This window comes from Opisthocomus hoazin, chromosome Z (genome assembly GCF_030867145.1).
Source record: "Opisthocomus hoazin isolate bOpiHoa1 chromosome Z, bOpiHoa1.hap1, whole genome shotgun sequence".
In the NCBI taxonomy this organism is placed as follows: domain Eukaryota; kingdom Metazoa; phylum Chordata; class Aves; order Opisthocomiformes; family Opisthocomidae; genus Opisthocomus; species Opisthocomus hoazin.
This window is the reverse complement of record NC_134454.1, coordinates 62,340,090-62,484,268: the sequence shown is the minus strand read 5'-3', so window position 1 is coordinate 62,484,268 and position 144,179 is coordinate 62,340,090. Positions and strand designations below refer to the sequence as shown.

Here is a 144,179-nt window from a genome sequence, read left to right as displayed (position 1 = left end):
GTGTCAGGCCGGGCCGGGCGGGCGCGCCGGGGCCGGGGGGGCCGCGCCGCGCCGCCCGTTGCCACGCGCGGGGAGCCCGCCGGCGGGAAGGGGCGGCGCGCGGCAGGCGCGGCCCGGGGGGAGGGCCCAGACCCCAGCAGTGTCCAGTTCGCTGACCCGCCCGGTGCGGTGACCGCTGGGGCTGCGGCCAGACCCGGCCCGGCGCTGCGGGCTGTGCTGTGTCGGAGGGGTTGCACGGCTTTACGCTGGCATTCACCCTGATCTGATCTCAGGTCGGGTACGCCGGGTGCTGTAGAGGGACCCTGTTGTACACTGTCGGAGTGCGCTGTCTGCACCCCTCTTCCCGTTTCTCTGAATTAAAAGGATCGTCAGGTTCTGGCGCATTTACTTCCCGCATTTCTCGCGTTGGGTTAGGAATTTTCATTGTATGTAGGGTTAAATATTTCAAAAGACTCCGGCTAGGTCTGTTCCGGCTTTGGAGATAATGGAGAAGGAGTAGCAGCCGCTTGCAAGATAGTTTCTGCGGGTTTTAGAGCATTTAAAGCGGTATGCACTGTTTTCCAAGTAATGATTTCCTCAGGGATTTTAAGGTGCAAGACTTTGTTCTTTCAAAATTCTTTGTAAAATCTTTTGATGGAGCTTTTGCTCCTTTGTAGCTGACTGTCCCATCCTTCAGCGAGCTGGGGGGGGACAGACCCGATTCCCGCTCAGGGTCTGTTGGACCCAGCCCCTGCTCACGACTCCGGCCCCTGGTGAAGACGGTTTGTGCGATACCTTGCAATCATGTGGTGTGAGCTCAGGGGGTAAAAATTGAGCGTAATAGTGACTGAGCATACAGGGATCCTAAGCTATGTTGCATACCTGTCGAACACAATTCCTTGATGACTCCCCACTGAAAAGGTTCCCATTCTGCTGCTGTACTGTTGGCCTGATAAACCGGATAAGAAGCTATTCCCCTCTCGTTGCCTTAGCTGTTTCAACATGACCGTCATCCCAAGCCTGTTGGCATAGGTGTTTCCAGAACTTAGCTGGATCAGGACCAGCGATAGTTACAAGCACTGGGGAGACACTAAACAACTCAGTAACAACAGAAGACTCAGGTGCCCCGGCCCTATTAATACAACGTGTACGTCCTGTCCCAGTACCCCCCGTATCAGACAAGTCAATCACTGGAGGCTCAGGTAATGTGGAATGACAAGACTCAGGGAGAGGTATTGATGCAGCATCGACTGATTCTCCTGCAGTCTGTTGAGCCCCTTCAGTAGGGGGGAGTTGTGGTGCCATGGGGTACGAGGAAGGTAGAAGGCGACACTGGCTGAGGAGAAGTCTCAGGGTCCATAGCACTCGCAGCAGCAGCTTTTGCTTTTTTATCCACACACAGCTGAGCTAGTGAGTCTTTAACCAGTCGCCACGTCATCAGATACTGGGTTGCAACCTGATCCCCTTTAGAAGCAGCCTCCAACAGTTTCTTTTCTGCTTTCTCTCATGTTTCTATATCAAAGGCAGTTATAGCAGTAGCAGGCAGCTCATTACACTTACAGCATAGCAAAAGCGTGCGCACAGCTCGTTCTTCATACTTAATGCCACGCTTTTTGAGTATATGCATTAGTACATTCAGGATAGACCTTTCTTCTACAGAAATTTGCGCGCCCATGTTCCCAACAGCTCACCTCTTCAGGTGTCAAAATTGCCAGCTGGCTACGGACTCTCATTGTCCATCCAATACCTTCGTTGGGCTCTGCCGTCACCGCTCACCATCCGCGGTTGGTGCCTCAGCGAGATTTCATCACGTTGGGGTCACCATTTGTAGCAGCACGCCACAATAAGTTACGGCAGTCAAAAAGCAAGCAAAAGCAAGCAAAAGAAAAGCAGACAGAAGCAGAAGCACTTTATTGGGTATCCATAACATTTTTATATTCCCTTGTCCCCCACCCCCAGAATATCTTTGGTGAGGGTCTCTTGGCATGCGGTTCCTTTGTTCTTCTGATTGATCATCTTGCGTCGTTCACCCGACCTTCACGCTTGGCTAGGAGTTGGGGTCTCGCATCCTGTTTCTTTGTTCCTTTCCTCCTGTTCTTCAACCACAGCTGCACAATATTTTTTGCTCAAGGATATAGCTGAAATTCATCAAGATCATCAAGGCCGCCTGCGGCCCAGCCAATTCCCACATCTCCTTATCTTTCTTGAACTGGGGAGCCCAGAGCTCGACACAGTACTCCAGATGGGGCCTCACTAGGGCAGAGTAGAGGGGGAAGAGAACCTCCCTCAACCTGCTGGCCACACTCCTCTTAATGCATCCCAGGATCCCACTGGCCTTCTTCGCAACAAGGGCACACTGCTGGCTCATGGTCAACCTGTAGTCCACCAGGACATCCAGGTCCCTCTCCGCAGAGCTGCTCTCCATCACATCCGCCCCAAGCCTGTACTGGTGCATGGGGTTGTTCCTTCCCAGGTGCAGGACCCTGCACGTGCCCTTATTGAACTTCATCAGGTTCCTCTCTGCCCAACTCTCCAAGCCTGTTCAGGTCTTGCTGCATGGCAGCACAGCCTGCCAGTGTATCCACCACTCGTCCCAATTTTGTGTCATCAGCAAACTTGCTGAGGGTACACTCTAAGTCTTCATCCAGGTCATTGTTGAAGAAGATGAACAAGACTGGGCTAATTAGTGACCCCCTGGGGGACACCACTAGTTACCAGCCTCCAACTAAACTCAGTGCCACTGATGACAGCCCTCTGAGTTCGGCCACTCAGCCAGTTCTCAATCCACCTCATTGACCACTCATCCAGCCCACACTTCCTGAGCTTCCATAGGATGATGTTATGAGAGACAGTGTTGAAAGCCTTGCTGAAGTCAAGGTTCTATATTTTCTTTTCAGTTCTATATTTTCTTTTCTTTCTTCTTTTCTTTCAGGTGTTATCACTTCACATGTCTACTTGCCTAGAACAGTGAATGGTCACATTTATTTTCCCCAGAAAAATACGTTAATCCTAGAAAGGCTTCCCTGAGGTTTAGAAGAATCCCATAGGCTTTAGCAAAGTCTGTTCCACTTCACTCATGCCGTATAAAGTGAAATTTTTTGCTAAACTAATCTTAAGAAAACTTTTGATGTTCCGGCAGACATGCAAGTTGTATACTCCAGATATTCAAAGCAAAGTGTTCTCAGAATGACCAGTCACAGAACTTTAGTATTCGAGATGGAACAGTTTCAAAGGCTATGCTTTTCAGTATTTGATAGTTGAGGCATTTCTGGATGAAAAATATGAATTTTTCAAAATTGCCCCTGCTAAACATACTAGAATAGAGGCAACCATAATCTTTAGTTCTTTAGAAAAATCATCACCTTTATCCAAAAAAATTTTAATATTATATGTTTTTAAAAAAGAGAATGAAAATGACAGTTACTATTTTTTCCAAATAGCTTTGCTGGGGTCTTGCATTTTGAGAGCTCTGTGAGAAACATGAGGTGGTGTGGTCTTGCTCCTGTGATGTGCTGAGCATTGGCATCTTACAAGATTTTCTACAGCAGGTAAGAGCTTTCAGGACCAAGAAAACTAAATCTGTAAGGTGGAAAAACTTCACAAAGAGAACGAACTGCAGTAATACACAGGCAGCAAATATGAGAGAGACTTGAGGAATTACTTCATTGGAGATTGCAGCCTGCTTTCTGAGTGCACTGAATGTAAGTCAGCTTTGAGCTTAAACCTATTTTATTGCATTAGCTTAAATCCATTGCTACATTAATATCTTCTGGCTCTTAGCAGAATCCATTAACTTAATTTTGAGACAAACTAACAGAACTAAATGTATTTTGATTTTCTGCAGGCTCCTTCTGTTTACCTCAAAATACTGGCAAAACAATCTTTCATATGATCATGTCATCAGATCATGTTTTACAGAAGAAAGCTAATGAAAGCTTTAGCTCAAAGGGACTGCAGATGACTAAAAGGATCTCAGAGAAGTCTGTATACTGATGTATTCCTATCTATGCCTGTAATCAGATGAAATTAACATCTGCTGAGTAGGATCCCATCACTGACAGGGAATGATTTTACTCTGTGAAAATGCAGAGATGTATGGGGAGACTTACGAGTACATTTTGTACTGCTTGTGTTCAAAAAATAAATAAACTTCTTTATAAAGGTAGTTGATATTTAGAAACCATGTACTCAAGCGATGGTGACATTATTCTTAATGACAGGGAAAAGAAACAAGAATATTGTCACAGTGTAGGACCCAGAATGCAGCACCAAATTCTTTAGTTCTTCAGCAGTCGGACTTTAGTTCTTCAGCAGTCAGACTCAGCTTGGCTGAAGGGAGACCTTTTATAGTGAGAATAGGACATGATTGTAGGCAAAATCTTGAGCACCTGTATACTCTGCAATTTATGTACTCAAATGCCTAAAAATGACATGGTTCATCCTGAAGGCATGATCCAAAGCATGAAAATTAACTGCCTAATTCTGTATCATGCCAACAAGAGTGCCTAAGATGCATCTGAGGGGCAAGTCACTTAGTTACTCATAGTAGTATTAGTTACTCAAAGTACTACTCAAAGTAGTAACTAAGTGACTTGTAGTAACTCGTTACTACACTGAATGAGTCTCTCTTTAAGACCTCATTTTCCCTAGTCCTTTACCCCTCTTCTTTTCCAGTGTTTGGATATCTTTCTCTGACCCAAGTCCTACTCCCTGCAGACATAAATGTCCAAGCAGTTTTATTTAAGCTATCATTAACATGTTTTCCCAGTATGTGCACAGCTGCAGAATAAAACATCCCCAGAGCAGTATGTATTCTATTTGCTAAGCAGTAAGGATCTGTAACCAGTACGAAGGTAAGATGCAATTAATTGGCTTTTGGCTGGAGAGTGTTTAGATTTTTATCTTTCGACAATTAAATTCAAGTCCTGCCTTCCAGTCCACCTTCTGGGAGGGATATAACAGAGACCTTGTCAACAGAGATATGTATCAGCCTGCTGACAGAGAAGTACTCATGGTAACAATATTTATAGTAAACTGTATTCAAGCAGTTGAATGAAGCACACTTCCTCCCGTTGTAGTAGTTCATTACAGGGGCCCTACAGCTACCCTGATTCAGGATTGTTAACATACATTCTGGCCATTTATGCATATTTTAGGTAAAATCTATCTATTTTTTCATATATATACTTTTTTTTTCAGCTTTTAGGACAGAACTGACGTTTAGCACACGGTATTTAAAAAACAATTGATAAATACATTTAAATGTTTCAAATCCAATGGAAAGGGAGCTCCTTACTAAAGTACTAAGAATAAAGCTTGGTTTTAAAGAACTGTAAAATATCTGATTCTCTGGCATGCTGCTCATTTGTCTGAGCATTTAAAGGACAAAGTAACAAACTAGTACTTAATACCAAAAAGAAGGGGGTGTGGGGTGTGTTTGTGTGTCTTGTTAAAACTATGATTGTAAAACCTCACTGTAAACATGAGGAAGTAAGGAAAGATGGGGGGGTGAAGATGTACAAGTTTGATTGTTTTTCAAGAAACAGTGCAAACCCACAAGCAAAAGGCAAAAATATAGTCCTTATATGTTACATGTATTTTTAACATTTATCATTGAGGAAATCTTCCACTCTGAAGATCTTACAAAAAGAAAAAGCTACTTAATAGATCTCTCATCTAAAATGATATTTTGTGTTTGTAGTTCGACAAGCTTTATTCTTGAAAAGCAGATAACATTCATATTGTCATTTTTCTAACTCATTTTCTTATATCACAAAGTGAATGTGATTGTAATTGGCCTGTACATACTTTTTTTTTCCACAAAACTATTCAGCTATTTCATACCACTTTTCTGTAAATGTGTTTTGTCAATATTTCTATAAAATTTGCACTTAATGTTTATCGGAATGGGACGGCTGCAGTTTTGGCATCCTTAGTTTGCTTGATAAAAGAAACTAATTGCAAAGTTGGATTTCTCCATCTCTACATTCCCTGACCCAAGGAGCATTCCTTCAGCAATATTAGAGCAGTCTTTGAGCTCAGTTGAGCTGAGCTGAAGTGGTGTTCAGACACCTGTCAGTCACTGAACCATTACAAGAAAAGAAATGCTGTGATCTGTGGTCACTCTGTCTGCAGAAAACCGCCTGGGAACCAGTATGGAAAACCAAATACCTATTTTTTTCTTTTTTTATATATAACCAAAACATAATAGAGAACTGTAACTAAATTTTTTGTAGAGGTAGCTGCATGCAGAGAATCCTTGATGCCTCTATGCTCTGTGTGAGTAACTTTGGACATGGATGAACTTATAGGGACAGGGATTGACACTGAAAACCTGAGATGGCTAATATCTTCTGAAAAGTGCCTGGATGAGGACTGCAGGACTAAACTTTGATGTCATTAAATACCCTCAAGGCTAACATGGTACTTGGCAGGTGAGTGTGTAACATGTTAATACACCACAGGCATTCATGTAGTTTTTAAAATAACGATATTTTGTAGTAAGAATCACAGGAATGTATCATGACTTAATGCTTCGTATTGCTTAAGTAAAAATACTTAACTCTTAGCAATGTTTTTCAAAAATTTACATTCCTCCTGACTGGAAATTTGACTGAAATAATATATATAAAAAAAGGATGAAAAGCTAATCCCATGTGGCGTTTACTTTGTGCTTTTAAGTTGTTCTGGTCAGCATGATGCAAGATTCCAGTGATTGAATGCTGTCATAGCCCCTATTGTACCACCACACCCTTTTCCTTTCCCCTGCCAGTAATACAGAGAAGAGGAAGTTAAAGCCATGCTGAGCTGATAACCTACAACCAGCAAATTGAGCTTTACTGCCTGAGTATCATGTGTCTCCTGCATCCTGGCCACTTCACAGGCTATTGTGCTGGGTTGATATGGAGACCAGTAGCACAGCTGTATCTGGGGACACTTCTTCCCAGAATAGCCTGTGCACTAGCTTACAAAGGTGACAGAAGGTGATTATGAATATTGGTAGAGAAACAGTCTCATTTTTGGTCTTTACTAACCATGGTACCATATTGGGACCAGTACTGTTTAATAACCTCATCAGTGACATAGACAGCAGGACTGAGTGCACCCTCAGCAAGTTTGCTGACGGCACCAAGCCAAGTGGTGCGGTTGACAAGCCTTCAGGATATGATGCCATCCAGAGGGACCTGGACAAGCTGGAGAAGTGGGCCCATGTGAACCTCATGAGGTTCAACAAGACCAAGTGCAGGGTCAGGGCAACCCCCGGCATCAATACAGGCTGGGGGATGAAGGGATTAAGAGCAGCCCTACTAAAGCTGGACATGAGCCAACAACGTGTGCTTGCAGCCCAGAAAGCCAACCGTATCCTGGGCTGTATCAAAAGCAGCATGCCCAGCAGGTCAAGGGAGGTGATTCTGCACCGTTACTCTGCTCTAGGGAGACCCCACCTGGAGTCCTACATCCAGCTCTGGAGCCCTCAGCACAGGAAAGACATGGACCTGTTGGAACGTGTCCAGATAAGGGCCACAAAAATGATCAGAGGGCTGGAGCACTCTCCTGTGAGGAAAGGCTGAGAGAGTTGGGGTTGTTCAGACTGGAGAAGAGAATGCTCTGGTGAGACCTTATTGCACCTTTTCAGTACTTAAAGGGAGATCATAAGAAAGATGGGGACAGGCTTTTTAGCAGGGCCTGTTTTGATAGGGCAAGGAGTCATAGTTTTAAACTAAAAGAGTGTGGATTTAGACTGGGTATAAGGAAGAAATTTTTTGCAATGAGGGTGGTGAAACACTGGAACAGGGTGCCCAGAGAGACGGTAGATGTCCCATCACTGGAAACTTTCAAGATCAGGTTGACCAGGGCTCTGAGCAACCTGATCAAGTTGAAGATCATTTCAACTCTGATCATTTCAGAGAGATTGAACTAGATGACCTTTAAAGGTCCAGTCCAACCCAAAGTATTCTATGATTCTATGATCTCTTTATAATTTTCAGGGTGTTTTGCATGTCTTTTTATTTGCAGCCTAATAAATATTGTAAGATGGTATCAGCTAAATCCTTTAGACAAGAGTATATACGTAACATTAATAGAAATTATTGAACGGGCATTTAATTTAAGGTCACTTGATCAGAGCTAGTGACAGCTCACCAGCAAGTGCTCAATAACCCTTCACATCTCCGCTGCTCATCTGCAGGTTGTCCAGTTGTTCTGGCAGAGGCTTTGTCCTGGGTTTGGCCAGGACAGGGTTAATTTTCACCGGACTCCAGGAAGGGGCACAGCCGAGGGGTGGGGGCTGACCCCACCTGACCAAACAGAGCCCGGTATTCCATACCATGTGATGTCACGCTGGGTTCCGGTGGGGGGGGCGGTGGGGCGGGCACGCACTCGTGGCTTGGGGGGGCGCGGCACCGGTCCTGTTTCGGGAGAGCGGCTGTCTGGGTTGTACGGTTCGTTGTTGTGTTTTCTCCTTATTTGTACCGTTGTTGTTCCTGTTTTCCCTCTGTTTGCTGTTCTGTTAAACTGCCCTTATCCCGACCCACTAGTTTCTGCCTCTTTCTTTCCATTCTCCTCCGCACGCCGGTGGGGGGAGGGGCGGCTGCGTGGTGCTTTTGTTGCCGGCGGCAGCCGAAACCAAAACATTAATTTGGCGCCCAGACGTGGGGCACGGATGACGGCAGGGCTGAGCAGCGGGTGTTAAAACTGCCTTCTTACGTTTTGTTAAATTTTGTTATACGCGTTTTTCTGTGCTAAATAGTCGCCGGTAAAAATGTTTCTGTCTTTGATCAGATGGCTGTGGTTTTTGAATCCTTATTTGCAGTATGTATTCAATGCCGTGCTGTTCATCATCGCTGGGAAAAAGATCAGGATGATAATTTTGCTGTACTGTACGATGTCAACTTATGACATGATAGCATCACTGTGTGTGAAATTAGGCTTGTATTTGCATGCGGCACTGCGGTCATTTCCATACCTCGGATCCTATGTCTTAGAATTTGTGAATAATCAAACCCAGTCTGTGGGGAAAACCGAAGGGGATACCCTTCCCCACTCTTTCGCCCCCCCTCTCTCCTTCAGGCCAGTCCTAACGGCTTTTGATAATTTCGAGTACCCGTGGGATGCTCAGGTCAGCACTCTCCTTTTGTTATGCCTCCTGAATGGGTTTTGGTTTTTGTTTAGGGTTAAGCAAGTCGTTAAGAACATCGTGCAGAGACCTGCCCCGGGGCCGGATAGCTGTGAGTGGCTGGGTGTGTGGGACAGCATGGGCAGGTGTCTAGAGCAGTGGGCACCCCCGGTGTGTTTTAAACTCACCCTGAACAAATACAGAATCCGGACAATCTGGTAAAATATCTGAAAAAAGTGTGCTGCCACCCTGGGAACTCCACAGAGACACAGATCACCACAATGTGCTGGGGTCTGGCCCACGCCTACCGAGCTGCCTTGTTCAACACTGTTCAGAGCCCTAAAGGGGAAAGGGGGGGGAACGAAGCAGCAGGCACTGCGACTGGCGCTGCCCCCCTAGCCGGCCCTGCAGCCCCTCCAGCCCAGCAGGCAGTCACAGTCCCCCCAGCCAGCACCACCGCTGCCACAGCTGCAGGGTCTGCCTTGGTTTCCCCAGCGGGCACAGCATCTGCTCCAGCCCCAGCTCCAGCTGCAGGCATCGCAACTGAGCCCAATGACCAACCTGTGCCAGTAGCAGTTGCCCCCGTAAAACTAAAGAAAGATGCAAAGAGAGCAGATCGCTCCGGGAGGGATGACAATGAGCCAGGGTCATCACGGGAGATAGAGACAGAGATCATCACCCGGTCCCTGTCCCTGGGCGAGCTGTGAGACATGCGGAAAGATTTCAGCTGCCACCCAGGTGAGCACATTGTCACCTGGCTGCTGCGGTGCTGGGATAACGGGGCCAGCAGCTTGGAGTTAGAGGGCAAGGAAGCCAAGCAGCTGGGATCCCTGGCCAGGGATGGGGGCATTGACAAGGCTATTGGGAAAAAAGAACAAATCCTCAGCCTCTGGAGGAGACTTCTGTCAGGCGTGAGGGAGAGGTACCCCTTCAGTGACGATTTTGTATGCTATCCTGGCAAGTGGACCAATATGGAAAGGGGTATTCAGTACTTGAGGGAATTAGCTGTGCGGGAGCTGGTTTACTGTTACACAGAGGATGAGCAGGTACCCACAGACCCAGATGAAGTCCAGTGCACAGCATCTATGTGGAGGAAGTTTGTGCGGAGCGCACCCTCCTCATATGCCAACTCACTGGCAGTTGTGAACTGGAAAGGTAAAGACGCACCAACAGTGGATGAGGTGGCTGTCAGACTCCGGCAATATGAGGAAAGTCTCTCTTCCTCCCTTGTCTCAGCTGTGGAGAAACTGGCCCGGGAGGTCTGACAAATGAAAGAGAGTAGGTCCTACTCCCCACCTGTACGGGCCAGTGTCTCAGCTATTAGGGGCAAGCGTTTCTCTGCTCAGGAGAGGGAATATAGAGGCTACACACCACGGGGCACCCTGTGGTTTTACCTGCATGACCACGGAGAGGACATGAGGAAGTGGGATGGAAAACCCACCTCAAGTCTAGAGGCACGAGTACGTGAGTTGCGAGGTAAAACAATCACAAAAGGGGACTCTGTTAGGAAAAATGCCTCTCCGGTTTCCAGAAGCCAGCTCTCCAGACCAGGTAGACAGTTTTACCTTGATTCCGATCCTCTGGAGGGGACCTCCAAGTCATTTTTACAGCAGGTGAGCAGCAATTTCTCTGACGAGGATTAGAGGGGCCCTGCCTCCAGCCAGGTGGAGGAAAGGGACAACCGTGTCTATTGGACGGTGTGGATTCGGTGGCCTGGCACGTCAGATCCACAAGAGTATAAAGCTCTAGTGGACACTGGTGCACAGTGTACTTTAATGTCATCAGATTTCCAAGGGTTAGAGTCCATTTGCATTTCTGGAGTGACAGGGGGGGTCCCAAGAGCTGAGTGTACTGGAGGCTGAAGTGAGCCTCACTGGGCAGGACTGGCAGAAGCACCCCATTGTAACTGGCCCCGAGGCTCCGTGCATCCTTGGGATAGACTATCTTAGGAGAGGCTATTTCAAGGACCCAAAGGGGTATCGGTGGGCTTTTGGCATAGCTGCTGTGGAGACGGAAGAAATTAAACAGCTGTCCATTTTGCCTGGTCTCTCGGAGGATCCTTCTGTTGTGCGGTTGCTGAGGGTTGAAGAACAACAGGTGCCAGTCGTGACCACAACGGTGCACCAGCGACAGTATCGTACTAACCGAGACTCCCGTATCCCCATTCATCAGCTGATCCGCCAGCTGGAGAGTCAAGGAGTGATCAGCAAAACTCGCTCACACTTTAATAGTCCCATATGGCCAGTGAGAAAATCTGCTGGAGAGTGGAGACTGACAATAGACTACCGTGGCCTGAATGAAGTCACACCACCGCTGAGTGCTGCCATGCCAGACATGTTAGAACTTCAATATCAGCTGGAGTCAAAGGCAGCCAAGTGGTACGCTACAATTGACATCGCTAACGCATTCTTCTCCATCCCTTTGGCAGCAGAGTGCAGGCCACAGTTTGCTTTCACCTGGAGGGGCATCCAGTACACCTGGAATCGACTGCCCCAGGGGTGGAAACACAGTCCCACCATTTGCTATGGACTAATCCAGACTGCACTGGAAAAAGGTGAAGCTCCAGAACATCTGCAGTACATCGATGACATCATTATATGGGGCGACACAGCGGAGGAGGTTTTTGAGAAAGGGGAGAAAATAGCTCAGATCCTTCTGAAAGCCGGTTTCGCCATTAAGCGAAGTAAAGTCAAGGGACCTGCGCAAGAGATCCAGTTTTTGGGAATAAAATGGTAGGATGGGCGCCGTCAAATCCCAATGGATGTCATCAACAAAATAGCAGCTATGTCCCCACCAACCAGCAAAAAGGAAGCACAGGCCTTCCTGGGTGTTGTGGGTTTTTGGAGGATGCACATCCCAAATTACAGCCAGATTGTAAACCTCTGTACCACGTGACCCGGAAGAAGAATGATTTTGAATGGGGCCCTGAGCAACGACAGGCATTTGAACAGATTAAACGGGAGATAGTTCATGCCGTAGCCCTTGGTCCAGTCCGGTCAGGGCAAGATGTCAAAAACGTGCTCTACACCGCAGCCGGGGAGAATGGCCCAACCTGGAGTCTCTGGCAGAAAGCACCAGGGGAGACTCGAGGTCGACCCCTGGGGTTCTGGAGCCGGGGATACAAAGGATCCGAGGCCCACTATACTCCCACTGAAAAAGAGATTCTGGCAGCATATGAAGGCGTTCGAGCTGCTTCAGAAGTAGTCGGCACTGAAGCATAGCTCCTCCTAGCACCACGATTGCCGGTCCTGGGCTGGATGTTCAAAGAGAGGGTCCCCTCTACGCATCATGCCACCGATGCTACGTGGAGTAAGTGGGTCGCGCTTGGTGATCAGCTCCCGAATGGGAAACCCCAGTCGCCCAGGAATTCTGGAGGTAATCATGGACTGGCCAGAAGGCAAAGATTTTGGAGCATCACCAGAGGTGGAGCTGTCGTGCTGAAGAGGCCCCACTGTATAACCAGCTGCCAGAAGATAAGAAACAGTATGCCCTGTTCACGGATGGGTCCTGTCGCATTGTGGGGAAGCAGCGGAGATGGAAGGCTGCTGTATGGAGCCCTACACGACAAGCCGCAGAAACTGCCGAGGGAGAAAGTGAGTCCAGCCAGTTTGCAGAGGTGAAAGCCATCCAGCTGGCTTTAGACATTGCCAGTTGAGAGAAGTGGCCAGTGCTCTATCTTTACACCGACTCTTGAATGGTGGCCAATGCCTTGTGGGGGTGGCTGCAGCAATGGAAGAAGAACAACTGGCAGCGCAGAGGCAAACCTATCTGGGCTGCCCCATTGTGGCAAGATATTGCTGCCCGTCTGGAGCAACTGGTTGTAAAAGTCCGTCACGTGGACGCCCACGTCCCTAAGAGTCGGGCCACTGAAGAACATCAAAACAACCACCAGGTGGATCAGGCTGCTAAGCTTGAAGTGGCTCAGGTGGATCTGGACTGGCAACATAAGGGTGAACTGTTTATAGCTCGGTGGGCCCATGACACCTCGGGCCACCAAGGAAGACACGCGACATACAGATGGGCTCGTGACCTACGGGTGCACTTGACCATAGACACTATCGCATAGGTTATCCATGAATGTGAAACATGCGCTGCAATCAAGTCAAGCGGGTATAGCCTCAGTGGCATGGAGGACGATGGCTAAAATATAAATATGGGGAGGCTTGGCAGATTGACTACATCACACTGCCACAAACCCGCCAAGGCAAGCGCTATGTGCTCACAATGGTGAGGGTCACCACCGGATGGCTGGAAACCTACCCTGTGCCCCATGCCACCGCCCGGAATACCATCCTGGGCCTGGAAAAACAAGTCCTGTGGTGACATGGCACTCCCGAAAGAATCGAGTCGGACAACGGGACTCACTTTCGCAACAGCCTCATAGACACCTGGGCCAAAGAACACGGTATCGAGTGGGTGTATCATATCCCCTACCATGCACCAGCCTCGGGAAAGATCGAACGTTACAATGGGCTGCTAAAAACCACTTTGAGGGCAATGGGGAGTGGGATTTTCAAAAAAAGGGATACCCATTTAGCAAAGGCCACCTGGTTGGTTAACACCAGAGGGTCCACCAACCGGGCTGGTCCTGCCCAGTCAAAACCTCAGCGCCCCGTGGAAGGGGATAAAGTTCCTGTAGTGCACATGCGGAACATGTTAGGGAAGACGGTTTGGGTTAGTCCTGCCTCGGGCAAAGGCAAGCCCTTCCGCGGGATTGCTTTTGCTCAGGAACCTGGGTGTACCTGGTGGGTGATGCAGAAGGATGGGGAAGTCTGATGTGTACCTCATGGTGAGAATGTGTACCTTGGGTGAGAATAGTCCATAAATAAATTGTATAAAGTTAGTTGTTAAATAACCCTGTCACTGTCTCTTATCACTGTTACAATTGTTATATTTTGTACCAGTAGTAGCATAGTAAGAATTCTCCAGATTAAAGAAGGATGGACTTTTTCGATGAAAACCCAGCAGAGCACAGCAATGATGGAACTGGACGTGGTTTTCAACAACTGGCATCCAGCAACTTCATCAAGATCAACATCTCCTGCAGACCGTGGGCACGGGCCGCACCAGATACATCAGCCGTGAGCTCCGGATGCAGCAAGTGACCGCCCATCACCACACATCACCTCCCCTGCCACGGAAGACCATAACGACAGATGGAGCCTGAAGTCATGGATTAAATGAACTCAATGGACACTTTAGAGTGATGATCCATAGACTAAGGGAATGATATCTGGAGACAGGAGAAGTGGTGGTGATCAACTGGACAATGGGGGACCTGGGCATGACGTAGATGGTATGGAATAAGGGGTGGATAATGTCCTGGGTTTGGCCAGGACAGGGTTAATTTTCACCGGACTCCAGGAAGGGGCACAGAGGGGGGGTGGGGGCTGACCCCACCTGGCCAAACAGAGCCCGGTATTCCATGTGACATCATGCTGGGTTCCGGTGGGGGGGGCGGCGCGGCGGGAACGCACTCGCAGCGTGGGGGGGCGCGGCGCCGGTCCTGTTTCGGGAGAGCGGCTGTCTGGGTCGTACGGTTCGTTGTTGTGTTTTCTCCTTATTTGTACCGTTGTTGTTCCTGTTTTCCCTCTGTTTGCTGTTCTGTTAAACTGCCCTTCTCCCGACCCACCAGTTTCTGCCTCTTTCTTTTCATTCTCCTCCGCACGCCGGCGGGGGGAGGGGTGGCCGCGTGGCGCTTTTGTTGCCGGCGGCAGCCGAAACCAAAACAGGCTTTTAGTTCCATGTTGATCACATTTTTTGCACCTCCATTCATGTTATTCCACATCGTGTGCTGCACCATCAGAAATTAACTTGTTCTGCTTGGAGTCTGTAGTTAGCATCCCAGAGAAACAGCTGTGATTAGCCAAATCAAAGTCTTTCAAAGGCAGCGGCTACAGCCCAGCTGAAGTGCTGCAGCTGATGTCACCCTATTAAAATACTGTCTTCATTTTAATCAGTGGCTAGAAGAGATTATTTTAAGTAGTGCACAGAGTGCATATAATGAACTGCCTCTTTCAGACTGAATCTTCAGAAGGTTACAAATGGGCATGGGCTGGGAGTTTGTGGGGATGTTTTTTTTCTTGCTTCTGCACTCCAGTTCAAATTATAATAAAACTGCTTATTCATATGATCCCAGCTTAATACTGAGTGGCACTCAGATACATTTGTTTTACAGAAATACTGCTTTTGTGCTTAGTAGAACACAGCGTCTGAAAGAGCAGAACCCTGAGCTATTTTCCACTCACCATTTCACAGCAGAATGTGTGGCAGAGAGACTAAGCTCCATGTCTGTTGCACTTGGACTCACTTATCTGCTTACTCGTAGAAATACGTTTTTGGAAGGAATCTGATATCACAGCTTTGCAGTACTCTAGTCCAAATCTACTAGCCAGCCAGCCTCTGACAGAGCACACCAGTTCCCTTGACAGCACCTTACAGTTGGCATAAGGGTTGTGATTACAGCTGGTTGGCACTGACAGGAAAAAGGGGAAAAGTTTTGGTTTTGAGACAGTTTTCAAAAATGAAGCTGAAATCCAATTTAGCAAAATAGGAAAAATTATGGCAGGGCAACAAAGTTTATTTTTCTTCAGCAGTTATGCTCACTTTTGGTTAGTTGTCAGAAATCATTCTCAGTCATACTAAGAGAAAATGAGTAGTCTTTTGTCATTCTCTCTTCCTCACACACATTTTCTCTCTACGCACCTCCTCTTCCTTTTTTCTCTCTCTCTCTTCCTCTCTTTCTTTCCCCCTTTTCTCTCTTTCATGGTGTGTTTCTCACTCCATTTCTCCCTCCCTTTCTCTCTCACACACCCTCTGCCTCTGACCCTGTTTTCCTCATGCTTTGCCTCTTTCACCATCCCCAGGCCCACTTCCTTCTCTCTCTCTCCCTACCTTGGAAATATCCTCCGAGTTCCAAATTCTTGATCATGGGGATCAATATCTCTCCCTTCCCTCCACCGTCTAAACTTACAGCAAGAGAGATTATGTTTCTAAATTCCTTCCTGTCTCCCAGCTCCTCAAAATCTTGATGTATATATTTTGTTACTGAAATGATAAGCATAGTAAACATACACACTTAGCCATGGTATAACAAGGAAAACAAAAATCCCGGGACATTGAAAAGGAATTCATTGCAATTTTTAAAAGTATGACACTCCAGTGTCTGATTTTTTGCTCCACTATTCATTATTCTTTTACTTGCCTACAATAAGTTTGTATTTGCAGACAAGTATGCACTTTGCAGCTGAGTGTCTCAGCTGAGACTGGGCTGTATGAATAGCTGCTAATTTGGATGTTCAGTCCTTGACATCTGATTATATCATTTCTGTTTCTTTAAGTTTGGTCAATTAAACATGTAGAAAACTCTCTCTTGGATCTCCTTGCCGTGTCCCTGAGCTCATGACATTGATTAAATCTTATCTGATAAGAAGCTTTTAAATATATGTATGTGAGATTTTAGAACAAAATCCTAATATTTACTTACAATACCTGTAAAACTCTCTTTTATTTAGAAAAAGACACTTGAATTTCTTGTGTCTTCAGCTCAATCCCTTGTCAATGGACAATATTTTAAACAACTCATGCAAAAGTAATGAAACGGAAAATTCACCTGATACAGCTGCTTTTTTACCCTTAGTTTAAGGTAAATGGTGTTTACAAAGTAAGCAGTTTGGACTTAGCCTGCCTCTTTGTTAGAACAAATGAATGTCTTTCTTTGGGATAACTGCAAACAAGACTCTATTTTAATGATAGTGTGAGCTGTAAGAAACAAAGCAAAACTCCAGATTCTTTTAAAAATGACAGCTCTTTGTCTTGCTATTATTATTATCCAGAGAATGCCATAAATTGTGTCCTTCCTTCCTTCCTTCCTTCCTTGTTCAAATCCTATCTTTTTCTTTCTTTACTGAAATGTATGTAAAAAAGAGTAAATAATTCTTCAGCCCTCTTTTACTTACCAGCTACAACAATAGAGAAGTAATAGTTAACATAAAAAAGTAAGCCTTGAACAGTCATTTCTGTCAGATGATGATATATTAAACCTGCAGTTATGTCTGACATGTAAAGATATCATTGTTGTCCTTTACTTGTTTATGACTAGTTTAGCTTTGCAACGAAGTAGATGGCTTTCTCAGCTGAGTAGTCACCTGAGGTTTCTCTAGGAGAGTACCAGCTAATCTTGATGTTTGCTCTACTGATGATCTGATGTCAGCTGGTTTGCATAGAATTGATTCGGGAACTATTTAACTTCTGCTCAGGAGCTGTAATGAACATTGGGACCTAAGGAACAAGCTGAAGTATGATTACAGGGTACAAACTCTTTGGGAAGAAGAAGAATCCTGCATCTCACTGCTAGGCAGTCAAAAGTGGCCGTTCATCAAAGCATTAGCCAAGTGGCTATCAGGACACTGATTGCAGAAGTGGAAAGGGGCCCTTAAGAGTAGGTTTGAGACACAGTCTTGTTTCAGCATAAATTGTTTATGTCATCCAAATCACTCACCACTGTAAAGAATAAAGCAGGTAGCAAGCATGCCTAGGTGTATCAGACTGGATGCCTCAATAACTAGTGTATATTGATCCATATTGCACTGCCATAATAATTCTTCGAATTCTAGCAAGCAAGTTCCTTGTTAATTAAGTAGCCACTTCTCTCTGGCATTTCTACTCAACACAGAGCAGTCCTTCAGCCTGGGTATGTTCCCAGACCTCTGTGAGCTTTGCTAGAAAAAATGCTGATTTTCGTCAGCTGAGGTTAATGTCTCCATGTGTACTCTCCCACTGACACACCACCTCATTTAATTTCTGTCCTGTTTCACTCTCCTCCAACAGAAGAAAAAGACACAATGAAAAGGAGAAGTCAACAGTTTCGGATTAGACTGCAAAAGATTTTCCACACTGAAACACAGAAGAAATGAAAGTCTTGCTCCTTCTTTCACTTCCTGGAACAGTGCTTATTTGAACGATGTGGAAACACCAGTGTGATGGAAGAGTCGTTTTATGCATTGCAAGTGCATGCATTTGAAAATTTCATCTGATACTGAAAACACATCTCATCTTACAGTGAGATCACTGGGTTTTTTTTGTATTGAGCTTACAAAAATTGTTCTTACTTAAGTCTATGGGGCTTGAGAAAACATTTGAAATGTGCTGTGCTGTAGCAGCAGTAGAACTTCTGCAGGATTCATATCAGCATGTGTAAAGATGATGAAAGGTCCTGTAAATTTGGATTCTCAGTAGGAGTGATCTTAGGTCTAACTGTAAAATGGATTAAAAAAATTTGGCTGATTGAGAATTCATCAGCATGTAATAAAAAAATTATTCCATAGTTTTTGATGTTTTTCTCATAGAGTTTGGCATTGTTTCTTAAATCTAGCAGGTAGAAATAAAGGACAGGTGGCCTTACTTTGGTAAGAACATGAAATGTTAATTTAAAACGTTACACCTTTCAGGGTAAAACTTAATCAGATCAGTAGCTGTAGGTTCAGCAAAGAAAAGCCTGTCTCGATGAAATAAAAAATTGTATTTTGTGCTGACTAAAGAATAATAAGAATGAAGAACAATTCCTAGAGTTTATGATCTAGTCTTGGCAGAGGCAGAATACACATGTTGATTGATTAAAACTATGAAATAAAACTGTTATTCAGACAAAAAGTGGTATAGAAGCACTATAACAACTAGTTATAGACAAATCTCCTAAAAATAGCCTCTGTTATTATTTTCACTTCTACTTGGTGTTGCAAAATCAAATATACCTTGTCTAAAGAAGATATTATACATCTTACTTCACAAGCCATGTTACTATAGCTATGCTGGCTTACATGAGCAGGGCTTCCTGTGTGTGAAATTAAACATGCAAGCTGTTTATTAAATTAGTGCTTAACTGATACTTAAGAAATAGATATTTATATGACTGATAGATATGTTGCAAAGAGTGACTTTTATCTGATAAAATAAAGAAAATTACTTCTGCGTCTTCAACATAAACAAGAAGAAGCATGATTACTTTTAAATTTGTTTGAGTAATGGAAATGTAAGTGAAAACATGAGAAGTTTAAGGGGGGGGGAATATTAGTCACTTGGTCACTGACCATGCAAAGAACAAGAAAGCAAATTAGGTAGGTTAAGCATCAGGAAGAGGAAAGGGATGACATTAATGCTGTGCCTGTGAGGACATCTCCTTTCCAGATGTTCATAACATCTTTGCAGCATGGTTTTTGCTGATAGAAACAAGACATAATTAGCACAAATAGTGAAAAGAAGTGACCTTTGGGCCATGTCTATATGATTTAAGATCAAACTGTTACCCTATTCATGCTATCAGAGCAAAACAATTCTTTGTTTCAAAGAGTTCTGTGGAAGTACTAAAGGACGAAAAAACCTGGCATCTCAACTGTGAAATGAGGTGTTCATAAATACCAAAACCATGTGTCTTTCTTCAGGCATCCACATCATAATGGGAGCCTTTGCTGTCCTGTCAGTCTAACAGGGAGAAAAATTTGAGAAATTCTTGCTATTGTACCAACCCTGGCGCCAAGGGTCCAAAGGAAAACCATGGTTGGAGATACTAACTAAAAGCAATGCCATGTGGTATCTGAAATAGGAGCTTTTGATCCCTGCTCATTGCAGAGGCAGGGAGCTTTTGATCCCTGCTTATTGTTTTGGGGTGGAGTCTTTCAGTGACCTGGTCTATTTTTTGTTCTTCTTTGAATGTCACACTAGGTCTGACAAAGACTACTGCATCTATAATCTATGCTTTTTCCTGAATGCATGCTAAGATACTATACAAACTAAAGAATGATTCTTTCTTTACTCTTTATAATTTTTTTTTTCTTTTTACTATTGTCCATAGTTTTATCGCATGATTGAAAATATCTTAAAATATTATTGTGTCTGTTGATATATTTCTAGAAATTACTAGCTTAGTCCCTGTTCACCCTAAGTTTTGAGCATGTACATAAAACTAATTCACCATAAGAAGGAACAGTGATAGTTGCAAGACATTCCATATCACAAGAGAATATTTAGGCAGGATAAGAGTTAGCTGTACCTGTTGCTTGAAAAATAGTACCCTAAAATTGTGAAGTTGTAGCCTTATGTTGATGTCAAGCCCTCTCCTTCTGGTATCTGGAATTGCTGTTCCAGAGGGCTCATACTAAGTTAGATAACATGATACCCGTGGACTGCCAGGCATTGAATTAGTTGATTAATTCCAGGCTGTTATTCTTATATTGATATATTGATTTGATTTCAAGATTAGGAGACAGTATTAATCCATTTTAGTTATATCAGTTAGTTCACTAGGATTTCAAGCTGTATGCACAGAAATATACAGTCAATTTTCAGTAGAACATATAAAATACATAGCTATCTTTATTTACCATCTACAACAAAGACAACTGATTTGTTCCATTTGTAACACATTTGATCTTGTTTGCAAATTCAGATTGTCGTCATTCTCAATTTACTATTATTTTCACCACATACTCGAATATTTTTAGGTCCATTTCTCTGCTACCTTGCAGCTTGACTGAACAGGTTATTTATAAAGTGTGCTTTATGTTTTTATCTGAGGTTTTAAACAACTTCCAGATTTGTTTGCTTGACATGTAAAAGGTTTACAAGAAGATAAAGATTTCTAAGTTATCTATCCTGTACTATACGTACTGTCAATGGTTCATATGACAGTGGAATTAAGCTTGGAGCCTTTGTTTCCAAATCTAAACAATTCCTCTCTTTGAAATAAATACTCATTTGTAGCTGTTAGAAACATGGAGGTTTATAGCCTTTAAAAGGCATGAAGATAGTGTGTCTCATGAAAAAAACAAACTTCTAGTAAATCTGGTTTTAGTGTATGCTTTTGTCAATAGAACGAGTGTAAGATCCAAATTGGTAAATTTAGATAAATAAAAAGATGTTGCTTATTTGTAGTGCCTCCATTATCTGAATGAAGTTTTCTGAGTTGAAACCCTGAGTATCTCAAAGCTTAAAACAATGTTTAAATGAGACGCCAGGTCATTGGCTTTCGAAGGACACAGTAGAGATATTTATTGATGTATTCTACTGTAACATAGGTGGAACAAGTCTCCAGGCAAGGCAAACTGGCAGTTTGAAGAAAGTATCTACAGCAGGAACTGGGAAGATGGGAGAAAGGTGCTGAGAAGTACCTGGTCAAGCAGTGCCTGTCAGGTAGACAGCAGAAGTATAAAGATATCCCTGGAGGCTGGAAAGGCACTGTAATTGATTTGCAAGAGGGAAAAGGTGAAGAGAAGTACACACATTAACAAAAATTCAAAATGAAACAAACCCTTAAAGTCCCCCAAAATGCCAGCAAAAAGATATAAGTAATAACAGACAGAAGACGAAATAAATTTGTCTCAGACTTCTGTAGCCTAAATTCCTCCTAAATTCCCCAGCCTATTGTTTGCTGTTTGGTGGCCTGGGGCCTTCAGGGGTTTCTACCAACAAGAAATGCTAAAACCAGAGAATTTTGGTCATCTGCATCTGGGCATTCTTTTCACAAATCTAAGGAATTACAAAATCACATAGAACAAGGAAAATGATTAGTCTATTAGGTGTTACTAATATTTGTGGTATCCTCCAAATCAGTAAGATGTAATAACTGTGTACTCTTAAAAGTTTACCAGATGTGACCTTGGAAGTGCAAAAGTAATCTGTGTGTCAGCATGTTGAGCTCAAGGAAATAGGGATAACTAGGGAAGAACAAAAAGTAGAACATCCCCAAGAATGTAAAAATTACCTTCTTATTTAATGTGAATATTACCATAAAGCTCAGTTCTGAAACAGCACTGTGGCCTACTGAGCTTGCAAAATCCACAATAAGCTCGCAATATGAAGAGCTTTGTGCTGCATAAAATTTCATAGTAGTAGGCAGTAATGCTAAGTGCTTTGAGCATGTTATTGCGTTTGTGTGTATCATTATGTGTTTAGTAGTGAGCAAACTGAGGAAAACGATGAAAACTCTTGAAATGTACGTCAGAGTTTGGACTGCAACCCATGAAGGTACTGCATTAAGATTAAAATCTGGTCAGTAAACTATTTTTCCTTATGAAAGGAAACAGAATAAAATCTTAACGTGAAAAAAAATTATGAGTCTTCCTGTGTCTGAAACACCTGCTGAATCTGACAGAGCTAGTCTCTTTTAGGTATTATAACAAAGTTAAACAAATCTAAGCTACAGATCATTAAAAAAAAAAAAAAAACAGAAGAATCCTGAAGGACTCAGAGTATAGTTGGCACCTCTTTTTAAAATAGAAAATATTTCTCACACATTGAAAACCTGGAGGAAACTAAAAGACATTTCTTGCAAGCAATTCCAGATCATATTCTGATTTCTGCATTCTATGTATTATTATTTACATAATAATATCAACAAAGTGACAGTGAGCAGAAGATTCAAAACAGAATAAGAAGTACCGTTTTGGAAACAATGGCTATTTCAATATTAGCAAAGTGCTTCATCTTGTTATTTGAGTTATTGGTTTTACTGAAAAGACATCATTATTATTGCTGTCTGTTTGCATTTTTCAATGCACAAAAAAAAAGGCCTTGCAGTCAGCTCTATTCATTGCAAGAAAGATCCATTTAAATGAAAAAGTTAGCACATGTATTCCTTTTAAAATCTGTTACATTTTGAATTTAAGAAATTAAAAAGAAAAAGATAGTATACAGGATTCATTCCTGGTAGTTTTGGCTGTTATTTCAATTATATGAATATTCATTTTCCAGAAAACTGGGTTCAAAAAGCTTTCATCTAAGAGAAAGATAGTAAAAAAGATTTAATTACTCCAAATAACTACAGTTCTTTTTAAGAGCCTTTTAAAGCAAATCTCACTTCGCTATTGCTCCTCTGGCTTATTGTTTCAAAGCTATGTGTTTCTGACTGCAGTGATACCAGCTAGCGATAATCAATGAAGACTAAAATAGTCTTAGGCCACATTTATTCTATTTACATCTAGGAAAAAACATAATAAAGACTAGAAGTACTACTTGGATGAATTGTTCTATATTTTATTCTGACCATGTTGAAGAAATAACTGTTTAAAAATGAAAGTTTTTCACTGTTGCCACAGTAACCAAGGACCTAAAATTTGTGGACACAAAATCTGTCTTGGCATACTCCAGTATATTTGGTTAAACGTTGTACTTCACATTTCTGGAACATGATCTCATTTGTGAGGCAGGCCATGAAATAGTTCTGCACATCAAACTCTGGGATAGGGATTTTGTTAAGACATCCTTTGAATAAGGAAAATGAAAATCATACACATAGTAAAATCAGAAAAGGGGACAATGCAGTCAGTGGGACATTGTGCAGAGCCTGACTGGGGCTCTTTGCACCCACAAATCATTGCAGCTCTAACCCTGCTCTCTTCTGCTCTGAGCTCTCAGAGTATTTTGTTATTGAGGATCACAGCATTGCATGTAAAGTTATCCAAAAAACTACTGAATATACAGGAATGAAGTGTAGTATTTGGGGAACTAAAATAGGAGGAAGTGGCCTTTATTATTGATGGCTATTTTGCCTTTATTGTACTGATGTAGGCGGGTGCTACTGAAACCTCTCTGCCCTGCTCACAGACTTCTCATAGGAGATGAATGAAGATGGAAGCAAAAAATGCCAAAGAAAGTTGAAGCAGACACTTGCATTTCTACCATCGTTGTGAAGATATCCTAAAGAAAGCCTAATGTATGTTTTCAGTCCTGCTTTAGCTATGATTATTTCCTAGTTTTATGCAAAAACTTCCTACTGTAGAACAGAAGAGTTGTGGAAGGAGGGACAGGAACTACCTGCCTGCCTTTACCACAGGATTCACAGGTTTGTTCTTGCAGGTTTTTTCATAGGCCCCTAATATAGTCTAGAATCAGCTCCAGATACGTTTTCTAGATAGTGACTTCCACATGGCTCACTGGGAAATAGGGAAATCTGACTCCTATCAGGTCAATTATTAAAGTTTCTTATTTCTTGGACGAGCGTCTTCTGCATTAATAGTCTGAAGACCTGCAAGCCCTTCTCATGTATGTGTTTTAAATCAAAGTACTAATGCTCCTTTGCTATGCAGTGAAACCAAAAGGTGTTAAGTATCAGATAGTACATCCAAAGGAGTGGATCTTCATTGCATATCAGGACTGGAAGAATATATCGCTTGTGAACATCAAACAATTTTAGACAGGACAAAGTTCCTAGATGCCTACCTTCTTTGGGAATGCTCAAACCAGAGTTGTCAGCATGGAAGTCACTTTTGGCATCAAATTTTGAATGAGTAGGTAAGCACTAAAGATGTTTGGATGCCTTCTTGTAAGCCTAAGAACCTGGATTTTATTTTAATGCTTTTTAGTTTTAGGTCCACTTATGGTATGTATTTTGGCTGTGTTTATGATGTGTAATGAGATTGGTTTAGATTTTGCCAGATGCTTGTGAAAAATATTAAATAATAACTAGAAAATCATCAGAAAATAACTTTGGCAACATATATACAACAAGATACTATATTTTTACAAAGCCCCACCAACAATTATGAGACAAAACCAACGTAATAAACCCCACTCTATTAAACTGAATTCTACTTCTACGTCCTACTAGGTATTTCTCCCTTGTCATGCTGGGCAGATGACCCATGACTTTACACTTCAGCATTTTAAACTATTTTGTTACGCGTACTATTTCTTCCTTGGCTTTACTTGAAGACATTCACAGTGCGTGCAGTCCTTTAGGAATGCACTAAAATCTTACTATTGAGCTCAGTGACACTGGATAAATCTTGAGTAATGTCTTTGAAAGATGTGATGTTACCGTGGGCTTAAAAATTTACTGGTGACCTATCATGCAATGTAACAGAAGTATCACAAGAAACTAGAAATTTCTCATTATCTAACCCTGAGACAGAGGTCTGCTTTGAAATACATATTCTCCATTAGCATTCTCACTTAACATTTTGATGTTTTAAAATCTTTGAAGCATGCCTTCCCATTTAAAGAGCAGCATACTGGAAAGAAAATCTCTACTGCAAGTCTCCGCCTTTGTTGCTCAGCAGGTATTGGAAAAAGCACATGAAATACCAGCACTGTGAAGAATTTTACCAAGCACAGAAGAATTCATGTTATCTCAGATGAACATTAGGAATATTTGAATATTGCAGGATCCTGACCTCTTCTCAAGGCATTAACTCATAAGGTCTCTGAATTCCACTGGAATTTAGAGTATTACCAACTCATTTTTATTTGTATTAAAGAGCTGAAGATAAATAAGTGAGAAACATTGGTCTTGTGCAAGAGGTTCTTCTTGTTTATTAGCTAGTCAGACAAACATTATCATGGTAAGGAGAGACTGAGAATTTTTTTTTAAATAGTTGTATACTGGAAACAAAATTACTTCATAGCTTCTACAAAAAATACAGAAGAAATATTTAATCTGGGGATAATACAAAACAGTTATAAAAGCTTATTAAGCACAAAAGATAAAAGAACTAGTGAAGCTTTTAAAATGGTAATTAAACTAGCTGATATGTGTCTAATGCATTTTCTCGGTGTCTTCTAGGACCAGATCATGATAATGTATGTATGTTTAAATTTTTCTTCCATTTCATTGAAATTATTACTGCTAAAACTCCTGTCTTAACAGCCTGTCAGTATCCTTATATGATAGCCGTACTTGCAGCATAAAAGCAGCAGTATTTTGCCTACTGAAAATTCATTGTGTGAATGTGCAATAATTGAGCCATCAGCTTTAGTGTTCTTCCTAATTACAAGTCAATGTGTAAAACATGAACAAACAGTCTCTGTAGTATATCATGTATGTTTTAGGCTCAGCATAATAAATAGCTTATAGAAGAATCAGAGATGACTCAGTGATCTGTGAGACTTTTTGTGCTTCCCAGTGAATGCTGCCTGTCACAATTCCTTGCTTCCAGAATTTGATTCAGATGGGATCCTACCAAAGTTTGAGGGTCTTTGAGCCTCAGACCCTTATTAGTATGGTGCTAAACTCTGAAATTGCCCAAGAACATTTGGTGTATCTGACTGAAAACACAATTCATAGACTTCAGATTATTGGAATTACACCTTAAAAAAATACACATGGTTTGGACAAACAATGCAGAGTGATATTTGTTACGGTGTGTGCATGGTAATCTGAACCATAAATTCTAAAATATGTTTTGAGTTAAACCTGTACTGTCACATAAAGACTTCAGCATCTTGGTTTTCTCCTTTCCAAAACTGACTGCATTCTTGCTAATATGCTCTGCATTTTTGTAGTCTATGCAGTGTGTATTACACTTGCCAATCTCGAATATGTATTCCGGAAAAGTATGTTTTCCAAGGTTTTCTTTAGGCTTTTGGGCTGCTTTCCCACACAGTGGAAGAACCCAGCTGTGTTGATTTTTCAGACTGTTCTATCCTTACTGCAATGATAATCTCTATATAGATATTTGAGTCCAGTTTGTACCTCTAGAAGTGGCAACTATTTGTAAATAAGGCGATTCCTTTTTTTTCACGAACTTCTTTTGGCCCATCAAGGGATACAACTTGCTATGTGCCCTTCCAAAGGCTGTCCAGCTCTTTGATCCTTTCAATTTTCTTATTTGTTTGGAGAGGGGAGGTTCTAGCAAAATCCAGCATTTGACAGGAATGCAAAGGAGATTGTTATTGGTAGATAATTTCAGTTGCTTTCACTTGCTTGACTGACCACCTGCTTTCTTATTCTTCTTTAAAAAAAACCAAAAACAAACCATCAGCATTTAGTCATAGTGCTTGCAAATTTTACATCAGTCCTTGAGGTACAACAATTCCATTCCTCCACCACCACAGCATGGGCTTGTCATTTTAAAATACTTTGTGTATAATGGATCACTTCTATTTTTCTAAGGTTATCAGGAAGACTTTCAGCAATTTATTGTGAACATAGAAAGCAGAAAAAGGATTTATTAATGACTATTATATTACCTGCCACCTGGAGAGGCTTAACATATGATAAGGAGTAAAGCTTGGGAATGCAGTTGTAGTATCTGGTTCCATGCCAGGACAGAGCTCACGAAAAGTTTATTAAAGACATCTTTCCGAAGAAGTAGCCTGGGAGAATCTGGTCATGCTTCCAGCTGTTTTATCCACCTGGGAACTGCCACAGTTACCACAGTGAAAGATGCACAGTGAAAGATTCCATTAACCCTCTACCAGAGTTTCCTCAGGAGAAACAGCAATGCAGAATATTCATGAAATATTTACTCCATAGCTATTTTTAAGGCAAAAATATTTTATTCAACTTGCATCATTCTTAGAAAGAAATCTTAGATAAATATAGTTGCAAATACTAATGCCTATACTTGAAACAAGTAACACTACCCAGTAAGAATAATAAACAGGTTGTGAACATACAAGAGGCTGAGATGAGAGACTCTTAAGATGACTTGATAATTCCCACTCTATGACTTTGTGAAGCTCTGGGATCAATTGCCAAGAGGGGATTATGTGTTGTGATGCTTTTTTTTGTCATGCCTTCAAGTTAATTTTCTTCGTTAGAAGTAAAATTCACAATGCTGAGTTCAAGTGACTAAATTCCCCAGAGCAATTTGGGCAGATTTAGGCACTCAAAAATGCATTCACAGAAACCAGCACACTGAGCGCCAAAATCCTTAATATGCCTTAGAGGAAATGCTGAAGAGATGGAATCCTCTGTCCCTCCTAGAAGCCTCATAAAACTCTTAGGAGAGTTCCTCTATAAGGTTGACACTCAGTGGAAGAAACTGCTTCCGGTACTAGCTGTCCATTTCATGCAGTCACATGGGCATGGGGACCTGCGTCATTATTTGCTTTTAAAAATAATCCAGCAACTGGCTGTGAATAAAACCCCTATTTACATGGTGGTCTTGTAGTTTAATCTCCTGCTTTCCAGTGAGTATACCGGATGGTGAGTGCCTGAGCTTGTTGGAGTCTAAGCCCACAGCACCTCACTCGCAGGTTTTGTCCCAAACTAGTGCTAGACAATGTGCATGAAAGAGATTGCATGTGTGTTTGTGTGTGCACTCATATAGTGATCGTACATGTGTAGGCATATGTAGGTGTGGATATGTGTGTATGCACATACTCTGTAGGACTCTAGGAGATTACTGAAATGTATTCCAAGTATGTAACTTTCCCCACCACCCTAAAAGGGGAGAGGCATTAGAGAAAGAAGAATCAAAATACAAAAAATATTTAACATTAAATATTAAATCAGGTGGGAGAATGCAAGACACTGTTCTGTCCTGCATGGGTATTATCTACTAAACTGCATTTAAGCTGTCTGGATAAAATCCAGAAATAATCGTGAGAATGTGCCTTATGGACTTTTCGCTGTTGTGAAGACTATTACACAGATATGTTTAGATATTCAGGGTATCACTCCTTCTATTTTGTCGAGATCTTGTTTATTCTTCTCTTGTGGAAATCAAAACTGATTATCTTGCTGTAATATAGAAGAAACAGTCTGGTTTCACCCGCATCAATTTCAAGTTTAGCAGGATAAAACAAGCACTCAGTTTATAAACCCAAAGCTCCTTCTCAGTTTCTATGGATTCTGCTTCCTTTGTATTTTCATACTGCAATCAAGCAATAGCAATACTTATCTGAATTATAAATCATACTTTTATTCAGTCTAGCCAGCTGTAACGTCTTATCTGTATTACTATAATTAAAGAACTTTATTACCATTGTTTTGTGGAGGCCACCAGGTGCTCTGCTCACTGTTATTTGCATGACAAAGGGTGCAGCCATAAAAGTTTCTATAAACCTTTCTTTAAAGAGGTATCTGTTAATGCTTCTGTTCTTGTTTTTCTCTCTCATTCAGGCAAGTCAAGACGACATTGTTTCTCTTACTTTCTTTTCCTAATCCATCTACTTTTAATCTTTGTTATTTTATTCACTTAGACATTTGCTATTCAAAGACTCCAGTTTATTCTGGAAAATCTCTGATCTGGATAATGTAGATCTGCATCACTCACTTTCATTTCAACTTTGCTGACCCATAGTATCATTTTCTTCCTCTCCTATCAACTCCATCAACTGAGGTATAAAGATCACCAATTTTGCTAGTAATTTAATTTTGCTCTTCTCATTAAATTTTCTTTTAAATATTTAAATGCTGTGTAATGCCAAATTGCAGTCTTTCTCTCAGCTAGAGCTACTTAGAGCAGCTTCAAGAGATCAGCCTGTGTTTAAAAGGAAAAGAGGCTATCAGCCACGTGCATTTCTTCAGCTGTTTGATGCTTCTGCATCTTTGCTATTTAAAAGTGCCTGCTGAAAACACCTACAAGGTGTGTTGAAGTTCAGCTCCTCTCAATGTAAAATCAAGAAACATAGGTGATACGCAATCTGTAGTCAGCTGTGAATTTAATTAGAAATTTAAAAGAAATATTGTATAATTTATCATAATTTAATATATAATTAATGGAAAATACATAGTTGTCCTGTGTTCGGCCAGGACAGGGTTAATTTTCACCAGAATCCAGGAAGGGACACAGCCGGGTGGGCTGAACCAACCTGGACAAACAGAGCAGGGTATTCCATACCATGTGTCGTCATGCTGGGTTCCGGTGGGGAGGTGGCGGGGGAGGCAATCGCGCCACGGGAGAGCGCGGGGAAAGTGAGAGTTGTTCTGTCCATTTCGCTGTTTGTTTTGTATATTCTTTTTATCAGTATTGTTGTTGTTACTGTTCCCTTTGTTTGCTGTTCTGTTAAACTGCCCTTATCCCGACCCACCAGTTTTTTGCCTGTTTCTTTCCATTCTCCTCCCCACCCCCATGGGGGTAGGGACGGTAGAGCGACCGAGTGGGCCTTTTGTTGCTGGCCACGGCCAAACTACAACAATACTGAATACGAAATCAATTGCCAACTGGCAAGTGGTACAGGTGAGTTCTGAAATGAAGAAAGTTGCTAAGAGATGTAAGGATTTCAGCTAAACCTCCACAGCTAGATAGGGAGAAGAAAGAGTTCAGGAGTTCATGGTATTCAAGAAGAAAAATGATGTTTAGACAGAAAGCAGAAGGTTGATAATATTTCAGAAAATTTAGATGTTTCTCCAGTAAGTGTTTATGAATGAGGAGGATCTGATTTTATCACAGAGTGATATGAAGTTACAGTAATCATTAGGGAAATGCTTTGTTGTGAAAGAAATAAAATTTTTTAAATCATTGGGCTGGAGTAATTGGCACCTAAGAGTTCTAAAAGAGAACATCTAACTGCCTAAAAAGGCAGTAGAATGCTAACATTACGCTGACTTTAAAGGAAAAAGAAACACAAAAAACCCAAAAAACAACCAAAGAGGATGATCTAAACAATGACAGGCTACAGAAATCCACAAAAATAATGAAAAAAGCTCTTGCAAGAATCATTTTGTAAAAGGTTTGAAGGATATAAATTTAACCCAGCTGATACTTTTATATGGAATATGGATCTTCTCAAGTCTAATTTTATTCTTTGGTGAAATAACAAATTTCTTGAGAAAGGCAAATAGAGGTATTTGGATGTCAAAAGCTATTTGCCCATGTAACACACTGATGAAAAGCCACAAAATCAATACAATAAAACCAATACAGAAAATGTTCAGTAAGATATACCTGATGGATTGGTTTGGAGTTACACCTTAATAGCTAGAGTACACAATAAATGATAGTAGTGCTCCTCTATCAACATGACTTGGAAGTAAAATGAAGGAAGAAATTAATTCTGAGGATTAATTGACAAGACTGACCCATTCTGATATACGATGTTTTTAAATGATGATGAAAAACTGGATACAGTACGGAAGAGAGATAGAAAAAAGGTTTGAGAACGAAGAAACCACAACATGAATGTGGTAGCTTCTCTCTCTTTTGCTGTTTTCTGATCGAAATGTGCCATATTTTCTGGGAAATATACTCCAGGTAAATGCAAGTTAATGTTTTCTTTCTGTATAGATGTACCTAAGCCCTTTGGAAGTAATGGGTTTTGAAACCTTGAAAATTTGAATTAAGAAGCTCTTGAAAATGTTAATGATCTTATTTATCTTACAGTGCAGCTTAAATTTTTAGCTGAATGTCAATTGTATTCGATTTAGTCAAAGAAAATAGTTATAATAAGCAGTGACATGTTGCTAAGGAAAAATATCGTAAACAGTAAATCCTACAAAAATGGAAATAATGATTAGAAATAACAAAATGAAGTAAATTTCTGCACAAGGCTTAAATGAATCTTCTCTGAGAAGTGCTCAGTTAAAACAATGCTAGATAAATGTCAAGCTGATTACATTTTAGTGAAAAGTCTACAATATAATGCTTGACACAACACGCTAAGGTTATTAGTTATTATATTTCCACATGGGTATTTTTTTTGTTGTCCATTCTGTATTTTTATCTTTGCAAATATAAAGCAACAATTATAAGCAAAAAAAAGTATCTTCTTTAAATTCGTGGGTCAGATTCACAGTGTTTGATGCATCCTCATTTATACTATCTGCGAAAGCAACCCAAAATTTCCTCATTTGTCTGTGAATTACTTACATGTTCAGCGACATCCAGGCACTTCTGTTTGCAGTCACAGAGGCACGTTGTTTCTCTAGCGTTCCTGCTGTGTGCTACTGTTAACTAGTAGTCTTAAGTCTAGTCTTAAATTTGTTAAATTGCACCTGGTATCTGTGTGCTATTTGCCTTTTCTGTTAGGGTTGTAGCCTGCCTCTATATTAGTTATTTGACTATCTGTATGAAGTGTGCTGAATTATGAATGTTAAAATTAATAAAAGTTCTTGTTTTACCACTCTTAGATACTGAAGTATTGTATTAAAAAGCAAAAGACTATGATCTTTATGATTTGCAGGGGTAACATGCTGAAAGTTTTGCACACTTCCACTTCCTTGTGTTAGAAAGAGTTTGGCATTTGAGGTAAATAAAAGAAAAAATACAACTGAAATCAACAGGTAAGAGATAGGCATTAGATCTGGGAAAACTTTTAATTTAAGGTGCTGTATATTTCTCTGTAAATAGTTTTCTCTGTCTTCAAATTTTCCTGCCATGCCTCAGTACCCTGACGCTACAAATTTTACACATTCCATCTCATTTTGGCATCAGCCAGTTGTACTTCCTAACTTTCTTTGCTTCTGTGTTGTCACACATCATTCTACCACAATTAACTTACAAATGTCCTTTGTAGAAATAAGAAAGCATGATTCCTTCACGTATTGAACTCCACTAGAGAAAAAGGATGACTGTTTTTTTGTGACCGCATCAGGACACACTATGTCCATGAAAGCTCCATTTTCCATTAAGGGAAATGAAATACCGTTAGCTTTGTCATGTGCTGATTTTCCCTGTTGTTTTACTCACTCTGTAAGTGTCTGCCTGAGACATTTTAGTCAAATTCTCATGCTTCAAAAATATAGTCCTGTTCCAGTGGGTCTGCCTATCTTTACATCAGGGCACTAGGCAGTCACAAGCTGTATTCTCCGTAAAGGACTTAGGTGTTGCCCCAATATTGCAGTCAATGATCTGCCCCTAAATGAACTAAATGTATTTCTGGGTTCCATCTCCTGTGGTTTTATTGAAAGGCGTGATAATGGTATAAAACAGGCTATTCCAGTCTTAAGTGCATCACAGGGATGCCTTTTCTCACTGTCCCCATGGGGCAATAAGGGCTGAAGCCACTGGCAAGCACACTTGGGGGTGTTTACTTGTTTCTTTTCTCTCTGTTCAGGATTTTGGTGGCAGTCTGCTGCTCATGGTCATTGAGGAAGGGTGGAGCCTGTCCATGTGTCTGGAAACTTGCCGCATTTAAGAAGTTCAGACATCAGGAGTCAGAAGCATCTTACTCTAACCGATCAGGCAGGGGTAGGCTGGTAATAAGAGATTACACTGTCAGCTGTGTGAGGCTCTCCTTTCTTTTACCCTCTGTGCCTAAATCTTATTTACATAAATGCAGAGCATGAGTTTAGAGGTAGATTTTTGTATTTACCCTTTTTTCTATCTCCTGTTGCACGGTGAAGTTTTAAGAGTTTATTTACCTCTGTTTCCCCTTTTCTTCACATTGCACCACAATTGATAGATGGCCAATTCATAAGAGTTCAAATACCCTACCAGCTTTTTACAGCGTCATTCCCAACCACATAATTTATCAGTCTCCTGCAGATCTTCTAAGACCTTGTTTATAGCCAAATTCCCAAAGGAGTTGCAGTCTCAGGTACACTGCTGCCTCCCTAGGGCCAAGGCCAAAAAAACAAAAAAAAATGCTGTAAAGCGCCTGCCCAGTGTTTTGATGTCTTTGGGCATACTCTTAAAAGGTGCTGGCATCTGAATGGTCATTGGAAGACTGGTTTGGGCAACAGTGCCAAGTATTGTGAGTTTCCAGGCACTAGTAAAGACATGATTGCTCTTTTTGCTCCAGGTTCTTTAAATGACATGGCATCGGCCCTGGTGCCAATGAAACAGTGGTAAAAGACAGCTAAGAAATATTTGCTGGCAGGCGCTGCAGAGCAGACTGCCTACCAGGTCCTGCCAGTATCTACGGTGAAGGCCACCGTGGGGATTCCCCAGCAAAGGAGGCTCACGAATAGGCAGAAATCTGAACACTGCATTGCAGTGTGTCATCCCCACATTGCCAAACCTGCTGATAATTCTCCTAATCCCCTACTTAGCCAAGAGCCACCCTGGTAACCTCTGGGCTGAAGGCCTCTGTCTGCTGGAATGGATCTGCTCTGGATACAGTAGATCAGTCTCCTGGGCTGTGTCACAAAACATCCTCATTTTTATTATATTTACAGAACCCCACAGAGGTTTGTATTTCCTGTTCCACAGGTTTTTTTCATACCAGTCATTTCACTGTTGGTTACACTACTATTAATAAATTCTCTTTCTTGTTTGTTTAGCCAGGATTTTCATTGCTATGACTGTTATTTTCCTTCCTGATCCATTCTTTTTAGCTGTTGGGCAGAAAGTCTTCTATTTTTTTCCTTGAATAATAGAATTTTCTAATATAGCACTCTTTATCCAATAAAGATACATTTTGACTTTAGCTGTGTTCTGCTCTTTCGCCTTTGTAATGTTATTTGTTTTATTAACCTGCCCTAGGACGTCCCAATGTGGCTAAGCAAGGTAAGAATGGCTCAGGTGTGAGTGGCCATGACCATTTATTCCATTTCAGACCCATACATATATGGCTGTTTTGGGGGAAAATGGTAGTAAGTGGATAAAAGAGCGTGAAGACTAGATAACTAGCTAGCAGGATATTGGTGTATGATTAATGGAACAGTAACAATCCGTGCAGGATGGTTGGGAAAGGAGAACACTGGATGAAGTAAATCTTACTGGCTTTTGGATTGGAAGGGAGGTAAAAAGACCACCTTTTTTTCTCTGGTTTTGGATAGCAGAAACAAAGGTATTTTCAGGGCTGCAAAAGCACACCAGGGGCAGAAAGAAAGGAAAAGCATGGGGTTTTTTTCCTTATGCTCAAAGGCTTTGGAAGAGGAACGAAAATGAAGTCAGGTTGCGTTTGTTTTGAACAGTGGTGAGGCAAAGAAAGAAATGACAGGGAAAGGTAATTTGGGTGAGGTTTTTGCTTGTGTGTTTTTTTTTTTCTTTTGGGATGATACAATGTGTGTATGTGTGAATGTAAGAACAGTTATGTAGGATCCATTTGGTCCAATGTTCTCCAGCCATATCCTCAGCATGGCAATGGTGAAAAGTGGGTGCCTACAGAGAGTGTAAAAACTGGGAAAGCATGATATGATATATGATATGCACATTATTCAGAGTTTTTTTAGTTTGGCTCTAAAACACCCTTACCCCGACTGCAACAGGGGTGATCTCCATGGCAATAGTTGTTCTCGCCTTTAATCGATGCTCCACGTTTCTCAGCAGGTTGTCAGGCAGTCAAAACCCCTGCATGATCTTGACAAGAATGCTTGTGTTTTCATGAGCCAACAAGTCATCCATGCCTGTGACTGATGCAGGTGATGCTGTTAAATCTAGGCTAAAGGAATAGCAGTGGCACCTTCTCCAGGACAGCCATTTCCAGGTGATATTCAGATGATGCACCTGGCTCCCTTCTACAAAGGGATCAATAACTTGATCCATAAAACCCATGAAGTACAGGACTAGATGAAGTGGCCAGGTGCCATAGTCCATAAAGACTTAGGGTGCCTTTTTAGATAGTAAATTCAGTGTAATCTATATGAGGTAGACAAGTAGTGTGTGTGTGGTATGCAACAGAGACCAGAGTAAGAAAGGCGTAAGAGATAGCTGTGCAGTTAAGCTATAGTCTTGGATACACTAAACATTGTGCACGCTGATTTTCTATTCTAGCAAGACCTTGTTTTGTACAACACAGGCACAAGATATCTGCACTGAAGGGTCTCAGAGCTCCCATTTTCTTTGTAACAGGGAAAGCATAGGGTATTCTGAAGTACAGTTACAACTTTTCATTATACTGTCTAACTCTGCCACAAGCATATGGATACCTTACACTCAGAAATGAGCCACTGGGACATTATTCCTACTAAAATATAAAAGGCAAGAAGAGGACTCATGAAATGTGCTTCGAAAAATATAATTAGGAGCAATGAAAAAGAACGAAGGAAAAGAAGTCTAGAATAATCTGCTAAAAATACTCAGGTTCAGAAACAAATTATACATCTTTATTTTGAACACTTTATTCCACATATGTATTACATTTAAAGTTCATATACATAGTATACCGCTAAAAAAGAATCAGACAATAGGACAGGGATGTTTTAAGCAAAATATTATAACCAGAAAGTCTTGTAGTAGGATGTTATATGATTAATACTTTCATTGGGATGAGTAAAGGAAAGAAATAAAATGCAAAAATGTAAATAAAATGGTGTTAAGTTCATTAGAGTCTAATTGGCTAGTCTGAATTGTCTTGTTAGAAAAATGTCACAGAATCATATCTGTGACTAGCATGGCTCTCAGACCTCTGATGGTACCAGGGCAGTCAGTGGCGTAGTCACTGGCTGGAGCTGCTGGCTCCAGGGCAGTTTGTAAAGCAGGGTGGGCTCCAGAGCAGGCAAAGCCAGGATGCTGCCACTGAAAGAGAGCTGCCATTACCCGCAGCCATGTAATCCATGGTAGAGTTGCGAGCACATCTCTTAAACTGCTGGTGTACAAATCCTCGTCTCTTCTGGCCTAGGACTGGAAGGCAGGGAATACCTGCCTTTGGGAGAAGTTGGGGTTACACGATGCAGAGAGGTAGGAAACACGAGAACTGAAAAACACGGAGTGAGTCCTTTCTTGATGTTTGGAGGTGTGATAAAATAAAAAGCAAAGAAAGGCTGCAAATCTTTGTGAGTCTTCAGGGAGTAGCATAGTAAGCTGTGATGGGACACTGCTGGCTGCTGGCAGGCATTTAAAAATCAAGAGAAAATCTGGTGGTTTGGTAGCCTGTCTTTTCTTTGCAAAACACCGTGCTTCAAGGTGAAACCCTTTGTATTTCCAAAAGCAGATTCCATCCTGCCTACTCCAGGGTCCCTTTACTTGGGAGCTGGAGCTCCCAGTCTTACTTGTCCTGGTTGTCATCATTCTACTTTTAAAAAATGCATTTCTCTGCCAGACTGCTCAGAATAATCAAAACTAATCTTCCACTGACCCTGTTTATTTTATTGCACTGAGGAACTATTTCTTGTTTCTGTACTGCAATGGTTCACTGCATGTTGTTTGTGTTGCCATTACATCTGAGGAATCTGCATTTTCTGCAGTAGCTATTACAAATGAAAGTATTTGTATTTATGAATGCCCAGCTTCTCTTTCAATATGTAAGTACGTGAAGGTATACAAATGTTGATTCTTTAGCACTGATGCTAAATGCACTTATTCCATTTTTTAAGCTGACAAAGAAGTTTCACCTATATAAAAAAATGCTTTAGTCAGTTCTAAGGAGTCTGATTTTCACTAACAGGTTTCAGATGGCTTGTTCTCAGAGAGTAAAGAATTTCTTAGAATGTAGGGGATTGAACTGACATTTTGAAAGTGTTGTAATTGGAGTAGGTGGTGTAGGGCCTTCAACTTTATATTCAGCCTTCAGTGATGAAAAGAGCTGTTCTTGAGTACCCAAGAATATATAAAAGCCTTGATACTTGGTATCAAAATCCAAATGGCATATTCTTGAACATGTGATTCACTCTGACTTTAGGAGAATATGCTTCTGGTCATCACCTCTCAGAGTCTGGCTTAAAGAAGATATAAAGATTATAGTTCTGGTGCTGTGACACCCTATAGAAAGAGGACAAAAACTAGCCTATATGTGTGCTTTGGTCTATTTAGTCTTCTACATAGCAATCATTAAGCAATACCTTCCTATCCTATGTTAAGCAAAGTACCTTTCAATAGCCAAATCCACCTTGTTCTATACTATGTACACATTGACTAGTAACTCTAGATGTGTCATCCCTGGAGCACTGCCCAGGGCAGCGCTATGCCATTGCCCAAGCCAGCTCTTGTCTGTCCAATTCCAGTATCATAAGCAAAGCAGCCTCATCACCACAGGCAAATTAATCTCCTTTCTCTACAACATACCAGAGACGCGATACCATGGAAAAAGAGCTGCATTGTTTCTGGGTTCCAGTTGGTATCTATGAATGATGCTGCACTGTGCCTTCTAGGCATATTTGACAGCATTCAATTACTTAAACATACTCATTTTCATTACAGGCAGTAGAAGCTATTTTACCTGATCTTGAGCGGTCACTGCAGACCTGACCTGTCATTAAAGACCTGCAAGGCCTGTGCCACGTCTGCCAGGCCACACAGATGTCTTTCACTTCCCATGGACTCTCCACTGACACAAGAATCCTGTGTTCAGGCAGCTGCATCCTGCCCTCCTGCTTGGAAGACAGTTCAAAGATCTCATGGAACCATGAGCTGCTGTGCACAAGCATGCTCTTCCTTTGTGACCAGGCTGGGAATACTGCTGAGATTAAACCAATGTCAAAGTCCTCAGCCATGCTGACAATAAAGCAACATTTTTATTTGTGGTATCTTTCGACAGAGTTGGAAAAAAAACAGCAGATTGGGCCTGGGCTTTTCTGCCAAGGTGTCACACAACCCTACCTGGCATTGTTAATAATAGCTGGGTTCCAGCAGAAGTGCAAACCATGGGCCTCATTTTCCTGTAGATGTGTCCAAGAAAGGAAAAAGGCTTGCAGAATCAGTTTTTCTATGGCATGGTGTGATACGTTGTTAGATGTGGAAATACAGTCTTGGAGGGGCGTTTTAGTCTCTGTGTGCTCTTGAATTATTGTTCAGATGATATTGCTGCAGCTAAATAAGAAAATAGGTACAATTTTTTCTTAGAAACAGGTATGGAGGTTTCTTCAGCTTGCAGAAAAACAGGGGAACCATACGTCTTCGCAGAAAGAATAATTTCTCAAAAGGCCTGCGGGATGGTGAGGGGTGCATATAGAAAGGGACAGGTTTACTTAACACATTCTAAGCAATGTGCATTCAATCTAATTGTGGGTTACAAAATTACAGGATGAGCCATCCAATATTTATTTATCATGTTTTCCACACCCTTAAACACTTGCATGAGATCTTCCCACTTCTCCATTCCTGAATTAAAACACTGAGAGATGACTTCTTAGTATGGGGATTCACAGTGAAAAATTCCCTCCAGAGTGAAACACGTAAGTTGTGTCTTAAAACACACACTGATGGCTCACTTCTCTTTTATAAAGCCAGCAAAGAGGCAAGAGGAAAACCCCACTTTTTGCGTAGCAGGTCAATGCTTACTTGTGACTACATGATCAATATTAGTCATACTAGTTGGATACATTCTTCTAAAAAAATGCTGAACTGGTTCCACTGAAAATGGTGATTTTTTTTTCTTGTGGAGAATGTATTTTTTTGGATTCTGAGAATGCAACCATTCAAATAGCTGTCACATTTTATATTTCTGATATCTATTAGACATAGCTGGCTTGCCGTCTCCTTAATCTTTTACATACACATGCACAGATGTGTTTTTCTCTTCCTGAGTCTCCAGAGCACCAGCTACTGCTGACAACTGTCCCAAGTGCCTATGACAGGTTCACTCACAGCACTTCAAAGAGAAAGCTAACAACTCCTTATTTTAAAAATAATTTATCTATTCAGCAGCAAAGAGGGAATCCATATTTGATTCATTATTCACTTCTTAATCTCTCTACAATTCAATAAGTGCTTGCCACTAAACCCAAGGTTTTAGAAATGTATTTTGTATTTTCCTCTACAGGGCCACTGGGACCTTGCCAGTACCCTGCAGTTCCCCCTTTCTCTTCCAATAGCAAACTAGTGGCAACAGAGGCTAACAGATTATTTCAACTCATTTGGTTCCATGGTCTAGTGATCACTTAATATTCATCATGATCCCAGGCCTATGTGGGATTTCTAACTGGTTTCACTCCCAAAGATTAGTAAGGCCAAAGATTACTTACTTTCCAAGATGAATTATGCATTAATTGTAGTAGAATCAAGCTACTCGGAGCAAAAGAAGTTATGAGGCCCAAGAACTCTTCCCTGATTAATATGGCACAGCAAGTAGTATCTCACGTGTTAACAAGCAGGTGTAATATGATTTAAATAATAAGACCTCTGATGCAAAATTGAAGCATTTACTGAGGTGGAATGGGCAAAAAAATTAGCCTGCAATTTTGATAATAAACAGAAACATTTCACAGCAATTCTTTCAGGCAATTTCTACACTAAGTGCTTCACAAACTGGTTTTCTGTGTGAACTGATAAACAAAACTGGAGACAAAGCATTCAAGTCTTTTGAAGGGCAGAAAGGATTTGTTTTCAAGTGATATTTGAAAAGAATGGGAGAGAAATAGAAGTTCACAAACACATGCTAATAAAGTGGTGGGGATTTAACGGTTTTACATGAGGTCAGCTGGTCATAAACTTCTAGCAATTCCTGTAATTTTCTGTATTGCAGACCATTCTGCGAAAGTTGATGCATAACGGGAAACATGATGAGTTCCCTGAAGGAAAAGTATTCACCATTGAACAAGGTTAGTTAAGAGGAAGAGAGAACTCAGGCCATTAACAGTAGTTGCACCACAGGACAAGTCTAGAGCTGCCAACAGAACTGCCCGAGTTGTCTGCCAAAATGCCAGATGCTACTGCTAAAAAATAAATATGACAAATTGTTATCCAAAATTGGTGTCTGAGCTTCATGCCTGCATTCCACAGAAGAGAAAAGAAAAACAACACAGTAAAGAAGTATCTTCACTACTGAGCACTTACAGATCTATTTTTTAATATTAGCTGCTGGGGTAAATGGGAAGAAACACCTCATCCTATGCAATTCTGAGGATTCTGAGATTTAGTAATGAAGAATTTTACTTGATACCACAAATCTTTTCCGTCCCTGAATTCTTTCTAATTTTTATATTAAAAAAATAAAAAATAAAAAAGCCTCTTGCAATTTCCCAACAGAAAACACTATTTCTCGGATTAGCAGTTGTTGTCGGAGTTTTGCGATTGTGTGTATGCATGACCCAGAATTCTTACAATGTAAAAACTTGGCTTTGTTTTTTCACATCTAAATGTAAAGGGAAGAAAGCTGAAATATTTCTGGCAGTATCAACAGAAGAGTTTTTGCTAGCACAGTTCTTCCAGCTTAGTGGTGGCAATTTTCCGCGAATCAATGAGATTGCAAAACCTAATTACAGTGATATCTCTTCAGAAAAGACATATGGCCGGCCACAAACATAAAGAGGTTCAAGCATGTCCTTATGTTCTGACCCAAACCCGCAGCAGAGGTTTTCAGCTTCTGTTCAGTCTTGAACATTTGGATGGAAAGAAATTAGTTGAAAAAAGGACTTGCCATGCTTCAACCAGAGCTAAAAGCAGAGAATGTGTCAAGGGTCCTACTGTGTTGGTGGTCTGACACCTTACTGCATGCATGGCTACAAGATAGAGGTCAGGGGTCCCCAGAATGCACACAGGAAAAGGGGCAAGTCTATTTGATACAATGCGTCACCATGTGACAGATCCCTATACTGGCAGTAAATCAGCACAGACAGTGCAGTTTTACTGGGGTTCCAGGCTTGTGCCCTTCCGACAGCATAAGCTGTCACACTTCGCTTTTCTTGAAGCGCAGGGAGCTGCTTATGCTAGGCAACAAGGAGTAAAAGGCATGGCAGACACTAACAGACCACAAATCAGTGTACAGGGCTTGAAAAGACATTTATCTAAATGCCCACAGTCTCTTTGCGACTGCAACTCACCATTCTTTCATGCTGAATAGATTTTAATCCCAGCTGAGAAATCAGAAAAAACCCCTAAGCACTGGATGCATTTGCCTTTGTGCTTATTCTTTTTTAGCAAAACATATAACCACATATTCACAATGTACTTCTCTATAGTTTGCAACATACATTAGTCTATTTATCAGCATTTGCAAACAAAAAGCATGTTTCTGTGCATCAGGCAGAAAACGCACTTGGCTTCTGTGTGTGTTTCCTGTTGTAGATTATGCAGTGGTTGGCAGGAGAGTATTCATAAATACCTTATGAATATAATTTTAAGTCAGGATAATTAATGTTGTCACATATTTACAGATTAAATGTATAACTTAGATATCTTTAATGAAGGCATCTGCCTTTTTAATTTTATGCCCTTCTTGCCTTTTTGTATCTCAGCCATCAGCCAGTGAATCATCAAGCTATTGTCAAAGCCAATGTCAAGGTAAGTATAATACAGAAGCAAGGCTATTTCACAACACTTCAGCAACACACAATACAGCCAGGTGAAAATAAAAGAAAAAAGAAATCTAGTTAATATACTATATAATGCATTGTAATCAAAACATCTATCCTCATTTAGCACGCAAAGAAGTTGGAAAAGCTAAATACTACTTGAATGTCTTCGTTTCTGTGTCTATAAAAACTGGAACAAAACTATAGCACTCACACCTCCTATCCCAATTTCAAACTGGTACTGGCTGCTTATAATTGACATTTCAGTTATTTCCAGGAAAGATGACCATTTCAGAGAAAAAGGCTCTTATGTTTTGAAACAGAATGAGAAAATTAAGAGCTTGACATTTTGTGTAATATATTGGGCTGGTATCAATTTACACAAACAGAGCTTTAAAGTGCAAACTGCACCTGGGCATGTTCTTTTGACTTTAGTCCACATGTAGACAAACAACAAAGGTATGTATGGTTCAAAGGTGATTGACTTTTAAATACATAGAAAGGTTTTTAAAATATTGAATTCATCCCTGTTATGCAGAGCAGTGGAAACACATTACTTGAATTGTTTCTTCCACAGGGAGAGTTGGACCTTGCAAAGCTGGGGAGCTTGGGAGAATTACAGTGAAATATTTCAGTGAAAATATATGCAAAGCTTGTCTTCTTCAAATCCTTCTGCAGCTGTTTTGGTTGCTTTTCAGCACATGAGTAGTGCCAAGGAAATGGATGGAACTTGAAACTAAAGAGATTGTTGTACCAGGTAATGATCTCAATGTGATCACTTACATACTTACTAGCAAAGCCTTTGCAGGAATGTTTTCACTGAGCTTGCTTTGAAACTGCTTTCAGTTACTTTCTTGGCAAATTCCAGTATTACTGCTGTCTGCAAATGCTGATCAAACAAGCATTTCATGTAACAGTTTATGGTGGCCTTCAAAACTAGATTTCAGATCCAACCGTTCATTATTTAGATAGCACTGTTCTCCCACTGACTCTGCTTCATCATTACGATGAACTTCACAAAACATCATACCATCACTGCATTATTAATCTGTCATAGATCACTGTGTATATTCTTTTATTTTCTAAATGATGTTTAAACACAATTACTTCAAATTTAATGAATGATTAGAAATTACTTTTCCTAGGTCTATTAACCAGTTACCTAGTTAAATTACATATTATGCAAAACCAAACAACACCCAACAAAAAATGATTCCCAAATTAAAAATGACGTTAAAAAGGAACAATGCAGTACATGGACAGACTTTACAACCTTGATGGACTGTAGTCTGAAATGTGCTGTGGGACTCAAAACAATCTAAATGTTGTTGCCTGTAATAATTGTGGCCTTTGTGATTACACAAAATAGCATGCACGTCACTGCAGACATGGTATTAGAGCTTTTCAGCAGCACAAATAAGAAGATACAAGGATAATGGCAAAAAAACCCAAATTTCTCAATGACATTGCTAAATCTATATTGATGCCATTCAAAGCCTTGACATGAACTTATGTTTTATAGGCCCTATGCTGATCCTGTGCAAACAGGTGAGCTTTTTATTCAGTCAGACCACAGCTTATCACCCACTGAAACCTTATTAAACAAATAAATAACTGAATAGACTATTTATTTCTGCCCTCTATGATAGGATTGGACTGTAGTCTAATCCTAATATGAGTACACATATTTCTGCTTGCTCTTCCTGACAGTGAGGTTTAAAACCAGAAAGCAAAACAACCCATAAGTATGCTGTTAACCAGTGGTCCAGTGTCTCAATCTCTTCCAGGGTTCTGGGTGTTATGTACATATTTGCAGGGCTGATTTCCACAGTATGGTGTCAGAGTTTTCAATTCTTTCCAATATCCATAAGTAATATCCTCCAACCTAACCAAGACATTGATAGCCTAAGCTCTTTTCTTTTTTTTTTCTCTAACTGCTTTAGCAGCTCTGTTTAAACCAGGTCTTACAGGTGTATTTTGGATAGCTGTCATTTCCACAAAATTTGTTAAGCTTTTACAATACAAAAGCATCACATCATGCATATATCATGGCTATATGAACACCCTGAATATAGGATTTTACAAACTACAGGGAAAACATTTTGAAATCTTAACTAGAAAAGAAATTTCAATGATAAGATTTACTTGAAGAAATTAGTTGTACTGATATTGATACCCACAGTAGGACACAGACGGATAAAAGATTACTTTTAGCTACTGTAATAGTCCAGGATTCACACTGTTGGGGAATGAAGATTTAGAGAAAGGCACATGATGAAACCTGGCAGATGTTTTCGTTTCTGTTTCACATTTCTCCTCAGCTCACTCCGAAAAGCTATTGTAAATCTTTTTAGCAGACAGTTGAGGCACTATTAACAGCATCTTGTTGTATACCTAAAGAAGCCACCTGGATGTCTTGGCCACCTGGAATGACGCTGCACTTTTAGTACCCAGAAAAGTGTAGTTTTCTGGTGGCGGTGGAAGAGAGAAGGAAGAGAGAATAAAGAAGCCTCAAAATCGTCAGCAACAGTTGCCAGATGTGTAAGGATCAAGGAAATTAAAACCTATTGTCAAGAAGTCTGTTCTTACCAGACAGCCATTCATTTCCTTTACTGTGTGACTAGGACATTTTAATGCTGAAATATATTAGACTTATTTAGGTTAGAGGGTGTGACATTTTTCTGTGAAACCACCCATGCCATCAGATTACATGGTCATAAGAAACGTTCCACCTGCTGGACTCTTTGAGTTTTATTCTTTATTTAATGGGATAAAGCTGATTCATGACACTTTGTTAAATGAAGCTTTTAAAAACTACGTATTTAGCTAGTATAATTGAGCATCACTGAGAAGCTCTAACAGAAGAGTTATCCAAGATCATGCAAAACTGACAAGATACAATTCCATTTAAAATGCAGTATGTCTTCCAGATGATGTTATAAATGGTAATAGTCACACAATTTAATTAATCATGCTATTGTTACTCAATAATTGAGGAGACACTATCAAAATTATAATCAGACATTTGAAATATAGCTGGTACAAAGGATTAAAATGATTACACCAATCTGTAAATTAATAATGGACAGTATTGGTATCATGAATGTGACTAGTGGCAGCAGAAAGTGGTCACTTTGACCTTCTTGTTGAAAATAATGATGGACAGGTGCCTATTAAGTAATCTGTTTTTCTGCATTAGTTAGAGACACGTTCTAATCATAATAACTTCTAAGTTATTGAAATGTCATACAGTCTAAACTCTCAGCAGACATTCAGCTAACAAAAAAGACCGGAAGAGTGCTTGAACAACGCCTTGCATTTCATTATAGCTTTTCCTTTATGTCCTATTAGACTCCCAATGCTGCAGATCAAGCTGATGCACATAGAGTGGGAATAGTACAGAAGGCCAACAGCAGTAAATGAGGAGTTAATGTGACCAAAAAAAAACCATGGGGAGCAAGATCTGACTGCAGTCCTGTCTATCTCCCGATTAGCACCACTTTTACCTCAGAGGGCATTTAGCACTGAAAGTCCTCAGCTCCCTTCTGAAGTCAGATACTTATGCCTGGTGTTTCTCAGAAAATACTTCTGGCAGAAACAAGCACGCTTTTTAAACCAATACTTAAGAACTCTACCATTTTACCTTCGTAATTTCTTCTTCTGCATAGGGAAATTTAAACCCACATCTTCCTCTCTGCCCCCCACTCCCACTGTCCCTTTGCTTTCTACGAGTAAGACAGAGTCTTTTACTGCGTATGGTCATGAAAACCGCTTTGGTGACATGCATTGAATTCTGGAGTCACAACAAGTTCCCATTTTGCATGAGGCATTGAGCAGGCCAGGGAGGAGAAGAGCACCTGGATCTTTTTTAGGCATTTTCGGAATGAGGAAAGAGATACTTGTGTCTTACTGCCTGGTACAACAAGAATTTGGTCACTGAGCATCAAATGGGCAAGAAAACAAATCACTGTCACTCTTGAGAATGAGGAAGAGTAAAACATTTAGGTCCTCTTTCAGTGTCAAGAAACTTCCCTCCAGATGTTATCCATTGACACTGGAAACAGCTGAAATAGCATATCTGAACATCTCTTCCTTCTGTTCCTTCAGCTGTTTATTATGGCCTCCTATTTGCATTTTCCCATCCCCCAGCCAAGCTGATTGAATACATTGTATGAGAGGAATGAGTCCAAGTGGTGCGGTGGGACTGCACACTCACGTCAGAGCTCTTGTGGTGCCTTATCTGGGGGGACTGTCACCTCTAGTGCATGGCACTTCTGAAAAGGTGTTTGCAAATAGTGTTTTAAACCATTTCATGTGTGTCTGCAACCATGTCTGCAATGTATCACTCACTCTCTCATCCTGTTCTGATATTCAGGCAGCTGACTCTCTGTCTTACATACTTCCTTTTCATTTCCAAAGCCTGTGTTCTTTCAAGAAGCAGGCACTCTCTCAGAATGAGCACTGCTGTGAAAAATCTTGGGGGAAGCACAAGAACCAAATAATTTTTTAAAGTGCAGCTGAAAAACAACAAGCTGCTTTTCTGTATCCAGGCTGAGGGTAATGTATTTGATGCACTTCATGAGCTCTGTACAAAAACAAAGTTTGGCGTAACCAAAGACTATGCACATCAATTCCACTTAATTGACTTCTTACATGGTTCACACTTCTGTTAAGTTAGTTAATTAACAGAGCTTTCAAATCACTGTTGCACTATAGTCTCTGGAGTTATCCAAGTTTTGGTTCCCAACCCTTATCAGGCAGGAGAGAGGCCTCCTGGATACTGCCCTCTGAGAGAAAGGAGTAACTATTCAGCATCTAATTGAGACAGTGAAGGTATTCTACTAGTGCTGTAATATTTTTCCCTCAAGATGACCTGCTTAATCCACCAGATCAGTTGCATGCTATGTTTCTGTGCATCAGGAAAGCCTAATATATACAATCTTTAGAATATGTATGTAAGAGTGTATCATACATAACCACAGCTTGTAATGCATGTTACTGTTGCAAGATTTTAAATTTAGTCCTCTAAGGTTGTGTTCACCTTAACAACAGGAATGCATTTGTAGAGAAAATAAAAATGATGCTGACACCCCACTATCCATACGACATGCGTTTCAGGTGTTGACCTCAGACTAGCTCCATTCTGGTTGCAAGGACTGAATGGCCATCAGTGGTTGGAGCCCAGTAGGTGCATTCTGTCTTGTTTTTATCTTGCTGTTCAGTGATATGAACTAAAGCATGCTAAACGGGGACAGTTAGGAATTTGTTTCAAAAGTGTGCTCCTGCTAAAAGCAATATTACACAGGCAAATGGAAGTTTGTAAAACAAACCATGAAGAGGTTGTTGTCATCCTCTCCTAGCAATTTGATTCACTCAAAGCAACCTCCAAAAACTTGTCTAAAGCCTCTGTTTCTGCTTATTTATGTGACATGACTGAGACATGTCATATATATACACTCTCTTGCCCCATGCAAGTGAAAAGACACTAAAATTAAAACAAACAAAGAAGTCTTCGCACCTTAAAGGAAAAAAAACTTTGGTCCTGTCATAAAAGCATCAACGAAATACTATTGTTTTTTAAAGTTTTAATTAAAAAATCTTTTAAATTTCTATATATGTAACATAATTCAAATAGGTAAAAATAGTTTGCATAGAAAATATCTTTGTGGTAAGTATTTCATACCAGTAAAACATATCGATACATTTTTATTTCTTCTTTCTGTTATTGTTCTTAAAGGACGTAATATGTCAAATTCTCTGCACTGACTGTGTAAAAAGGTGCACAAAACCAGCTGGCAATATTCCTTCACTCTCACTTCTGTGGTAAGGATTGGATCCCTGATTTCTCTCTCTCAGGCAGTTTCTAGCTGCAGCTGCTATGGTGTGCTCTACATAAGTGATGAACATTTAATCCGCTTTAGAACGAGGTTCAAAACATGGCCAAGCTGGAAAGCACGAGGTCTTACCCTGATATTATTTTGTTAGCAAAACAACCCAAGACCTGACCTTTTGGCTTTGTCCAAGGAGCATGTCTCAGAGAACCACACCTCTGATGTGTGTGACCATGGGTTCAGGAGTGCTGGTTCTAAGACTCAGGACTGGAGGAGCAGATGTGTGTGTGCATGGCTGCAGTACCAGTGATACAATAAGCCCCACTGGTATTGCTCAGGTGCTTGCCAGTATTGTCACTTCTGATATTAATTGTGTAGCTGAAAAGAGAAATTGACACAAGTGAATGGCTGTGATTTACAGGTGTTTCTATATCGCAAGGTATAAGTTCTATTTTTGGTTTGGGCCAAAAAAACTATCATTAGAGCAAGTGTTCCAACATAGTCCACATATGTTAAATAAAAAATCTGAAAAACTCTCCCACCACTTTTGTGAATGCTGCTTAAAATTCATTAGCCTTTGCTGTTGTTTAGACTTTCCCTTTAATTAGTTTTCTGACTGTACATTCTTTATAATTACTCTACGCAAGATAAAACGAGAAAGTTTAATACACTCCATTTGTGCAATGAACTGAGTAATTTGTGGAAGGTACTGTATGATTAAGGTAGGTTTATTGCCAATGTACCATTTTCCATTTGATTATTGTTCATGTATTGCTATGTCTAATTTAGAGTCCTATTGTATTTTGTGGATATATCTTTGAGAACTGCTAGAAATGCCCTCAGAAGCAGAAAAAACAGACAAAATGATTTTTGAAAAATTTGTTCTATTCAAAGAAGAAAAGCTAACTGGTTTTGGTTGTTTGGTTTGATTTTTGTTTGATTTTGTTTTGGGGGATATTCAATAATTTGTCATTTTAATGTTTTTTTCTGATAATAATGAAACCTATTCTTTTGGACGTGTACAGGCACTGGATCCTAACCTGTTACATACCATTGCTTTTGATCTGAGGAGTGTAAAGGTTACTGAAATCAGTTATAATTTAATGAAGTCTATCATCACAAGAAGAATTGCTGTAATATCCTCTATACTAATATGTTTCTTCACAATCTTCATGAAATGTTACAAATAAAGCACTAATAATTATATAAATCTTAATTTTCTGATTTTTAATATCTGATGAAGTAATTTATTCTTTATTTTCCTTATCATATAGAAAAATTGAAAACCTTGTTTCAAATGTAAAATTGTTACTGTTCAATTCAAACACCAGAACTGAAGCTGTTTATTTGAAGCAAATAAAACAAACAAAACCAAATTGAACTTATATTTCAGCAAATGCAGTATCAGTATATGTGAAGGATGATCCACCTGATAATTTGTATTATAATAGTTTTCATGCTTAACTAATGCAAATGAACTACATTATTATATTTAAACACATATACTTACTCTAATGAAGCAAATATGGGTGCAGGTGTAGAATTACACAAGCTGGACTGACACCTCATATGTTAGAGTCTTTGAAAGTTTAGCCCATTTTATATTCCCAGGAAAAATTAAGGACCTCATTCTTTTCAACATAATGATTTTCATTTTTTGTATTTCAGTAATTATAGCATTTCTTTGTTTCTCAGCAGAAGGTAAAGAAATCAGTATTTCAACCTGAACAAAAGTCTGCAAAAATTAGCGTCCCCGGTTATATTTGCTCCTGGCCTTTAACAAGACTTTTAACCATGTGCTTTAAATGCAGGCACAGCTGCATTAAAAAGCTCTGTAAAGCTGAGCATTAATAATAGATGTGAATGGACTCTAAGATTTCTTCATGCTTTTACAAAGAAATGTAGATGATCTTGTAACAAAATCTGAGTTCCAGCTTTCTTGCTGTTTCCAGCAAACTTTTGCTTTCCCATTCTCAGCAAATCAGACCTGTCCGGGACAGCCTAGCATGAAGAAAGGAAGAACAAAGCTGCTTCTGCTCAGGTATGCCATCTCAGACACTGGCAACTACTGGATGTATTGAGAAAGAAGGTAGAAACAGGCAAGTACATGAAGCACTTTCTTTGCATCTGAAAAGCATAATTCAGAAAGTTCCTCAGCTGTAAATTCTACCGTGGCTCTTCTGTTCCCATGGTTATCCCATACTGATGGATTTTTGCTTCCTGAATTTGTTAAGTCCGTATGTTTTTCAGGCACAATATCAAAATGTCTGACAATCAATTTTCATTTTATGCTACGTAGAAAATTACTTCCTTTGATGTCTGATGTCTTAATTTAGGGGGGGGTTATGGTAAGTGGTGAACAATTGTTCTCTGTAAATTTCCATCATATTTATGACTTTATAGACATTAATTGAAGGGGGTAAGAAACTCTCAAGAATGACTCCTTTATTCTGAGTATAATGATAAACAATATTGCATCCTCTCTGTTTTTTTAAATTTTCCAAAAACTAGATTTCAAACAGATTTTGTTTGGAAACAAAGGAATTCTGAGAACTGAGGACTCTGCCAGTCTCCCAGGGCTTCCCACATTCTGGCTTTCTGGCAAAGAGTTTGGAACTCTTTGGTTCCCACTTCAGATGAAGTGCATCTTCAGTTTTGCCACCCTACCCCATCTATCTGATGATACAGACACAGCTCGAGGTCCTTGACAAATCCCAGGGAAATGATTAAATTCTGAAATTAATTAATCTGAATTCCTACAGGAACAGCTGTACAAACTGAGTACCCAATATACACCTGGATATTCTGCACGAAAGTGGATAACAGACTGTTCAAAACCACTTGCTCTTACTGGAGAGTAAATCAATGACATGGTAGAGAGGCACATGGGAAAAAATCCAGCAACTGCAAAAATATCCTAAAAAAAACCCCAAACCATCACTTAGACACAAGCGTTATCTCTCACTTTCTTAAATAAACAGCTTCAGCACTTCCAGCTTCTTATTCATATGAAAGCCTTTATAAGTATCTAAAATATATGTATCTTTGAGATGTTTGGGGTTTTTTATACTGTGAAAATTGTAACCTGCCTAAAAGAAAAACACATATTAAAAGCTCTGCTGGCAGCGTATTAGACCAGAATTGCACCTAGAATTTTCCCAGTGTTTAACAGTTTACAAAGACTTTCTTGAAACAGGTGCACACTTCAGGTCAGTGTTAGTTGAAAGTAGTACTTCAGCTGCAGTCTTGTTCTAATATTATTATGGTCTTCTGGAGGAATTTATAGAGATTAGTAAGGTGTTCATCTCTGATAAGTCCTGGTTGTATCAAAGATGTAGTATTTCTTAGTGGCCTAATGAGAAATCCAACGCTTGGTCTTTGCTTCTCATGCCTTCAGCTTGTGAGATAGACTTTGTTGAAATCTCAGTGAGCTTCTTGTGTTCAGTTTTGACAGGCAGTTCTTTAAATAATTCCTTTACTGAAAATCTGGTGTGGTCCAGTCCCTAGCAGTTTTTTTCTGTTCGTAAGGAATGAAGCTAAATCAAACAGAATACAACTTTTTCTTCACAAATCTCTTTTTTCATAGTTCAGAAAGAAAACATGCATCGGATATTTACCCAGGATAAATGAGGATGTTTTTACTGGAGTGAAAATTTTTTAGGAAACCATCAGTCAAATGCTTCAAGTAGTCAGCAGTTTAGGATTTTAAGAAATACCTAATCTAACCTAGTTTTTATTTTCATACAAGTAATGTTGCGTGCTTAGCAATGTATCTGTTCAAGGTAGTGTTCAGGGACAGATACCTAGAATAATTCTTGTGATGAACTTGGCAAAACTTCCTTCCTGTTAGCATTAACATTTCACTGTCAGTAACTTTATTCTCTGAATCATTGCTCCTTTTAATAGCTCAGATACTTACAAAAAAGATGGCTTTGGAGCAGAATAAACATGTTTAGTCTCACACAGCTGGAGGTCATCAGTTTGCAAACCATATAAGGCTTGGATAAATGGCAGCTGAATCAGATAGCTACATAAATATTTCAAATATTATTTGACTGTCCTTATTACTACTGCTATCCTTACTTGGTGTTATTTAATGGATATATTGGAATGACTTCTGTGTACATCCAGCCTACTGTTTTACTATTTGCAACAAAGTCCAGAATACGGTCAATGTATTTCCCTTATTTCTTTAATATAACCTAATTCTAAGGCTGGTATCTTAAAGTACTTTATATTCTTATTATCCCCATAGCTTTAAGTGATATAAAAAGCTGAGAGTGTTCATCCTATGGTGAAACATTTATTACATGTATGGGAGAGTACAAATAATTACACTTTCAGAAATGCAGAATAGTATTTATCACATTAGTTTCAACTTGAACATACCTTCCATAAAGCATTTAAAACAACTGGAAACTCGTAATGTTATTGATATTCATAGACACCATGAAATTTGTATTCCAAAACATTATCGTAGGAAGATGATGCATGACACAGTGCTGTGTTTTCTTATTTTCAGTAAGTTTCTTTTATGTGAGTAAATGATGCTTCCTAAGACCTGATGAAGGAACCTGATGAAGTTCAACAGGGCAAATCCATGGTCCTGCACCTAGGGAGGAGTAACCCCATGCACCAGTACAGGCTTGGGGCAGACTTGCTGGAGAGCAGCTCTGCAGAGAGGGACCTGGGTGTCCTGGTGGATGACAAGTTGACCATGAGCCAGCAGTGTGCCCTGGTTGCCAAGAAGGACAATGGTGTCCTGGAGTGCATTAAGACGTGTGTGGCCAGCAGCTCGAGGGAGGTTCTTCTTCCCCTCTACTCTGCCCTAGTGAGGCCCCATCTGGAGTACTGTGTCCAGCTCTGGGCTCCCCAGTTCAAGAAAGTTGAGGAGCTCCTGGAGAGAGTCCAGCAGAAGGCTATGAGGAAGATGAGGGGACTGGAGCATCTCTCCTATGAAGAAAGGCTGAGGGAGCTGGGCTTGTTTAGCCCGAAGAAGAGAAGGCTGAGAGGGGCCCTTATAAATGCCTATAAATTAAACACATTAAAGTCAGTATTGTCTAAATTATCAGAGGCATAACCAAAGTATTGAATAGCTGTAAAACAAGTTGGGAAGTAAAGAAGTATAAGAGATGTGGTTTTAGACCTAAGCACTGCTGTGGAGGCTTTATCATACTTCCACATCTACAGCCATGGCGTGAGTCTCTGGAAAATGAGCTTTATTGACCTTTAAGACCAAAGGGCCATAGCATCACAGGACAGATAATTCAGGCTGGAAAAGGACTCAGGACATCTCTAGCCCTGTGTATAGCTGGGTCAGCTCCGAGGGCAGTTTTGGACCAGACTGGTAATGATGAATACTTGCTTCCTCTAAGCAGGGCCAATTCCTCTCAAACTGATGCTCTGTGAGGATGCTAGATCATGGCAGCAAGCTTTTGATAGCCAGTTTGGCAGAAATGTCCAAAGAGTACCAGCTGTTGGCTGCTACACTCTAACCATTGCCTTATTGAGATGGTATTAGGACTTTCAATGGTACTTGGTGTATGCTGTAAATTAAGAAGTGCCACGTAGTATTCACATACTAAAACTCAACAAGCTGTTCTGTCACAATGTTGAAATGATCACAGGCAATTTTAGGGGACAAAAAACTCTCCTAGAAAATTCTAATTTAAATACCTTCTAGCTCTTGCAAGAGCTAGAAAGTACTCAAAACTGATTCTAATAGACAGCTCGCTATCCTGTTTAGGAGGTAAAATATGTTTAGGTGTAAGGATGCAAGCTGTGCACTGCTAGAGTGCCAGAAAGCAGCCCAGGTTGTGTTCATTAGCTACGTTTGCAAAAGAAAATTAGTCTCTTGTATGACCACCATGAATCTGAAAAAACAAAGTGTAAGTGAAGGCTTGTACCTTTATCAAGTCTTGGTTTTCCCCTTCTGTCCTTTAACGGATTCACTAGACTTGGCTACCTTTTTTTCCTTTTTCCTTTCTGCTTTATGTTGGATAAGCTGGTCCTCGTGAAAATGAAGAAGAAAATTATTATCATTTTCCAGTAATCTGTTATAAATTTGTTTAACTAGAATTTCTTCTACTATCAGTTCCTCCACATAGAGGGGGAAGTAGAAGATAGTTAAAGCATTTTAAGAAGTAGTCATTACCAACTGCAATACAGATACTGCATTACTTCTATTAATAATAGTATTGCTAGAATGTTCTGAATGGGCAAATCATTAACAATTGGTTAAATGGTCCCAGAAAGAATAAATTGATTTAATACAGCTCAAAGTAGTATATCTACAACACAAATAAAAGACTATATAAGTAGGGTGAGAGATTTCTTTGGAAACCAGTGTGTCATCAGAGGTAATGAACTCAACGTGAACTCTCAATGTAATAAGAAAAAGAAGAACAGTGCTTTTGCCTGTGTGAACAGACTCCTACTAGGACAGTGTTTCCACTTTTGGCAACTACTTTTCCAGATGAAGTAGAAATTCCAAAAAGTTAAAAAAAACACTGCAAAAATAATACAAGAATTGAAAAAAAAATGTAGGCTGTTAAGTTCAGTCTACTCAGTTTCACTAAAAAAGGTTTTAGAAGTAACTTGGTAAGTATGTCAGACATGGAAAAGACCATAGATTGTGGAGCTTTTCAGTCTTTCAGAGAAAGTCACAGTAAGATGAAGTGGTTAGAAAATGAAATTAGGCAAAATGAACAATGAAATCAGCTGCCGTTTCCTAGAATTGCCATTTGGCACCGGAAAAATGCACCAGGAGTGTGACAGAACCTCTAGGTAAAACATTAGAACAATAAGTAAAGAGCAGAAGTGGGAAGGAAAAGGGAAGAACATCTAGTACAGCCATAAAATAAACAACAGATGCTGCATGTGGTCTCTAGTCATGAGCATGTACAGACAGGTAGTTTGAGCTACTGAGTTTATCTGCTTATTAACTGAATATATGATTCTACTATCTCTACTTTCAGTAATGAAATATATGTTTAGCTACTACCTGTATTTTTCATAAAAGGGCTTTTGCAGACACTGTGCCACCTTAACACTAGCTAGACTAAATGGTGATTCCTGCAACTGACAACAGGAACTGGATGTGATTTTATTCCTTTGGTTGCAGTGATCTCCATTTACAATCCTACCACCACAGCTGGATCACTTCAAAGAGATAACCCCTGCTCTGTGTATGTTTTACTTCCTAGCTTGGCTTCTCCAGGGAACACAAACAAAAAAAAAAGCCATTCAGGGACCTACTTAGCAGAGTCCCCTAGGAATCTGCTTTTGAGGGTTTGAAAGTCTACAAGTGCTGGTCATTTTTTAAAAGAACCACCTTTTAAAAGGCAATTCCACTGTCTCAGAATTCAAGCAAGTGAGGCAGAAGTCCAGTTGGATGAACAGGGAACTCCTTTTAGATTTCAGGAGGAAAAAGAAATCATACAATCTCAGGAAGAGAGGTCAGGCTTCACAGGAAGAATACAGAGCCCTGGTTTACATATGCAGGGAGAAGGCATGAAAGGTCAAAACTGAACTAGAGTTAAAATTGCCCAGTGCTGCCTCAGACAACAGGAAGGGTTTTTTAAGTATTTTAGTAGCAAATGGAGGTCTAAGGAAAATATTGGTTCAATACATGTGAGTACATACCTGACAAATATGAATGATGACAGATAAAGATAAAGCAGATTCAGTGCTGGTTTTGCCTCAGTCTTTAACAATTCTGACAGACCTTAGGCTGCCCAGTCCTCTGAGTTGGAGGACCACTACTGCGGGAACAATAACTTTCCGTTTGTGGACACTGACATTGTCAGGGATCAGTTGCATCAGCTGAACATTTATAAGTCCATGGGGCCTGGTGGGAATCCCAAAGTACTGAAGTATCTAGGGGATGCTGCAGCAGGACCCCTCTTTATCATCTACCAAAGGTATTGGGAGTCTGGGGAGGTCCCCGCTGACTGGAAGCTAGCCAGCATTGTTCCAATTTACAGGAGGCCATGAGGAAAGAGTCCACAGACCTCTTAGCCCAACCTCAGTACCTGGAAAAATTATGGGGAAGTTCATACTAGGTGCTACTGAAAGGTATTTAAAGCACAATGCAATCATCAGGCACCATCAACATGGGCTCACAAAGGGAAAGTTCTGTTTAGCTAATCCAATATTCTTCTAGGATAAGGTCACCTACCTAGTGGATGAAGGCAAGGTGGTGGATGTACTTTTTGTGGATTTTATTAAGGCTTTTGATACTGTTCCTCATAGCATCCTTCTGGATGAGCTGTCCAGCTGTGCGATGAGCAGGTACACATTGCGCTGGGTCATGAACTGGCTGAACAGCAGGGCTGAAAGCGCTGCAGTGAATGGGGCTACATCTGGCTGGCAGCCAGCCACTAGTGGTGATCTTCAGGTCTCAGTCCTAGGCCCTTTTCTGCTCAATATTTCTACCAGTGATCTGGAGGCAGGAGTTGAATGTGCTGTTAGTAAGTTTACTGGTGATACTAAACTGGGAGGTGCAGTTGGCTCTCTCGAGGGATAAGAGGCCTTGCAGAGGGATCTAGATAGACTGGAGCATTGGGCAGTCATCAATGGCATGAATTTTCACAAGTCCAAATGCTGGATTCTGCACCTAGGATGGAGTAACACTGGGCACAAATATAAATTGGAAGAGGAGTGGCTGAAGAGCAGCCCTGCACAGAGGGATCTGGGGATGCTGGTTGACAGCAGGCTCAGTGTGAGTCAGCAATGTGCCCTGGCAGCCAAGAGGGCACACCTCTGCATTCTGGGGTGCATCAGACACAGAAGAACCAGCTGGGCAAAAGAGGTGATAATCCTGCTGTATTTAGTGGTGGCATGGCCTCACCTTGAGCGTTGTGTGCGGTTCTGGGCCCCACAATTTAAGAAGGATATTCAGGCCCTTGAATGTGTCCAGGGGAAGGCAACCTAGCTGGTAGAAGGGCTGGAAGGCATGTCCTGTGAGGAGCAGCTAAGGACTCCAGGTTTGTCTAGTTTGGAGAAAAGGAGGCTGAGGGATGAACTCATTGCTCTCTCCAGCTTTCATGCACAAAACCTAAAATGCTGGGACCAGGTATTCTAACAATTTCATGAGAGTAAAACTTTCTTCAAATGTCTGCATACCTGCTGTGCTCACAGAAGTCAACATGATTGCTATGTACAACATTCACCCACTTTCTGCAGAAGAAGCTTTGTACGTAATAACTGGGCAGCTTTATAGGAATGTGCACTGCTATTTTGGCCATAGCAAAAAAGCAATTCTATGTTCAGCGGAACTGACACATTCTCCTTTCCAATGTGTCAGTTCTGCACACATTGCATTCAGTTTAAAAGGCTAAGTTTGTAGTTTTCCCTCTGCTCTAGGCCCTCTCCTCTATTTGAGTACCTCTCCTCTTTTTTTTTTTTATGTGTAGTAATATAATGTCTTTGAGAACACTCTCTGCATCATATCTATATGAAATTTCATTATTGAGAGGCTAGCAGAAGGACTTTTGTACTCATGCAGGTAACGTGATCATGAAACTTGTTTCCATAGAAAGCCAGGCTAAAAGCATGAACATGCCTACAACAACATTTCCTTTGCAGTACAGTGTAATCAAAATGAGAGCCAAAGAAAAACAGAGATGTTATTTTTCCACAGTTTATAATGTTTCATTCTACTGGGAATGATTTTTTGCATCAAGAAATTGCACAATAGACATTATTCAACTTCACCACAATTGTTATTATAATGAAAGATGACTGAAAAAGGGGCAATTTACACACAATTAAGTCCACATAGGAGCAGGAGTCGATCAAGCATAAAAACAATCTTTAAAGTCCATCCAGTGGCACAAAATGTTTCAAATGTGTATGTGTATTTATTCATTTTTATGTATTGTATTATTTCCAAAACATATTTTGGAATACCACGTTTTCTAGTAATGTAGATCCAAAGGCATAATACTCTCCATCATGATGAGACATCAGTACTTCAGATTTTTGTTAGATCCCTTATTCTGAATGTTATCCAGAGAAGCTCACACTCAGAAACCAAAATCCAATTTCAAGTGTTTTATGAAGTTTAAAATATATAACAATAAAAAGACATTAAATATTCTTCAAATGAGGCAAGAATGGCTATTATCTGAAAGGCTAAAATTTATTGAATGTCTTGTCCTATCTTTGCTCGAATGTTTTTTATTCTGTCCTGCTGAATCTTCCTCATATTAGATTTTTCGACAGGAACAGAAAGCAGAGTGTGAATTTGACAGATTATATAATTTTTTAATCTTTATTAGTCACCAAAGAAGTAGACAAAGCTTTTACTGATTTTGGAACACAGGAGAAACATATCTCCTGAATAATACTACAGAAATAGGGCCAGAAGTACACTGAGCAGGACATGAGAGAGCTCTTTGTGACCTACTGTGTATAAAATGAAGAGCCAGTTTATTTGCTTGAACAGAAATCGAAAACATTACAAATGCAGTGGAAATTGTAGCTCACTGAAATATGTATGCTGCTTATGCAGTCTTAATTCCTGTTGCATATTCACACAGAAAGCTACTGAATTAATGCCATAGTGTATGTGTATGTATGTGTGTAAGCAATATAAGAAGGGAAGAGTGGGAATGCTTAAGTCTGGATAAGTTGATTGTCTGGAAGACTATGGATTTCTACATGCCCTCTCAATTTCTCGCCTATATGAGGATTCTATTCTTGTTAAATTGCAGTTTTTGTGAATATAGACTTTTCACAAAATCACATAATGTTAGGGGATGGAAGGTACCTCTGTGGATCATCTAGTCCAATCCCCCTGCCAAAGCAGGGTCACCTACAGCAGGTTGCACAGGAGTTCATCCAGGCAGGTTTTGAATATCTCCAGAGAAGGAGATTCCACAACCTTCCTGGGCAACCTGTTCCTGTGCTCCGTCACTCTCACAGTAAAGAAGTTCTTCCATGTCTTCAGATGGAACTTCCTATGCTTCAGTTTGTGCCCGTTGCCCCTTGTCCCATCACTGGGCACCACTGCAAAGAGTCTGGCCCCATCCTCCTGACACCCACCCTTCAGATATTTGTAAGCATTTATTAGGTTCTCTCTCAGTCTTCTCTTCTTCAGGCTAAACAAGCCCAGCTCCCTCAGCCTTTCTTCATAGGAGAGATGCTCCAGTCCCCTCATCATCCTCGTAGCCCTCCGCTGGACTCTCTCCAGGAGCTCCTCATCTTTCTTGAACTGGGGAGCCCAGAGCTGGACACAGTACTCCAGACAGGGCCTCACTAGGGCAGAGTAGAGGGGAAGAAGAACCTCCCTTGACCTGCTGGCCACACTCCTCTTAATGGACCCCAGGACACCATTGTCCCTCTTGGCAACCAGGGCACACTGCTGGCTCATGGTCAACTTGTCATCCACCAGGACACCCAGGTCCCTCTCTGCAGAGCTGCTCTCCAGCAAGTCTGCCCCAAGCCTGTACTGGTGCATGGGGTTGTTTCTTCCCAGGTGCAGGACCCTGCACTTGCCCTTGTTGAACTTCATCAGGTTCTTCTGCACCCAACTCTCCAGCCTGTCCAGGTCACACTGAATGGCAGCACAGCCTTCCGGTGTATCTACCACTCCACCCAGTTTTGTGTCATCAGCAAACTTGCTGAGGGTACACTCTAACTCTTCATCCAGGTCATTGATGAAGAAGATGAACAAGACTGAGCCCTGGGGAATGCCACTAGTTACAGTCCTCCAATTAGACTCAGCAGCGCTGATCACAGCCCTCTGTGCTCTGCCATTCAGCCAGTTCTCAATCCACCTCACCGACCACTCATCCAGCCCACTCTTCCTAAGCCTGCTTATGGGGATGTTACGGGAGACAGTGTCAAAAGCCTTGCTGAAGTTGAGGTAGACAACATCCACTGCTCTCCCCTCATCCACACAGCCATTTATACCATCATAGAAAGCTATCAGATTGGTCAAGCATGATTTCCCCTTGGTGAATCCATGTTGACTACTCCTGATAACCTTCTTCTCCTCCACTTGCTTAATGATGACCTCCAGAATGAGCTGCTCCATCATCTTTCCCAAGATAGAGGTGAGGCTGACCGGCCTGTAGTTCCCTGGGTCCTCCTTCCTGCCTCTTTTTGATAAATACTACAGTCCTGCTTACCTAAAACTGCTCACAACACTGCCCTTTTCCAAGACACACTATCTAGTAAAGGATTTGTTGCATTGTTGACATGGTTTATATCGGCAGCCAGCAACCAGGACCAGACAGCTGCTCTCTCACTCCTCCCCTCCTCAGTGGGATGGGAAGGAGAATGTATAAAAAGTAAAATTTGTGGGTTGAGATAGAAACGGTTTAATAAGACAACATAAGAAGGAATAATACTAATATTAATTCTAGTAATAAAGAATATGCCAAACAAGTGATACACAATACAATTTTTCTCACCTCCTGACAACAGATTGAGCAGCCAGTTACCAAGCAGTGACTGCAAAACTTGTGGAACTTGTGGAACTCACAAAACTTGCAGAAAAGTTTCTGGTCCCTGGTCAACCTGTATTTATATACTGAGCATGACATCTATGATATGGAATACTTCCACTGGCCAGCTTGGGTTAGCTGCCTGGCTGTGCTCCCTCCCAGCTCTTGTACACCTGCTCATTAGCTGAGCACGGGAAACTGAGAATAGTACTTGTTTTCCTAGGAACAACTAAAAAGATCAGTGTATTATCAACAATGTTATACTAAATCCAATACACAGCAGCAACTGGGAAGAAAATTAACTGTATCCAAGTTGAAACCAGGACAATTTTTCAAAACAGCTACAGACAGAAAAGAATGCTGGGACAGACAGTATTTTTATTAATACAGTAATATTTATCCTGCATGTCCAATTTTGAAGACATGCTTACACATAGAAGCATCTTCAGCCTTACTAATGTAATTAACCACACCGGTGAAGAGCAAAGGCTCTTGGATGAACTGGTTTGTTCTCCAGTACGTATGAGGGGATAAACATGCACGCTGAAATATAAGATGCAGCTCCATTAGATGTGTGTAATAAATAGTGGACATTATAAAAGAAGATTTATGGGATCTGTTACAGTTTGCTGCTGGAGAGAAATACAAAATGAAGTCCTAAAGGGGATATATGATAAGACATGGATTACTAAAAAAGATTGCTTATGCAGCACTTTATTCCCTAGGGGTCCAACTTAAGGCAGGCCAAGCAGAGGACAATGAAGAGCAGACGTAAAAAGCGCTTAACCTTGGCGAAGGATGAAAGGCCACTATATGGATGGATAGTTTATAATCTGAGAAGCTGCTTTACAAAATCAACAAGAAAAAAGAACTTGAAAACAATAAAAAATTCAAGACACATTATTTTGTTCATCATTAAAAATTCAGTAAAAGGGGTATAGCTTACTGAAATAAAGGTAATTCAGCAAAAATACGTGATTTATCTTTGCCAAACTGGTTGCAGCAATTGACAAAAATCTGTCCATTTGTCTTATACTATATGCTTGCTGCAAGCTTTGCCAATAAGTCCTCATCATTGCTTTTGACATCACAAGTATCTGCCTGTGGAAATGACAGACCTAGTGATCCAAGTGTAAATGCAATGTACTGCATAAAGAGGTCATAATATGCATCTCACCTACACAGTCAGCAATTTTCATTTCTGAGAACAAAAAGATTTTGGAAGATGAGGTTGTACATGTGTCTGAGCACATGAATGAGAAAGAAAATAAAAGCTAAAGAAAAATGTTCAAAGGGCAAAAATTTCTTTCTCTCTTCTTTGTTTTGATCAGATGTTTCAGATTTATAAAGAGCACTGACAGTAACTGAAACTCTTGTAAGGTAAAAGTATGTCATGAATATTATGAGTATTTCATGTCTGAACTCCATCCCAAAGCACTTGATCATATTTCAGAGATTTTGAATCTAAGCCTACAAGCTGTGCTACAGACTCATTTTCTTTCTTATTGGTGTTCCACGCAAGCACAAAAGTCTGTCTGCAAACCGATAGTTAGAACTGACCTGGTGAAATTGGACAGCTACACAGACGTGTACTTATTTTCTCATGCAAAAGAATATGAAACCCTTGCCTGACTTCTTCTTCTGAGGTTAACTCCACTGGCTGGAAACATTCCCATTCCAAGGTGTTCACCACGGTCCTAGCTGGTTGTCGCTATCCCCTCATCTGTTGCTGGAGAGCAGTCAGGTAAACACTCCTATTCCTGTCTGGGGTAGTTCAGACTAACCATCCATCCATCCATCCATCCATCCATCCATCCATCCATCCATCCATCTCTCCCCCCACTTAATTATAAAACAAACACAACTGCTTTGTATGAAGTGACTAAATACTCGGTGTCAGAAATAGGTCGGCAGAAATAATATCACGTCTTTACAAACTGAGTATTTTCCCGTCCCTTCTATAAGTACACTCTGTTAAACTATTGAACAAGTCTTCAGGTATCTGATTCCAAAATGAGTTTACAGCACAGTTTTTTCCTCTTGGTTGAGAGAAACTGGCATCTAGAACAGATAATTTAACAAAACTTTGCAGCAATGTATTGAAATTTTAAGCATCTGAAGGCTGGAGGAAAGCTTATACTTACAATTTAGGCAATCAGCCACCCTTTCAAACTGATGAATGTTTACTCCTTTTTAAACTACGAAATTATATATATTTCTTAGTTTCCTATTCCGTTCTTCATCACATCAGCATACAGAGTTGTTGCTTTTGATGTAAAGCTTTGCAGCTTGGGGTTTTTTCATTATGAGTATGCTGGGCTCACCCTGGAGAGGAAATAAGCATTTATTAGAGCACATTCCAGGACATTACACAGGTAAGTCTACAGTAATTTCTACAATCTCCAAGGTTTTGCACTAGGGGCAGAAAGAAGTCCACTGATGTCTGACATTTGTTCTGATCTATTTACTAGTAGTTTGTGTCCTGGCACCCTGACTAACAATTAAAATAAGACAGTAAGATATAGAGTCACTCTTTATCTACTGTTGTGGAATGATTCCATCTACTGAAATGACAGGAGAAAGAAAAGGAGAAATTTGTCAGGACACTGCCAGTCTGAAGAACTGGCACAACGAACTAGCAAAACTAATCTGCCATTTTTAGAGTGTTTAGTTAGTAGCTCTCAGACCTGAGTCACAGCTGCAGCCAGTATTTGACCAGCCTTTCTCAGGATGTCACTCAGGTTGAATTTTCGTATAGCAAACATTCTTTGGTAGCAGTATTCACTTTCAGGTGACATTCAAAAAGCAAGAAGAGTACTGGCAAGCCTCAGTAGAAGAACCTGGGGGTGATAAAGGTGAATAAGAGAAAACAAAGGATACAAGGACTTTTGGGAGGCTGGACCTGATAAATATGTTTGGCTTTTTATGGGGCAGAAGGGAAGGAATTCCCATTTTTTTCAGCCTCTAAGTTGCATCTTATTTTGCCTGTCAATCAGCCACAGCACAGCCATTCTCAGCATTTCCTCAGGAAACTTTTCATGCAGTTGCTGAACAGGTTTATGCTTTGTGTGCCAGACATAATGTGGCAGCAGAATCTTTCGGTGTGTTCTTGAGTAAGCAATACACATGCATAGTCACAGAGCCAAATATTTTCAAGAACAATGAAATTGGCTTTGTCCAAGAAGGGTGAAGACTTGTGCTAATACAGAAAATAGCTACACCCTTTGAGACAAGGAGTGAAGGACAGAAAAAAAAATGGGTGAAAAAAAATGAATTAAGCAGGATCTGCAAAAAGTGCTAGGAAATGCCACTAAATGTGGAAGAGCAAATGATACAATAGAAAGTGATGCGTTTCCCACAAAAAGAATTATAGGGCCAACGATAGAGGACAGAAAGATCATTGCAAGAAAGAGTATGTATGTACACACACACATACACACAGAGGAAGAAATGTTTGCCCTCATATTTTCCATTCCTGGGGCGTTTCCAGCATCTGTACCCTCCTCCATCTTTCAATTATTGACTCAATGATCATAGCTGAGGTGGCTGTGTGGCCAGCACTGGGGTACAGAGAGGAGGAAGCTGAGATTTTGCCTGCATAGAATCATAGAATCATAGGTTGGAAAAGACCTCTAAGATCATCAAGTCCAACCATCAACCCAACACCACCATGCCTACTAAACCGTATCCAGAAGTGCCACATCTACACGTTTTTTGAACACCTCCAGGGATGGTGACTCAACCACCTCCCTGGGCTGCCTGTTCCAATGCCTCACCACTCTTTCACTAAAGAAATTTTTCCTAATATCTAATCTAAACCTCCCCTGATGCAACTTGAGGCCATTGCCTCTCGTCCTTCGCTAGTTACCTGGGAGAAGAGGCCAACACCTGCCTCACTGCAACGTCCTTTCAGGTAGCTGTAGAGAACAATAAGGTTCCCCCTCAGCCTCCTCTTCTCCAGACTAAACAGCCCCAGTTCCCTCAGCCGTTCCTCAAGAGACTTGTTCTCTAGACTCTTCACCATCCTTGTTGCTCTTCTCTGGACACGCTCCAACAACTCAATATCTGTCTTCTAGTGAGGGGCCCAAAACTGAACTCAGTACTCAAGGTGTGCCCTCACCAGTGCTGAGTACAGGTGCATGATCACCTCCCTGCTCCTGCTGGCCACACTTTTCCTGATACAAGCTAGGATGCCGTTGGCCTTCTTGGCCACCTGGGCACACTGCTGGCTCACATTCAGCGGGCTGTCAACCAACACCCCAAGGTCCTTTTACACCAGGCAGGTTTCCAGCCACTCCTCCCCAAGCCTGTAGCGTTGCACGGGGTTGTTGTGACTGAATTGCAGGGCCCGGCATTTGCCCTTGTTGAAACTCATACAGCTGGCCTTGGCCCATCGATCCAGTCTGTCCAGATCCCTCTGCAGAGCCTTCCTACCCTCAAGCAGATTGACACTCCCGCCCAACGTGGTGTGATCTGCAAATTTACTGAGGGGGCACTCAGTCGCCTCATCCAGATCATTGATAAAGATGTTAAACAAGACCAGACCCACACTGAGCCCTGGGGAACACCACTCGTGACCGGCTGCCAGCTGTATTTAACTCCATTCACCACCACTCTGCGCTCGGCCATTCAGCCAGTTCTTTATCCAGTGAAGAGTACACTCATTCAAACCACTAGACAGCTAGTTTCTCCATGAGGATACTGTGGGGAACAGTGTCAAAGGCCTTACTAAAGTCCAGGTAGACAACATCCACAGCCTTTCCCTCATCCACTAGGCTGGTCACCTGGTCATAGAAGGAGATCAGGTTGCATGTTACCCTGTTCTGACTGTGTATTCCTCTAATGATTTTGTCATCTCATCTCCCATCACAGACAGATGCAGCCGAGAGAAAGAGAAGTGAAAAAAAAACCCAATAAAATTCCAGACATCTCTGCTTCCAAGCACATATTTTGGTTGCTTATTCAGGTCTATTTTAGCATTTCATGTTTAATGATTCACTTTTCAGCTGGGAGTCTGTCTAAAACCCTTCAAAGTGACCCATAAAGAGGTCTACAGCTACATTTTTGCAATTAAAGTAATTATCTTCTGTTTTAATGGAAATTTCTTTTGTTACAGACAGACATGCTTGTTTAACCTCTATCTCACTTCTATCTTAAAAATTTGACCATCAGTATCACAAGAGATGAATTTTCTGAAAATCTATCAGCTATTTAAGTGCCTAAATGGGAATAAGAATTTTCTTAAAGTTTAGTTCCAGCTGTGATGAGCCCAACAGTGTCTTAGTTGAAGTCTAAAAGTCAGATTTATTGGAACTACAAGATCAAGCTTGTGCAAGCAAACCTCAGATTTGCCTTCAGTAACTGAATTTCGTGAAAACCTCTTCTAGGCTTCTACTTCATGAAAAAGAAACAAACTTGTGGGGTTGCAGTGAAATAAAAGTTTGACCAGGTTTTTTTTGCTCTTTGGAAATTTCCAATAGCACAAGAATTGTTCTTTCAAATTAGGACAAAATCGATGTAGACAGATAGATATATAGATAGATAGATGGATAGATAGATAGAGAGAGAGAGACAGATAGATAGATAGATAGAATATCTACATAAAATAGATAGAGTATTTGCAGAATTCACTGAATTTAAACATTTCATTACTTTAAGGCAACATTTGAATACTTGATTCAGTGTTTCAATGAAATTTCAAATTAAATTAAGACATAAAATGGAAAGACAAATGCTTACTGAGAGTGGAAATTTTGCTTCATATCAGGAACTGAAAAAAGTGGGACTTTTTGCTTGGAAAAAAAATAGGAGTTATAGAACATTTATAAAAATAGAAAATATTATGCAATAAATTTATTGCAATAATGCAATAACATTATTAGTTATAGAACATTTATAAAAAAAGGAAATATTATGCAATAAGTTTATTGCAATAATGCAATAAACATTTTTCCATATAACATTTTACCTTCAACAGATTACATTTTTGGCTAACAACATTTGCAAACTAATACTTTCAGTCTGTAGTGATGGGTACTGATATCTGACAGTTGGATCCTTCATAGTCACCCCCATATTGAAATGTTTTGACAAGTGTCTCCAATGATCCCATATTTATTTCCTATCAAATTAGGATAAAAATATTTTTCCTCATACAAAACTTTCAAAGATGCAAAATACCTGTCTGAAACACAGCCATGCTGTTTGGGCCCATACTAACTCCTGAACTGTGCGTTAAAATGGTCTGAAGAGTATAAACTGAGCAGAAATCTGTCTGAGGCCATTAGAAGCATGATATATCAAGCTCCAGCATCTAGAAATGTCTCTAGAGAATATTTAATCTAATGTTCTGATTCATTACTGATTTAAAAGCTACAGAACATGACTGATGAGTATCCAGTTTCTTCTGAAATTTGTGAAATTAGATGTTCTGAAAATGTATTTGTAGCGCAATACCTTCATTCACTTCATTCTGTGTAAACATTGTAATTTCTATGGACAGTGTACATAGCACTTTGTGTGGTCTTTCAACTATTTCTAAGTACAGGTTCCCTATTCCATCTGTCTTGACTTGCTAACAGCAGAAATATATTAAACATGGGAAGATTCAGTAATGCTGGCATGATACATTTACACCTGAGACAGTTCCCATATTTGTAAATCTGTACCAAGAAAATATAGAGAGCTTGGGATCTTTCCGACCTGTCACACAGTCAGCAATAAAAATTCCAGGTAAAATCTGTCCATAATATCCAATTGAAAATTCAAAGAATTCAGCTGCTTTAAAAAAAAAAAAATTGTTCACCTGCATAAAAGTATATTCAACCAATACACTACTACAACTACTACGCAACACTCTATAAATACCAGATCAGTGAGGGTATGTTTATTGCACAGAAGCATACAAGGCCTATACATGGCCAGCGTAAGTTTTTTCCTAAAACACAGCAATAACCTAGTTTTAGACAGCTGCCAGCTGCCTGAGAGATAAGAGACTTTTCTTTGGAAAGTAACTTCTCTTTCAAATGATTATCTATGTCACAAAATTGATGCTCTCCTCCTGAGACAAGCGGCTGAACTAAATACTGGGTTTTATTGTCACTTAGACTCCTAAAATCACATATGGTTTGGGTTGGAAAGGACCTTTAAAGATCATCTTCTCTGACCTCCCTGCCATAAAGGAGGGATAACTTTCACTAGACCAGGTTACTCAAAGCCCCATCCAACCTGGCCTTGAAAACTTCCAATGATGGGGCATTCACAACTTCCTTGGGCAACCTGTTCCAGTGTCTTGCCACCCTCATAAAAAAATTCTTCCTTATATCTAATCTACGTCTATCTTCTTTCAGCTTTTGTACCAACCAAGAGAACAGAGCTTGTGTTTGCACAGAAGCTATACAAACTGCTGAAGAATTGAGAGACAAAATGCATTACTGATCACAGTAGATTCATAGCCTATACCGCCATGACAAAACAAGAGTTGGGAAAACGAACTAGATGAAGAAGGGGATAAGAAAGGGAAAGCATTCTTTACAAGGAACATAGCATTGCCTGAACTCAATCAAAATCTGTCATAGCTCTCAGACTCTTCTTCTGTTGTGTTGCCATGATCAGGAGCCATTTACCCGACCTTCTGTGGGAGTTACTGGCAAGGTGAGGTGGCATACCATCTGCTCATACTGTTTTGTGCAGAACCTGAGCCTGTGCTGAGATATACTGCATTGCACCATTAACCCTTTAGGCAAGTTTAATTTCTTCAGGACTGAAAACTGGGATGTCCAATTTTCTGTCTTTGCAGGAATGGGCAGCAACTGAGAAGGAATTTTATGGAACTAGAAGCTGCACTAAGATGAGAATAGCAGTTACATTTAAGACCTGTTTTAAGTCCCTTTAAGAATCTAGCCCTGAAAAGTGACACAAATATGTGAGGTAAGAAATGGTCTTCAAAGAACATGGTGTGATTTGAAAATGAGAAAATCATTCATGCAGCTGTATAGTGAAAGAGAGTTGGAAATAGAAAATACCATTTAAATAAATATGAATAACCTCTGACTTCTAATTTCCTTTTTCTGAAATGTTTCAAAATCTGTTTTCAGGAAACAAAATTCTTGTGTTCTTTCTACCAGACTCTCTGCCTTTTTCTTTCTCTCAAAGAATAAAATTACCATCCTCCCATTTTCAGCACCTGGGTCCTGTCTGAAATCTATTAGGAAAGCGTGGTGTCAGCAACAATGCATCTGGAAAAATCTGCTTATGTTAACTATGGGATCTTATGGGAACAAATGAGATGAAAAATGACTGCTCTATGCCTGTTCTCAGAAATCACAGTGTACATTGTCTACAGGAATCCTTGCCTGCTTTGTTTTGCTCTTGGACACTGAACACATTGCATTTCATGTAATAAAATGTAACCATTGGTGCTGATCTTTCCTTTAGTCTTTTTGATATTTCTGTTTTTCTACTTCCATTTTTATTGCCATAGGGTTCCCCTCTTCCACTAAATCTTCCATCACTGCACTTTTCCAGCCTCATTCCTCTTTGGGTTCTACCTTCAGGGGTGCTGAAGGATCCAAGAACTCTGTTTTTCTCTACCCAGGCTGACACTTCCTGTCTCCTGCCTTCATCAGTTTATCCTGGTTTTAGTCTGTAGCCAAAAAGGAGGAAATTAAAGTGCCAGCTGCATACACGCTTCAGGTAGCAGTTCAAAAAAAAGGGTAATAGTATTATGGAAATAATTTCAAAAGCTTTCACCTAGATTCAGGCAGAACTGTGTCTTCTACTTATTCAAGAAACAGTCTAACCATGTTTGCTATGGAAAGAGAGGCATAAATTAAAGAGGTTCGAAGGAGGCATGAATCATACGATCACAGTGATTAGTGTGGTCTGCTTGGGGCAGAGGACAAAAGAAGGTCCTCTTTACAAATAATCATTTTAATTCACATTTTCATTACACTATAGGACCTACCAACTCAAAGGAATTAACAGAGATTTAATATCTTGCCGATACATGGTTTCTCACATGCAACACTGAGTATTATATAGTAGTTTTACAGCCTGCAAAATACCCAAGTTTCCCACCATTTACTCATATATATCCCATTTAGGTGTTAGCTTAGGATCATGGAAAGCAGTCAAGAATCCATAGGCCAAAAGATAACAGTGATGAAGGAGTAGAAGGAGCTGAAGACCAGCTAAATGTTGAGAAGTGAGGGCAAAAGAGAGGAGAAAAAAACCCAGTTTAGAAATGGATTAACAACGAATGTCAGTGCCAATAAAAAATACTTAGGCTTCTGTAAGTTCTGAGTTCAAAACAGTGATGAAACTCAAAACGCTGGACCAAAACTGCAAGTGCAATCAGTGATGTTGCCTCGTTCATTTTATTTTTGTTCTATTGTCCGTTCATTTTTGTTGTCTTCACCCTTCCCAGATATGAGAAGAGAAGGCTGAGGAGTGAACTCATTGCAGTCTACACCTTCCTCAAGGGGGGCAGTGGAGGGGGAGGTGCTGCTCTCCTTTCTCTGGTAACCAGCCACAGCACATGAGGACATGGAATGAAGCTGAATCAGGGGAAGTTCAGGCTGGACTTTGGAAAAGGTTCTTCACTGAGAGGGTGGTGAGTAACTGGAACAGGGTCCCCAGGGAAGTGGTCACAGCACCAAGTCTGTCAGAGTTCAAAGAGCAGCTGGACAATGCTCTTAGTCATATGGTTTAGTTTTAGGTAGTCCTGTGAGGAGCAGGGAGTTGGACTCGATGGTCCTTATGGGTCCCTTCCAACTTGAGATATTCTGTGATTCTATGATTCATTAGATCCTAATTCTTACCTTTTTCTGATGGTTTAGATGTATTTCTCTTTCCCATTTTTCAAGGTGCAATAAGTTTGGTCATTTGCAGACTACAGAGTAACACAGAAGTAGTTGTTACCTATATAACATAGTAGTATATTTAGAAATTGTATTCTGGTGTCAAATATAACCAAGCATGTTAAAATAATTGCTGACGTCCTGCATTAGAGCAATAGTATATACTAACTTACACACTATGCAATAATGCTAGTGTATGCTACTCGTACACAGCACTAGCTGTATTGAAATTATGAATTCATTTATTATTATTGTGCTCAGTGAATTCCTACCATTGTCTTGGGTTGCACAGTCACCACTAAACTCCACTCAGTACACTTTTACAAAAGCAAAGGTACTGCTCTTATAAAAGCAGCTCACACAGGAAGCAGAATAATAGGAGATTATACCAACAAACCTCCAGCTACTGCAGAAGAAATGAAACATATTCATCCTGACTGAAGAAAGGTACTGGTCACTTGGGGTCTTGCAATTGTAAAAGAAAGACTTTGGTGAAGAAACAGACAGTTCTCAAAGATCTACCTTATCAGAGTAAACCTAAAATGAAGTAAGTTTTCAACAATGAACTTAGAACAAAAGGAAACTAAAACCAAAAGCATATTATTTAAAAGATAATTGTGGATATTTTTAAACAGTAGTGCACTGTTAAAAGCTAAATACAATGACGTGGTCATTCAGATTCGGACACTACTGAGAAGAAAAAGACTTTGAAAATACATATTCCATAATTGTAACTGTAAAACCTTTTTTTAAGAGATGCAGGACATCAGATGCTAGAATACTGCATGTAAATTTCTTTCCTTACATACTTACCGCAATAAGGCTACAGAAGGCCTGATTCATTACAACTGCAATTTAAACCTAATTCTAACTTTCCTAGCCTGATCTAGGATGTCAGCAAGATTAATTTCATTTTAGTCCTCTGCATCCATTTTGAATATAAATGCATTTTTCTCTACTTCCACATGAATGAATGACAAAGCACCTGCAAGAGTATTTCCGTTAATTCAGCTTATTATCACAGTGGAAACAAAAGGAATCAGTACAATCTATTCTAATCTTTAAAATTACTGATGATATATATAAATAAAAAGCATTATCACTCAACAAAGAATTACAACATATGTGAATAAAAAGTGTTTTCTAAAGCAGCAGACAGTGAAAAATATTTAACTTCAAGACCATGTTTCTGACACACTTACTCTGTTTAATTTTGCGTGGTTATTTTTAGTTCTTTCAAAAGCACAATAATCACCTTGTTGGATGTCTCATTTTTCAGATGCAATCTGGATGAATAAGTAGATTGACTAAAGATTCAATGTTGCAACATACAGAAAGGTTTAACAACCTGAAAAAGAACAGTTAAACCACAGTTAGAACCCTGCAGTACTTGCAGTCACTTGTAACTCTATTATGGCTAGACTCAGTCATCCCTACCTATCAGTTGGAGAAAAAGCATCACAAAATATTAGGTTTTAATGCAAACAAACCCCTTACAACTGCCCCCATTATTGGCAACTATCTAGTAATTTCTGTAAAGATTCTGGGTCAAACCCGACATTATATTATTTAGTGCAAATTCACAGATCTAAAGCCATATCTTCACAGTTTTCCTTCACCTTCCATTTTCCATTCCAAACCTGTAAGCTGAGCTGCAGGAATGTCCATGCTGAAATGATCATAAAACTGAAAAATTAATAATACGGAAAATAAATGCATTTTCATACCGTTACGTTTTAACTTGGCAGCTGGCATTTAGGACCGTGCAGCCATATGCCGGCAACTAGGATCACACAACCACTCACTCACTCTCCCCCCTCCCAGTGGGCTGAGGAGGAGAATGGGAAAAAGTAAAACTCATAGATAAAGACAGTTGAATAAGACAGCAAAGAAATAATAACAACAACAACAACAATACTATAATAGAATACACAAAAGAAGCAATACACAATACAATTTTTTCTCACTGCCTGATAACTGACGCAGCCGGTCCCTGAAAAGGAATCACAGAACTCATGGATGTCATGGAACTCATGGAAAAAAACTGAACTCACTGAAAAGCTTGAACTCACAGAAAACAAGAGTTCTTGTCCACTCAGTCAACATCTATAGATGAAGCGTGACATTGATACCTGTGAATGTAACAAATGTAACATGTAGGGGATGTTATCACTTTAGGTGGTCAGAATCATTGCACAACCAAAGCATGTCTTGGTTCAGTGAATAATCGGGATGGTTGTAAGATAAGAGACTCCTGAATAACCCCTTTTCGCTTGGCCTTGGGAGAAAACATATGCAAACTACAGAGATAAGGAGGCTGCAAGATGATCTCAAGACCCCCAATGATTGAAGGTCATTAACACCTACTAATGAGTTCTCAGAAAAAAAACATTACTTTGATAAGCATTTCTTGGAAATGTAATAAATATATATGTTAACATAGCATAAATACCTACTAACTGTGTCTCTTTGGTGCACAAGTTTGGAGGAGAGATCCCCCCATGTGCCCAGTGCCGTAATAAATAATACCTACTTAATAGCCTTCTGACTATGGAGTCTTCAACCCCAGCTTTTCACGGCATCAACATCTATGGTATGGAATATTTCCCTTGGGCAGCTTGGGTTAGCTGCCTGGCTATGCTCCATCCCAGCTGCTGCACACCTGCTCATTACCTGAACATAAGAAACTGAAAAAAATACTTGATTTCTTAGGAACAACTAAAATCATCAGTGTATTATCAACATTCTCCTCATACCATATCCAAAACACAGCAGCTACTGGGAGGAAAATTCAACTCTATCCCAGCTGAAACCAGGACACAAACTAGTACAAATCACTTTAGGGAAGAATTGTGCATAGAATTTTTTTCCTACAGATATAAATATTTGAACATGCCCACTCCATTAAGGTGTTCTATGTATGCCAAACTCTAATTTGACCTAAGTTTCTATTTCAGAATCCACCATAAGAGATATGCAGTATATTTCCCATTCTCGTTTTTTCATATTCCACAGAAATAGAATTAGATTGCCCATGCTAGCTTAGGTTTCTTCAGTCTGTCTACTGAACTGTCTACTGAACCAATCTTAAACAACACATCAGTCTGTTAGACCTGTCCCAGTGGAGTTCACACACTTCCTTTCCACATTCTTTACTTTATCTGTCTTCTTCAGTGGACAATTTATTAATGTGATTGTATAGAGATATTCCTTAGTGTTTTGATGGAAACACCTTTGCATACTGTACTTTCTCTCACAGTACGCTTAACTATTTTTTCTTGGTGTAACACTTACTGTGGAGTAGGGTGCTTGCTATAAAAAAACAATATTAGCACAGATATGCAATTCATGTGTCGAATTAAAAAGATGACATTCATAGACGGACAAAGGATAAAACTGTCTCTTCTATGGTCAGAAGAACATGAGTTCTGCACAGCATGAGTACCAATGCAGTTTATTTTGCTGTAAAAGTCAGGATGATAGCATTTAAATAATGTATGTGAAAGCATGGTTGCTGTATAAGTTGTGAAACTGGCATTTACAATCATAATGATAAAAAGCTGCTGATATTCTGTACGAATAGCTTGATTTCTGAAAAGAATTATGTCTTGATTTCTGAAAAGAATTACGTCTTTCATAATTCATAGATGGGTGAATTTGACTGAGTCTGCTTAAATGAAGGTACCTGAGATAATGTAATATACAGGACTTGGTTCTGAGCATTCTGCACATTGTGACAGAGTTGTGGCTTTTGGTGCTTCTATTTAGATGCACTAGTCTTTTCCTTTATAGGTCAGTTATAAATCACTCCTGTCAGCAGGCACACCACATAAAATAGAAATCAAGTGAATATTTACAGGGCATTTAAGGGGATCTTTACTTGTTCTCACCAGGATTCCTAGTCGTTAGACATTAATGAAACTCAGGATGTAATTCTTGCTAGAATTTAAAAAAAAAACCAGAAGAGTCATAATAAATGCAAGAAAACCACATCATTTTCAGCAGTATTTAAATTTTCAATAAATGGGACTTGCCATCCTTTAGCTGTCCAAATGCAAGCCAGGCTAGTTTGAGGAAAGAGGGAACAAAGAAACATTAAATATTTTGCATTAATTGATAATATATAAGTCATTTGATAGAACAATATTTGCCATATTTTAGAATAAATTCTTTAAAATACGAAAACATTTCTTCAGAGGAAGAAAAGTAAAGCTGTACTTCACTGGTCTGAATAACTTTTCATGAATGCCAGAGTTCTCTAAAATTCAGATATATTGCCCATTTTAAGTTCTATAGTTTATTTTATAAGGCATAGAGTAGTTCTGCTACACCTTTAATCATAATTCTAAAATCACTATACTTAAAATGTTATTTTAATACATCACTTAATAAAAATGGCATCTATTAGAGAAAGGTGCCTTCAGCTGTTCTCCACAGAGAACAGTAAGATAGTTTTGTAAGTAAAATGTGCCTTATCTGACTAATGAAAATTATTTTTTGTCCTCATCCTTCATATCTGAAATATATTGTAAATCGTTCACTGTTCTGGTCCAAACAAAAATAAAAAGGAGATATTGAGAGCCCCACAGTTGCATTTAGGGCTCGTCGGAGGGTTTGGTGCTCTTCAATCCTCCCTCCAAGTCCTGTCTGAACCCCTTGAAATAGCGAGCCCCGGCCTTGACGCTTAGTGCTGCCACCCTGTGGCCAAGAAAACATCTAAGGTTGATCCCTAAAATTTCTAAGCTATTACATATCAGAATAACAGGAAATCAAGGACTTTTTTTAAGTAAACAAACACACACAAAAACACAAAAACAAAAACAAAAAACTATTTATTCCCATGGACAATTAAACTGTATTTAATTAAACGAAAGGAAGGAAAGGACTTAGGCAAGGAAACCTTGGATATCAAATAACAAACATAAACTGCTAAACATTGAAGTGACTCAGATGAAGTATTAGCAAACATGCATTGTAGTTTTCCACTAAAGTTGGTTGATCTGCAAAGTGGAGCTCTGTATACACATGCCTTTTTAGGGATTCAATTTCTTTCAGAAGGATGAAGTTACCAGTGACATTAATTCCTGGCTATCCACTACTTCCTGATGCTGCTGTGGCCTAAAAGAGACAAGTAGCACTGACGTTCATTGAGTTTGGTCATCCCCTGTGCGGCTCTGGGATCCCAACTCTTCTCAGCGCCTCTGACTGCATGAAGTCAAATCCTGCCTCTCTGTTTGCTGCAAGCACTTTTCACTTGCAGCTGCTCTCATTCAGCCTCCCCAAAGTATCATGTCTGTCCACATTGAATCCAATATGACCAACCAGTATTACACTTAGACATACAAATGCGAATCTGGTGCATTAATTTCTCCTCCTCTTCGCCCCAAACATTGGTAGTTATGTCTAGGACTGACATGTTGGAGCAACCTCTCCCTGGCCAGCACCTGGTCCCCCAACTTGTCTTTCAGCTCAGCCCAAGGATTGCACATATTGTGAGTAGGGTCTGCAGTGTCCTCTGGAATCCACCACCCCCAGACTTCCTGTTAGTTAGGTGTTTAGGCATTACTGGTAACGTAATTCATCATTCAGAACAAAATTACCCTTTCTTCTTCTCATATTTCATTATTTATCTTTGTACAGCTACCCTGGTTAGACATTCAACAGAATCTACTTCAGTACAGGAAGACCAAGCCTAATTTGTGTACACAGTAAGATGGGACGTGCCTTTCTCTAGCTCAGAAACGAGACCTTACTTAAAAACTGACCCTTAAATAAAGTCGTTAAATCCTTTTATGACGCCTTCATAAGTAAAATAAAAGGAAAGGTTCTACTCTCATTTTTCTTGAGTGAAAGATCAGAAGTGGCTAGACTAGCAAAGTGTTTATGATTTGCCCTACCTGATGTGAAGTTTGTGGCAGTCGGTAGTGGACACTCCCTCTTGTAGCCATAAAATGAAGACATTGCTGCTTCTTGTCTATTATCCTACATCTGCTTCACCTGCTCAGTTTCTAATTTCTTGTCCAGTTACTATATTTATGTTGAACCATACACAGTAAATCCTTGATTCTCCTCGAGGCACCTGTATCTTTCTTGTTAGAAACATTTTGCAGGTACAGAATAAAACCAAATGGAAGTGGTTGGGAATGAAATAAACCAGGTATCTACAAAACAGAGCATATAGCTGTTGCACAGCAAGTCAGATTGCTGACTTGCATCTATTACAAGAGGCAGAAAAGCGTATCTTCAGACAGAATTTAAAATTTACTCCTGCCAGATAAATGGCTCTTTCAACCTTTCAGTCTGCCAAGAACTAAATGCCTGCCTAGTAATCCTGGAGCAATAACTATTGAATTCTAAATAATTCATGCAGTTCACAGATCCAGATTTGTAACAGTTTATTCAAAGCAAATCAATTCAGAATTAGTTTCTCTTCGACAATGAAGTGAATAATTGAAACCTGCAGAAAGCATACTCCAAAGAATGGTCTTTCTTCTCAACACATTATCTCATATCCTCTGCCCTCAAAGAAATCCCCCTTCTGTCAGAAGAATCTTTAATAAAATATTCCCTTCCAAAACAACCACAAATTTAACAGTTCCCAAGTTCATCCTCCTTTTTTTTTCTCTTGATTACTAGCCCAGTTCTCCAAAGACAAATAACTTCTCTTTAATCACAGTAGAAAGTTGCCCCCTTGTGCATATGCACTGCAATACAGTTCTTAATTACATAATCAGAAAGCACTTTTCCCAAAGGATCCTGTTTCATTCAGCATACCAGATGGAGTACTCTCAAGGAATGAACCAGGGATACGTGGTGATTAAAGATCTAAATGCTTTATTACAAGGTTTAAAAGAAAGGGAAACAAAACTGAACAATACTCTACAGAAACAGATTCTACTCCAGCTTCTGTGACTGATTTTCCAGGTGATGCTGAACAAATCTTTTATCTCAATATTTGTCCAGTTTGTCATTTGCTATGTATTTCTCATTTTCTGACTGATCAAATTAAGATTCTCACTCTGATCTGTAAAAGTTCTTACAACACTACAACGAATAAAACAACATAAATTTAGAACATGTGAAATGCTTCAACACCCTGAAAAATCATGTCTAGCTGTTACTAAAATTAGTAACATTTTAGTCTCTCACAGTCTCAGTACCCCATCCACAAAATGGGAATAAGAACTCCTAGTGCTTCTCTGAAAATCAATTTTATTTTATTCATTTAAAGGTCTAACTCACTATTGGCATGGGTGTCTTGGAAGAAACTTAAGAGGAATGCAGTCATAGTTTATGTAGAAAAACATTTGAATTCAGGAATAAGGCCTAAATCATGCAAATGTGTGAGGAAAACAGTACATTGAAAATTTATTTATTTATTTTGTTTCTTCGCCGTGCAGCAAGCAAGGAAAATCCTGTGGCAAAAACATTAAATATTCAGTAATAATGATAATATCATTATATTTATACACAAGAATTAAATTAAGGTTGCGCAGAAAACCTGCACGATACTTTCTAACATTTAAGCACTTAATCTTTTATTTTAACTTCAGCTATTTTTAACTTCTTTGCATGCAATGTGGACACACACATACACAAGCTGTGAGAGAAGCTAACAAGAGTCAGAGAACTTCTATTTGAAATGTTGCCTATATAAATACTGACAATCAGTTCTCAACTAAGAGATCAATCATGTTACTGCAAAGGTTTTAATATTAAAAAAAAAAAGGTCTGTAAAACCAGATCATTGTTACTCTAAGCACATGCAAAACAGCAAAAAAGGCAAAACCAAACTTCAGATAATGAAGAAGGCCGAAAAACCCCTCATGGCTAGTAACGTTAAAGATTTCTTGTAATGTTATCGAACGCATGTAAAGATTTACACTTGTCTTAAACACAGACTCATATCAAACAAGAACCTTCAAGCAAATGAATTTATTTTTGAAGATATCAAGCCTAGTGAAACCTGATTAAATTTTTACTTTAATACAAAACAAAGAATAGTGTTTAACATAGCATCTAGTTGAATTTGCAGTCTTGCATACTGCCATTAAATATGTAATTGTCATTTTAAAGTTGAATGAGTGCTCCTCTTCTTGGTACCCTGAAGCATCTAACCTGCTGAATATCAGTTGCTGAACACATGATGAAAGTGGTTTGCAAGTTCTTCACATGTTGCAAGTGATCATTCAAATACAGTTACTTCAGAGTGAGCGAAAACTGTATGGTCTGTCAAATTTCACTTAGTACTACTAAGCAACACATAATTTATTTACATGAACAGGGTATTGTATCTGCCTGCATACTTCCACAAGGAATGGCTTTCCAGTAGCCTGGCACAGTTACCTGATTTTTCCAGACAAGCTGGAATTCTATTACCATAATTTACAATGTTTCAGGATGTCAGCTGAGCAGAGACGTGAGACATAGGTTAAATTTAGTTGACCTCTGTGGGAATTAAGCATATGATTAAATGCTTTGATAAATTTTTTTGTTTGTTTTGTTTTAAATAGGCATCAATATTAAGGCCTAGTAAGAATATTGCAAGGCAGAGCGGTGAGTAGTGCAGTTATTCTGGAGTTAAAGGAGTACATTGCTGATAAATAAACTGTTTCTCCTCTTAGTACACTGTGTTGGGAATTTAGAAGAATCTATCTCAATTACAGCTCCTTAAGACAGAATTAAATACATAGTAATGAGATATAAAACCATCATGCCTAGATTGCTCCTTCACATCAAACCTAGATTTGAAAGCAAAATGTTACTATCTACTCCCTGTTTGAGCTTACATTTATGTAAAATAAGCTTGGTTGCGTAGACACTTTTACCTTAAGAAAAATATCTGTCACAAATATCAGACAATGACTTACACAACTGTCCTGTTTGCACATGCCTAAGTGACTACATCTAGGTCAGTCTGCCACATTATTTAGGCTGCACTGCACTGCACATACTAGTTGGCACCTATATGCACATAACATTTCCATCGGCAAGATATCATTATATGTCCACTCATACCTACACTAAGAAACTACATAGGGACTGATAAATCAAGATTTTAGACATTAAAAAGGCATGATCTAAGGCAACACTTACAAGACTTGCTGTAAGTTTGGTAAGTCTGTTTTACACCTCTTCTCGTTACCAACACTTTGACACCTCTCTCATCTACCATGTAGGTTTTTTTAAGCTCTGTCTGCCATTTATCTTCAATTCAATGTCCACACAAACCTCATTGAGCCAGTATGGTGCACCAACCTATGATCCACGAGGTGGAGGTAGAGAAGACATAGCTTTTACCAAGTAGAATTTCAAGAGACACGTAGTAAAGCACAAGAGAGGCAGCTACAGAACCTGCAACAACTTGGTCAGAAAAAAAAGAGTAAGTTGTTGTCCAGGTAGTTCTGATTTGTTGGCAGTTATTGAGCCTACATCCACCACGGCTAAAAAATCACAGGTATACAGGCTGATCCCCTCAATTTCTGTAGTCATAAATTGCTGGCTGCAGGACGTTACATTCCTGAGCCAGTTGTTTGAGCTGGTGCTATGTTCAATTCAGCAGCCTGCATTTTCTGAGCTTTTGTTGCAATCCAGAAGAAGACAACACTCATCTTCAAGCGATGAGCAGCACAGCAGTTCGGTACTGCACAGTTAACATAATTATAATTGAAGTCTGTGGCACCACCTTAAATCTTTAGTTTAAGGGCCATAGAGTTCAGGACTCACATTGGCTCCAATGCTGCCAGCCCATAGATGAGAAATCCAGTCACTAACACAGGGAGCCTGCTGTCACAATCAAAAGAACAGAGTGAAATGACTGCAGTGTCTCAGCAGGATTCATACATACTTACATTAAGCCTGCTTATCGTAAACAGCACTGACGTGTATCAGTAGCAGAACTCCATTAGCTGTCTCTTGTGATAAGCTAGCACTTGTTTCAAACATGGGGCAACAACAACAATATGGTCAGCAGCATTGCCTTACCTCTGTTGCTCTGGTGCCTAATATTATTCTGTACAACCATCAAAACTATGGGAAATAATAGATCCTTAACTTCTGCCAGGTGACCATGAACTAGGCCTTCAGACATCTCCATTCACACCGGCTTTGCCTTCTGCACTGGCAGGACTATCATGATCTGCTGCACACACTGTAATTCACACGAGGAATGGCAAATCTGCCCAACCTGCTAGCTTGCAGGTTCATACGTTGTTTCTGGACAGTGATCCTCCTCAGGAGGGCATCTCGTAGGGAGGGTGTCTCCTTGCTAGCATTTATTACACAATAAAAAAGGGTGGATTTTTTGAAAGAGGAAGGAAGGCAGAGGAGGAAGGACGGAGGGTGAAAGCAAGACATGGAATTATTCATATTTCAGCAAAATGCAATCATGTGCTTCACATATCCAGTATATATCAACGTCCCCTATGAATGACACCTACGCAAGGAGGTCCACCTTTCCCTTCCTTTCATGGCTCCCCAAAGGCCGGACCCTCCATTCCATTTCATAGTCCTCCAAGTGATCTGGATACAGCCACTCTTCCATGAGAAGCTAATGGCAGGACAAGTCACACAAAAAGCAGCGTTTATATGTCAAAAGAAGAGAGAAAATTAGAGCCTTTGCAAGACAGAAAACCTTTATGTTGTAATGTGCAACTATTTTGTCGCTTTGTCAAGTCCAAAAGTGTACATAAATTCACAACAAAAGGTGAAGAAATATGTTGGCAGTACTGCATCAGTGTTCCATTGATAACTGTTTACCCAGTGAAGGGTACTTCTCTCTTACATTACTAGGATCAGGTCACAGAGCTTGCCTGCTTTGAAGACCAAGTCCATCTTCACAGCAGTTTCACTGCATGACTGGAGGGGTCTGCCTTCTGGTTAGACTGGCAAAGTGACTTGCAAAAAAACCCCACAAAAATCCCAGTCCTTATGTTTCTTCAGTGCTTGGGTGACACGGAAGAGGAAGCCTGGTTGATGAGTAGTAGTGAGCTAGTAGTAGAGTCTTAGGAAGTGTATTCTGGAAGGAACATTTCACTACTATGTGGCAGCAGCCCCAACAAGGTGGGCACCTGGCTTTGGCTGGTAACATCAGTGGACAGATGCTCTGTCAGTGTTGACAGGATACTTGCAGCCACACATCTGTGCCAGATATATCAGTGACATTATCCAGAAGTATCCTTGGAATAAAAGTTTTTAAGCCCTTCTGTTTTCATCATTGATAACAGCATACCACTTCGCCCATTAAGAACATATAGGCTGAACATTGACTTTCCTTCTATACTTCAGGACTTTCTGCATTAGACAAGAAAAAGTGTCATGATGTTGTACTCCTGTGCATGGTCACACAGTCCCTGACAAGTCTGTCATGCAGATTTCTAGGATACATGCCAACAAGGTACAGTTTTCAAGGGTGCAAAGCACACTTGGCACAAGCCACAATGGTCAAAATAGTTCAGTCTGTTATCAACCCAAAATGGTCTTGTTGTTCGAGAGCTAAGTGTGTCCAAGCGTGTGCTCTCTTCTTTCCACTGTCAGAACTGCAACTTCACTCTGAATCATTGACAAGTTTATATTGCTTCCTCTACATACAAGACTGTAGTCCACTGTCAGTCTGATACTTTAAATGAAAAATGTTCTCTGAACAAAATATTCAAAATGAATCCTGAAAATATCAAACTATCATCACCTTGCCATTTAACTAGAAGCAGCTTTTAAGAAGCTGTAGATTTGACTTTGCTAAATAAAACACACTCACAGCAGCCTTCTCTTGCTTTTGCTCACTGGAGAATGGCATGTGTGCTACCCAAAACTGAACTTGTGTTTGCTGTGACAAAAGAAACAAAATTACAATCCTAAATGTTTCAACAGGATTTTGCTCTAAAATTTCATATTCAAGGCAAGTCTTATATTTTGGCATAGGGATGTTGAGCACAGTTACTTTACTAAAGTGACCGCTAACACTCCTTGCACTCAAGAGCACAGCTGTCGTGACAGAACAGTGACAACTACAACATGCCCAGCTAGATGGTGTTAACCTTCAGTCCTAAAATTTCCCTTTTCTGGAACAACTGTTTGGCTGAAGTCCTAGATAATAAATCAGAGGGGAAAAAAAAACCCAAAACCAAACCTCTGCTACTTGCATTTTTTAATCAGAATTTTGCCCTTTTAAGATTTTAGAAAGAAGACAAAACTGAATCCAATGAGGGAATTTTTATTTTTATTTAAAATTTGAAATGTTAAGAACAATTTTGTGATTTGAGTTATGGTATCTAGCCACACAAATGGGCAGAACAGTATCTAAAGTGTTACAAATTGAGGAAATATGTCCATTTCATAGGTACTGAAGACAGATGTATCCGGACCAAGGACAACATAGTTTATATTCAAATAGTAAAATAAAGAACAACACATTTTATAATTAAAAGCTTTCCATATATCCTACTTTAGTGTTCTTCTTCTTGAAACTTACATCAACACAAGTGAATTTAAGGGTTTTTCTTAAGGACAGCTAGAGTTGCCAAGGTAATCAATCAAAATTTTAATCACAGAATCACAGAATGTTCGGGGTTGGAAGGGACTTCTGTGGGTCGTCTAGTCCAAGCCCCCTGCCAAAGCAGGGTCACCTAGAGCAGGCTGCACAGGACCTTGTCCAGGCGGGTCTTGAATATCTCCAGAGAAGAACACTCCACAACCTCCCTGGGCAGCCTGTTCCAGTGCTCCATCACCCTCAGAGGGAAGAAGTTCTTCCTCATGTTCAGGTGGAACTTCCTATGCTCCAGTTTATGCCTTGTCCTGTCGCTGGGCACCACTGAAAAGAGTTTGGCCCCATCCTCCTGACACCAACCCTTAAGATATTTATAAGCATTTATTAGGTCCCCTCGTAGCCTTCTCTTCTTCAGGCTGAACAAGCCAAGCTCCCTCAGCCTTTCCTCATACGAGAGATGCTCCAGTCCCCTCATCATCCTCATAGCCCTCCACTGGACTGTCTCCAGTAGCTCCTCATCTTTCCTGAAGTGGGGAGCCCAGAACTGGACACAGTGCTCCAGATAGGGCCTCACTAGGGCAGTGTAGAGGGGAAGGAGAACCTCCCTCGACCTACTAGCCACACTCTTCTTAATGCACCCCAGGATCCCATTAGCCTTCTTGGCAGCCAGGGCACACTGCTGGCTCATGGTCAACCTGTCATCCACCAGGACACCCAGGTCCCTCTCCACAGAGCTGCACTCCAGCAGGTCCGCCCCAAGCCTGTACTGGTGCATCTCTGCTATTTATATCCAGAAGACTATAAACACTTTAGCTACCTCAATATTGCACACTGAAGCTCTGATTTCTGTATTACGTTAGTAGAGATCACCATATGACATTGGAGCCAGAAGCACCACAGCTGCTCAGGCAAATAAGCCCTACTCTCATGGAGCCTCCGGGAAACTAAGTCTATCATGTCCTAGCTCGGACTGAACAAAGTTCTAGGACCTTCATCCTACTTGTGGAGGTAGATCAGATGTGTAGTTATTCATATTTAATTGATGACCATGTTTTTTGCATGTTTACTTTCTAGCATTGAATGGTTCCAATGCTGCTACAAAATCTAAGGCTCTAAATCAATAAAAGTTATTTAGAGCCCTAAAATTGAAAATATGCTAACATCTTGTAATTTATACAGGTAGGGGAGGAAAGAAAAAAGTTGTATTTCTTATGTTTGTAAAATTCAGAAAATCAATTGAATGCAAATCATTGAAGTTACATGTAAGCTTCCAACCACTCAGCCAACAGCTAAGACTGCAGAACATCCCCTTCCATCTCATATGGGGAAAACTGTGCCTAAGAGAAAACACTGTTATTTTGACAGCTGTGAATATTAACAAAAAAACTCAAAGATGCATGCAGCACTCAGGTAAGATGCCTAAATGATTAAGGTCAAGTGTTACTTCAGCAAGAAAAAGCAGTTGTAACTACTGCTGCCTGAGAACTAAATCTACATGGCATAAAACAGCACTTCACAAATATCTGATCGAAGCAAATAAGCTGACTTGGATAAGAAACACGCACGTTAAATAGGCCAGACAGTGTACCGAGCTAATGCAGATGAGCTCCTTTCAGTATTTAAGTTGGTTTATTCCTGGCTTGGTTTCTTTGCATGGTCCAGCATTGCCATATACTCAGATACAACATGCCTATAGAATTTTTAAGATTAGATATCATTTAGCATGTGTAAGCACATTTTAATAAAAAAACTTTCACTGTAACACTACTGGGGTAGACTAAAAGCCTTTTACATTGTGCTAGCAATCACGCAGAGAGACTTGTGAGTAGACAGTTAATTACTTGTTAGTTCTTTCAGTAAATAAAAAAAAAAGGCAGTGATCTTTTGAAGGGATAAAGATAAGTGGGCTATGTACACTGATGTCACACACATACTTTCCATTGCTGCCATCTCCTAAACAGTATCCACTGTCTTCTCTTTTAGACACTGGAGTTCATAGACTGTGTGAACCAGTCGGTTCAGTTCCAGAATGAAATGTATTACACACCTACACTATAAGAGTACTAGGAAATAAACTGAGGGCGCTTTGTTTAGGCAAGACCGAGGGGGAATATAATGATCTTGAAATCAATCATAGAATAGTCTGGATTGGAAGGGACCTTCTGCAGAAGAACAAAGCTCTTTCTACCATTCACTACAGCTTAAGTGTAACAGGCTTAAAATTACTAGGAAGAAGATTTAGATCACACATCAAGAAAAACAAAATTAAAACCCAATCTAACAGAAAGGACAGTTAAGCTTTAAACTAGATTTCTCAACTTGCCTAAACAATCTTCATGCTTGGAACTGCAAGACTAACTTTCCAAAAAACAGTAACATCAGTGTATTCGCTCTTGCTTTGATCAGTAGGTTTAATGTATATCTTCACAAAACTGTATTCTGTGTTCAGAAAGATGAAGGGTCTTTGGACTGTATCAGCAAACACAATAAAACCACCTGTATTAGATCTGAATAGAAATCCACCTAGCCACGCATCCCTTCTTCGACAGTGGCAAAAGCAGGTTCAAGAGAATAAGATCAGTGCAAACATATTGAATTTCCCCTGCAGAATTGCGAGGTTTCAAAACATTTGTGGTTTATCAGCTTCTGAATGAAGGAATCTCTTGCAGAAGTCTGTGTTAGTCTAAAACCCCTAAAATGAGGAGTTTTATAAAGATTCATCACAAATACCATGCAGCTTATTAGATTTCTTGCTGGATTTTTTTTTCACAAAAAAGTAGTGGAAGGAATAAGTTATTTGTTAGAAGTAATTCTTTGTACAATGCACAGTCCAGCTAGATAGCTGTTGAACTGACACTGACTTTTCTTTAAAACATGAACAACAAAAAGCTTGGGTGAGAATGTGTATTGTTTCATTCTCCATCTTTATGGATCAGGTTTTCTGTTTCTATTAAACAGAATGAGGCTTAGGGAAGATCAATAAACAAAGTGCCCTTTTAGAACAACATTTCCAAAAGATCTCTGGCATAACTTTTGCTTTTGACCTCAGGCTATGCCCTTGCCATATATAGCATCACAGAATACCTCAAGTTAGAAGGGACTCGTAAACATCATCGAGTGCAACTCCCGGTTTCTCACAGGAGTACCTAAAACTAAACCATACAACTAAGAGCATTGTCCAGATGCTCCTTGAACTCTTGACAGGCTTGGTCCTGTGACCACTTCCCTGGGACCTTGCTCTAGTGACGCACCACCTTCTCAGTGAAGAATCTTTTCCTAACCTGCAATCTGAACTTCCCCTGATTCAGCTTCATTCCATGTCCTTGTGTACTGTTGCTGGTTACCAGAGACAACAGAATGGCACCTCCCCCTCCACTGCCCCTCTTGAGGAAGCTGCAGACTGCAATGAGGTCAAGCCTCAGCCTTCTCTGCTCCAAGCTGAACAAACCAAGCTGCTCCTCATAAGTCTTGCCCTTGAGACCTTTCACCATCTTGGTTACCCTCCTCTGGACACACTAACAGTTTGATGTCCTTCCTATATTCAGGTGCCCAAAACTGCACACAGTACTCAAGGTGGGACCATACCAGTGCTGTGCAGAGTAGGACAACCACCTTCCTTGACCAGCTGGCTATGCCATGCATGATGTACCACAGGACATGGCTGGCTCTTTCGGCTGCCAGGGCACACCACTGACTCATATTCAACTTTCCATCAACCCAAACCACCAGATCTCTTTCTGTGGGGCTGTTTTCTAGCCTCTTGTCCTCCAATTTGTACATATAGCCAGGATTACCCTGTCCCACGTGCAGAATCCAGCACTTGCTCTTGTTAAATTTTATACGGTTGGTAATTGCTCAGTCCTGTAGCCTATCCACGTCTCTCTGTAAGGTTTCCCTACCCTCGAGGGAGTCCACGGCTATTCCTAGTTTAGTATGATCAGCGAACTTACTTACTGTACATTTGATTCTTGCATCCAGATCATTTATAAAAACATTATACATATTGCATATTGTGCAATGCATACTGTCATAAGCACGCAAAAGGCTTATACCAAAAGCATAAGCCTTTTGGCTCACACTCTTCCAACAGAAGAAAGCAAGCAGTCACATTTCATTATTTAAGAACCTCATTTGTATCTCTTAATAAAATCATGAACTTATCCATCCATCCTGATAATATCTTTAAAGAAATCTTATCATTTTACTGTGCCTTATCATAAGACTGCATCAAGATGTAAGCCAATCCAGAGCGCAAGCCACTTTGAACAGATAAGCATAGAAACAGATGCACATAGAAAAATCATGGAAAAATCTCCTCAGAGCACAGCATTCTAGAGAGATCTGGGTCAATTCTGCAGGGGTTTAGCAGTTAACAACTTGGAACATCATCATCATCATTAGTACCATGAGACAAGAAGTTTGTAGCAAACAGTAGTCTATTCTAAAACTATGAAGCAGACCAGCCACACTGGCTCTTTTGAGATCTGTGTCTTTCAGCTGGCTTATATATTACAGTCATTTCCTGGCTCTTACTGGTCAACAAGAAAAATAAAAATGCTTTCTGCCTCTTCTGACTCTTGGATTTCTCATTCTCAGACCCATCCATGGTACCTGAAGTTGTATACCCCATTATCCTATCAATGTACTGAACCAATACATTCAGACTTGATCAGGAACAACGTATTCTTGTACTTGCTATGTCTCAAATTGCACTAACGAATAAAAAAAGTCACAAAGCCCTAACAAACAATAATAGATACACCATAACAGATTTACTACTGTAAAAATCTGTAAAGGTATCTTTTAAAAACTTTTTTTCTTTAAGTCTTCCAAGCTTTTTCTCCATATTCCATTTCTGTCTCCAGAAATTCAAGTTATTGAAGAAATCTAGCTTGGACTGTTTTGTACCTTTAAGCAGCTTTATTTCAGCAGATCAGCTCCCATTCTTTACTGGCCTATTAACAACTTGACTCAAACAGTAACAGAACTTTCCATTCATGGCTACTCAGTCACACATTTCATAATTCATTGTCTTCATGTTTTTAATTCATTGTCTTCATGTTTTTAACCTTGTGTTTTACATCAAATTGTAAGGTGATAAGTACATTTGGTTACTGGCTGCTGGGGTGGCATACTCTTCCCAAAATTTCTGAAAGAATGTTAGGCTGCCATAAAAACAGCTTTTCAGCCACAGCTGGAAATACTGCTGATTGTGCTGCACATATCAACAGGGGCTGCACACAATTCAGAGCAAACTTCCCAACTGTTAAGACCAAGACACATACAACACTAGTTATTTTTGACTAATTTTATGTCTGCAAAAGCAATTCAGCTAGCCAATTCATCTACTGAAATTACATATAGTCTGGACAAGGCCTAGGAATTCACACCATGGGCCACATAGTATCTGACATACCAGAAAACTAAACTGTCACAACTTATTACCAGTTGTATGATTGCTTTATAAATGCTCAGCCTATAAAATAGATACTCATAATTTTGGAGGCATGAATCTAAGAAGCCCAGATAATTTTGGGGAAAATTTGTTGTAGGTTTTTTCCCCCCCAGAAAATTTGCTTAGAAACATAAGTAAACTGTTCTATTTCGTTTTTCCTTTGGGAAAATCTCAAGATTTACTTGCGGGAGACGCAAACCGAGTGTTGGCATTTCCAGTGCTTCTAATAAACAGTTCAAGTACCTATGCTTAGCAAGCATAACAGCTCCTCAAAATGTATTAATTTCAAAGCCCAGAAAAGTCCTACAGGATAAAAACAACTAATTCTAGTATGTCAGGAAGACAGTCTCTACTGCTAGGGCTAACACGTGGCACCACTAGAAAAAAATTAAAATCTAAAGAAAAACTGCAATTATGTTTAAACACTGATGGTCCCCTTTATATACAGAAGCAACATACTCTGCCTTCTGTCATTTGTTGTTCTCTCACCTGGAGTCCATGACATAGCCATTCTTCACTGTGCCTCTAGATTCCCCAACTAAGCCTCTCCAAGAATCAGTGCTGTGTTTGCATTTCAATTTTATCTTTAAATATGGGCACGAAAAGTTAGGTACAACAGGAGACGAAACAAAATAAAGACTTACATTTATTGTAAATACAATGTATTTCCCAGCTGTGTCTGGCACACGGGCAACTGTAGATGAAAGTTACCTTAGGAGGCTGATTTGGTATCCATTACTTCAGACCTCATGAGACTTGTTACTAGGGCAAGTCAGTAGGTTTCAGCACAGCAAACCTGCTGGTACAGATCTAAAAAAAGGCTACAGCAGATCCCCTCCCCACCCCACCACTGCAGAAAGAACTTCAGAGACAACTAAGGTATTTCAATTTTGTTCAAACACCAAGAGGGGACTGAAGAATCAGGAAAGATAATCCCTCTTTCCCCATAGCCCGTAACACAGGAACTTTCAGGAAACACAGCCAGCCCCATCACTACTGCCATAGCACGGTTATGCCATGGTACTAGATATATACAGAATTAGCAATAAATTTACACTGTAATTTGAACATTTTGTCTACATTACCAAGATTCCTGAGGAACCTGCAACATATTTTAAAGAAAAATTAGGTCTTCCAGGTCCTAAAACTTGTTCTATTAATTTTTACGCACTAGGTAAAAAAATAAATGTTACTGCTGGATGCCAACTATATTAATGTGTATACTACCACACATTTAATAGCAACAGCTGCTTCTGATGTCACTTTTTCATTTTAGAGTCACAGCAAATTTAGTATTTGATCTAGACTGTTTGAAGAATACAAAATTAAACAAGGCTACCCAAAGGCTTAGCTCTGCTTCACATAGGTCTGAACATGGACACTATGTGGACTACACCAGCAGCATCCTAAAGTGAGTGAGCAACACCTGTTCAAACAAGTTGATGATGGACCTCACCAAGAAACTGACTCAATGGTTGTAATCAGTAGTCCTCACGGCAAAAAGATGTTGCAGTACTGTGTTTTACAAGATTATATTAATATCCTTAAAATCTAGAGTATTGAAATATCACACTAAATGCTAGAAACACTGTAAATAGTTTTTATTTGTTCATTGAAGTTTAAGTTTACATAAAACATGTTAATTCAGTTTTAAAAAAGTCTCAACACAAAAGGCAGTAGTTTGGCTTTTTATTTGTAAAGGATAAAGTAACTCCTCAACTAAAATCAAGTTCTAACAATTCTGAGGAGTCCACAGAGGCTGTTTACTTACAATTAATATCAGCAAAAAAATTTGTTAACATTACAGATTACTGTAGAAAAAGTGTATACCACACTTACGGCATACAAGATTTGTAACAAGCAAAAAATACCCTGTTTTAAAAGTTATCTTCCTTCCAAATAGGTTTTAATTTAAGTGCGCTCTCTCTCCATAGGCTTTACATTTAGAATCCTCTATATACAAAAAGGTACAACAAATTGGTACAGTACTTATTGTAACAAATTAAGGATGCCATACTATACACAAATTAAATTAGTCCCCCAACTTGCATAACCTCTTGCTTCTTACTCCTCCCATGAAGCAGTCTCCTTCTCTGGTTTTAAGATTAAGTTCTTTCACTGAAAGGCACGTACTTCTCTACAACAGAAGAAACAGACGCATTAATCTGAAATGCCCTGTTTCTAGGGGAATTTTAGCCTACATTTTTTGAAGGTCAAACATTCAGAAAAAAAAGACAGAGATGTAACATTTTATTATTAAATTTGCCTGTAAAGACTTGCAGTTACCATATTACTGTGAAGAAAAGTGACATGAAACTCCATTAATTTAAACCTCCCAAATCGAGAGACAGCTCACTTACAAAAAAATGGTCTTTTACCACATTCGATATATTTTTAAACTTCCAAGGCTCCCGAGTTCCTATTCAAAATTTGGTAACTATTGGTAGTGTTCCATAACTGGAATTCTATCAAGAATAGAATAAGTGCTTTTCCTTCTGCCTTGCAGTGCAGCAAATAGTCTGTGTGTAACGTGATTTAATGAGGATGGTAAACTATCAGTGTGACATACCTTTGAAAATCAAAGATGTGATATTAGGATACAGTACTTCAGTTGATATGTAGGTGAAGTTGCATGGTGAGAAACCAAAAGTTAGAATTTCAAACTTCAACATGTAATAGTATGCTACTGAACAAAATGGCTAAGACATCCCATCCTTGTAAGGTGCCCCAAGCTGAAGAGGCACAGGACTAGCTACATGGGTGATGATGACAGTTGGAGTACACTTAAATTGCATCTATGTTACAACAGAGGGCACAGTGGACTCCTCTTCATGTAGGTCTGAAAGAAAACAGCAACATTTGAAGTAATAAACATATCAGCACACCAGTATATTAACACTTCTACACTGATTTTAGGAAAGAAGCCAGTTTCTCTGCCTAGCCTTAGACAGAGTCAAACAGACTTACCAGATAACCCAAAACAAGCCTATAGGGATTTTTAACATAGGCATACTGTCCTGTAGAGTATCACCTTAAAAAAAGCTCAATTGTTCTAGTCAAGAAAAATGAAAGCAGGGTGGATACTACTGCAGTCTATTAACAGGTCATAAAGAAAAAATGTAAAGAGACAACTATTTTCTAAATGAAACAATATATTAATTTGTTGTCCATAAAAAAATGTATATGAGGCCACCCGAACATGTAGAATAGAATTTCATGCAACTTTTTTTAGTGCCTTCCATTACAAGTTTTGAGGGTAAGAAACTGAATAAGCCAATTGTTCTTATTCAAGAACTGAATAAGCCAATTGTTGACTGTAGTTAAACAAAACTAATCCTTTGTTAAGTAAATAGCAGTTGCAAACTGAAAAACCGTTAAAGGCCCCTCTTCCTTGTTCCCGAATTAGTTGCTCGAAGCCTGACTGCACATTTATGCTACCTTAACAAAACCCAACCAATCATACCTCTGAATTGCTGCAAATATTAGGACAAAGTGTAAATGACACCTCCTGAGAATATCTGACTATCATTACCATCAAGCTGTCCTCAGCGGCTCTTTGATTGCTTACGCATTTTGTACTCCCTTTGGTCATTCTTGATTAAGCAGTAACATGAAGACTGATTACTAAGCTTCAATGCAGATGCAAAAGATGTAGTTGAAACAAGTGGAAAGAAATTAACTGAAAAAAGGGCATTCCTAATTTAGGATTTTATTTTTTTTAAAGTATTCTATATCAGTTTTCAAACTTCTCTTCCAGCAATGCCGTTGCTTTGCAAAGTTTGGACAGCATTTTATCAAGCTGTTCTATACAGATTTGTGGCATGCGTTCACATTGTTCAGTGATGTTTTATTGCTACACATACACTCCAGATAAAAAGTAACTTTTAAAATTTTGAGAGCTTCTCCCCATAAAGGAGAACAAAGCAAGCTCTCAATATACATAAACAGACTATATTCACATTATTGACTAAACATAACTGAAGACCTTGTTTTATCAGGTTCCCAATATCAAAATAAAGACTTTGATAATTTAAGCACTTACTTTCTGAGCGATCTTTAAACAAGAATAACATCTTCTTCCTTTATTATCTATAGTTATTCTCTTCTGAAGGTATAACCTTAGTCAGTTTTCTACAGCAAGTTAACAGAAATGCATTGAAATTAAGTTTGGTTAGATCACTCAGTTACTCCAATACAACTACTTGTCTTGCAGTTTGACTGAGAGGTTGATATTATTCATCTCTTCTGTGAGCAAAACATGAATTTTAGGTGATTTCACAGCTCCACAGGGCAGAAACAAAGGTATGCCTAGGCCACAAGTTACTTTACTCTCTGTATTTACTCCGGATTATGACATGTTCAGACATCACATGCCACTTCTCTCTCTACTTTTTCTGGGCTCTTTGGACTTTGATCAAAACATCATGTATTGCTTTTTCAGCTGAAGCCGATGCTTTTAATATCAAATACCACTTATCTAGCATTAGTTCTTTCATCAACAAGATACGACAGTGTGTGAGGAATAGCATCTATTAAAATAAATACTTGATTTATCCTACAATAGCTACATCATCAGCCAAATGAAACATTATTAATGTATTAAAACTGTTTGTACCATATGTCGTCAATCACATTTTTAAAATGGTGTGGATCAGTAATCTACTTTCAAACACTTCCAAATTGCCTGGTACATCTAAACTAAGTGATGATTTAGTGCAGTACTTCAATTTAAAGAGGGACTGAGTATTTGGAAATTAGGACAGGATTTTTTGGGGGGTGGTTTTGGTGGGTTTTTTTTCCCCCAACTACAACACTAATAATGTGAATTTTTTTGTAGCTATCACAGTTGAGTATAAGCCTAGTTCAAAGCCTGCTGTCTGTAGTTATCAAGAGTTTGCTTTAATGAAAGTTAATTTCGTAATCATAAACCAAATTAATTTCAACCACAGAACCACAGAAAGCGTAGTGGCAAAAGCATTAGTCTAGGACATAACTGAGTATGAGTTTCCAAGATAAATTCTGAAGAGGAATGAATAGAATATGCTCTGCCTGAAGATAACCAGGGCAGAAATATACAGGATCCTTGGTACAGCCCTGCTTAGATTTTAGAAGTTCTCAGGTTTGTCTCTTTAGACTGATAGGCCGTCATCAAGCATATATACACCCCAGCGTCAACCTAGCATGTTTGTGTGGCAAAAAGAGAAAACTAAAACAAAAATAAGGACCTCAGTGTAAACCATACTTCCTCCTCTTACTGTTTTCACTTTTGTTTCATTCTTATACATCCTGTCAGGGACAACAATAAAATACCCCAAAATGAAGTAACTTACAAGTTCTATGCATACTAGATACTTCCTCAATAAAATATTTGAATGAAGATTTTTTCTTCCTCAAACTGTTTTGAAATGTACAGAGGCAAGAACAAAAAAATCAGATAACCATCCTCTGAAAACCTCTGTTACTATTTTAGTGAACTTTCCCTCTAGGGTTTTCAGTGTTTCTATGTTAAGATAGGCAAAGAAATTTAAAGAAACAGACATAAACACTTTGACACTTCGGGGTGGTTTTGTAGCTTCAGACTTCAAAAATACAATCTTGTTGATGTTAATATACAGTAAACTTCAAACTAGAAATTTCAGATTTATCTGTAGAACGTGAATTAAATTTAGACAGTAACCTCCTAAGGTAAAAGAGTAGGTTTAAAAGATGCGTGCTGCCATTTCACTGTCTAGAAAACTTAACACAATCCCCCCAAAATTTCCAAAACAGGTAAACTGATAGTTGGAACTACAAGCAGTCAAAAAAACCCAGAACATCTATCTACATTCATACAACACATGCTTCAACACCACTTGTTAACACTCCTCTGCATTAGCAGACACAGTGCATATACTTATTTAATAAATATTAGTACTATAGTCCCTTTAGATAAAATGCTGTTCTTGAGATACAATCAGCTCCTTGAAGCTTAACACCAAACACAACAATGCTTAATCTCCAAACAAGCATAAAAGAGTATGAAGTAACCTCTAGACGATACAATACTTTTGTTAATTATACAATACTGTTTGTTACTGATGACTCGACATATTATCATGTTCATTCCTCCTAAAAAGGTTACTTGACACTCCTGTAAATAAACATTTATGAGGAATACCATGTTAACTGGTCATCAAATCGCTCAAAGTGTAGTAAGTATGCTGAGTTGCAAGAGAAGCTGAAAGATCTAGGAAAGTCACTGAGGGAATTCCTGGATATAATGTGACAACTACCTATTACATAATAGGCATAATTTATAACGGAACAGGACTAGCAACACGGGGTAATCATAAGTGCCACATGACTCACACAGAGGAGTGGAGATATTCTAACTAGTTTCTTCTCATGTATTGTGGAGAGAAATAGGAAAGAACAACTTTGACTTAGGATAAAAAATTACTCCGTAAGATTCCCCTTAAGGAGACAAAGTTAAAAAAGACTGAACTTTTCACTTCAAGTTCCCGAATTGCATCCAAAGTTGTTTCCTGATAAACAGCAGAACACCTGATTTACTACTCTGATACTTTTAATTCATTTGAGACATCATGTACTGCACTTCTTGAATTGTTTTGCTTGGACTTTAATTCAGTTTCACATCAAACCGTGTTGAATCAATTCCTAGCTGTGACTGGCAGAATTCATCATTTTATCTCTTCTGATACTTGACCGTAGTCCCCACTATTTTACTATGTCTTTGCATTTGCAGTGTGATGACATTACTCAACAAGCAAAACTTTTTTTTAAGTTTGAATTGCATAAATTTAAGTTTGAATTGCTCATAATGTTTCAATGTAAGGACAATAAGGAAATAAAATAAAATTTTCCTGTATCTATGTAGTTTCAGAGAGTGACTTAAGAATATGAACTTTTCTATGCAGCAGTACCAAATCTAAAACTTGGTGCATGATTATCATCAAATAACTGCTGACTACTTTAGCAATGAGAAAGCAGAACAAAGCTGCTGCAAGCAGAACTCATATGAGAGAATACACAAGAAAAACTGAGGAGCCTCAAAAAAAAACAAAAAAGAGAAAGGTAAAAGCTAGTTGTCAACTTTAACATAAGCTTCAATAATGACACTGTATTTGTAACAAAAATATCCTACCTTCCTCTCCATTTCTCTCGAACTCACATGCTGAAGACAAATGATGTTTATCTTCTTGCCCACTAAATTCTTGCCCATTTAAAATTCAAGTGATCTGGACATCCCTTCTCCAACTACATGCATATGAAACACAGCAGTGAGCTTTCTCAGTGAAACTGCTTATCATCCATACTCCTTCACTTCTATTTCTAGAAGTATATTCAGCCTCTATATACAAACCTTCGAGGATGATTAGCATCAAATAGTGTTGTATCATCATCATCATCATCATCTTGCTCCAATGGGGTCAGCTCCATGTTTTCTATGTTTGTATCCAAAACTCCGTATCTTCGGGTTTTTCTGTTTCGCGTTCTGAGCCTGAAACATATTTTAAAACATTTTAGTTGTATAAATTCTTCTCTACTTTCTATTCCAACAATGTAAGAAAACTATGCCTTAAAATATAGCTATACTGATACTTACCATAAATTTTAAAAAACTCAGTGCATGTAAAGCGTACACACTTAACTCTATGAATTTCAGAGATTAGACAACTCTAAGTGTCAAGAGTTTACGTTAAGTGATTAAGGCCACAAAGAATGTTATCTGCAGTTTTGTACAGAATTACTGTAGTAAATACAAAAAGCCTATACAGGCATCTGGCAGCTAAATGCAAGAGTCAGCTAAAAACACATGCAAAAGCATACTTCTAGCAGATATTACAATGAGAAAAATGTTGTCCCACTATATATTCTCTTTGTGAACTACAAAACTACAGCAAAAATGTAACAGAAGTCATGGGTGACACTGAAACTATTTATTATCATTTGTGAAGTCTTTGATAGCTATGAAGTTAAAAATATTCTTTACAATGAGGGTGGTGAAACACTGGAACGGATTGCCCAGAGAAGTAGTGGAGGCCCCATCCCTGGAAACATTCAAGACCAGGTTGGACAGGGCTCTGAGCAACCTGATCTAGTTAGTGGTGTCCCTGCTCGCTGCAGGGGCGTTGGACTAGATGACCTCTAGGGGTCCCTTCCGACCCAAAATTTTCTATGATTCTATGATAATTACACTTTGGAATAAGAGAGAACTTGTAGAGTCAGTGACTTGTATGCTTCACAAAACGTGGAAGGAAGAGGCAGTGATTCACATTTCAGGATTAAGGCATAGTGCATATTGCAGATGAACAGATGGTTTGCATCTGCTTTTCTCACTTTCTGTGGCTTCTCTGCATGGCCCTGGGTCCCACATAAGCCTCTTGCACACTGAACCGTTCCATCTGGCTTTGCAGGACTACTCTTCTATGCATTGAATATGCCTTGCTCAAGTCTTTGAAACTCAGGTCACTAGCTACTCTGCAAACACTATGCAAAGGAGGCTGTTTACAAAATGCTGACACAGTCACTTTCAGCTACTGTATACTAGCAAACAGCAGCTACATGAAAGCTACTGCACTTAAAAGAAAAAAAAATATCTGCTTTCTTGGCATTTAGTGCTAAACTCAAAGGTAATAGCAGCCATTCCTTTTAGAAACTCTAGAATTTACAAATCCAAGTTCAGTGCCTAGGAAAGGTGCTTACAACATTCAGGAACTTCAGGACTGGATATTTCAGACCTAATAATCAAAAAGATTATTTATCTATGACATATTATGCACTATAGTATGTAATGTCATACTATTTATATTATACTATTATTATACTGTGCACAGTCATCTCTCTGCATGACACTGAGGTGCCACTTTAATCATCTTGTAAGAGATATCAAATACAATATTGAGACTCTATCAAATATAATATTGAGACTCTCAGCTTCAGATTCTATCCTGAACTCTGATGTGCTTAAATAATTTTTTCAATATGCTTCTTGGAAAAGATTTCACCTTTTCATACCACAACCCTTTTGAAAGATCACACAGCAGCATCCAGTCTTGGTTTAGACTGTAGTGCAGTTTATTAGACCTCCTTTTGGAACGCAAATGTAACCTTCTTCTGGTGGGAAGGGTATAAAATACATACCTTTATTCAAAGTGCTCCAGCCTCTGATATTATAAAAATAAATAATCAGCAAAATCATTTCCTCCACCCTCAACTATGATTTGAAACAGCAGCAACTGTTGTGCCAGGTATTTAAGTGATTTAGCACAACCTAAAGGACTTAACTTTATTGTTCAAAGCTAAGGCTAACAATGAAGACGCAAAATCCACCTTTCAGTTCAAGACAAAGTTCCTTCCATTTACTCGCTTCATTTTATCTGGCCATTAGTCCTCAACATAGAAAAAAATTGTATACTTCAAAGCACCACTTAGAAGAAAATTATAAAAACTTTCAGATGAAAGTGTGATGAAAAATATGGTTGGTTCATATATATTGTGTCTTTTGTATTTATTGAAGTAGTAGCTAAGCAACTGGCATCAGGACAAGCACTCCCAGATATACTAAAAGATTAGAAATTATTTTGTACACAAACAAAATAGGAAATGAAGGAGCGAAAGTTCACGCTATTTGTATAGTCAGTATTTCTGTCAGTTTCATTATACTTTTACTTTTTTTACTTAGTGGCTCAAAAAAATGAACCTGAGTTGCTACTGTGATTTGAGACTGTTGTAGCAAATGTTCAGATTGCAGATAATGCAAAAAAATCTTATCACAAGGCTGGCACAGATTTCTAGATTCAAACAAATGCTGTTGAAAAAAGGATAAAAGAATTATTTGTGACATGAAAACTTTCTCTATATACAGATTAGTCAAAAGACTAAAGCTAAAAGAATATTGGAGATGCTTCTGCAACAGACATGTACAGTCATAACTACGACACTAAAGCAGTGTCATGAGTGTTAACAAAAACTACCTTAAAACCTTCTACCCTGAGACCGTTAGGAAGCAAACCTAGGACAAAATCCCAATTTCACTGAAGTCAGTAGCACTCTCCATGCCCCTCCTGAACTTAACAAGGATATTTTTCACCTTTGTAGCTACTACAGATACCTTGGGGTCTAATAAGATAAAGTTGTGAAAATAGATTTAAAAGTAAATAAAAAGTTTCTACTTTCTCAGTCCCAATTTCTACTTGCTCAGTCCCATCCTTCCTCAAATACACCTAACAGCAGTAGAGGAATCCACAAGCAAATATGAACAGGTATTATCTGAGTCACATCAGAGATGGCATAAATAATAGACTGTTAAACTAAGAGGAGAGCTAAATAAGAGAAACTAAGAAATGTTGGTGTAAAAAAAAAAAAAGAAAGGCAGAAAGTATATTAAGAAAATGAGAATTGAAGGAAAAAACAGCTCATGTTTAGAAAACATCCAGTGCCTAAAGAAACATAAAACTGCAAGGGACTTGGGAGGGTGGGAAGTGTTGAAAAAAAACAGATTAAGGTAAAAGAAAGTCACTACATAACAAGTAATTTTTCTGAATGTTCATCTGTGTATCATATACAAACTTCTGAACATGTCTGTACCAGTGACAGAATAATCATTAAAAAAAGCAAAAAAACAACAGGGCAAGGTATCCTTACATGAAAGAATCTTCATTTTTACGCAAAGTCTTGACAATTCATTGATTTAGTTTTGTGCATCAACACATTGACAGAAGCTGCCGTATGCTCAGTGTCAAACACCTTTAACTACTTCAGTCAGAAAAGGCAAAATTCTTTCAAGCAACAAGAGTTCAAACACAACGCTTATCTAAATCTGTTAGCAAAAGGGTCACAGCAAGACTTGTCCATAATTCCATCCAGAAAATTAATTCAACATAATAAATTGTGTAAAATAATTTTTCCAAGGACCTTTCCATGTATTTTCTGTGTAGAAGATAGTGCTGTAGAATTTGCAGGATAAAGGCTCCTTATAAGCTGATGTAACTTAAACAGCCTCCAATAACATTCACCTTTTTTAGGTAAATTCTGAACAAAGGAGATATAAACGTAGCCTGAAACAACCTACACCCACCTCAGCCTATACCAGAAAGAAAAAAAAAACACTGTATGCACGAGAGCAAAAGCTAGCCAAAGAAAAATAGATTTGTGGTTTTGTTCTTGAAGATGGCTTTTCGATGCTAATAATCACACAGAGAAGCTACTGCTATTCATCAAGTCTATAATGCTTTCCGAAAAAGTTCAAGACTTCCTTATTCTACTGTCATATGATTCCACACCCTGCAAATTCAAGAAACTTGAATTAAATTTAAAAGGCTGGCATAAACCCACACTGTATTAGTGCCACGAGTGAAGTCCCACTCTAGGAGCATACTCAGCAATACCTTTTCTTAAAAGAACTGACAAATACAGCAGCACTGGTCTAACAGAATTACTTAGATAAAAGATTGACCAGAACTCACAACACATACACAGAATTTCCATCATAAGTACACACATCATATATGGGATACTCAGTGCACACTGCAAGCTTAACATATAAATGTCTCTAAATGCTGAAAAGACACGTTAGCACAAAATGACATTTTCCTTTAGTCATTTCCACCTATATAAGAGGAGAACAAACAAGCTATATTACACCATCCTAATTTGTCCAGGTATAAGGTACTACCCTTGCTGCAAGCCAAAAACACTTTAAACAAGATCAGCTCAATAAAGTAGCAACCGCTAATCACCCTGTCTTTTTAGGTAAAGTGTCTTCCTACTAGAAGCTTTTTACTGTTAGTAAACTTTACAACAAATCAATCTCTTCAATTCGTCACGCTTCAGCTTTACAATATTTTTTAGGATTCTGAGTGGCATGTGCCAATGAAATTGCAGCTCTCCAAGCACTTCAACCTACACACAAGGCAGTATATGCTTTCTCAAAAGTGAAACTCAAATTTTCTTGCTCAACAGTTACAGACTACTTTCAAATAGGTGGATAGCTTACGGGAAACACTCATAGCTCAGCAAAAATATCATAGAAGAGTTCAGTAACAGCCTGTGTGACAGAACTAAGTTTCATCTGTCCCAGAGTTTCATGCTGGGAAAGTTCCATACCGAAGTTTTCTCACAGCTTGTGCTACTCCACATTCCTTGTGATAATTCACACTCTCCATTAATGTGTATTTTTAACTAAATTCATTTTTCCTGAACTATGAGCTACGCCTGTTACAAAAAATATTCCCATCAAGTTATTACTTCAAGTTAACTAAGCCTTTCTTCTGTGGAAGGTACGCATGAGTTACAGATATCACACCCATGAAAGACACTCAGTAACCATCCTTCAAAAGTCTTATAAATAACTTCCTAGAAATTTGTTTTAAATAAAAATCACAATAAACATTTCATACCGAAACACACTCTGCATGTCTTACTTAGCATGCCAAATTATGTACCAGACTTTTCTCCAAAAAGAAGGAAAGCTATTTCACCTCATCTGCTAAACCTGTTTTCCCATCACCTTAGATAGACTGAAGATTTAAGAGAGTGCACTTCTTCCCGCATAAACATGGAGTGAGACCTTTGTCTGCAATAGGCTTTAAATTGAAAACCAAAACTCTGCAGACAGAGTAATACATACAAAAACTGAAAGGACATATGAATTGTAACTTTATCCTTTGATTGCATCATGAAGGGCAATCACACACATAGGTTATTTTATGCAAGTATCAAAACTAAAGAGGCAAAAAAGGCAGTAAAATTACACTGGTAGACTGAACAAGGCATCACTAAGTCTCGGTTTTCTTATTATTAGCTCTGATGGATCTGCTGTATGAACTTAGTGCTACATACTTTATTCTTTGTGAATCTTCTGTTATAAAGGAGCTTGATATATACCAGAATAAAAATCCATAAAAGCCAAAAACTTCTAATTGGAAGAATTAGCTGTTACAGCAAAGCAAACCTGTGCAAGCAAGACCTCCAGTCCAAGGAACTCTAGAAAAGACTACAGCTTCATGACAATGAAAACTTTTTTCCATCAAAGTAATTGGAGAAAACAAAAAAAACCTGTAACAATATCAACAATGGGGAAAAAAAACCCCACCCACTTTCTTACTGTAAGAATGGTAAAACAAGCAATGTGCTGCCCAGAGAGGTTGCAGAACCTGCATCATTAGAGATATTCAAAACTCAGCTGGACAAGAGCTGACCAACCTGCTGCAGGTGACCCTGCCATGAGCAGGAAATTGGACTAGACCATCTCCAGAGCCATGTGCCGGCCTCTGCCACTCTGGAAGTGTGGGCTAGATGAGTGGACAGTGAGGTGGATTGAGAACTGACTGAATGGCAGAACTCAGAGGGTTGTCACCAGCAGCGCTGAGTCTAGTTGGAGACCTGTAACCAGTGGGGTTGCTCAGGGGTCAGTACTTGGCCCAGTCTTGTTCAACTTATTCATCGATGACCTGGATGAAGAGTTAGAGTGTACCCTCAGCAAGTCTGCTGACGACACAAAACTGGGAGGAGTGGTAGATACACCAGAAGGCTGTGCTGCCTTTCAGCGAGGACAGGCTGGAGAGGAACCTCATGAAGTCGAACGAGGGCAAATGCAGGGTCCTGCACCTGGGGAGGAACAACCCCATGCACCAGTACAGGCTTGGGGTGGACCTGCTGAAGAGCAGCTCTGCGGAGGGGGACCTGGCTGTCCTAGTGGATGACAGGTTGACCATGAGTCAGCAGTGTGCCCTGGCTGCCAAGAAGGCCAATGGCATCCTGGGGTGCATTAGGAGGAGTATGGTCAGCAGGTCAAGGGAGGTTCTCCTTCCCCTCTACTCTGCCCTAGTGAGGCCCTGTCTGGAGCCCTAGTGAGGCCCTGTCTGGAGTACTGTGTCCAGCTCTGGGCTCCCCAGTTCAAGAAAGATGAGGAGCTACTGGAGAGAGTCCAGTGGAGGGCTACAAAGGTGATGAGGGGACTGGAACATCTGTCCTATGAGGAAAGGCTGAGGGAGCTGGACTTGTTCAACCTGGAGAAGAGAAGGTTGAGAGGAGACCTTATAAATGCCTATAAATATCTTAAGGGTGGGTGTCAAGAGGGTGGGGCCAAACTCTTTTCAGTAGTGCCCAGCAACAGGACAAGGGGCAACTGGCACAAACTGAAGCACAAGAAGTTCCACCTGAACATGAGGAAGAACTTCTTCACTCTGAGGGTGACAAAGCACTGGAACTGGCTGCCCAGGAAGGTTGTGGAGTCTCCTTCTCTGGAGATATTCAAAACCCACCTGGATGAGGTCCTGTGCAGTGCAGCCTGCTCTAGGTGACCCTGCTTTGGCAGGAGGGTTGGGCTAGATGATCCACAGAGGTCCCTTCCAGCTCCTACGATTCTGTGATTCTGTGACTTTCCATTTCAGTTGTCACAACTACCGACAAAACCTGCCAAACTAAGCTTCTGAGGGTATAAGAAGAGGTGCAATCATCCCAACTCTTATAATCAGGGGTTCAATCAACACGTTCCCATACAAAGCTAAAATGAAATTAAGTTTTTTTTTTCCTTACAGAGAAATGGCATCATCAAGAGTATCACTTGAGAAGGTCAATGGGAGATTGTTATAGTTTACATAACTACTCCCAACAAAAATTCATCTCCTCCATGGAGACAAGTTAAGCGTCAGCCATGTTAGCAAAGTTGTATCAGCTTGCACAATGTTCTCCTGAAAATGTACAATCTACAAAGAAAGCTGCATGGCTCTGAAAACAGAAAAATCGTACCTTTATCAGAATGTATAAAACTGATAAAGCAAGAGATTGCTACCGTCCTGAATCAGGCAAAGCTCTATCTAAAGGTATCTCAACAGAGAACAGCTAGATTTTCCAGATAACGTTTTTTACCAGAATGTGAAAAACTTTATTTTTTATTTTAAAAATACAGATCTTTCCTCTGAATAAATGAAGTTGAAGGGTGTGTATGTATTAAGTTAAAATAGAATATTTCAGTTGGAAGGGACATACAATGACCATCTAGTCCAACTGCCTGACCAATTCAGGGCTGACCAAAAGTTTAAGCATTGCATTATTCAAATGCCTCTTAAACACTGACAGCTTTGGGGCATCAACCACCTCCCTAGGAAGCCTGTTCCAGTGTTTGACCACCCTGTTGGTAAAGAAATGCTTCCTAACGTCCTGTCGAAAGCCATTCCCATGCATCCTGCCACTCGATATCAGGGAGAAGAGCTCAGCACCTCCCTCTCCAGTTCACCTTCTCAGGAAGTTGGAGAAAACAATGAGGTCACCACCCCTCAGCCTCCTTTTCTCCAAACTAGACAAACCTGGAGTCCTTAGCTGCTCCTCACAGGACACGCCTTCCAGCCCTTCCACCAGCTAGGTTGCCTTCCTCTGGACACATTCAAGGGCCTGAATATCCTTCTTAAATTGTGGGGCCCAGAACCGCACACAACGCTCAAGGGTGAGGCCATGCCACCACTAAATACAGCAGGATTATCATCTCTTTTGCCCAGCTGGTTCTGCTGTGTCTGATGCACCCCAGAATGCAGAGGTGTGCCCTCCTGGCTGTCAGGGCACATTGCTGACTCACACTGAGCCTGCTGTCAACCAGCATCCCCAGATCCCTCTGTGCAGGGCTGCTCTTCAGCCACTCCTCTTCCAATTTATATTTGTGCCCAGTGTTACTCCATCCTAGGTGCAGAATCCAGCATTTGGACTTGTGAAAATTCATGCCATTGATGACTGCCCAATGCTCCAGTCTATCTAGATCCCTGCAAGGCCTCTTATCCCTTGAGAGAGCCAACTGCACCTCCCAGTTTAGTATCACCAGCAAACTTACTAACAGCGCATTCAACTCCTGCCTCCAGATCATTGCTAGAAATATTGAGCAGAACAGGCCCTAGGACTGAGCCCCGAAGATCACCATTGGTGGCTGGCTGCCAGCCAGATGTAGCCCCATTCACTGCAGCCCTTTCAGCCCTGCTGTTCAGCCAGTTCATGACCCAGCGCAATGTGTACCTGCTCATCACACAGCTGGACAGCTCGCCCAGAAGGATGCCATGAGGAACAGTATCAAAAGCCTTAATAAAACCCACAAAAACTACATCCACCACCTTGCCTTCATCCACTAGGCTGGTGACCTAGTTGTAAGTTTGTACAAAGCCCTGAAGGTTTTATATCTGATAACAACACATACGGTTTTGTCCTGAGAAAATCTTTCAACATGGAGCTGGGAAGTTTTTACCTAAATCTTAAACTTGTTATACAACCATTGCCAAAAATATTTCAAATATTTTTTGCTCAAGTTCAAAAGCATCTATTCTGAATTTCAGAAGAAAGATGCAACAGAAAGATGCAGCAGAATTACAAAATAACAACATTACCTTTAGTCTTCCTGTTTACAGTACCACCTAGAAGACAGCACTCCAGTTTCAAGAGCAGAACAACAACTATTTATTTATCTGGCCTTCGTACTACTCAGAAATCCAAATCCAACAGGCTCCTGTTAGGAGGAACACGAACACTATGAAGTGCTCTTGTCCATTTTTACTTGCAAAGAAGATTATGCTGTTTCCTTTAAGACATTATATCATCAAGATACACATCCTAATGAAAATAAGATTGAAGGCTGCTCAAGAGTTATCTGTAAGAGCTATGGAGCAATCAGGATATCTTAGTTTACTTGGACTGTATGTCTTAGTAAGTGCTTCACATAGACCACCATCTTTCAACTACCTTTCTGGAATAAACAATGCAGCTACTGGACACAGTAACCACCAATCTATCTAACTACATTTAGAAGCACTTGCTGCCTAATGAATGTGCTTAATTCATAATCACACATTTGTGCCTTGCCCAGAAGAGTTCAGTTTAAGCATGAAAGAGAGCAAGTAAAACTGCAAGCACAACAAAACACACTGAGAAATACTGTAATTAACTGTAAAAGCACATGGAGTTTTGCAGTCAACAGTTTCCATGAGAAACATAAGGGCAGATGAACTGGTGGTACAAGCTTTTTAAGGGCCCTTTTTTCAAGCAAGCATGAAATCAGAGAACTTTATTGGGAAAAAAAAGCACAAAAGAAGGACGTTTACTAACAAAGAAGGGGAGATGGCCAAATTCAGTACCTCGGCGAGACAGAAGTTTGCAGACGGAAGAAAAACAACCCACAGAACGCACAAAATTAAACAGAGGTGAACTGATGCATGTCGGAAGTGGTAAGTCCGGTGGAAGAGAACTGGAGGAGCCCGGGAAAGCTCCCGGGGCTTGCCGCTGGCGTCAGCCGGCCGCGCTCCCCGCAGCCAGCGGAGACAGGCCCTGCCCACCGGACCCCGCCAGGAGCCGGCGGGACCCTGACAATCCACCCAGCCGGCCGGACCCGTCGCGGCGCCGGCGAAAGCAAGGCCGGCCCCGCCTCCGCGGCGGCGCGCTGCCTCCGCGCGGCGGCCCGGAGACGGCAGCAGCACCTCCCTCGCCCGCCCGCCCACCCGGTCCCCGCGGCAACGCTCCAGGCGGCGCGGCCCTCGCCCTCACCGCACGGTCCGGATCACGAAGTAGACGATGAGGGCGGCGCTGGCCAGTACCAGCACGGACAGGGCGCGCTGGGTCATGGGCTGACCCTGTTCGGGCGGCGCCGACACTTCGGCCAGGTGGCTGCTGTTGCGTCGCGTGACGCCCCCGCCGGCCGCCTCGGTGGGGCACGGGGAGGCGGTGGCGGCACTCCGGGGGGAAAGGGCCGCCACCTCAGCCTCCCCGCAACGGGCAGCCAGCAGCAGCCCCGCCAGGAGCCAGGGCAGCGGCGGCTGCCACATGTCGCCCTCTCCTCCCGCCGGCGCGGAGCCCGATCTCCCCTGCCGCCCCGCGCCGCCCAAGCGCGCCCGGCCCCTGCCACCGTCTGGCCGCCGGAAGCGGAAGCGTTCGCCGACCGACGCCCACCGCTACAATACAGGCGCCGGCACGCAGGCAGCTCTGCTCCCGGCTGCGGTCACGTGGCGTCGCGTGGCGTGGCGTGGGGTGGGGCGGGGCCCGGCGGCAGCAGGGACGCGGATTGGTTGGAGAGGGTGTGGGCTCCCCATGGCCGCCAGGGTCTCCGCCGCACCGGCGCTGCAGCGCGCCGCCTGCTGCCCGGGCGGCCCGCTCTCCTGCCGCCGCCCGCAGGCCGTTCCCGCCGGGCAACCGCCTGGAGAGCCTGAGCTGCGGCCGCGGCTCTCAGTCAGCGGCCGGGCCCCGCGGGCGTCTGTGGGACAGGGTCGGCGTGGGCTGGGTGCGTGGGGTGCGCACAGGGGCGTGGCTGCAGGCGGTGGTACTCGCCTCTGCCTGCTCCGCCTTTTGCCAGCTGGGCGGAGTTCTGACTGCCAAAGCTTGGAGGTAGGGTTCGTAGGTCGGGCTGTCATGGGACGCTGAGTTTCTAAGCCGTAGTGGCCAGGCGTTAAGATGCGGTGATGAGGCACCAGGTGCGTGATCTGCTCGGCTTTTCCTGTGTTAAGCCGTTATGCGAAAGGGTTAAGGAAAGATAAGCAAAAGGAGGATTTGGAAAATATTAGGGTCTGGAGACTTTGTCTACGGTTTTTGCTTCAGTTTAGGTCAAGTGGTGGAAAGATTAGGAAAGTGGTTACGTTTCAGCGGACCACAGCCCAAGGTGTTGGAGCAAGCAATACATAACACAGCTGGTGGACATTGATGAGCCTGGGAGGCAGGACCCTGGCTTAGGTTAGTGCTCTGCACGGGGTAAATCCACTGTGATGTTTGCTATGCTTGTGTCACATGTGTTCCTTAAGTAAATGCAGTTCTGGCAGGATAATCCTTTAATCGTTAGGGTCCATTATTAGTTTATTTTCTTTGACTCCTCTTCTGTGGACAGTAAGCTACAGCAAGGCTTTTGGGGGTCATATAGAATATGAGGAAATCCACAATGGCAGTGAGCTCTTCATTTGTCACAGTGTAGAAGGAAATGGATAAAATGCCAGAGTAGCAAAGAAGCCTCAAACAGTAATATTTCTGCAGTTGAACTAACATGGGTAACTACCAGATCTTGTGTGTGAGCAGACATGTTTTGATATCCCAGAGGCCTTAAGCTTTTCAGTTTCTCAATCATATCAGCTCATGTAGAATCACATATAGAAAATTTAAACATGATAAAATAAACTATTTACAAGTTTAGCTGCTAGTTAAGTGGGAAAGCAAGTTCAAGGTCTTGTCTCACATAACCAATGAGACAGGTCGGAAAGGGTGAAACTGTTTTAAATAGCATGTGTGCCGTTTAACTATGTTCTGTATGTCTTCTTGAAAAATCATGGTCCTTTTTATGCGAATATTCGTTCAGATGCTTTGAACAACAGGTTTTGCTGAAGGTGCAGAAGGGACCATGTAAGTAAACTTTCTTGCTAGCTTTTTCCATGATTTATAACTTTGATAGAGCTTGACTAATTCGGGTTCCCTCACCCCCAATTTCTATCAGGCTTCTTCTTCCCCATGAATTCCCTTGAGGTGTATTTCTTTCTGACAAGTCCAAGCAACTGCTTTCCAGCACAGTGGCTTATGACTGAGGAAAGTGTTGTATTCAAATGTCAGGGAGGAATACTTTGTAGAACGTTGGTCATTGAAGTTGAACTGTCCATGATGCATGGATTGTGTAAGATACAACAGTGCTGGGATACTCACTCAGGAGAACGTGGCAACATACTGCATGGCAACCTGTATGCCAGATGCAAAGCATAAGGAAAAAAAGGCATTGTCTCGGTCAGTGAAGACTATGGCATGACTTAATATTCTGATTTTTCAATGTCTGTACTTGCAAAACTACACGCCTTAAAACCAAGGATTCTGTGCTGTAGGGCCAGGGAAAGTTGTTTTTTGAAGTTTTTGCCAAACGAGAAAAAGAATTGCTCTTATTTCAGCAACATAAGATAGTCTTTGAATTTTCAGAATAGAAAACAAAAGTACAGCAATTTGTGTTCTTTTTTTTGACACAAAAACAATTATTGGAGTCTTTGTAGCTTTCTTTGGGTTTTTTTAATCATTGAAATGCATACGTTTTGTTAGTATTCAAGTCAGGTACAAATAAACTTCAAGTTCTTCTGCAGAAATTTGCTCTGGGAGAGCTATAAGATAATTCCTTAAGGAAATGTGACATAACTTTGAACCTGCATGTGGAAATGTATTTGACAGTCATATTTCAGTTTTTAAAGTGTACCTGCCATTAGTAATTGTTGTCTATTTTATTGCTTGGAGCCAAAGACAGGACAGAGAATTAAAAACAAATGGTGACATTTTGTGATCATCCTGGTATACACCAGCTTTTGAAAGACGCGTCTTAGGGTTATATTTCCCCATTCCATGTAAATTGTAGAAGTTTTCTCATTTATGAAAAAAATAAAGAACTTTCATATCTTACACCCAAAAGGTGAAAGCACTTGAGTGCCAGTGAAAGGCCCTGAGACTGCTAAATTGTCCATTAAAATTAATGGAGCTTACTTGACTTTTACCTTTGACAAAAACAGAATTGGCCAATTTTTTAGAGTTGCTTAAGATAGGCCTTGTAGATGAGGTGACAGAGCAGAGAATTACTTTGCAAGATTGTGAGAGTGTCAAGGATGTCTGGGAAGGGGCCTTTTCATCACAAAATGAAATGGTAATTCAGGAAAAGGCACTTAGGAGCTGTGTATATTCTTTCTTTTTCTCGTTTTGCTAGTTCAACTAAAATGGCATTGTGTGCTTCCTGATACTTATAGTAACAAAGGACACAGTACAAAACACATCTATTTCCTTTTCCCTCAGCCCTATCAGTCTGTCGATGTCATTTTTTACAAAGTCTTTGTGGAATGACTTTCAGGTGATCTTGAGAAATGAAGAAACCAGAAGTGACCATGCTGCTCTGCTCTGGGCTACCAAGGTGCAGGCTGTCCTTTGCCCCCATAAGCTGTACTAAGCTCTTAAACCCTGAATAGCGCTATCCAATTCTAGAGGTCTCCAAACCAGATTCTAATCACCATTATTTACACTATCTGAGGGCATCATTGTCCAAATACATCTATACTTACCCTTGCGTAGATCAGAAATCTTTTCAAGCAACCAATTAAAAAAAGCCCGGAGGTTAATCTGTCCCTTTTCTTTTAGTGACTGATGATATGCAGTCACAGTTTAAAGCAGGGTGTCAATAAACTGAGTGACAGACGTTCTCTATTAACCCCCACCCTCCCACCAGAGGAAGGGAAAAGAAGGAAAAGAGAGAGAGACTTACAAATTGAATATAAAAAAGTTTTTCTAATAACACTAATAATACTAATAAAATTAGTAATAAGAAAAATAATGAAAAATACACGAAACTGATACTGAGTTTCCTGGAGTTGGGTGCTGGGGTGCTGGCATCCCACCAGCAGCTGCCGGGCAGCACGAGGCAGTCCTGGACTGGACTCGGCAGTAGACAGGAGCTGGGCTCAGGAATGCACGGGTCAGAATCTGGATCAGGGTCACAGGTAGGACAATGAGCAGGGTCCTCTTCAGAAGCCAGCCATGGACGGAGAGAGCGAGACCCTCATGATCCCCAAGCTTTAAACTGAGTATCACTTGCATGGCATGGAATAACTTGTCGGTCAGTATCGGGTCACCTGTCCTGTCCGCCCCTCCCCACAAGTACAACCCCTTCTGACTCTTTGCTTGCAGGACCTAAAAGAGCTGTCGGTGACCTTGGCTGCTATTGTGATAATTATAAACAGGGGCCTTTTTCTTCGTTTGTTTCCTACTGTTAGCCCAGTGTAACTATAAACATTAGGTGTTACCAGCTTTGGAGCGGACAGTGTCTGTAAAATAAGCAGCCAGCTTCAGAAAAATACAATTACTTAGAAGAACTTGGCTGTAAGCAGATTCACTAAAAGAAAAATGGTTCTGTTTAACCAAACCCAGGACAGCAAACTAAGTAGCTGTGAACTGTGGCAAAGGACTGCAGACGAATGTACTCTGCAAAGGATTTACAGATACATTTTGTAAAAAACCACATATATAACTTTTCTGAGACAAGAAAAAGTGTTGCATTTTAAATTTGTCTGTGATGAGCTGGAGGTTGGTTCCTGGCTGCTTTTTAGAATGCAGCTCAGTGCCTCTTTAGGTAGGTGCCCTTAAAAATCTCTCTGTTTAGGTCTACATAACTGGTATTTTAAATGTCTTTATTAGCCCTGGACCAAACTGGTTAAGCTATTGTATTTAAAGAAAACTTTGTGAAAAAGACAGTATGATTTCCTGGATGTAAAAATGATATCTAGAGTCTGAAGGTAAGGAATCTTTCCAAAGTTTGAGAAAATACTGTCTAAAAACAGGTTTTGAATGGTATTCTAGTGGTGTACACAGATGTACATATGTATGTGAGCAATTAGAGAGCCAGAGACTACTGTATCTGGTATCACTGAAGTAAAACAATTCTATGGTGGTCTTGCCATGGTACTCCTGCACAAAATGTCTGTCATAATTAAAATGATTGATTGTATTTCTAAGCAAGTTTTTGCCAAAATACCTTGAAGAGACTGAGGAATCTCATTGTGTTTAGTGTTATATTTTCATATTTGTTTATTACCTTTTGTCCTTGTAGTACTAAAAGGATCTGATAGTGCCAGGATCAATTTTTTTTGTGCTCAAGAAGATGAAGTAATTAAGAGGACAAAAGAATACTGAAAAAAAAATCTCATGCTCTTTATCATGAACATATGCTTAGAAATATATCACAGAAGTTTAAATTTTATTTTGGAGTAGAATTTTTGGGGTGGTATTTGCTAATGAAACCGCAGCATTCTATGCCCTCTGTATTTTGCTTTCTTATTTGAGGCAGGAGAGTAATAGGAGTGAACAAAAAATGTTACTCTTTTATAGTGCTTTTGTAAAAATGGGTTGCCAGGTACAGTCTGCTTTTAGTATAATGCCAGACTGTTGAAGGTAGACAAGCTACTTTAAATTGTTTCAAAGGAGAAATTGTTTTATATACATCTGTAAAAAAATCAGTAGTTTATAGCAGTGATAAATTTGCTTAAGGATTTTAAAATGAGTTCTTATTACTGGTCTGAGCAAATCTTTCTCTGGAAAGTTTTCATCTACATTAGTATCTTCTAGTGCTCAGTGAACAGTATTTTTTCTTTCATTATTCTCACATTTCTCTTTAGATCCAACAGCTTCCAGCAGAATCTAGGCTGTTTACCTACAGATGAAAGCCGAAAGGGTTAACATGCATGACCTTCTATCGCCGTGCCCTGCTTTTTTTTTTTAACTGAACTGATCTTTATCTGTGGTTCCTACATGTTTTGGGCCTATGTACTATTGTAGCTTCTTCCTCCGTCACATTGTGAACTTCTTAGAGGCATACTGTGTCTTGTTAGAAGTAAAAAAGCGTTGCTACCAAACACAGTCAACTTTTCTTTTCTGGGCTGCTCCAGTGTACACAGAGACTCACTTGCACACGTGTGCTACTCTTGGCAGAATCTGTCTGCATGATACACATGCTTGATGCACCCACAGTAGTCCTGTCACTTCCTGAAAGCACTGAATAGTGTCTAAAACGATAAGTAGGCTGTGACTATTTCCTGATGCTGAAAGCACGCAGGATGTCTGCTGTTGAAAACAATTGGAGTTTGAGATTTCCAAATAAACAGTACTGCTTACCACTTTAATTACTCTTAAAAATCTCATGTGTCCATTTATGAGATAGGAGAGATGTATGTTTATGACTGTCTCATTAGATGCCAGAAATCTATCAACAATTTCCACAGGTATGAAAACTCTCTTGGCTTGCATGATTATTTACATTTTAAAGTTAGATATTCGCCTGTTTCTGAAACTTCTGTATTTTGCTTGCTTGCATTCTTCCTTGCAAAAACATCAAGGATTCAATATGTTGCCTCAATGGAAAAGTATACTGTTTAGGGCTTTGATGCACTCCTGAAAGATAATTTTCATGAACTGGAGAAAGGAAAAAAAGGCAAAACAAAAAGTCTGTAGGTTTTCATTTCCTCTGTGAAACAATACCACAGTTTTCTGGTTAGAACTGCCTGGACTGTTTACAAAGTGTGAGTTAAATCTCAAAGGCTTAGATTCTCAGTGTTACGCACGCACCTAATTTACATTAAAATTCATAAGATTAGATGCAACTGTACTTTGAAGATGCATAAAGTAGAGTTCATTACCAAATTTTACCGTAATCCTAAAACAGATGGTGGTGTTGAAAGAATAGTCAGTTTAATACCTAACTGGTTTTTAACACAAAAGTGAGCTAGAAGCGTTTTCAAATACAGCCTACACCCATGAATCAGGGTGTTTAAAAGCACAGCTTTATAACTGGACTTTAAGAAATGTTTTTATCTTTCATTAATTTGTGTCTTCAGAGACACACTGAGTGACAGAGGGAAGTGAAGAGCAGACCGTATTGGGGGAACAGTTTAATTCTGTTTAAAGAAAATATGGAGAATACTTGTTTGTTTTGAACACTTGTTATCTATTATTATTGTTAAATGTTTGGAGGTGTTACCTGTCAACAATTAAATACATGACAGACAGAAAAAGAACTTTTAATCAGTAACCTTTTGTTGATAAATAGAAGTTTAGCAAAAGAAAGTATGAAGTGTGTCATAGCCAAGCAAGATGCAGCCAGAAGACAGAGCCCTAGACAGGGCAGAAAATTTCACAATAGGCCTGTCTAGACAGCACACCAAGACTCAGATGCATGGTAAATCAGGGGTTTTATGGAGACAAACCAGAAATAATGTCTTGCACATTTACATTGTGTTCTTTCACTAGATAGATACTACAACAGAAAAGAGAACTTATCGAACTTATCATTGCCATATTTAATACCTACAAAAAATTCAGTCTTAAATTGTGTGGTTAAATGCTGTAATAGTATACTAATTTGTTACAGGAATTCATTCGTTTTAGTGAGCTTCCTTTTATACATCAGCCCTTTTTATCATGAACAGCTTTTCCAATATTAAAGTTTCAAGAGTGGCTGTGGGGATTTTTCTCACCCTCTTTTATATACATGTTCCTTACAGACAAATGTAAAGTAAGGCTGATGACAGATGACACTGCTAAATTAGGGTCTTAGAGTCAGAACACCCATTTTTTTCCACCCAAAGTAGATTAGTAGAGTACTCAAAAAAAGGGGAAAAAAGAACACATTCAGAATACCTTCTCTTATGTACAATTTTATTCCAAAAAACTGTCACAGTAAGATTGAAAATACCTGTAAAATTGTAATGTCTTTGTAATCTTTTAATGTTAGGGGAAAATACTGATCCATGTATTTGAATCTAATACTTTATGATAGAAAATGAAGCTTGCAACCTTTTAACAATTGTCTGCCATATTAAATGAATATTGCAGTGCCTAATTTTTCTTATGTAAGCGATCGTGTTGTATCAGGAGACATTTGACGGAAAGTGAGAGAACCTCTTAGGTAAGTTTTCTCTGTGGCTGGAGGCAATGCAAAAGAATATTGTCTGTAAGGGATGCCTGTAGTAAAATTGTTTTTCACACTTTTGTTTTTAACACTTGTTACTTCACACTCAGTTGGAATTTCGATTTCACATCCTTATTTTGTCAGATGAATGTCTGCCTCTGTGTCCTGGGTTCGGCCAGGACAGGGTTAATTTTCACCAGAATCCAGGAAGGGACACAGCCAGGCGGGCTGACCCAACCTGGCCAATCAGAGCAGGGTACTCCATACCATGTGTCGTCATGCTGGGTTCCGGTGGGGGGGAGTGAGGCGGCGGGAACTCACTCGCGGCTCGGGAGCTCAATGTGGCGACGGGCGGTGAGAGTGGCTCTGTCCGTTCCTGCTGTTTGTGTTGTGTATTCTCCTTATCTGTATCGTTGTTGTTACTGTTGCCTTTATTTGCTGTTCTGTTAAACTGCCCTTATCCCGACCCACCAATTTTTGCCTGTTTCTTTCCATTCTCCTCCGCACCCCAGCGGGGGGGAGGGTCGGCCGCGTGGTGCTTCTGTTACCGGCCGCAGCCAAACTATAACACTCTGAGAAACTTGTGACTGTTTATGTACATGTATATCATTCATGATACAAATTTCAAAATACAATTTTAAAACATTTTTTTAAGTTAGTATTTCATAATCCTAAAAAAATGTGAAAGAAGTTTGTATTTCTTAATACTGAAAAATAATATAGTCCTGCAGTAAGCAAGAACCTACTAGAAGCCAATATAATACACCATCAATACTCACTAACATACAGACTTGAAACGTCTTTTTTGGGTTGGTGTGAGAGGCAAATCCCCTCTTCTGTTGCCTCTTTTGCCTGCAGGAAAGCTGAGTAGATGGTGAAGATGCTTATGTTTTTGGTCCTCCTTCTTCCTTCTCCTTCACCTCCGCACATCATTCACTATTTCTTCCTCAACAATGGTGTGCGTATTGTGTACCTCATTTATGAGCTGTGTCTTTTCCCTTCTCTGATTGCCACTGAGGGCTGGGAGCAGATTCCTTGTGCCTGACTTGCAGAGAAGCCACAGAGGTGAATAAACAGCAACCTGCTCCTGAACTCTGACAGGCTCTGAAGAGGAAGACATTGGTGGTAGTACAGGTGGCATTGCTAAAAAAGCGACCTCCAAAGAGAATAGCTACCTCCTGTATGTCCTCATCCCAGGTGCCTGACTTGGCATGTCGCCTTTGTTGGCGTGGCGACCTGGTTCAGGGACGGCTCGGCGACCCACCCCTCGGCCGCTCGGGTCATCAGCACGCAGACACCAATGTGGTGGACGGCAAATGGCGTTTATTGATAAATAACACAGCGTTATATAGCCTACGTTTACAGCATCATTTCCGTCTGCTTACTTCACGGGTTAAACGCTATTGGCTATTAGGAGAGGGGGGGGACACTACCTTTCCGTACAGCGCGACATCTTCAGACCGCCAAGCCTTAACTACCCACATTGGCATCCTGGATGTGTGGACCCAAGTCACAACTGAGGGACAAAGGAGCGCAGAACAGTAAGAAAAAAGAGTGTTGAGACTACAGACTTGCCTGGGTGTTTTAATGGCTGTTATGATACTGTCTGTATTACTTGTGTTTCTTCCTCACAAGCCTGGTAACTGCTGTTATGCAGTGATGGCCTGCCACCTTCATGGTTCAGTTTATTTAGAAAAGTGGAGCAAAGCCTGAGAGGAAAAAGACTCTCTAGAGCTGATTGTGGGCTAGCCCACAATCAGCTCTAGGGAAATCTAAATTTAAATTTTATTTTGGGTTATAGTGGTAGCACTTTCCTTTTTGGGATGCTTTGATAGCATTAACACTGATTTTTCCCCAAATGCATTTTTTTTTTTTCTGCACCAGACCAGTGTAACTTGAGAAAGAAATCCCATGTAAGTGAAATTCAGGCCAGATGAGAAAAGGGACCTTCCTGGATAGCTCATCTCAGTGCTCAGCATTATCTCGGTGAGACATTGTTCCTTGCTTCTCTGGCAAAGGACTGTCCATAATGTTCCTGAATATTTAATGTCTCTCAGAAGTATCATGAAGCTTATTTTCTATGAAAGCATGAGGCAGTGACTGTAACGGAAGATAAAATGAAAGTTGGTATGCAAAGATACAGCTGTCAGTCTGCATTCCTTCTGGTCTGACTCCTTTTTCCTAACTGCTGTCACAGAAGTTTTTGTATATAGGGGGCACCCATGGGTGCTAACAAATGTATCCAGTCAAAATAAAATCCCTAAGTAAATCCCATCAAATCTTTCTTCTTTTCTGACCTTCAGTTCCTCCCTTACTCTGTCTTCTCTCTCTCTCCTGCCCTTAAAACCTCTCCCTTCTGCTGAGGAGCAGAGTGCAAGTTCACTTTATCGATGGAACAGGCTACAGGAGCTGTTATCTGTGTCCAGGCTATGATTCACTTAATTGCTGATAGCACAGAGGTGGTTTTCTTACTCCAGCCAAGCGGGATCACAGCATGTGCTGTGATATCTGCACTGAAACCGTAGACAGGAGAGAGCTTCATCCTCATAGGGAAGGTGAAGGACTGCCGATTTGAACAAGGGACAGATACAGGGTTCGGGAGAGCAGGACTGCCGGAGACGCCCGGCACGGACCCCCTAAGCTACGTTTCAGACTCCTGTACCAGATAAATACATTGTTTATATTACCTCTGCATGTGCTCACCAAGAGCTCAGATACAAAACTTGCACCTTGATTCTACTATTTATTTAGTTTTATTATGCACCAGGATAAGCTTTGAAATTGCTGAGTGTAACTATCTTTCACATCAGATACGCATAAAATAAATGAAATTCCATTGTGTAACCAGGTATGGGAATGAATAGCATCTTCTATACTGTAAACAGGCACTGAGAATTACAGAACCTTTGAAAATATGATTGGAAGGGACTGATGGAGATCACCTAAGCCAGTCGCTCATTCAGAAATGAACAAAAAAGGATGACAAGGCCCAGTATTGTAGACAAGGACTGGCATAGGAAGAAGGGAGAAATAAAAATGAGAAAAATAGCAAGTAGGGAGTGGGCATAGGCATCAAGAATTTTGAAGGCAATAATAAGATTTAATGTATTGCAAGGCAGAAGGTGTTTCTAGCCAAGAGATTCAAAGAACACATAATAGAGCTGACTGAAAGTGCAGGTGGGTGTCCATGCCTCTGCCACCCTTACCTATCCAGGTCCGGATGCAGTCAGGGTGCATCCCCACTCCTTATTAGGACAGGACTTAAACTACATCTAGCATGTGAGGGAAGTGTGCTTCATGGCTGTAACCATTCACAAATTAAAGCATCAGTGAGAAACTGAAAAGGAATAATGCATGTTAAAGTGGTATAAAGAAGGATTTTGGAATCATTCAGACAGTGGAAATGAAAAATAACAAAAGCTTTCATTATTTATATCTGGTAGAGTGAAGAGAGCGATATGAATGGAGCGGCATAACTGCATGGCATGGCATCCAAAATGATTGTTCTGAGCAAGACAGCCAGTTATTCTTTTAGCCATTTATCCAGCTTCTGTAATGCCACCTCTGGTATTTTTGTAATTCTTTGACAGATTTTAACTCAGACTAACGGTCTCAGTAAAGTATTCTATCCCTAGCAGTAGGCAGTAGCTTATGAAAAAATGCATGATACATTTTTTTTCTACATATGTCTTCCCAGTTCTTATCATGTATCAGGAACTCCTGACCTAGAGACTACAGAATGCACCTTTATGACTAAGTTTATTAGCAACTGAAAGCCAAATTCTCTGTGAATTTGTCTAACACTTTTTGGAACCTTATTAATATTTTGGATGTTTAGAATATAATGCAGCAATGAGCTCTACAATTTAATTATGTACAGCAGATCTATTTCTAGATATTCTGAAAGAGAAAATCAGATCTGAATGTTGCTTGTTGACGGAAGCTGAGTGAGATGAAAGTCAAACATTGAAACGCTTTCAATTCTCCCTCGTGCAAGGTCACACAATCATGGATAGTCCAAAAGTGACTAAGAATGGAGGAGGAACCAGACTACAGATGCCTGATTACTGGCAGGAAGAGAAATGATCAAATAATACAACATTTGGGATAACAACAATGTCACTTAGTTGCCTTTAGCAACCAGGCAAGAAGTTATATACAATATGGAATAGTTTAGTACTTCTAAACAGTTCTGAACATATTTTTTTTCTGTGCTGTAGTCACTAGAGAATTCTTACAGTTGTGATAAAATATGCATATTTCTGATCTTCTGTGAATTAAATTAAACTCGCTTTAAGAGTTGATTGTTAAAGTGGCCTCTTGGCATCACAGATTATGTGTCTGTATCTTAGTGATTTAATAAAAGAATCACTCACAAGTGTAAACTCTAATAACAAGCTACCAAGTGAGAGACTAAACTAGTGACACTTTAAATCTGGTAACATAGCCAGGATAAGAGACCATGGAGAATTCTCTCAGTTTAAAGTACTGGAGAGTAACCAATATTACTGTATCAAACCATCAATTTTGAAACTTCAGATAACTGAAATTCTAGGTACAATCTTAAAGGAATGTTTGTGACAGTGAAACATTACAGTCATAATTCATTTCTTCAGCATATATTGCTTTGTTTAAATTTAGAGATGACAAGCATTACATTTTGAAAAGGATAGTGCTATTTCTTTGTGTAATGCTTTTGATATGATTATCTATCCCTTTTTGTCAATAACACCAAGATTTCGTTCTTTTTTCTGCTGAGTGATTTTAGTTCGTTCTATAAAGAAGGGAGATTAAGTCTAAACTAAAAGCTGTAGAAATGTGACTGAACAACCTGCTATATTTTCAAATATTTTTTTTAACTTTGCCTGAATACAAGGGTGTCACACGATCTGTGCAATTCCAGCAAACAGTTCAGTGATAGCTGCAAAGCTGCTTAATTGATACTGTACGCTTCCCCACTTCCATTTATGTGGCACTTTTAACTTCCTGTTAAAACAACAGGTTTTAGCATATCCTAAATTGAAAAGGAAATAAAAAGTCGGCTTATTAGGCAACGTTTCTAAAACACAGGCATGAGAATTTCTAAATAATTCATGTAAGTGTTTCCTCAGTTTGGATCAGTTAGCTTAGCGCTCTGTTTTACAGAAAGCTTCATGGCAAATGGTAAAACAAAAACATTTTGAAAAATTATGTACTGTGTTTTGTATTCACTCCTCTGACTGCTACAATGCATCATTTTGGGGGAAAATGCAAGTCTTAAAGGCCCTTTATATTGCAGAGAGCTGGATACAACAGCCATGACAGGGAGAGTTTCCACTGGAAATTCTTTCCTGCCCTTTGATTGATAAGCAATGATGCTACAATTTTAGATCTCCTCCACTGCTCCTCTGTAACAGTGGCTTTGAAAAGCACAGCCTCCCACAGATCATGCTAGCAAAGAAACATATTGATGTGCTATGAGAAAGGGCAGTAGAAACATGCTGTTTTTACCTCCCTCAAACTGCCATGGGCATCAACAACAAACAATAGTATTTTTATTATTTCTTCACTGTTTATTTATTTAACAGATTAATCTATGAATGCTTACTTTGTGATGAACCGTTCCCTCCTACTCATTTGCATATAGCATCTCATTTACGTCTCTGATTATCTGTTCTTTCCTTTCTTAAAGCACTTACCAGAAATAGAAGCTGAAATCACACAGAATATGAAGTGGAGCTGTATTGTGGATTACGTGCTTCCAGTCAGATTTCCCTATAAGTTTCTTAGACTTTGCTGGCACAGGTGTGCCATTCTGTTTGCAGGTTCGTGTCTGTGAAATATGCCTGCCTCTTAGCAGGCTGGCAGCCATGAAGATAAAGGGTATTTGGGCCCCAATAAAAAGCTAATAATCTTTAAAAAAAAATGACACTGCCAAAAGCTAAGCAGAGTTTTGCACTTGAGAACACAGAACCTGGAAGCATTGCAGCGAGAGCTACTGTTGTAGTTGTCCGATTATTTACTACTTATTTTACAAAACATCAAGAATAAGATACTTTTTTGGTGCCTTTCTAATTAATATGCTTCACGTTTGGGGATTTTTTCACTCTTGAATGCAGTTTTTGAAAATTATGTTATTAAAAAGGTATTTTATGCTGCTACATCTGACTGACATCTAAAGGGCTCTTCTCTATTTGGCATGTGCAATTCTTTCAGCTAATGCATCAAGGAGATCCTTGCTATAAAGCAAAACTCCCAGTCCCAACTTTAAAAAAACAAACACGAAACAACCTTGTAGCTATTGTATAGACAGCACAAAGAACTGGATTAATTTTCATAGGTGTTAGAATTTCATGCACAAAAAATCATTATTGTATTTGAAGCACACTACAAATTTGGACTTCACACTCCTTTCCACTTTCTTGTTTGTAGCAGATAGCACCTGCAGGAAATAAGAGCAAGGGTCCACAGGTGTATGGAGTTGCAATGAAGTTCTGGGAAGGGAAGAAGGTGACTAACTTGACAGTGGTAACCTGAGGTATCTTGCATTTAGACCACCAGGGATCTCATGGCAAATTACTGAGATCACAATCACTGCTTACAGAAACATACTCTCCTCAAAAACATCAAAATCCTCTAATTTTCTAGCCCATCACCCTTTCTTCACCCTTATTCTCATTTGAAATGTGGCCACACTTAGAAAGCAGATATTAAGTGCGCACAAGAGGGAGTACAGAAGATCCTCAGACAGCTGAACACACCTCCAGTGATCACCTGGTAGAGAGGAGGCTGCAGTCTACTTTCCTTGCATCGTGGCCTTTGACATCTACCACCTGCAACTCAAGTTACTTACTCAGTCTGAAAGTCGGTTTGTATTTAACACAGACTCTGAATTGCTCACCTCACACAAATAAGGAGAGACTGCTGGCCCTGTATGTAAGAAGAACTGGGTTGCTTTGAGCTGGTGAATGGAAACAGCTGACTATCCTTTTTACTGTCTGAGCAACCGATGGTTTCTCTTTGCCCCACAAGGCCATGTTCAGAGAACATTTCAGGAAAAGGTTTCAGCACTTCCCAAAACAGGAGAGAACTGGAACTTAGACCTACTATTTAATTTAGACTAAGTCACATAAAGCTTTTGACTTAACTAAACAAAAAACCACATTTTTTGTACATCACCTATTTATTTTCTCAGTCAAAATTCACTGGGGCAAAAAATTTATTTGAAGTCAGATACAGAAATTCTTTTACAGCATTTCTAGAGAAGCCAAATACTTGCTTGATATTCTCCATTGCTGTGTCGAGTCTATCTTCAAAATTTCTGAACTTCCCAGTAACATTACCTGATAGCTTCATAGCTTCAGGTACCTCACCCATGTCAAGAAATTCTGTTGACTTCTGCAGGAGTTATATTGGCTGTCTGGACCACAGGTGGAAGACATGTTCTGACCACTGTCCTGGGTTTGTCCAGGACAGAGTTAATTTTCACCAGAAGCCAGGAGGGGACACAGCTGGGTGGGCTGACCCAAACTGGCCAAACAAAACCAGGTATTTGATACTACCTGCTGCCATGCTGGGTTCTGGGTGGGGGGAGCTGCCCCAGGGGAAGTGAATCATGGTTTTTATATATATAAAGCAAGCAGCTTTTTTCTTATTTTTCTTATCAGCTTCATTGCTGTTACTGTTCCCTTTGTTTGCTGTTCTGTTAAACTGCCATCATCCTGACCCACGAGTTTTTTGTCTTTTTCTTTCCATTATCCTCCCCATCCCAGTAGGGGGAGAGGTGATAGAGCAACTGCATGGTCCTCTAGATGCTTTTATTACTTGAAACTAGTTCTCTTCCACAAAAAGCTGACAATAATTTAATTTTGGTTTATTCTGTACAACAATTTTTCAGATTTTTCTTCTTGAGCTCTGAAAAAAAAATTATCATTCACAAATCTCAGAATTGAGATCCTTGGAGGATCATATTCTACATTTTCCTTTTTCACAAGCTGTGTTGAGACAGACAAGTCGTTTGCACCACATTTTTCTAAGGTAGTCTGTAGTTATACATTTTTCATTTTCTTAGTGTTTGATGTGAGACCTGGAGTCTGATTTGAACAATTGAGCAACATATTTAACATTTTATATGAATTTGTAAAGTCTATAAAATGCTAAGTGTTCTGTAAAATCAGGTCCTGCATCTCTCATGGAGTATTCTGAATGACTTAGCACTTCTCACCCTCATCTCTGTGTCTCAGATTGCCATCAGAAAATAAGCATAATACCATGCCTTCCTCTCACAGAAGTTTTGTGAAGATAAATGAATGCATGTGAAGTACAAAAGTGCCATATAAATAACCTGTTAAAGAGTTCATGGAAATAGATAAATATTTGATTCTACAATGAGAAGTTTCTAGTAACTTGCCTTAACCAAGGTCTAGAGCCATTAAAGGACCAAAAAAAAAAAAAAAATCACACTCCTCTGAGTAACAGGCCAGTAACCATTTTGTATCAGTCACATTGAATATGTAGGAGTCCCATAAGGAAAAAAAAACCTGTGCTGAGCATCAAATGAAGGCCAGCTTACTGTTGCACAGAAAATATTCTCTCTGACAATTCCTTGTGTTTGAGTTTCTGCTTACGAAGGATTAGTTATTACTATTGTGTGCATATATGAGTATTGTTTCCTTTCTTGTTCAAGTCTACTTTCTGAATAAATCCTGTTCCAGTCCACTAAAAAAATCCTTCAGTGACAATATTTCAGAAGTGTTCATAATTCAGGTTTTTTAGTTAACATTGTGTGCATTGCTAATCAGCTAAATGCAAAGAATAAAAATAATCATCTAATTTGTTAGAAATCCTTTTTAGCATGCTATTGAACATGAGCCACACAAAATATGTCACCCTTACCGATGTTAAACTTTTACATGTTTTATATCTCTATAAAGCCACAAAATATCTGCGTGACTAAAAAGATACTACATTTTCATTTCTTTAGTTGTGTCAGTTTTAGGATCACCAGGTTGTGATTAAGTGGAGCAATTAGAATCAGTACATACAATAAAGCAATAAAAATAATGGCTTGACTGCTTTGTATCTGGTGTTGGGGCAATGAAAAGACTGTCTACCTAATTGTTTCTATCCACTTGTATAAACTGACTGCAGGGGAATATACCTCAGTGTGAATTTCTGTCAGTAGCCTAGATTTTGTCACAAGTGTGACAAAAAATGTTTATGGTATCAGCTGAAACTCTGAAGATATACCGTCTCATATAGATTGCAAGTCATCCACCAATTCAAGAAAATGTGAAGTAGCTCTACACTTAGGCTTTTTTATACTTCTAACAGTGAATTATATGTCATATCAGCAGACATAAAAGGTGAAATTTCCTCCCATACAAAGACAAAATAAAAAGTGAAACTGAAATTTTTATGAGTTTGATTATCTTTATCCATGTTTATCCATGATTTTCCAGACAGAAATATGCTTGCATGCAGTGTACATTAGAGATATGCAGGCTTAGTAAATATAGCAGATGGATCAAATTTATGGGCTGTGGACTGTATGAACTGCTTATATATGCAGTGCAGTAAGTGCAATTGTAATTTGTCTGGAAAATCCTGAAACTCTGCTTGTATGTAACATCAAGACAGTAGAGCTCTTTTTTATTTAAGGGAAAAAAATTATTTGTCCAGAGCAAGCCAGATTTAACATCTCCCTGTTCTGGAGGAATTCCTATGAAACATGAAGTTTAGACACTAGAGCTTCTATCTTCTACCACCAAGAGCTAGGTTAAAGATATCAAAGAATCATTAATGAAGTTATGGATCTAAGTGATCTGAAATGAAGATGAAATTCACTGAGTCATTCTCTAGGATAGTGACAGTATTATGACGTGTTCACATGAGCTTCTAATGTGGCTGTCAGACCAATAGGTTTTCATTTTGAAAAATGTAGGTTGAAAAGTAGACTTAAACTAGTGTGCAAAGTCAGTGACCTTGTCATAAAACATTCTGAAAAATGAAAATAACAGTAATTCCGTTTGAATTCCATTAAATTCTGAGCTGTTTCAGCTTTGGAATTTGTCTGACGTGTTACAAGAGTACAGAAGGCAATTAACCAAGAGGTTAGGGACACTGCTGTGGGATTATGCACAACTTTTGTTAAGACTGAGAGGTAACATTGCAGTTAAAAAGCAGCTTAGCTGCCTGTGAGAAGTCATCAGTTCCAAAGCTGTTCAGTGCTGACAGACTGATGTTCTACATTATTCATTTCTCCTTTTAATCATAGAAGGACAAGGAAAAAAGGAAAAGAGCTATGGCATTTATACCTGTATTCTGGTACTTGAATTAGTATAGTTTTAAGGCAAGACATGGTGGCATTTATTATTTTTTTAAACCTATCTTGCACTTCCTCCTTTAGGCATGTTAATAAGCAGGTTTGCAGAAGAACTATTGCTACTACTAGAAGAATACCACTAATAACATGTTAGTCACTGAGAACACTTTCTGCACTCCCAAGCAAATTGGCATTCTATTGTAGCTGGCACCATGTTAATACATTTTAGTTAAATAATATGTGTATTCGGTTTTGAAGAACTAGTGTTTTATGTGGAAGAGTGAATTTGGGGAAAATATTCACAATTACGTGAAGGAAAAAATCTGAAAGTCCAAATATTTACATGAGTAACGAATTCTAGGCATTACTCATTGAGATGAAAAACTGAAATAACTCCAGTCTTGTTTCCAACTAGCAGTAAGCGAAGCCACTTAAATTTTTAATATGAAATCATTCCAGTGAATTACTTCTATAATCACAGAATCACAGAATCACAGAATAGTAGGGGTTGGAAGGGACCTCTGTGGGTCATCTAGTCCAACCCCCCTGCCGAAGCAGGGTCACCTACAGCAGGCTGCACAGGACCTTGTCCAGGCGGGTCTTGAATATCTCCAGAGAAGGAGACTCCACAACCTCCCTGGGCAGCCTGTTCCAGTGCTCCGTCACCCTCAGAGGGAAGAAGTTCTTCCTCATGTTCAGACGGAACTTCCTGTGCCTCAGTTTGTGCCCATTGCCCCTTGTCCTGTCACTGGGCACCACTGAAAAGAGCTTGGCCCCACCCTCTTGACACCCACCCTTCAGATATTTGTAGGCATTTATAAGGTCCCCTTTCAGCCTTCTCTTCTTCAGGCTGAACAAGCCCAGTTCCCTCAACCTCTCCTCGTAGGGGAGATGCTCCAGTCCCCTCACCATCCTCGTAGCCCTCCGCTGGACTCTCTCCAGTAGCTCTTCATCTTTCTTGAACTGGGGAGCCCAGAACTGGACACAGTACTCCAGATGAGGCCTCACCAGGGCAGTGTAGAGGGGAAGGAGAACCTCCCTCGTCCTGCTGGCCACACTCTTCTTGATGCACCCCAGGATCCCATTGGCTTTCTTGGCAGCCAGGGCACACTGCTGGCTCACGGTTAACCTGTCGTCCACCAGGACGCCCAGGTCCCTCTCCGCAGAGCTGCTCTCCAGCAGGTCCACCCCAAGCCTGTACTGGTGCATGAGGTGGTTCCTCCCCAGGTGCAGGACCCTGCATTTGCCTTTGTTGAACCTCATCAGGTTCCTCTCTGCCCAGCTTTCCAGCCTATCCAGGTCACGCTGAATGGCAGCACAGCCTTCTGGTGTATCTACCACACCTCCCAGTTTGGTGTCGTCAGCAAACTTGCTGAGGGTACATTCTAACTCTTCATCCAGGTCGTTGATGAAGAAGTTAAACAAGACTGGGCCCATCAACTGTTAATTATTTCATAAATTATTCTGAAACTAATTACGCAACTCAAGCAATAAATTACATTTGATACAATCAGATAATAGTTCATAGGTGATTTGCAAAATAAAGCCTTATTGATTAGATAAATAACTGTTTATGAATTAATAGCCTAGATTTATTTGTAACTATTTGAAGGCTTAAACTTGTCTGTACATGATTTGCTGGATAGTTCCCAGTTCTGAAGCTGCCTTCTCTCAAGCTGTTTGTTGTTTATACAAGTTTAAAGAAAAAAAGTTATCTCTGTATACACGATATAAATGCAATGTATATTTATGTGTGTGTCTACACATACATAAAAACAGATTCTGCTGATGCAGCGTTTTGAGACCCTTGTCCTGTAATTAAAGTAGGAGTTCACTAATCTCTCTTGTTATCCCTGCAGAAAGATGCAGTGACAGAAAGTCGAGATTCCCTGGGGATAGCAACTATCCTATTTAAGTGTAATATATAGTATGAAGAGTTATATCATCTGGCCAGAGGTAACTCACACATAACACTGACAAGAGTTATCATATCCTACTACCTGTGGCCTACGACAGCTGGATCCGTCAAAAACTATAAGCAACCATTAGAGAGAAATTGTTATAATGAGTGTTGTGTTAGATGTAGGTGGTGACTAAAAATGCTGAAAGCAACTATTATCAGCCTGCAAGAACCTAAAAGCCACAGAAGCTCGTCTCCCCTGTCTGATCTAACCTTTCCAGATGGACTGTTTTTATTTGCCTTCCCTAGCTCTTAAATTTTTTTTTTTTTGGTCCTTTAATGGTTCTAGTATTTTAGTATTGTTAGAATCATAGAATCATAGAATGGTAAGGGTTGGAAGGGACCTTAAAGACCATCTGGTTCCAACCCCCCTGCCATGAGCAGGGACATCTTCCACTAGACCAGGTTGCTCAGAGCTCCATCCAGCCTGGCCTTGAACAACTTCCAGGGAGGGGGCATCCACAACTTCTCTGGGCAACCTGTTCCAGCGTTTCACCACCCTCATGGTGAAGAATTTCTTCCTAACATCTAATCTAAATCTGCCCTCTTTTGGCTTAAAGCCATTCCCCGCCTTGTCCTATCACCACACACCCTGCTAAAGAGTACATCTCAATAACACAGGTGTTAAATGAACCAAAGCCACCACAGCTAACCGGAGTGAGACCAGGCCTGTGCTATGCTGTACCAGTACCTGGTGGCCTTCAGGTCCATGTGGTGCTGCACAAATGCCTTGGTCCCAGAATAAACTGAGCCAGCTTACTGTAAGAGAGGAGCCTGCAGGCGGCTCCCATTGGGTACCAGCACTTACACCTCATATGTTGCCTGACCTCAAAGACTGCGGCAAGAAGTTCCAGTGTTAACAATCTTTCTGTCTGACAGTAGAAATGATGCATACAGTTGTTTCCTTCTAAGAAAATCCCGCAATAACTCAAACAACCAAAATGAGAAACTTTCTTCTACGGACGGATTTTGTCTGCCCAGCGTGGATCAGAGGCCTGTGTGAGGCCACTCCTCCTGGGGTACCCAGCATCTAAGGGGGCATAGGTTATCTGTACTGTTCTCTCCTTACAGTGTTAGGTCTAACAAATAACATCTTAATTTATATGTTACAGAGTCTGAGAGCCTTTCTTACTGGGATCATAACCAACTAGAACCTCCTGTTGCAATACCCCTGCTGTCTAGCTCTGCATCTATGCGAGCATCGAGAGCTTGGAGTGTTCATATGTGCTTATGTGTTTGTAGGTTACTCATTTCAACTTCGGCTACAACTTACCCTTATTTTAGAAAGGATCAACCTTCCTTAAGTTTGATTATTCATTTTATCTGATAAACTGAGGTTCTTGGAGACACAACTTGTAAGATTTTCTTCTTTTTTTTTAATATCAGATAGCACTTCTTTGAAAAATACTCTGTCAAGGTAGCAAAGTAATATCACCAAACTACAGGTAACATATGTTTCATTAAACATAACAAACATGTTATGTTTGACCCCTGTTTCATGGAAGCCAAAGGTAATACATCATTTATGGTCTCATGTTCCTGAAAGGACTAGTGTTTGTACAGCCCTTCACTTGACCTATTTTAGCACACAAATTCAACAGAAAACTGTTTGCATTTTTTGGCAAGTTGGCTTTCTGACAGAGCACTCCTGAGTGAATTGTTAGACAAGTGCTAGAGCCAGCACAGGGAAGGTGGCAAGAATGCAGCACTGAGACTAAGGAAAAAGGCAGGACTGCAACAGCCAGATGCCACATTAACTTAGATTACGAATGGCCTATACCCTCAGTATGCTTCTGATTGAAAACTGTTTCTTACTCCACCTTAGACCAGCCACGCAGCAAGCAGAGCACTGTCTAAATCAAAGGAGGAAAGGCCAAATGCTCCAATTGACTACCTGGCAGCAGCAGTACCAATTAATTGAGTTTTTTCCTTTTTGGTTTGCGGATTGCTCAGAAGGAGACTGAAGAACATTCATGTTGGTTGCTACTGTAATTTTTGCACATACTTCTTCAGAGAACGATTTATGTGGTACAGACCATTAACTGAAATTAATAATTCATATGGAATGGGTGAGGTCCACATGTCATGCTACTTTGTCAGTTCTCGGACTGGATGCTATCAGCACAATGCATGAGCACAGCACGAAGAGCAAACCTGCCAACTTTACGATCAAACACATAACATAAAATTCATAATAAGGATATCTTCAAGCAGCCAGGCTTAACAATTTCTTTTTAAGGATATTTCTGCTGTTAGATCTCAAGCATTTCAGCATTTCATAGCTAGTGAACATAAAAGGGTTATGAATACAGTCAAATTGAGCTTTACTTTTGCACAGGAACAATGTTTACAGAAAATATACTGTGGTCAGTACACTATGGTATTACCTTGCTAGTGAAAGAAATAACCTGGAAGGTGAAAATATTGATTATTTAGTGTGAACCACTATATTCTTCTGAAGGACTATGAAAAGAGGAGGAGTGTGGGATAGTAATGGAAATACATACCTGCTGCTTCTCCAAACAAATACCTGAAAACTGACTAAGCAGTTGTTTCTGCTGTGCAACTTTGTAATAAGAAGAAATAGCGTATATGAGGTAAGAACAAAAAGCACAAAAAGGCTACTTTGCCTAACTAGAACTAAAACAGCAATTCTGTAACAATGGGAAAAACAAGGTTTCTCTTTTGTACAGAATCTGTTCTATACAATTAACGCTTTCAACAGCTAGCTAATGTTTCAGATTTAGGAAGTGTCACATCAATTTGGATCACCTGCAAGCAATCGAGTACAAATTTGACAAAATTAGGTGACTCAGTACTTCCAAGGATTTATAAGCCTACAAGCAAGCAACAGTGTGAACTGCCCTTTACATTCATAACATTATCTACATTTACACCTTGTCTTTGAAAGTACCTTCAGAATTCATTTGTACCTTTCTGAAAACAAATTGTGTTTATAAAATTCAATGAATCTCCTCAGCAGAACTTTGAAAGTGAATTCAGAAAGATAATTCCATTTCACTGTTATTTAGTGTATGTTTTGGTTCTTAACTACATGGAAGAATTTATTAAAAATAAACAAAATGTTTCTGCAGCTTAAGGATTCATTGACAACAGGTATTCCTTACTAAGTCAAAATCATTCTCTGGGACCAAATTTGTATTTTCATTAGTGCTTATTTCTTTGGTGGCATATTATTTTCAACTGTTACTGCTGTAATAAAAATAAATGAGAAAAGATTAGGTGCTACAGCAACTACAGGTCACTTAAAAAAGAGTATCTGTGTATCTCTTGTACCTGTTAGCTTGAGCAAGATAAGAAGTTAGATACAACCGCCTTTGTTTAGTCTGGTGTTTTAAAGATTGCAAAGGCAATATTTTTAACAGAATATTTTCTTAACTCTTTACAACTTAGTATTTCTAATTTTGATTCTGCAACTTCAATGCCAACCAATCTCATGTGCAACTAATTGCAAACTTACTTTTTTAACATTCCTTGATTCTGCTCACTTACATTGTTCTTGGAAGTTTCTCCAGTCTGTTAACTTGTATGAGGTCATCAGACATAGACAGACACTCTATATCCTCTCCCTGATGTTTGTGATGGATATTGTAGATGTTCAGCATACTGTTCAGATGTTCTTAGCAGAGTACAAAAAGCTCCCAAATTATTTGGATTATTGCTTGTGGTGTAGTGGGCTGTACAGTATCTTTAACCTTAAACCATTTTGACATGCTGGAATGACTAATAACACTGATTCCATCAAGAAATTCTAGTGATCATTTTAGGGGCAGAAACTCTGCAGATTAAATATTTTGATATGAAATATATTTGTCACACCTCTGATTCACTAATGAACATGAAAAATAGTACTGTAGTAAGTCAGGAATAAGTTTAGAATTATTAGAGAAAATGAGACTACTTTTTTAAACTTTCTTTGAATTGAAAAAATGTAATTTTGTCAAAACTAAATGTAGTAAGAGAATACCAGGATTAATAAACATGACACTGGGAAATATAAAATTTCTGAGATTTTTGTTAAATGAGCACGAGATCTTACTGGCCAATACTGTGATGATTGCATTCCACCTCCAGTTCTCACCTGATCAGTCTCTTTTATCCCAGAGAACCCTGGTGATCCAATTATTAGTTACTTTGCAGTATCTCTCTCTGAATTTCCTTTAAAAACTTTGAAAGGTCTCAGTTGTATCTTGATATAAACAGGGAAATACATTTTTCATCTCAGGATTTCAAAGCCAGTAGTATATATTTCATGACTAAATCTAATAAAAGACATCAAGAACAGTGGATAACATTTCCCTACTTTTTTTTTTTATTGGTAAATTCATTACTTGCATTTTCCAATTGTACCAGCTCTTCTGCTTGTCACCCGCAAGACTGATTCCCTGTTTGGAATAGTATTGCTCTCTGTTGTTCAGCTATTGCCCATTTTTCCCCAAAAATCACAGAATCACAGAATGTTAGCGGTTGGAAGGGACTTCTGTGGGTCATCTAGTCCAAGCCCCCTGCCAAAGCAGGGTCACCTACAGCAGGCTGCACAGGACCTCATCCAGGTAGGTCTTGAATATCTCCAGAGAAGAACACTCCACAACCTCCCTGGGCAGCCTGTTCCAGTGCTCTGTCACCCTCAGAGGGAAGAAGTTCTTCCTCATGTTCAGACGGAACTTCCTCTGCTTCAGTTTGTGCCCGTTGACCCTTGTCCTGTCGCTGGGCACCACTGAAAAGAGTCTGGCCCCATCCTCCTGACACCAACCCTTAAGATATTTATAAGCATTTAAGGTTCCCTCTCAGCCTTCTCTTCTTCAGGCTGAACAAGCCCAGCTCCCTCAGCCTCTCCTCGTAGGAGAGATGCTCCAGTCCCCTCATCATCCTCGTAGCCCTCCGCTGGACTCTCTCCAGTAGCTCTTCATCTTTCTTGAACTGGGGAGCCCAGAACTGGACACAGTATTCCAGATGAGGCCTCACCAGGGCAGAGTAGAGGGGAAGGAGAACCTCCCTCGACCTTCTGGCCACACTCTTCTTAATGGACCCCAGGATCCCATTGGCCTTCTTGGAAACCAGGGCACACTGCTGGCTCATGGTCAACCTGTCGTCCACCAGGACACCCAGATTCCTCTCCGCAGAGCTGCTCTTCAGCAGGTCCGCCCCAAGCCTGTACTGATGCATGGGGTTGTTCCTCCCCAGGTGCAGGACCCTGCACTTGCCCTTATTGAATCTCGTCATGTTCCTCTCTGCCCAACTCTCCAGCCTGTCCAGGTCTCACTGAATGGCAGCACAGCCTGCTAGTGTATCCACCACACCTCCCAGTTTTGTGTTATCAGCAAACGTGCTGAGGGTACACTCTAACTCTTCATCCAGGTCATCGATGAATAAGTTGAACAAGACTGGGCCCAGTACTGACCCCTGAGGGACACCACTAGTTACCAGCCTCCAACTAGACTCAGTGCCACTGACGACAACCCTCTGAGTTCGGCCATTCAGCCAGTTCTCAATCCACCTTACCGACCGCTCATCCAGCCCACACTTCCTGAGCTTCCCTAGGAGGATGTTATGGGAGACAACGTCGAAAGCCTTGCTGAAGTCGAGTTAGACAACATCCACTGCTCTCCCCTCATCTACCCAGCCAGTTACGCCCTCGTAGAAAGCTATCAGGTTGGCCAGGCATGATTTCCCCTTGGTGAATCCATGTTGACTACTCCTGATAACCTGCTTCTCCTCCACTTGCTTGATGATGACCTTTAGAATGAGAGGGATCTTTCGTGGGATGGAGGTAAGGCTAACCAGCCTGTAGTTCCCTGGGTCGTCCTTCTTGGCCTTTTTGAAGACTGGAGTGACATTGGCTTTTCTTTTGCCAGGCTGCTCTTCTGAACTTGATGGGCTAGGAGATGTCTCCCACTAGAGCAGAAGATGACCCCTGAAATGGGCTTTCCAGTTACTGCAGCCATCCGCAAAGCAACGTGCTGTCAAACACAATGAAGATGTTTCCCAGGGATCCAAGAGCTGCTTGAGGGCTCATTTGAAAGCCCAGCTTTATCCCTACCCTCAAACGTATCAGTGTTGGTGGAAGAAGTAGCAGTGGAAACGTCTCACATTGGGAAAGACCAGTCCAAAGGTTCAGGCCTAGGCAAAATGTAGAAGTTAAATTCTTGTAACAACTATAAATATATGTGTTAATCTAGACCAGGTATCACTACATGAGTCTTCAGACACATTTGTTTAGTGTATAAAACAAATTTCTGTTAAGTTTTCTGTATTTATCCATATAGACTGTCAACTTACTTTTTATGTGGAGCTACTACATTTTCTCCTCAATGAATCCTTCAACAAGGTCCATTTATTATTTTCTGGGCAGAAATAAAAAGCAAGACTAGTAAGGGTTACTAGTTAAACCCAGAGAAATTAAAATAATTTGTGAAAGACGGACAAGCAGTAGGTATATTTTTTATTAAGAAAGAGGACAGAATAAAAATACCAATGAAAGAATAGTATAGTAGGATTAATTACAGTATACAGCCCCAGTTCAGCATCAGAATCTGCTGGCAATGATCACTGGAGACATGCAGTCGTTTAAAGGTCAAATGAATTTATGTTAATTAATCTCAATGGAAGTTATAAACTTGAAGAGTTAAAGGTAGGAGATGCTAGAGATAGGTATGGTAATAAAAATAGAAAACCAACATAAGAAAACTGGTAACAGAAGCTCAAAATAGCCAGAAGATAGAAAGATTAGCTAGTAATATTAGCACTGCAAATGCTTCTCTTCTCTAATGTAAAAGGTCAGTCTTTTAGAAGGAATGACAGTCCTATTAAGAAGGAAAAGTTGGCAGCTGGAAGACTGATAGAAACCCATCACAAAAGAACACTTGATCTGAGGAAAGGAATTTGGGGACATTCAAAGTACCACCAGAGTAGATTAATTTTAGTAGTAGGATTAATACATGGCCGTGGAATTATTAGTAAAATTAAGGTTTTACATCTGAAAATTAAGGTTTATATGAAAACATAGCAGTGTTCACCCATTGAGGAAAAGCAAAAGGAGCTCTGAGGATGGGACACAGCTGCAGCAGGCATGCGAGGAATCCACTAACAGAGCAACTCCCTGCAACATACCATAGAGTATGGAACGGAGTGAAGACTCCGTGGCCCTGCTCCGTGATGATAAAGCGGGAAGAAGTGGTTCTCTAGAACTGATAAGCAGCTCATCTGGCCCCCTGAGCCAACAGGTTTTTGAAACCTTGTCAAAGTGCTATCCTCTTGTGAACTTTGCTTGTTTTAATATCATTTTAATACCAAAACACACCTCCATCCCGAAGGCTACCCACCTCCAAGGTGCGACCACCCCTCTTTGAGTCTGCGCTCTCGATTTTTTGTAAAATATACCTTTAAACGCGAAGCAAGAGAATTTTACACCAATCATGATAAAAGGTATGTATGACTACAGTCACTCAAACTCCACCTTAAAGGTAGAAAGGATATAAAAATAGCCAGGGAAATGGGGGATTTTTGGAGAAGAAGATAACACCATAGATTTTCGGAGGAGAAGAAGATAACACTATTAGCAAGTCAAGGGAAACTCCACCTCAGACTGCCTCCGACAACCAGGATTGGCCGACGGGCTGAGCCTTGCTTCTCCTCGCCTTGGGATGCCTTGGGTGGGACTTAAACTAAGCGCTTTTCTCGGGAATAGTTACTCCCTAATGTTTATAGCCAAGCTGTATTATTTATAACCTTTTCACGCATTTCATATTTGCTTGTGCTTTCTTGCAGACAGTCGCTATCACCAGCAATTCAAAAAACCTATATACCTATTGCACAAATAAAACTGCACTGTTTAAGTAGCCAGTTGTCACAGTTTCTCACTGAACGCGACCAAATGCGGCCGTGCTAGTTCATGAGCACGACTGGACTGAAGGTGCAGACTGCTATTAGTGTATCCAGAATCATGGTAGTTTAATATACATATTAAATGCGACTGGACTGGTAGTGGCAAATTGGATATCACTCAGAATTTAAACTTAGCTGCACCTAGCCTCTCACTCCGGTGAAGAGAGTTAGAACGCAAGAGGGAGTATTTTCTGCCAAATTAACACGACAATGGCTATGAATGACAGGTTATCTTGGAAACAAGGCTGGATTTACCAATTAAACATTTATCCCTGCCAAATAAAGGGACAGACTGTTATCTAACTTTGAGAAGAAACTATGAGCTGTCAGAATTAAACATTAGTATTTGATCTAGAGCACCTTAACTGGCTCATTCTATTTGCTATGCCACAAGTTTTCTTGTCTTTTCTAGTGTTAGCTTTTGAAAATCATCAGTATTTATACAAAGCCTCAGTATTTTGTGAAGTTATCCAAATTATACTTATGTCTTGTATTCTGCAAAGCATCAGAATTAAATTCTGCTCCATGCTGTGGCAGACTGGAGAGACTGGGACAATTTAATACTCTATTGAGTAGAAAGCAATTGCATTTTTCATTTTCTTGTTTATTTAATCATTGATTATCTTCTGTATTATTTTCTTGGTGATTAAACTCAGTTTATCTCAAGTTATCACCACGCTTTCAGTCTTTTGTATGCTAGAGGTTTCTGGACTGGTAACACAAGACTGCACTGGTAAGATCTACAGGTTTTGATGGCTATGTAAAGGTGACTTGGACCATAACAGAGATGATGTCAGAGAGCGTTTGAGTTGTAATATAAATATCTTAGTTGGATAGTTTGATTAGAGTATTCACCAACTAAATCTTTAAGGCAGGCATTGTATTGTTAATTCTTATTTTCCCCTTAACACTCCACTTAGACGGTAGGGTATGTAAATCCTCTTCAGAGCTCTTGTTTCAGGCTGTCTGTAGATTTATGGAGGAAATACTGAACTGATGATGAATTCTCCGTAACAGTATTTGTATGGAGACCACAGGAAAGATTTTCTTTTCTATACACATTTTTCAGTCCCTAGGGTTATTGCTTCCCTTAACAAAAGGCTTGGGTTTTGCACAGTAGCTGCAAAATATCCTGATGACAAAATACTACCCAGCACCACCCCGTATTCAGGGGTAAGTCACACTCTACCACCATAATCTCTTTGTCATTCTGTGGAGTGCCAAGAAATCTCAGGAACTGGCTTGAGCTGTACCAGTACTGCTAGTCTGCTCAATGGGGACAAACACAAAGTAAGAGATGTCATGTATACTGTGCACTGTACCCTAAATGCAGGTTGTAGGCAAAGACCTTTGCTGTTGGGGTATAATTCAGAGCAATCCTGAAGCCTCTCGGAAGTGTGCTGCAGCTGGGTTCTTAGAGCTAAGTCCTCAGAGACCCTGCTGTGCAAGTCATCTCAGAGCACATCTTTGAGAGTTGCCAACTGTAACATTTCCATTTTCATAGAAATATCCAATTTATTGCCATCATTAAGGCCCATCTATCTCTATAAAACCAACAACCCACAAAATACAAATAGTTTATTTTAAACATTACCCTCTAGTAGGTAAAACTAACTGTAATTCCATGATAGTTTATAGTCCTAGAGGATATTTATGTTCATGCCACTGGATAGTGGATCACTCTCTGCTAACTACATAATAATAGACTTCCTTGATTTAGGGATCATTTCAGTATTGGTCTTTACTGTGATAATACTGCACATTAAAAAAACCAAGTTTCTGCTACTATTTTTGGTCTGGAAATCGGTGAAGGTGTGGCTAATCAGTGGTCTCACTTATTTTCCATGGTCATTTACACATTTTTTGGAATTTTTCCATCTGTTAAGGCCTGATGGAGAGAAAGCACACGTTCTTATCTTATCAATGCTTAGAGACATGGGAAAACACAAAGCATTTGGTGGAGCATAAATCAAACACTCTCTCCATCTACATTCCGCTTTACCTATTTTTCAAAATGAGAAGTACTTTGACAGATAGCACCTCTTGCCACTATACAGACACAGTGATGTTGAAAAATCACCCTCATTCTGGTCAGCTAGATTTGCACTTTTTAACAAAAATTAAACAGCAGTTAACTGTATCACTACTGTATATCTGCCTTTGAAATCTGTTTTTCAGAAAGGTTTTGTCAATAGGTCTATCAATACAATCAGTACAGCATTAATTTAACTCTTTTTGCTTTTATCTTTCCTTCTAGTTATGGTTTTAATTCATATTTCATTGTTTTCCAAAGATACCCAGTGTGAAGCAAGCAGTAGAAAAAAAGCAGAGGAAAAGATAAAGACAGATTTGTGTAAGTGAAACAGAAAAAAAAATATAAATCAAGTAAATTAATAAGATTCAGAATGAGGCAAATCTGGAGAAATAGCTAGCACCAGATTTAGAAGATGATTAACAGAAGTTGATCATTGATGTACGATGTGGTCTCAGATGAGGATTTGTGTGAAATTGTTATAAACTGTGATGTCCATTATTATTTTTGTGTGCTATTATTATATTTTACCTACAAAACTGACATCTTTCTGTAGACTTCAAGATTGTCTCACAGGAAAGCATTGTCACGCCTCATCCAGTAACTTGCAAAAATGTATTCTTCACTATTCTAAAGGATTGTTAGATAAGCTGAAACATATTTGAATGTGCTTTTATTGATAAGATATACTGTTATTCGGTGAATGCTTATGAGCTTCATTACAAACATTTGTCCTTTTCACTACACAAAGTATAGAAATCTGTGTTTTTTTCTATGATCTAATTAGGCGAATTTTGTCACTGCAACAGAAAACACTCTGGGAACTAAAAATTTTACAACAAAGTATTTGTGCTTTGTTCTTTGGTTAAAAACTAATAAAATCAGATGTTACTGTTTCTGTGTCTTGTCTACATAGTCAAAGAGCCTCTATTTAGAAGTGGAACAGAAACACTTGATGCTTCTAACACCTCAGCTGCACTAGTGTTCACAAGCTGGTTCTTGGTATCTTTCAGCTCCGCTGAAAATCAGCTCTAGACACCCAATTTCTGTTAGCTGGCAAGCATAGAACTGCCTAAATTTTGAAAACTTCAGCTGCTCCAAAGACTACTTTGTAGCTTAGGTTTTTATTCAAGATATAGTTCTCACGCTGTATTTTCTGAAAGATTTTGTATGGAAAATAACTTTTGATACATCTTACTATTCATGAAAAGAAGGCAATACTCAATATCTGAAATGCTCGATAGTTAAACGCATTTTTCTGAAAATGTTTCTTTCAAAGCAGAGGAATATGTCAATGCAGATGCTTTATCCATTAGGCTGTTGGGCAGCATTCTGTACCTGCTTCATTTCTGTGGGGGGCTAAAAGGAAGAATTGATCTGGTTTCTTTTTAATTACAGAAGGCAGCTTTGAGCTGTGGAGGCAATTCTGAGCTGCAAATGCAGATTGAGACACATGCCACTGAAGTGTTGGTATTAGGCCTATATTTATCTTCAGCCTTCCCTGCTCATTAGCATGTTTTTTTTCTCTGCTTAACATAGATGCTTCTGTGAAACACATTTTGAATGTCTAACTCTCTAGTGAATTGTTGATCATCTGAAACAGATGGGAGAACACCGAAGTCCCACTTGTGAGGAAAGCTGTACATCTATGGGAAGTTGACAAACATGCTAACTCAGTGTGATTACAAGGAGAATGTTTGTTAACACTCTACAAGCTGATGGTTAAGAAGTCACTGAACAAGATTAAGTTGGGTTTTTTTTCCAAGGAGATATTGTGCATTTAAAGCATGCTCTTTTTTAGGGCACTGTTATGAAAAATGAGGGTTTCCATTTGGAAAAACAAATAACAGGTGTTACTAAATATACTATTATGTTTGTGATTTCAATCACATGCTCAGAGTTTTTTCAGTTACTGAGTGCTGTCTGTTGCCTTACAGATTACTCTTTCTTTCATTCCTTACTACCATATGCTGTCCCTGGCAACTTCAGCATTTGTCCATTGCACCCACTTCTTACAGACACCAGATGACAGTGCCAAATCAGTCAGGACTCTAAAAAAGTAGAAAGGGAAGTCATCAAAGAAAATTACCTGCACCTGGAAATTTTGCCTTACAAGGAGTAGGTGGCTGGTTGTGTAATGCTGCTTATGAAGTTTCAAAGACGTGCAGGACCCTCTCAGATTTAGCAGAGTTCTGCATCATGCCAAACACTAGTCATGCCATAGATCCTCCTACCTCTATATACTCCCCCCGCATGGGCTATTCTTAGAAGACCTTGTTATTAAAACTTTTACATTCCTTTTAATAAAACATTTACTACTTTGTTTTATAACATCTGAATACGATAAAATAATTTTTATTGATTTATTCCCCAGTGATTGAGGGCGTCTTACACTGCTGTACAGAAGAAACCAAGAAAGGACTAGATTCACAACGGAGTTTTGCTGCAGTATAGCACAGCCTTGAATAAGATACCCATCTTAGTCATATATAATAACCTGCTAAGACCATGTTAGTCTTCCTCTGCATAAAACACATTCGGACCGGGGAGGAAGAACACTTACAGCAAGTTTCCCAGATGTGAAACAGTCCATCAACACTAGCATGAGAAATGGAGTTGAAAATTAATTAGATCTGGGAGAATGACACCTACGAACTTAGGTAGCAGCTGCATGAAGTATGACAACTTGATTTGGGATTAATTGGTCCAAAGTTGCCTAATTAGGGACCTCAATTCACGTGAAGCTAGGCTAAAATGACTTGACTAATGTCACCTGCAGCTAGGAAACTTGACCCAGGACTCTCACTTGCAGGCCAGAGGTTTTATTATGTTTTTTCCTGTCCAGAATCAAAAAAAAAACCACTCTGAAGGTGTATGTTTCAGCTTATAATAGCTAAGTAGTCTGCCTTTTTAAACTTCATAACATGTATATTTCTAAAGTTATTAGAAATGGATGTGAAAACCTGATTACTCCTTTTCAATTTACAGCAACCTTTTAGTAGATAAGTAGTGGAGTTGTATTATTTTCTCAGAGCTAAACTACCACAATTCATTCAACTTTGCTTTTCCTGTGTAGACTTCTGATCATTTACAATGCTTTCCTGTAGACTACCCTCATCTGACTTAAATAATCCCTTAAAAGCTTATTCTTGCATAGATGCAGTATCTTATGCTTGCCTCTGTAAAATTTAATCTTATTTTTCCACATTATTTCTGCAGTTTTTCAGGATTATTTTCTAATGGAACTCTTAATTCTGTTTTTCACTGTGCTGTTTGTGTATTCTGGCTTCATGACATATTTCTGTCACTGAAGCAAGCATACTATGTTGCCAAACTTTTTAATGTGTAGTACAGGCTTTCCTGAGTGCCATGTCATGTTTCTCTTCCACTTGACAGACAGTTAAACTGAGTTATTTTCCAGTCAATCTTGGATCCATGCTATGACACTTCAATCTAACATTGCTTTCTCTTTCCCCATGGAGTAGTACCAGGAGTGTAGTAAAATCAAAGACATCTCGTAGTTCTCGTGTATTCATCAGACTTCTTACTCTGCACATGCTGTTCATTTGTCATAATTTTTTGTCAACAAATCATCTTCACTGTTACTCATCTCTTGAACTAGTGCAAGTGTAGGTAGGATAGATCGTCTAGTCCAGTCTTTTCCCAGGAGCTGAATCTGACCATGCCTCTTTCTTTTTCCTATGGCACACTTTCAAGCTTTAAATTCATTACGTTAATCTACTTAGGAGTTGCACTTATACAAAATAATAGCAGATCACTTTGCTTTTTAACAGCCAAGACCTTGTGCCTCTGTAAACACTCCCCACAATTCCACAGCAGCCTCCAGCTGGGGCACCTTATCATTATCCCCACGTTAACTTTACAGTCACAAGACATGCAGAAGCAGCAATAATACTTACAGCTTTAGCTGTAGTTGTACTAGGCATGACAAACCTCACAAATGTTGCTAATCCCAAATACCTTCCTGACATCCTCAGCACCATATTAAAATTTACTGTAAAAGGAGGAAGCAGGTCTTGGAATATCTAAAACTGCTGTTTGACTTCACCCTCTCCAATCTCAGACAGAACGATGATGCATACATTAATATGTTGCAGATCTGCAATCAAGGGGATGTCATTCAGCATGAGCTTCCTGTGCTCAGGCCACCCTTGTTTGTCAGGTAGCTCTTTTGCTCTTCTTAGCAATTTTTTATCTCTCAGATCCCTCACTGTTGTAAATGCTGTAAGACTCAAAGCAAAACAGATACTATTTTCACTGTTATTTAGACTGATTAGATGATAGCCCTGCTTTTTGTCTATAAATTTGGAATAAGGGATACACTGTAGGGATCTGTGCACTCCCCCCCAACAGCTTTTACATTACCGATAGCCAGCTGGAAAGTCTGATAAAAACACAACTCTCTTCTTTGCAAGACAGTACTTATCCAGTTTAAATAATTCCCAGTGTTCTTATTGTTTAAATTAATGGCAGGGGAATATAAAGAGTTGGGCAGGCAGACAGCTTCAAGACACAACTGAGTGTAATCACAAGGTTCAAAAATCTGGTGTAAATGATCAAAAATTTGTTTTATACACTAAACAAATGTGTCTGAAGACTCATGTAGTGATACCTGGTCTAGATTAACACATATATTTATAGTTGTTACAAGAATTTAACTTCTACATTTTGCCTAGGCCTGAACCTTTGGACTGGTCTTTCCCAATGTGAGACGTTTCCACTGCTACTTCTTCCACCAACACTGATACGTTTGAGGGTAGGGATAAAGCTGGGCTTTCAGATGAGCCCTCAAGCAGCTCTTGGATCCCTGGGAAACATCTTCATTGTGTTTGACAGCACGTTGCTTTGCGGATGGCTGCAGTAACTGGAAAGCCCATTTCAGGGGTCATCTTCTGCTCTAGTGGGAGACATCTCCTAGCCCATCAAGTTCAGAAGAGCAGCCTGGCAAAAGAAAAGCCAATGTCACTCCAGTCTTCAAAAAGGCCAAGAAGGACGACCCAGGGAACTACAGGCTGGTTAGCCTTACCTCCATCCCACGAAAGATCCCTCTCATTCTAAAGGTCATCATCAAGCAAGTGGAGGAGAAGCAGGTTATCAGGAGTAGTCAACATGGATTCACCAAGGGGAAATCATGCCTGGCCAACCTGATAGCTTTCTACGAGGGCGTAACTGGCTGGGTAGATGAGGGGAGAGCAGTGGATGTTGTCTAACTCGACTTCAGCAAGGCTTTCGACGTTGTCTCCCATAACATCCTCCTAGGGAAGCTCAGGAAGTGTGGGCTGGATGAGCGGTCGGTAAGGTGGATTGAGAACTGGCTGAATGGCCGAACTCAGAGGGTTGTCGTCAGTGGCACTGAGTCTAGTTGGAGGCTGGTAACTAGTGGTGTCCCTCAGGGGTCAGTACTGGGCCCAGTCTTGTTCAACTTATTCATCGATGACCTGGATGAAGAGTTAGAGTGTACCCTCAGCACGTTTGCTGATAACACAAAACTGGGAGGTGTGGTGGATACACTAGCAGGCTGTGCTGCCATTCAGTGAGACCTGGACAGGCTGGAGAGTTGGGCAGAGAGGAACATGACGAGATTCAATAAGGGCAAGTGCAGGGTCCTGCACCTGGGGAGGAACAACCCCATGCATCAGTACAGGCTTGGGGCGGACCTGCTGAAGAGCAGCTCTGCGGAGAGGAATCTGGGTGTCCTGGTGGACGACAGGTTGACCATGAGCCAGCAGTGTGCCCTGGTTTCCAAGAAGGCCAATGGGATCCTGGGGTCCATTAAGAAGAGTGTGGCCAGAAGGTCGAGGGAGGTTCTCCTTCCCCTCTACTCTGCCCTGGTGAGGCCTCATCTGGAATACTGTGTCCAGTTCTGGGCTCCCCAGTTCAAGAAAGATGAAGAGCTACTGGAGAGAGTCCAGCGGAGGGCTACGAGGATGATGAGGGGACTGGAGCATCTCTCCTACGAGGAGAGGCTGAGGGAGCTGGGCTTGTTCAGCCTGAAGAAGAGAAGGCTGAGAGGGAACCTTAAATGCTTATAAATATCTTAAGGGTTGGTGTCAGGAGGATGGGGCCAGACTCTTTTCAGTGGTGCCCAGCGACAGGACAAGGGTCAACGGGCACAAACTGAAGCAGAGGAAGTTCCGTCTGAACATGAGGAAGAACTTCTTCCCTCTGAGGGTGACAGAGCACTGGAACAGGCTGCCCAGGGAGGTTGTGGAGTGTTCTTCTCTGGAGATATTCAAGACCTACCTGGATGAGGTCCTGTGCAGCCTGCTGTAGGTGACCCTGCTTTGGCAGGGGGCTTGGACTAGATGACCCACAGAAGTCCCTTCCAACCGCTAACATTCTGTGATTCTGTGATTTTTGGGGAAAAATGGGCAATAGCTGAACAACAGAGAGCAATACTATTCCAAACAGGGAATCAGTCTTGCGGGTGACAAGCAGAAGAGCTGGTACAATTGGAAAATGCAAGTAATGAATTTACCAATAAAAAAAAAAAGTAGGGAAATGTTATCCACTGTTCTTGATGTCTTTTATTAGATTTAGTCATGAAATATATACTACTGGCTTTGAAATCCTGAGATGAAAAATGTATTTCCCTGTTTATATCAAGATACAACTGAGACCTTTCAAAGTTTTTAAAGGAAATTCAGAGAGAGATACTGCAAAGTAACTAATAATTGGATCACCAGGGTTCTCTGGGATAAAAGAGACTGATCAGGTGAGAACTGGAGGTGGAATGCAATCATCACAGTATTGGCCAGTAAGATCTCGTGCTCATTTAACAAAAATCTCAGAAATTTTATATTTCCCAGTGTCATGTTTATTAATCCTGGTATTCTCTTACTACATTTAGTTTTGACAAAATTACATTTTTTCAATTCAAAGAAAGTTTAAAAAAGTAGTCTCATTTTCTCTAATAATTCTAAACTTATTCCTGACTTACTACAGTACTATTTTTCATGTTCATTAGTGAATCAGAGGTGTGACAAATATATTTCATATCAAAATATTTAATCTGCAGAGTTTCTGCCCCTAAAATGATCACTAGAATTTCTTGATGGAATCAGTGTTATTAGTCATTCCAGCATGTCAAAATGGTTTAAGGTTAAAGATACTGTACAGCCCACTACACCACAAGCAATAATCCAAATAATTTGGGAGCTTTTTGTACTCTGCTAAGAACATCTGAACAGTATGCTGAACATCTACAATATCCATCACAAACATCAGGGAGAGGATATAGAGTGTCTGTCTATGTCTGATGACCTCATACAAGTTAACAGACTGGAGAAACTTCCAAGAACAATGTAAGTGAGCAGAATCAAGGAATGTTAAAAAAGTAAGTTTGCAATTAGTTGCACATGAGATTGGTTGGCATTGAAGTTGCAGAATCAAAATTAGAAATACTAAGTTGTAAAGAGTTAAGAAAATATTCTGTTAAAAATATTGCCTTTGCAATCTTTAAAACACCAGACTAAACAAAGGCGGTTGTATCTAACTTCTTATCTTGCTCAAGCTAACAGGTACAAGAGATACACAGATACTCTTTTTTAAGTGACCTGTAGTTGCTGTAGCACCTAATCTTTTCTCATTTATTTTTATTACAGCAGTAACAGTTGAAAATAATATGCCACCAAAGAAATAAGCACTAATGAAAATACAAATTTGGTCCCAGAGAATGATTTTGACTTAGTAAGGAATACCTGTTGTCAATGAATCCTTAAGCTGCAGAAACATTTTGTTTATTTTTAATAAATTCTTCCATGTAGTTAAGAACCAAAACATACACTAAATAACAGTGAAATGGAATTATCTTTCTGAATTCACTTTCAAAGTTCTGCTGAGGAGATTCATTGAATTTTATAAACACAATTTGTTTTCAGAAAGGTACAAATGAATTCTGAAGGTACTTTCAAAGACAAGGTGTAAATGTAGATAATGTTATGAATGTAAAGGGCAGTTCACACTGTTGCTTGCTTGTAGGCTTATAAATCCTTGGAAGTACTGAGTCACCTAATTTTGTCAAATTTGTACTCGATTGCTTGCAGGTGATCCAAATTGATGTGACACTTCCTAAATCTGAAACATTAGCTAGCTGTTGAAAGCGTTAATTGTATAGAACAGATTCTGTACAAAAGAGAAACCTTGTTTTTCCCATTGTTACAGAATTGCTGTTTTAGTTCTAGTTAGGCAAAGTAGCCTTTTTGTGCTTTTTGTTCTTACCTCATATACGCTATTTCTTCTTATTACAAAGTTGCACAGCAGAAACAACTGCTTAGTCAGTTTTCAGGTATTTGTTTGGAGAAGCAGCAGGTATGTATTTCCATTACTATCCCACACTCCTCCTCTTTTCATAGTCCTTCAGAAGAATATAGTGGTTCACACTAAATAATCAATATTTTCACCTTCCAGGTTATTTCTTTCACTAGCAAGGTAATACCATAGTGTACTGACCACAGTATATTTTCTGTAAACATTGTTCCTGTGCAAAAGTAAAGCTCAATTTGACTGTATTCATAACCCTTTTATGTTCACTAGCTATGAAATGCTGAAATGCTTGAGATCTAACAGCAGAAATATCCTTAAAAAGAAATTGTTAAGCCTGGCTGCTTGAAGATATCCTTATTATGAATTTTATGTTATGTGTTT

The 144,179-nt window shown here is 40.0% G+C and overlaps 1 protein-coding gene across 10 annotated transcripts; it reads right to left on the bottom strand.

Moving 5' to 3' along the window:
* Positions 1 to 52,589: 52,589 nt before the first annotated feature.
* FAM174A (family with sequence similarity 174 member A) lies at positions 52,590 to 105,844 on the bottom strand. Of its 10 annotated transcripts, XR_012761870.1 has the most exons (8): positions 105,413 to 105,844; positions 95,256 to 95,393; positions 71,209 to 71,301; positions 69,915 to 70,014; positions 62,238 to 62,418; positions 60,061 to 61,822; positions 53,545 to 53,642; positions 52,590 to 52,666 (listed from the first exon to the last, which is right to left on the bottom strand). XR_012761870.1 is itself a non-coding variant. In XM_075410790.1 (3 exons), the coding sequence occupies exons 1-3, from the start codon at positions 105,688 to 105,690 to the stop codon at positions 90,722 to 90,724; spliced, it is 426 nt and encodes a 141-aa protein (XP_075266905.1). In that variant the 5' UTR covers positions 105,691 to 105,844; the 3' UTR covers positions 89,568 to 90,721. The 10 variants fall into 10 exon arrangements, 2 of the variants coding, with proteins under 2 accessions (XP_075266905.1, XP_075266904.1); XR_012761869.1 differs by having other exon boundaries at positions 52,601 to 53,642; XR_012761871.1 differs by having other exon boundaries at positions 52,601 to 53,642; positions 60,061 to 61,816.
* Positions 105,845 to 144,179: the final 38,335 nt, after the last annotated feature.

What these genes read in the sequence shown, in the direction of transcription:
- FAM174A (XM_075410789.1), bottom strand. Translation starts at nt 105,690, where the DNA reads ATGTGGCAGCCGCCGCTGCCCTGGCTCCTGGCGGGGCTGCTGCTGGCT. An exon ending in TTCGTGATCCGGACCGTGCG is followed by an intron (nt 95,394 to 105,412) that starts GTGAGGGCGAGG and finishes AATATGTTTCAG; the next exon opens with GCTCAGAACGCGAAACAGAA. An exon ending in GATGCTAATCATCCTCGAAG is followed by an intron (nt 90,030 to 95,255) that starts GTTTGTATATAG and finishes CTTCTGTTGTAG; the next exon opens with AGAAGTACGTGCCTTTCAGT.